This window comes from Salvelinus fontinalis, chromosome 20 (assembly GCF_029448725.1).
Source record: "Salvelinus fontinalis isolate EN_2023a chromosome 20, ASM2944872v1, whole genome shotgun sequence".
Classification (NCBI taxonomy): Eukaryota; Metazoa; Chordata; class Actinopteri; order Salmoniformes; family Salmonidae; genus Salvelinus; species Salvelinus fontinalis.
The window spans coordinates 12,847,863-12,969,758 of record NC_074684.1 but is presented as its reverse complement, the minus strand read 5'-3'; the positions used below and the strand labels follow the sequence as shown (position 1 = coordinate 12,969,758).

The following is a 121,896-nucleotide window of genomic DNA, read 5'->3' as shown; positions in this document are numbered from 1 at the left end:
ATATGAACTGTAACTCGGTAAAATCGTTGAAATAGTTGTTGTTCTTTATCGTTACAGGCATGTATTTTTCGGTAACTAGTGACGACCCGATATTTAGGATACAACAGCGTCACAAAAGTTGAAATAAGATCTGTTGCTTGTGTAGGCTACTAGAATATAGAGTTTTTAAGGGCAATATATACGTATTTAATAAGGCACTGTATGCACGCAAAATTGTATGCATTTGTGTTGCACATTCATACAGTGCAGCATGCCATGAAAATTATTTCAATATATATATAATATATATATATAATATAGTCTACCCGTTCTGTCAAATGTGTAGCCTACCACTAGATGTCGCAATGTGAGCAGTGCACCTTAGCCTAGTAGACTACCGCTAGTATCTTATCTTTCTACCGTTTTGTGTAGATATCATCCAACAATCATCAACATTTATTTATGCGCAATTTTGACTATGTTCACTTTTGCATATTTTCCCCATTTCACCCACCTCAATCTATGGATTGAGTGATTTGACAGCTGAGCTGATTGTGTCACCCAATAGGTAACTTAATTGGTGCCTCCTCCCACTGATATGACAGGACGACATTAAAGTTTATTAAAAGCTTTTCACAATTGATCTGGGCCTGTTATTCTAGAAATAGCGTCCAATGCATCATCTTGTCTGAGCTGACCATTTGGGCATATCAGGTTCTCTTGCAATTATTTGACTGTTCATCTGAACCAACAAACAGGGAACCTGTTGCGGTGAAAACCAGATAAGGTACGTGGTGGCTAATTTCGTAGGCTAGCAAGTATCAACCCAAAATAGCCTATTTTTGTGTTCTGTTTCTGGGCTACACAAAGGCTACCATTAATAGGGCTATAGCCTAACACTAATTTGAAGAGGTTCTATCCATTTGTCCTATATTTCAGAAACTGAAACTGATCAGGTTACTTTGTACAAGTCCAATATCGGCCACTTTCAAAAACAATCGAGCGCTCTCGGTCTCCCCCTCTGATTGTGATTCAAAGCAATGACTTGAGCATTTTTCCTGTTCCTATGCGCACAACAGACGCTTGCAAGCTCGCGGAAGGTTTACAGCACTTGTAGGCCGACGATTTTCAGCCACAACAATTCACGTCTGGAGTCACATTTAGGGATAAACATCAAGAGATGAATTATAAATGACTCGTAAATGTATTCAATTTCTCAAAGCAAATGTTTCTTGCACGGAATATCGGCACTTTGGGCAAGAGAGGGACACAATTTGAGATCGTGGTCAATTAGTTCCCTGCACTATGGGTTGTTGGTAACCAGATTTACCTGAAATACAGCTGGAGTAGCCTATTGTGCATACCTGGAATACAGATCTTGTCTAGGGTATTTAAAGGTCTCACAGTTTGCAAGAATGAAAACATTTCAGGGGAGAATTAGGTATCGTTGGCACAACGGCAAGAAGAGCTGGCTTTTATGAATAACTATCTTTCATTATGTCATTGTCAGCAAGGGCACCAACGCATAATATTGAGATGCAGACTCTTCTGAAGGGCAGAAGAGTGGGCTACTGGCTCAGCGAGAAGAAGATCAAAAAGATGAATTTCCTGGTATTTGTGGACATGTGCAGGTAAGAACATTTAACAGGCTATTAGCCTACCAATACATTATGTAACCACGAACGTATTCGTGAAGTTAAGCCAATAGTTTTCCGTCACTTCACAATGGTTTCACGACTTTTACCGTGTGAAACCTGTTGCTGAAATGTAGGCTACAGGACTTTGCACGTATTTATACCACATTCAATTACACACTGGTACGGGACTCAATGCTCGACTTAGACTGAAATAGGTGCCGGTTCTCATTTTGGGCGCCACAACTCGGCACTATTTGAAGCCAATATTCCATAATGTGCAGGAACTCAAGCATTAGAAAATGTGTGGTGTGTTCCTGCCCAAATCAATTAATGTGCTCGCTGAACGCCAATATCGAGAAATCTCACATACTTATTTCGGTTATCATGTTGACAATTCCTTGGAATCTTCAATAGGCTATAGTGCTTATAGTGCTGCCTTCTAGAATTATAGTTTAGTCGTTTTCCCTAGTCGAACATGCATAATAATATCAATGTGATTGGATTACACTCAGTCTTTTTCATTCAGGTTGTTTCCACCGCGACCCATCACCGGGTGCTGCAGCACCCCCTAAAAAAATCAGAATTATAAACAAATAAAATATAATATAATTTTAGCCAAAATCATCACCAAGAAATTGCAGGGTGTGGCAAGCTTGTCTTAACATGTATTCAGAGAGGCTACCTGGCAGACAGGTTTTACTGGTTATTCAGATGGCCTATGACGTTTTACTGAAGCCAGTGATTGGACATGACATGACAGAGTCCGGTCCAAAATTATTGGCACGCTTGATGAAGATAAGACTATAAAATAAATTACACAAATACTGAGCTATAATGTATGCTTTAACAAATTGGGAAATTATTTTGTACTAATACAATTTCTCAAATAATATATTTTGTTTAACAATTAATTAAAGAAAATGGGTGTCTAAATTATTGGCACCCCTGTTTTCAGTACTTTGTGCACCCTCCCCTTGTGAGGATAACAACACTTAGCCTTTTTTATTTAACCTTTTATTTTGTCAAGGAGTCATACGGAGTCCAAGGTCTCTTTTACAGATGAGCCCAGAATTACAGAGAATGCACACATCAATATAAATACAAAATTCCCAGAAGAAAGAAAACAACACTGTCAAAAACCACAAACACATTCACCAGTAATATGGTTTTATATTGAAGAACTGATTGGGAGGGATCTTTGCGCTTTCCTCCATTGCGCTTATGGACTGCCCTCTTCAATTCAAACCACAGGTTTTCAAAGGGGTTCAAGTCTGGAGACTGAGATGGCCATTGCAAAATGTTGACTTTGTGGTCAAATAACAATTTATATGTGGTTGAGGTCATTGTCTTGCTGTAAGATCCACTTGTGGCCAATTTTCTGCCTCCTTACGGAGGCAACCAGGTTTTTGGCTAAAATGTCCCAATACTTGGTAGAGTTCATGTTGTTAACCTTAACAAGGGTCCCAAGGGAACAGTGGAAGAAAAACATCCCACCACCATATTTTACAGTAGGTAAAAAGTCCTTTTATTCACAGCTTGTTTTTATACCACTCTTGTCCGCATTTCTTTTACACTTTGTTAAGTCATGTTCGTTACCTCATTAGCTTGTTAGCTTACAACCTGGTAACTTTACCAGTATATCCAAACATTTGGGGGCACAGAAAGGAAAATTGATGGCTTCTTCAGGAGATCAATAATCATACCAATGAATGAATGCTATACTGTATCTAGCATGTCATCACAAACTTGGTGCCCCTAAAGAGACTGTGTACAGTTTTCAATGCAATGCATCTCAATAGGAAAATTGAGCTTTTACATAATGTAAAAACCCAATGTTCCACAAATTACATTTCAATAAGAGGTATTTGTATCAACATTTTAGAAAATGTATTTACATGGTTACAAACTAGATTCTAGGGCACATGTGCTTCAGATTTAGCTATAATTCATATAGGCTCTCAATTGATTTTTAAAAAGTTGTATTTTCTGGTGCTCTTAATTCTGTTGTGCTAACAATGAAAAATGTTATTTAGAGCCCTGTGCATGTTACTTCATTTTACATATCCTAGTGAAACGGGAAGCTATGGAAGGCCACAATTCTGATGAGATTAAGTTAATCTCAATTAGAATGATAATGCAGATTTAATTGATTTTATAAGAAACGTTGACGTCTTATTTTGAGATTTATTTTTACTTGTTAAACAATCTTTCTCTGAGATTGTATTTGTATAAAATGCGAAAAGTTTTTTTTTTTTAAACATACAAAGCTCTGAATTTATATTAAACAGTATTTTTTTTGCACATCTTCATCAAGGGTGCCAGTAATTTGACCCAACTGTACCTCGGACTATGCTATGGGCAACTGCAGTGTTCAGCTCTTCTCATTGTTAAAGCCAGGAACTGAAAAGTGAATGTGGCAAAGTACTGGCAAGTCATAGCGAGTCTTGTGGTAAAGTGGGTTTACCCTACGCCTGTTGATCTATAGGTAATAGGTGTTAAGGGCCGACGTTTGCAGCCTGGTCTCAAGCAGTATAGTAGTGTTAAATGCCAAAGTTGTGAATTTCCTATCCATGAAGTTTAACACATCAAGAAATGTCACACGGCTCTCACTTAAACCCATGCACACACAGTGGATAAAGTTATGTAAATACTGTGAGGCATCACTATGTAAAGCCACTCCTTCAGATGAAGGTATGGATAAGAAAGACTAACGGGACCGTGTCACTGTTCCTCAACCTCCAGGATAAGAACACTTCTGGTCTCCTTTTCAGCAATGTTTATCCTGTGGTTCACAACCTATGGGCAGACATATTTGACTTGAACTGATTTAGATGATTGTGACTTGACAAACACTTCCTGTCTCTCTCTCAGCAGAGCTGGATTAGAGCACGGGGGGGGGGGGGGGGGGGGGGGGATGCTATGCTTGTCCAAAGATGTCATTAAGCCCCCCCCCCCTTCCAAACATTGTAAATATTTTCACATGAACCTCCCCTTGTACTGTAAAATAATTGAACACCCTCAGAATTAACTCCAAATAATGTTTACGACCCAAAATAACTTAGCCATGCTTATAAACAGTTATCGACTTTACCACTTCAGCATTTTTAACAGGTCTCTTTCCATTCATCAACTGGCCACTGAACAGTTTGGATTGATTTTATTTGTCAGTAAAAAAATTGATATCAATCATGACCCAAGGTATGTGGACACTTGTCGAACATCTCATTACAAGATCATGGGCATTAATATGAAGTTGGTCCTGCCCTTTGCAGCAAAATAGCCTACACTCTTCTGGGAAGGCTTTCCGCTAGATGTTGGGACTTGCTTCCATTCAGCCACGAGCATTAGTGAGGTCGGGCACTGATGTTGGGGGATTAGGCCTGGCTCGCATTCGACGTTACAATTCATTCCAAAGGTGATTGATGGGGTTGAGGTCGGCTCTGCAGGCCAGTCAAGTTCTTCCACACCGATCTCGACAAGCCATTTCTGTATGGACCTTGCTTTGTGCACGGGGGCATTGTCATGCTGAAACAGGGAAGGGTCTTCCACAAAGTTGGAAGCACAGAATTGTCTAGAATGTCATTGTATGCTGTAACGTTAAGATGTCCCTTCATAAGCCTCCTGGGTGGCGCAGTGGTCTAAGGCACTGCACCCAGGCTCTGTCGCAGCTGGCCGCGACCGGAATATCCATGGGGCGACGCACAATTGGCCCAGCGTCGTCCGGGTTAGGGAGGGTTTGGCCAGCAGGGATATCCTTGTCTCATCGCGCACTAGCGACTCCGGTGGTGGGCCGGGCGCAGTGCACACTGACCAGGTCGCCGGGTGTACGGTGTTTCCTCCGACACATTGGTACAGCTGGCTTCCGTACGGCTATCCATATAGCCAGGTTGCACATCCACACATATATATATATATATATTGTGTCAAGAAGGTTGGAATGTGTTTCGGAGGACGCATGGCTCTCGACCTTCGCCTCTCCCGAGTCCGTACGGGAGTTGCAGCGATGAGTCAAGACTGTAACTACTACCAATTGGATACCACGAATTGGGGAGAGAAAAGGGATTAAAAGGAAGAAGAAGAAGTTGGAAAGGCCTGTGCCACATTGAAAGTTACTGAGTTCTTCAGTAAGGCAAATGTTTGGACACCCGCAACGGGTGTGGCTGACAATGGCCGAATCCACTAATTTGAAGGGGTGTCCACATACTTTGTGTGGAAGAAAAGCTTAGGCCTAACCCCTAGAGAGCGAAATTCTGGGGGCATGCTATAACACCGACATGCATTTATTGGTCAGATGGCTACTGCATCTGCTGTACAGGAGGTGGCTAATTAGTTAAATGTATTAATGTTAGCTTATAGGAGTAACTCTGGTAGACCTGAAACAGACTTACTTCACCTCAAGTGCACCGGGGTGCACTGCCGTTATATCATAGGCCTGCAGTAGCTAAAGCTTAATAGCCACACTATACCAAACCTTCACCAACATTTCTAAACTTTAGAATATCAAAACTAAGTCAAGACAATATTTATAAGAAAAATACGAGCAGTAGCTTGAACCAAGGAAAAAATGCACTATCCTCCCCTATGCACAATTTTCTTTTGTGTGTGTGTCCTGAGTGGTGCAGTCATCTAAGGCACTGCATCATAGTGCTAGCTGTGCCACTAGAGGTTCTGGGTTTGAGTCCAGGCTCTGTCACAGCCGGCCCTGACGGGGAGACCCATGGGGCGGCGCACAATTGGAACAGCGTCGTCCGGGTTAGGGGAGGGTTTGGCTGGCAGGGCTGTCCTTGTCCCATCAGGCACTAGTGACTCATGGCGGGCCGGGCGCAGTTCACACTGACATGATCGCCAGGTGTACAGTGTTTCCTCCGACAAATTGGTTTCGGCTGGCTACCGGGTTAAGTGGCATTGTGTCAAGAACCATTGCGGCTTGGTTGTGTTTTGGAGGACGCATGGCTCTCGACCTTCGCCTCTCACGAGTACTTACGGGAGTTGCAGCGATGAGACAAGACTAAGTACCAATTGGATATCATGAAATTGGGCAGAAAAAAAACGTAAAAAATATTATAACACACAACCCTCCTAAAGAAAAAGTTTGACAACCCTCCCCTATTTTTGGACCAATCACTGACATGTCAGCTGGTCTTTTTGTGGCAGGGCTGAAATTCTGTGGATTTTTTTTGGGGGGGGGATTCAGTTAATTTGCATGGCAGAGGGACTTTGCAATTCATCTGATCACTCTTCATAACATTCTGGAGTATATGCAAATTGCCATTATACAAACTGAGGCAGCAGACTTTGTAAATTAATATTTGTGTCATTCTCAACTTTTGGCCACAACTGTACACATAGTACCCCATAATGTTAGTTTTTTTCCTCCACATTTTTAAGAATAAAGAACTGAAATATCACATTTTATGTAAGTATTCAGACACTACTCAGTAATCACCTTTGGCAGTGATTACAGCCTTGAGTCTTCTTCGATATGACGCTACAAGCTTGACACAACTGTATTTGTTGTCAAGCTTTTTTCTGGTCTCCAGAGATGTTTGATCAGGTTCATGTCCGGACTCTGGCCGGGCCACTCAATGACATTCAGAGACTTGTCCCGAAGCCACTCCTGTGTCTTTGCTGTGTGCTTAATGTCGTTGTCCTGTTGGAAGGTGAACCTTCGCCGCAGTCTGAGGTCTTGAGTGCTCTGGAGCGGATCAAGGATCTCTCTGTACTCTGTTCCTCAATCCTGACTAGTCTCCTAGTCCATGACGCTGAAAAACATCCCCACGCACGATGCTGCCACCACCATGCTTCACCGTAGGAATAGGTGCCGGGTTTCCTCCAGTCCTGACGCTTGGCATTCGGGCCATAGAGTTCAATCTTGGTTTCATCAAACCAGAGAATCTTGTTTCTCATGGTCTGAGTCTTTAGGTGCCATTTGGCAAACTCCAAGTGGGCTGTCATGTGCTTTTTACTGAGGAGTGGCTTCAGTCTGGCCACTACCATAAAGGAATGATTGGTAGAGTGCTGCAGAGATGGTTGTCCTTTTGGAAGGTTCTCCAATCTCCACAGAGAAACTCTGGAGCTCTGTCAGTGTCCATCAGGTGCTTGGTCATCTCCCTGACCGAGGCCCTTCTCCCCCGATTGTTCAGTTTGGCTGGACGGCCAGCTCTAGGTAGAGTCAAACTTCTTCCATTTAAAAATGATGGAGGCCACTGTGTTCTTGGAGACCTTCAATGCTGCAGACTTTCTTTGGTACCCTTCCCAAGATCTGTGCCTTGATACAATCCTGTCTCGGAGCTCTAAGGGCAATTTCTTCGACCTCATCTCTTGGTTTTTTATCTGACATGCACTGTCAACTGTGGGACCTTATATAAATAGCTGTGTGCCTTTCCAAATCATGTCCAATCAATGGAATTTACCACCGGTGGACTCCAAGTTGTAGAAACATCTGAAGGATGATCAATGGAAACAGGATGCACCTGAGCTCAATTTCAAGTCTCATAGCAAATGGTCTGAATACTTAGGTAAAAAGGTATCTATTTTATTACTTTTGCAAACATTTTCTAAACCTGTTTTCGCTTTGTCATTGGATATTGTGTGTGTAGATGGAAGGGGGGGGAATTTAATCAATTTTAGAATAAGGCTGTCACAATGTGGAAAAAGTCAAGGGGTTTGAATACTTTGAGTGCACTATAACTTTTATAAATGCCTCATGAATTAGTTCTACTGTCACACCCCATGAGAACCCAAAATATAACATTGTTTTTCTCCAATGTTTGTAAATGTAAACCAACACTCATTGCTTTCAAGAGGGTGCAACTTCCTGTAAGTTGGCGTTAAAATTGCTACAAATTGAGTTCACATGAGTCTTTAGTCTAGTTATCAGCGGCATGTCTGTTCTACACCATATATGTATATTTGAATGTTCCACAACATAGTGCCCTGGCGTACTGAATGTGCAGTGCCCTGGCGTACTGAATGTGCAGTGCCCTGGCGTACTGAATGTGCAGTGCCCTGGCTTACTGAATGTGCAGTGCCCTGGCGTACTGAATGTGCAGTGCCCTGGCGTACTGAATGTGCGGGGCCCTGCTGTCCCTAGCTGTTTTTGTGGATGGACCAAACCATTCCACGCTAAACCCACTGCCTGATGAGTCTTCTTGGGCTGACCAAGATCTTGCCTGGAAACCTGTTCAGTCATCGGGGGCCGGAGTGGGATCACACTTTTTCCCCATCCTTAATAAACGCAGCTGATTTGAATCTAACTGCATTCAAAACTGAAGATCATGATTTAGTTGATTATTGGAGTCTGGTGTGTTTAAAAAGTGGAAAAAGTGACATAAATTGGCCCCTGAGAACTGTTGCCCATCCCTGACCTAAATAAAAGCATGTCCCAATTGTCATGTTGTAAAATATAATTTGAGACTATTACATATCTATTACGTCAATAATACAGATCTAGCCAAGAGCATATTCAGTAAAAGCTTAACACCTTGCTTGACAGTGCAATGAAGAAGCATCAGACAACTCGCATGGATGCTAATGCTAGGTGCTGATTGTTTGGTTTTGAGGCTTTAGTATTTGTAGCATGATGCTCTGTACTCAATACATTGCTGTGTGTTTTACACTCATTTCTATTCTAGTCAATTTGGGCATTTCATTCCAATTTAACTAATTCATTGACCGTTTTAAATTGGTGTGCACTGAATACAATTCATTTCCTGGTTATTTAACCAGACATTTATTCCATTGTCATAGCTTTGTGGATTTATTGGAGAAGGGCTTCTCATGGAATTTGTCAGTCATAAAGACACCTGTGGTTGAGGTGTCCCCTAAACTTTTAATTTTTTTATATTTAGGTACTTTGACTGTCAGAATAGGATGCTGCTCATTTTGTATAATGCCAGAAGCAACCTAGCAAAATGTTACAGGCCAAATTCAAAATGGATGAAATCTATTTTTATTTCCCCCCACCCATCTACACATTACCCCATAATGATAAAGTGAAAATGTTTAAAGTTATTTGGTAAATTTTTATTAAAAATTAAATGCATATTTAATTTACAAATATTCACAATCCTGAGTCATTACTTTGCAAAAGACCCTTTGGCGGTGATTATATCTTTTGAGTCTTGTGCAAAGCTGAAACAAACATACCAATCTGGATTTGGGGATTTTCTTCTGTGCCGATTTTCTCAACCTCTGTTACGTTAGATGCGGAGCAGCGGTCAACTGGAATCTTCAAGTCTTTCCACAGGTTTTGGCTGGGCCACTCAAGGACGTTATAACATTCTTGTTCTGAAGCCATTCCAGCGTTGCTTTGGCTGTATGCTTGGTCATTGTTCTGTTGGAATGTAAATCTTTGCCCCAGTCTAAGATCATTTTCACTCTGAAGCAGGTTCTCAGAAAAATGTGTGAAGGAGTAGCCTTCACTGTAGTTTGACTGTGTTTGTCAATTCATTATCACATGTAAATCCAGTTAATTTATCTTTTCCAATCAGCTCAACCAATACTGGTTTGACTTTTACATTAAGTGGAATTTCCCTTTAATTTTCAGTTGACTGCTTGCAAGTCTTGCTAATAGCACACACCTGTGCTTCCATTTGTTTTAAATGGAGGAGGATATTCAGTGTTACGGCTGGTTTGTCATGCAAGTTTTAATTTAAAATAAACTTTTTATTATATCCCCATCTGTCTTGTCAATGTGAGAGGGTATCGGCCAGCTATCTCATAGTAGACATGTTAAAAGGACTTATCTGATGTATTCTCTATTGCCACGAATTTGTAATGAGGATTCCTTTTCTCCTTTTCCCTTAGGAAACGAGGCATAGAAATGGTTCAGGTAAGTTTCTTTTAAACTGTTTATCCTAACCTCACACCAGTCATACTGATGTTTTCTTGTCCTTCAATGCAAGATACAGTTCTGATATGGGGAACCACACCTAACTCAAGCCAATTTTATTTGTCACATGCGCTGAATACAACCTTAAAGTGAAATGCTTACTTACAAGCCCTTAACCAACAATGCAGTTTTAAGAAAAACAAGTGTTATGAAAAATAAGTGTTAAGATTAAAATAACAGTAGCGAGGCATTATACAGGGGATACCGTTACAGATTCAATGTGCGGGGGCACAGGTTAGTCGAGGTAATATGTACATGTAGGTAGAGTTAGTGATGGTGTAGAGGTTAAAGGGGGGGGGGGGGGGGGGGTGAGCTTAACTCACAAATTCTGCATGTACTTTTCTGCTACCTCATTAACACTAGAACTGCCAAGATGGTTAATCTGACTGTTTTCAATTTTGTAATTTTAACCTTGAACCCACCAGTCCCTGACTTTTCCTAAATATGTGTATTTTACACTAGCAGTATTTTGAGAAATATTGTTGGATTCTGGGGTAAATTTTAAACATTTATACTCAGAGTATAGGAACATTAGTTACAAAGGAGACATGAGGGGTGCCATAATGAAGCTTGGGAGGGGCTGAGTGCAGGGAAAACAATCACATGTAACAGTACTGATAAGGGGAGAAACTGTTGAAGGCTCGTATCACTTAGTTCCCTGCTTAGCAAGAATGATGCAATGTTTAGAGATCAGGAGACTCCACCCAAAGTGGGGTATGAACACCACCACGGGGGAAGCCATGTCTTGGTCTGAATTACAGCTGTAACGACCCTTTGGGAAGAATTAAACTTGGTTAAGCTTCTCTAGTGTCCATTAGAACGTAACAATATCATTCCATTAGAACGTAACAATATCATAAGACAACTTTCTGAGCATTTCTACATCAGAGCCATGCCTGTCAAAATGGGTATCAATAGCCACCAGTTTAATAAATCCATTTAATATACACAATTACAAGGGTCATAAACATGATACTAAGGCTATGTATTTAAAAAGAACAGAATAGCGTGTTGAGTTTTTATCTGTGCTTAATAGACTTTGCCTGTGCCATGCCAATGAAATTAACTTTAGCAGACATCATACGCTTATTCCTCTGCCCTACCAGTCAACACATACAGTATAACAGAATAAAATAGAAAGGGTATTTTTCCCGAAATGTCTATTGCTGATTCCTTATGTCAAGTCACGCTGCACTGGTTAGGAGTCTCTTAATTCTCACTTTGACAATTTATCATATTTTCACCCATTGCCAATATCATCTTGTCTTAAGGCCACATCTATATGTATATGACGATGAGTCAATCTCACATTGAAATTGGTTTTAATATAGTTTAGGTGTAGTTTGGATGGGACATTAGCTGGGAAGGCAACTGTCTTAAGCCTTGTTCACACTGAAGGCATTAATGCTCAAAATCGTTATGGAATACTGACCAAACGTGGTCACCTGTAACTTAACATCAGATCTGTGTGTGTTCAGACGGCAGTCACTTTCTGTCATGGCTACGCTAGTTATCATAGTAATGACGGGGGTGTGCGCAGTGGTGTAGGCTGATTGGCGCTCACGCTTCATATCACTCAAGTTATGTAGCAAGGTAAGGCAACAATAATGCCTGCCATGGACCTTTCCCAGTTGCTTTGAATGTTCAAAATCAGTCTAACACATTTAAAGCCTCAAAGATAAGATTATCCAACTTCCAAAGCAAGTCCTATTTGGCGAGCCGCAGCTAGCTAGGTAGCCGTTTAGCTTTCTAGCACATTCACTCATTCGTTTGTCAACAATTAACAAGCTAGTTAGCTACCTACCACCTGTTCTTGTCAGAGTAGCTAGCAAGCAACAAGATATGCTAAATAACAGCACTTAAAGGCAAATAAACCAGATTTGACCATTCAGGCAAGTCGCATGGCCAGAAGATGGCTTGAAATGTCAGATTTCATGCACTTTATGGCTGTTCAGACTGCAGGAAAAATGAGAACATTTTTACTGATTTACATTTGGTGTCCTGAGGTTTATTACTTATTTTAACACATTTATTCATTTTGCTATTTATGGAATATTTACGCAATAGATATCATTGTCAGAATGACCATCATGACCATTCTAGTATTTAAGGAATTCAATCCCTCTTAAATTACGAGCAACATTTCACCCTCAATAGTCCAAATAACTTCAAAATCAATTAGATTTCTTGATTTTTCGCCAAGGAAGTCTTAATCACTCAATTTTACATCTTGCTAAGGCAGGGTTTCCCAAATTCGGTCCTTGGGACCCCAAAGGGGGCACATTTTAGGTTTTTACCTGAGCGCTACACAGCAGATTCAACTAATCATCAAGCTTAGATTTTTATCAGCTGTGTAGTGCTAGGGCAAAAACATTCACGCTGCGCTAAGGCTTTTTGCGGTATTTCTCAAGTAAAAAAAAAAAAAAAAAAACGTTTGGAAGAAAGCTAGTAGTGCAGTGCGGAGAGTATCCAGTCAGCTGCTGCTGCGCTCAGGACTGATTTTATGAGAACATGTCTAACTTCAGCAAGCTGTCAAACATTGCATATAAAGTATACATGCTGTTTCAGTGCCCACAATCACTAGCTAGTTCCATCTCTCTATGAAGCTAGCTATTAACACATTGAGCAGGCAGGCCACTTTAGCGAAATCAACTTTCAAGTCACTGGTGAGTAAAGTGCTTTGGTGCAGTTTTTAAATATTACCGTAGTGTGCATCTGTCTGGCAGTGTTTCATTAAAGCAATAATACATGAGGCTATGTGTTATGAAATTTGTCATGGCTGTGATGTGATCATAGCCGCGACGCAGAGTAACCACCATTGTCTAAAGCAAATTATATTACAAGACAGGTCGCGGCGGGACACAATGCTCATGAATGGCATTTGAAATATGGAATATTGACAGGTGGCATTTGTGATGCAAGGGTGTATCGTTTCAATCATAATTTTGCTAAAAAGTGTCAGACTTGTGATCACACTCAATCACATCAGCAAGTGGCCGCTCGATAAAAGTTTAGGTCAAGGGTTCTTTCAACAACATTGGCGAGGTGTGTCTTATGCAAACAATTCTGAGGCTCTGCATAATGTGGGCAGGTCTGTCTCTCTCTGTAGATTATGCTGTATGATTGGATAGAGCGCAATCAGCGCATCTGTTTCTCCGTGCATGACTATTCTCCCTTGGTGTTACCATGCACATTTTTGTTGAAAGGATCTGTTTTGATTCAGTTTTGCCTTTCTTAGATCACAATGTATAAGATTACATGGACAAGGGGGACCTGATCCTAGATCAGCACTACTACTGACACACTTGATACATACAGCCCCTGATACCATTACGCTGACTGCAATGATGTAACGGCGCTTCAAGTTAATCTATACGATCAATCACACAATTGAAGTTCCTACACACGCACACCAAAAAACACACATACTGAAGACATTGTTTGCTGTACATTTGTGACGACCCTCTGTCCTGCCAAGTCAAAACTAATTAAAAAAATAATAATAATTGTTGCCGAAAGTGAAACTACAGATGGAAGATTTCAGGAAGGTCAGGCGTATGATGTAACATTTATAGTCGGTTTTCAAAATGGAGGCCTGTGTGGAAAGTTGAATAACCTTTTCTAGTTGCAAAGACTCTGGGGATATGCCATATAATCTGAAATAGAATTTCTCATCGTTGACGCAAACTGCAAGGAAGGGTAAAAATGTGAATTGGATCATATTGGTAGGTCAAATCATTTTAGCTTACTGTAAGAGGAACATTGCAGTCTTCATCTGGTTTTGGTAGACATCAAATAAAATGTTATTGGTCACATACACATGGTTAGCAGATGTTAATGCGAGTGTAGTGAAATGCTTGTGCTTCTAGATCCGACAGTGCAGTAATATCTAACAATTTCACAACTACCTAATACACACGTAAAGGGATGGAATATGTACATATAAGTATATGGATGTGTGATGGCCAAGTGGCATAGCCAAGATACAATAAATGGTATAAAATACAGTATATACAAATGAAATTAGTTATTAAACTAGTTATTCATTTATTAAAGTGGCTAATGATTTGAGTCTGTGTAGGCAGCAGCTTCTGTGTTAGTGATGGCTGTTTAACAGTCTGATGGCCTTGAGATGGAAGCTGTTATTCAGTCTCTGTCCCAGCTTTGCTGCACCTGTACTGACCTCATCTTCTGGGTGAACAGGCAGTGGCTCGGGTGGTAAGCATTTCACTGTAAGGTCTACACCTGTTGTATTCGGCGCATGTGACAAATAAAATGTGATTTGTTGTACTTGATCTTTTTGGCCTTCCTCTGACATTGGGGGCTGTAGGTGTCCTGGAGGGCAGGTAGTTTCCCCCTGGTGATGTGTTGTGCAGACCGCACCATCCTCTGGAGAGCCTTGCGGTTGAGGGCGGTGCAGTTGCCGTTCCAGGCAGTGATACAGCCCGACAGGATGCTCTCAATTGTGCATCTGTAAAGGTTTGTGGGTTTAGGTAACAAGCCAAATTTCTTCAGTCTCCTGAGGTTGAAGAGGCGCTGTTGCGCCTTCACCACACGGTCTGTGTGGGTGGACAATTTCAGTTTGTCCGTGATGTGTGCGCCGAGGAACTTAACTTACCACCTTCTCCACTACTGTCCCGTCTGTGGATAGGGGGGTGCTCCCTCTGCTGTTTCCTGAAGTCCACGATCATCTCCTTTGTTTTGTTGACGTTGAGTGAGAGGTTGTTTTCCTGACACCACACTCTGAGTGCCCTCAACTCCTCCCTGTAGGCTGTCTCGTCGTTGTTGGTAATCAAGCCCACTACTGTTGTCGTCTGCGCATGCTCTGAGTACGAGGCTAGGGATGCCGTCTGGGCCAGCAGCTTTGCAGGTGTTAACACATTTAAATGACTTAAGTCGGCCACGGAGAGGGGGAGCCCGCAGTCCTTGTTAGCGGGCCCCGTCGGTGGCATTGTATTACACTCAAAGCGGGCAAAGGTGTTTAGTTTGTCTGAAAGCAAGACGTCAGTGTCTGACGTGGTTTGTTTTCTTTTTGTAGTCTGTAATTGCCTGTAGACCCTGCCACATACGTCTCGTGTCTGGGCAGTTGAATTGCGACTTTGTCCTGAAACCGACATTTTGCTTGTTTGATTACCTTGCGGCAGGAATAACTACTGTTTAATATTCGGCCATATTCCTAGTCATCTTTCCATGTGGAATGTGGTGGTTCGCGCTTTCAGTTTTGCGCAAATGCCGCCATCTATCCACGGTTTCTGGTTAGGGTAGGTTTTAATAGTCAAAGGGGGTACAACCTCTCCAATGCACAAATCAGTGATATTCTCTGAGGCTTCCCGGGAACATTTCCCAGTCCGCATAATCAAAACAATCTTGAAGCGTGGATTCCGATTAAACAGACCAGCGTTGAATGGTTCTAGTCGCGGGTACATCCTGTTTTGAGTTTCTGCCTGTAGGAGCAAAATGGAGTCGTGGTCAAATTTGCCGAAGGGAGGGTGGGGGAGGGCCTTGTATGCATCGCGGAAGTTAGAGTAGTAGTGGTCCAGTGTATTGCCTGCACGCATGCTACAGTCATTGTACTGATAGAATTTAGGGAGCCTTTTTCTCAAATTAGCTTTGTTAAAATCCCAGGCAACAATAAATGCAGCCTCAGGATATATGGTTTACATAGTCCAGTGAAGTTCCTTGAGGGCTGTCGTGGTATCTGCTTGGGGGGGTTATACACGGCTGTGACTAATCGAAGAGAATTCTCTTGGTAGATAATGCGGTCGGCATTTGATTTAAGGAATTCTAGGTCAGGTGAACAAAAGGACTTGAGTTCCTGTATGTTGTTATGATTACACCATGAGTCGTCAATCATGAAGCATGCACCCCCGCCCTTCTTCCCAGAGATGTTTACCCATGAAGGAACCCGGTGGCTGTACCCACTCCGACAATATATCCCGAGTGAGCCATGTTGCCGTGAAACAGCAAATGTTACAATCTCTGTCTCTCGAAGGCAACTCGTGCCCTAATTTCATCCACCTTGTCGTCTAGAGATTGGACATCGGCGAGTAATATACTCGGAAGCGGTTGGTGTGCACGCCTCCGAAGTCTGACCAGGAGGCCGCTCCGTCTACCCCTTCTCCCCCGACGTTGTTTGGCTCGGCCTCTGGGATTAGATCCAATGTCCTGGGTGGTGGTCTGAACAAAGGATCCGCTTCGGCAAAGTCCTATTCCTGGTCGTAACTTTGGTAAGTTGACGTCGCTCTTAGAGCCAATAGTTCTTCCCGGCTGTATGTAAAAACATTTAAGATTTTCTCGGCTAACAATGTCAGAAATAATACATAGGAAACTTTTTTTTAAGGGCTCAAAGTGAGGAACAAACCTTTGTCAGAGCCATCTTGCTACCCACATTGCCCCCAAGCACAGATACAGGGTGGATTTTAAGACCGATTGATGGACTATTCAATTAGTTCCATTGGGGTCAGGAAAGCTCAATCAAGCGCAGCTGAAGTGTTTTGGGGGGGGGGGGGGGGCACGACACTTTGATCCCAGGTCATTTTTACATGCTAGGGGTTAAGGTAAAGATTAGTTGGGGAAAGCAGATCCTACTTCTGCAGTGAACAACATTAGGGAGTTAAATATTATCTGTGTGGCTCCTGGAATGAATGATTGAGAGATTAGAGAGCTGGTCCTCTTTAGATCAGTTGGCAGAGCATGGCGCTTGCAATGGCAGGATAGTGGGTTTGATTCCCGGGTCCACCTGTACGTAAAGTGTATGACTGTTAGTCTCTCTTTTTGGGGCCCCTGCCCATTCTACACTTGGTTTAGATATTCAATCACCAGCCTAGTTGCTTTAACTAATCAGATGCTTGAAGACTAGTTGAATCAAGTGTTGGAGTAAACCAAATGTGGAATGGCCGGGTGGGGGGATGGGTTTGTGTCTAACGACCAAGCTGGGAAACACTGGGGACATAGAATTGTACCGAGGCAGCTCTAGAAAAAACTATTCTTAAAGCTTACGATGTGCTTGAAGTGAGTGCTATCGTTTTATATATTTGGAGCAGAGCGGAAGTCACTAGTGTCTTGGAGGGTTTAAGCAGAGGTTAGAACCTCTCCAATTCCACAACACACTGGCTTTGTCCCAAATTGTACCCTCTTCCCTAATTATTTAGAATTTGCTATTCAGAATGTGGTTAAATCTTGTATAAGTTCCCAATAAAAATTAGCTTCATGAGTACTACATAATATAACATGTTCATATTTGTATACAATTGCATGTTTAAATGCCCCTGGTCTCGAAGGGGACACAAACTGAACATTGTAGGGCGGCAGGTAGCCTAGTAGTCAATGTTGGGCCAGTAACCGAAAGGGTGCTAGTTCGAAACGGCGAGTAAAATCTGTCTGTGCCCTCGAGCAAGTAGTGCTGAGCGATTTGAGAGCTTTTTGGGGTCTGTTTTTAGTATTTTAAAAATCATGGTTTCGATAATGCATATGTCTAAAAAAATATTATGTGGGTTTAATGCTGTAACGACAGAAAACAATTAATACATGTCCCATTATGGTATTGACTGCGCATTACTGCTTATCACTTATTAACCATTTATTCACATTACTTTAAAGTATTTCAGTGGTGTAGGCCTATTACTTTTTATTTAATTCCAAGTCATCTAATCTTTAAATAGCTGCTGCCTATGCTGTCTGACAAAATTGCTATTTTTACTTGTTCTTCAAAGTAAATAAGGCATACTTTTATGACTGCTGAATATGAACTATCTTAGGTCATGTATTTTCAGGTAGAGATACTTTGCAAAGCAACTGCTCCATCCCACTTGAGTGTTCTGTCTTCAGACAAGTACGGTGCATTCGGGAAGTATTTAGACCTCTTCACTTTTTCCACATTTTGTTACGTTACAGCCTTATTTAATAAAATAATGTCCTTCATCAATCTACACAATATCCCATAATTAAAACTCAAAAACAGGTTTTTATACATTTTTGTACATGTATTACAAATCAAAAACGGGTTTCTTATTTACGTAAGTATTCAGACCCTTTGCTATGAGACTCGCAATTAAGCTCAGGTGCATCCTGTTTCCGTTGATCTTCCTTGATGTTTCTACAACTTGATTGGAGTACACCCGTGGTAAATTCTGTTGGTTTGGAAAGGCACACCTGTCTATATAAGGTCCCACAGTTGACAGTGCATGTCAGAGCAAAAACCAAGCCATGAGGTTGAATGAGTTGTCCGTAGAGCTCTGAGACAGGATTGTGTCGATGCACAGATCTGGGGAAGGGTACCAAAGCATTTCTGCAGCATTGAAGGTCCCCAAGAACACAGTGGCCTCCATCATTCTTAAATGGAAGTTTGAAACCACCAAAACTCTTCCTAGAGCTGGCTGCCTGGCCAAACTTAGCAATCGGGGGAGAAGGGCCTTGGTCAGGGAGGTGACCAAAAACCCAATGGTCACTCTGACAGAGCTCCAGAGTTCCTCTGTGGAGACGGGAGAACCTTCCAGAAGGACAACCATCTCTGCAGCACTCCACCAATTAGGCCTTTCTGGTAGAGTGGCCAGACGGAAGCCACCCCTCAGTAAAAGGCACATGACAGCCTGTTTGTAAATTACTCTCACGCCATGAGAAACAAGTTTCTCTGGTCTCATTAAACCAAGATAAAACTCTTTGGCAAGAATACCAAGTCTCACATTTGGAGGAAACCTGGCACCGTACCTACGGTGAAGCATGGTGGTGGCAGCATAATGTTGTGGGAATGTTTTTCAGCGGCAGGGACTTGGAGACTACCTAGGTTCAAAGGAAAGATTAACGGAGCAAAGTACAGAAAGATCCTTGATGAAAACCTGCTCCAGAGCACTCAGGACCTCTGACTTGGTCGACAGTTCACTTTCCAACTGGACAACAACCCTAGGCACACAGCCAAGACAACACATGAGTGACTTCGGGACAAGTCTCTGAATGTTCTTGAGTGGCCCAGCCAGAGCCCGGACTTGAACCTGATCAAACATCTCTGGGTAGACCTGAAAATAACTGTGAAGCGACGCTCCCCATCCAACCTGACAAAAGCCTGAGGGAGTATGCAGAGAAGAATGGGAGAAACCCTCCAAATACAGGTATGCCAAGCTTGCAACGTCATACCCAAGGCTGCAATCTCTGCCAAAGGTGCTTCAACAAAGTACTGAGTAATGGGTCTGAATATATTTTTATTTAACTAGGCAAGTGAGTTAAGAACAAATTGTTATTTACATTGACGGCCTACCCCGGCCAAACCGAGACGACGCTGGGCCAATTGTGCACCGCCCTATGCGACTCCCAATCACCGGATGTGATACAGCCTGGATTTGAACCAGGGACTGTAGTGACGCCTCTTGCACTGAGATGCAGTGCCTTAGACCTTTGCGCCACTCAGAAGCCGTGTTTGTATATGTGATATTTTAGAACATGATTTTTTTTTTTTACTTTCTAAAAACCTGTTTTTACTTTGTCTTTATGGGGTATAAAAGTGTGAAGATTGGGGGCAACAATTTAATATGTTTTAGAGTAAGGCTGTAAAGTAACAATTTTGAAAAAGTCAAGGGGTCTGAATACTCTCCGAATGCACTATGTGCAGTTTTGTCACGCCACAGATGACTTAAGTTTTGAGGGAGTGTGCAATTTCCATGCCTACTGCCAGAATGTCCATCAGAGCTGTTGCCAGGTAATAGAATGGTTATTTCTCAACCATAAGCCGCCTCCAACGTTGTTTTAGCAGTAAGTCCAACCGGCCTCGCATCCGCAGACCATGTGTATGGCGTCGTGTGGGTGAACAGTTTGCTGACGTTGTGGGGTTACGGTACGGGCAGGCATAAGCTACGGACAACAAACACAATTGCATTTTATTGATGGCAATTTGAATGCACAGAGATACCGTGACAAGATCCTGAGGCCCATTGTCATGCCATTTATCTGCGGCCTTCACCTCATGTTTCAGCATGATGATGTCAATCCCCATGTCACAAGGATATGTACACAATTCCTGAAGCTGAAAATGTCCCAGTTTTTCCCTGGCTTGCATGCTCACCAGACATTGGGATTGACATGTGACAGCTTTTTCCAGTTCCTCCCAATATCCAGCAACTTCGCACAGCCATTGAAGGGGAGTGGGACAACATTCCACAGGGCACAATCAACTGCCTGATCAACTCAATGCTAAGGAGATGTCGCGTTGCATGAGGCGAAAGGGGATCACACCACATACATACTGGTTTTCTGATCCATGCCCCTACCTTTTTTTAATGATATATGACCAACAGATGCAAATCTGTATTCCCAGTCATGTGAAATCCATAGATTAGGGCCCAATGAATGTATTTCAAATGACAGATTTTCCTTTATGAACTGTAACTCAACTTTTAAAATTGTAGCATTTTTGTTCAGTATACATCGAACTGTTCGGGCTTGATCTGACTGATCTCTAGATAAACTGCAGTGAGAAAATGTGTGTTGAGCTCATGGGGGGGGGGGAACAAACAAAATTTATTTCAACTGACGTCGTCAATGAGTTTTAAAACTGAAAAATAACATTACAGTTAATCACTCAGCGCTATAAGCAAGGCACTTAACCCTAATTGCTCCAGGCTGACCCTGGCCGTGACCCCACTCTGAGGGTGTATCAGGGGGAGTTGGGATATGCAAAATCAAATGTCCAGTTCACACATGCATATAATACGCACATGTATAAGCACCCACCAAAATATTATAATGTATTAGACGTCACGATTTAAGAGCTGGCATGATTGCTTAATCTAAGTGTCATTCACGTCTGTTCTATATAATATTTCTTTCTGAATGTTCCATGTGGATTATGTGATGCAGCCCTTGTCTAATGATCACAGGCATTATACAAGGTACATGTAATGCTTGAATCCTTAATGGTGAAACTGCCACGTCTGTTTGGGATATTACAACAAAGTAATTTATCACACTGCTGGATGCTCCTCGCCTCCGTTTTGTTAACAGAATAAAAATGATCAAGGCCCTGGGGCGAACAGTGTTGTGTTTCACATAATACAGAATTTATTTTTATGAATCACTAGGTGTTAAAAAATAGGTGGGTTAAAACGCGGATCACCATTTGCTGTGAGTAAAGTAACGCTCCCTATATTTTAGATGTATTTTTCCTCAATAGGTGGGTAAACTCCTACGTAAAATAAATGGTGCATACACAGTGTTTACGTGTGTTCACACTACTGCTCGCATGCAATCCTTATACAGAATTGGGCCCAAGTCTCACCAATATTATTATACTTTTTTTTTATCTTGGGCTTCTGTTATCCTGTTTGCACATTACAGGTGTGTAAATTTGACTTTTGCTTGTAATTTGCAACATTTACAAGACCACTTTATCACAATGACATGGTTCTGTGTTAAACTGATGAAGTACAGGTAACTGCCAAAATAAAGGAAACACTAACATAGTGTCTAGGGAGTTGAGCCAGAACAGCTTCAATGCACCTTGGCATAGATTCTACAAGTGTCTGGAACTCTATTGGAGGGATGCGACACCATTCTGCCACGAGAAATTCAATTTGGTGTTTTGTTGATGGTGGAAAACGCAGTCTCAGACGCTGCTCAAGAATCTCCCATAAGTGTTCAATTGGGTTGAGATTTGGTGACTGAGATGACCATTGCATATGGTGGACATTTTTGTTTTCATGCTCATTAAACCATTCAGTGACCATTTGTGTCCTGTGGATGGGGGCATTGTCATCCTAAAGTATGGGGGCATAGTCAGGGTAGCCAAAATATTGGCCTGGCCAGCATTTTATACATGATAAATTTGATCTTGCGATGTGCATACATTTGAAGTCTGTCCATTTTGAAAAGATGTCCTGGGAACAGTAAAAAAAGTCAGCATGTCTTTTGTTTGAAGAAGGTAGATGTGAAAGGCTATGGAACCACTTTGTATAAGCTCTCTCTGGGACCTGCCGCATCTACGCAAACGCACCTGTCACACTCGCATGCACAGACAAATTTAAATGTGCATCAACAAATAAACGAGCACAGTCACGTGTGCATAGACATAAAAATGTCAGAACATTTTTAATCTAAGCAATTTGAGTACAGTTGTGTACATTGATTGTGATGCCAACCACCTAGGGTTGAGTTTTATCTATGGACGTGAACAGGATTAAGATGTATTTTATACGTTTGGTCTGGCAGTAGCGCTGCTTCCAACTCCAGACCACACGTTCCTCTAGGAGACCGGAGTTTGATCCCCAGCTCTGCCACTCTCATGACTATCTTCACCCCAGTCTTGCAATGGGTAATTTTATACCTACAGTTACATGCAATAAAAAGTTAGGTTGCTCTGCAGTACTGGCCAAATAATCACTGCAATGCGTCTTCTAGTGATGGCTTGTCACAACCACCAAACCTGTTGTAAAAACTGTTTTAGTGCCCGCAACTTTAACATAATGTACCGATTTGTAATGGCTTTACGGCTTCCCTCCAGCTGTTTACCGTCTGCCAGACAGTTCAGCTGATAAGACACCTGTGAGCACTAAGAAAGAAGAAGCACTTTTCTCTGTCCTCTCAGCCTGGATTTGTTTTTTAACAATGATTGTGACTAAATGTTAACAATTGTTTATCCCATTTTTGTTGAAGTAGCCTATCATTCGCAAAACGAGACTTGGCCTACTATGTTTTAGTGCAACTATTGTTCGGACGCTACCGATACACCTTACGTGGGAACTAACAATGGTCTTAATGCTACCAAGATACTAGAAAACCATTTGAACAAATCCACATTATTGTATTGAAGTAGGAGTGGACTTTGAGTAGATTCCTTGTTACATGTCATCCTTGGGCGGGGAACACCCAGTCATAGGTCGGCTGTCTCGAGACTAAATAAATATTTGTTAATGATCAACTTGTTGCGTTAGTGGTAGCTATAGAACACTGCTCAATTAGGCTTGGTCTAATACTTACTTTCTTCACTTTTAACGTGAGTCTTGTTTTTTTCCGTGGGTTTTTGTTGGACCCTTTGTGCTTAGAGTATTCCATCAGGCAACAGTAAATTACACTTATAAAAAAAAAGATGCTACCTAAACGGTTCTTCGGTTCCCATAGGAGAACCCTTGGAAGAACTATTTTTGGTTTCTGGTAGAACTCTTTCCACAGAGGGTTGTACCTGGAACCAAAAATGGGTTCTCCTATGGGAACCCATTGTGAGTGTCGCAACGCATGCCCCACCCACCTGAACTCTCCTTTTCAGCCACCTATTTCCTGTCTTTGAGAGGTGCAAAATCCACTTGTCACTTTAATATGACTCTGTTGTCATTACAAATGTTTCCGCAGTCGTTATGTTATGGGCGGACTTAGTGATTTGGAGGCCTCAGACAGAGGGCATATCAATTACAGAAGTATTCATACCCCTGAGTCAATGCGTGATAGAATCACCTTTTGACAGTGGCTACAGCAGTGAGTCTTTCTGGGTAAGCCGGAAAGAGCTTTGCACACCTGGATTGTACAATAACATGATGCAGCCACCACTATGCCTGAAAATATGGGGTGGTACTCAATGTATTGGATTTGCAGTATTACTTTTAGTGCCTTGTTGCAAACAGAATGCATGTTTTGGAATATTTTTATTTTGGACAGGCTTCCTTTTCGCTCTGTCAATTCAGTTCGTATTGTGGAGTAACTACAATGTTTTCTCCTATCACAGCCATTAAACTCTGTTTTAAAGTCACAATTGGCCTCATGGTGAAATCCCAGAGTGGTTTCCTTCTTCTCCGGCAACAGAGTTAGGAAGGACACTTGTATCTTTGTAGTGATACACCATCCAAAGTGTAATTAGTAACTTTACCATGCTCAAAGGTATATTCAATGTCTGCTTTTTTATTTATATTTAGGTTTACCATAGCAAAGGGGTTGAATACTTATTGACTCAAGACATTTCAGCTTTTTAATTTAACATTTAAAAAAAACATTATTCCACTTTGACATTATGGGTTGTTGTGTGTGTAGGCCAGTGACCGTCTCAATTTAATCCATTTTAAATTCAGTCTGTAACACAACTATGTGGAAAAGGTGTGAATACTTTCTGAAGGTGTTTGTATGGCCTAATTAACTTTTTTGAAGGCCTTTTTCATTGTCAATGTGGCCTCACTAACCTGGCAGTGGTGGAAAAATTCTTCAATTGTCTTGAGTAAAAATGAAGGAACTGTGATCAAGAAAGGGTTAACAAAATCCTACCTCAATACAGAGCACTTCACTTACAAACCGAAGATACTGTCCATAATCACCTAATTAAATGGTCTTTTGTGGCTAATCTTGGCTTTGGCTCGCTGCACCGGGAATCACTCATAAATTCTTCATTTAAGCTGTTCTTGGTCTTTCAATGTTCTGTTCTATGTTCCTCCTTATTTCTTTGCCTGTTCCTTTCTCCATTCTCTTTTTTTTTGTCATGCGTAATAGCCTCGTCTTTTTCCTTGCGCCGGTAATAAGGGATGCTTTCGGGGATTCCCGGAGTGTCCCCGCCCCTCTGGATGGTTCACAATACCCTAATAGAAAATTACTCTTGTGAAAGTCACTTTTTTTACTTTTAAGTAGTATTTTACTGGTAATCTGGTTTAAAATGTTCTTAAGTACAGTGGTGGAAGAGTACTCCATTGACATACTTGAGTAAAAGTACAAATTAAATGCTACAAATTTATTTATATAGCCCTTCTTACATCAGCTGATATCGCAAAGTGCTCTACAGAAACCCAGCCTAAAACCACAAACAGCAAGCAAACCAGACTTTACACCACTAACCTGGGCACAGTGGCCAGGCAAAATGCCCCCTTCCTCTCCATTTTCTTTTCTACGTTGAATCTTCCCGCAGATTTTGCTGCTGCTGAACCAACCTGCTGAGGCAAGACCGAATAAGAGTGATGCGCTGAGCAAGCCCACGACAGTGGGTCGTTTTGTGTGTAGGGTTGTGGGTCCTCGAGCGAAGCATGCAGAGGGGGGCCTCAAGTTGAGAAATTATTAGTATTTATACAGTACCATTCAAATGGTTGGACACTTACTCATTCAAGGGTTTAACTTTTTTTTCTACATTGTTGAATAATAGTGAAAACAAACTATGAAATAACACATGTTAAACAAATCTAAATATATTTTAGATTGTTCAAAGTAGCCACCCTTTGCCTTGATGACAGCTTTGGACACTCTTGGCATTCTCTCAACCAGCTTCATGAGCTAGTCACCTGGAATACATTTCAATTAACAGGTGTGCCTTAAGTACATTTGTGGCATTTCTTTCCTCAATGTGTTTGAGCCAATCAGTTGGGTTGAGACAAGGTAGGGTTGGTATACAGAAGGTGGCCCTATTTTGTAAAAGACCAGGTCCATATTAATGCAAGAACAGCTCAAATAAGCAAGCCAAACAACAGTCCATTACTTTAAGACGTGAAGGTCAGTCAATCCGGAAAATGCCGACTTGCTGCAAAGAAACCACTACTAAAGGACACCAATAAGAAAAGACTTGCATGGGCCAAGAAACACAAGCAATGGACATTAGACTGAAAATCCTGTCCTTTTGGTCTGATGAGTCCAAATGTGACATTTTTCATTCCATCCGTTGTCTTTCTGAGACACAGAGGTGGTGAGCGGATGATCTCCGCATGTGTGGTTCCCACAGTGAAGCATGGAGGTATGAGTGTGTGGGGGTGCTTTGCTGGTGACACTGTCAGTGATGTATTTAGAATTCAAGGAACCGACATGGCTACCGCAGCATTCTGCAGCGATACGCCTCCCCATCTGGTTTGTGCTTAGTCCCACTATCATTTGTTTTTCAATAGGACAATAAATCCAACACACCCCAGGCCGTGTAATGGCTATTTGACCAAGAAGAGTGATGGAGTGCTGCATGAGATGACCTGGCCTCAACCCAATTGAGATCGTTTGGGATGAGTTGGACCACAGAGTGAAGGAAAATCAGCCAACAAGTGCTCAGCATTTGTGGGAACTCCTTCAAGACTGTTCGAAAAGCATTCCAGGTGACTACCTCATGAAGCTGGTTGAGAGAATGTGCAAAGCTGTCAAGGACAATGGTGGCTACTTTGAAGAATCTCAAATAATATATTTTGATTTAACACTTTTTGGGGGGGGGGTTACTACATGATTCCATATGTGTTCATAGTTTTGATGTCTTCGCTATTATTCTAAAATGTAGAAAATAGTAAAAATAATAAGTCTTGAATGAGTAGGTGTCAACTTTTGACTGGTACTGTATATGTTACTAGTATTTTTGTATTATGCCCAGCTCATGAGGCCCCTTGATGCGAGGCCGGTAAATGAGCTCAATGGAATACATTGTGCTTCGTCTGGAATTTAAAGCACGGTCTCAACACTTGCATCACAAGAAATAACTTGATTTTGGTGGGTGGATTTTTTTTTTCTACAATTGTAAAAAAAAAAAAGTTTTTAGATTAGTACAGTTAATGTTTACAAATTAGATGCATTGAATGAAAGCAACTTCCGAAAAGGAACACTTGGATTATAGGGATGTAAGTATAGGTGGGTGTAATCTAGAGCCAAGCGTTTAGATCTGCAATCGTGTGAATATCCCTTTCTTGACACACTTGTTGAATTATGCAAGTGAACAACGGAAATTAAGGCAGTCTAGATGACGCAGGTAGGCCTAGACCAAGCAGGTTTTTGGTGGTTGCAGCCCTGTGCATCCGCTTTATATTAATGTATGCAAATAAATCCAGCATAAATGAAATTGAGGCACAGTTTTCTTGATTTTTATCACAAAGTATAAAAACTAATATACTAAAATGTATGAGTGCATTACAAGAAACTTGCATTTTACAATAAATGTAATACATGAATTCTCACCATTACCTGAACTCCATTATTTGTCTGCCAGTACATTGTTTTATGTGCTGTAACTCAGTCAATATCTGATTAGATTAAAAACATTTCACAGCTCAAGTATTTTAATCCATTGTCCAACTGTTGCTTTTCAATTCACAATTTTGAGTGTTGCTACAGTAAAGCCAGCCCCAAATGTCTTGCAGATTATAGTTTGCGGAGTAAGTCTACGTATTTGAGATTCCTTATGTAATAAAGTGCTATATAAAATATTTTATTATTACTTTAAGGCAGGGTTCCCCAACTAGTAAGGATTAACTGAGCTGGGATTGGGTCATTAATAAATCTTTGTCTCAATGCAGCCTTTTAATGCTGTGAAAGGATTCAGGAACCCAAATTATTTGGGTGGATCCCTTCCTCCTTTATCAAACGAGCTTTGTTTCCAGAAGGGATCAAAATTGTCAATCAATGTTACAGCTGCAATAGTCTCGTAGCCAGTTATGGAGGGCTAAAAGTCTGCTGAAATGTTCAATGCCACGATTTAGGGAGGGCACAGGGCCAGATATTATGGGGCGGTTGTTTGTGTCAAGCAGAGACCCAATTATTATTTATTTTTGTAATACATTTTTTTACTTTTTAACAAGGTAAGTCAGTGAAGAACAAATTCTTGTTTACAATGACGGCCTACCCTGGCCAAACCCGGATGACGCTGGGCCAATTGGGAGTCCCATAGGGTGGCGCACAATCACGGCCGGATGTGTTGAAGCCTTGAATCGAACCAGTGACGGTAGTGACGCCTCTTGCACTGAGATGCAGTGCCTTAGACAGTAAAGCCAGCCCCAAATGGTCTGAGCTGCCCTTTGTAGTTCATGTGAGATTCAATGTCATTATGATAGACTGTTTGCTGATGCAGGTTTAAAATATTTGGGGGCAGCTTATTGATGTCCTGTGCTCCTGGATAGCATGACGTTTTTGCTCCCGGGACTGAGTAATTTCTTACCATTCGAACTGCCCAATACGACGGCTGGAGAAGGGGATGGGGAAATCCGCCCATTCCTCCCACAATTTGTGGAACATTTCACAGGCCCACGAGAAGCAGGATAGCATTCGTCTGCTGCTCCCAGTGATAGGTCCAGACCTCCCAGAGCAGGCAGTACCCAGTCAGATCCGGAGAGAGGGAAAGAAGTGGAATTTGACAACTAAACTGCTGCTGGAGTCCGCGTAGTTGGACACAGGCAGTCCCAGCGACGAAGGCGCAGGTAGATCAGGCAGCAGTGCGGCGACGCTATTCCACATGTCAATCTGCTCAGAACGTCTAGCAGACACTCCAGTCCGCTTAGCAGCATGCCGTTGCCTTCGGTTTACACAACTTGTAACATGGAACCAGCCCTGATTGGAACAATCTTCTTGCTGTTCTCCGTCTACTCCACTACGCAATGGAGAAGCAGATGGAGGAGACTTCCTTGGTAGGCAAGTTCCGGTAGCACAGGCCATTCAGATAGGGACTGATGACAAGGTAGGGATACATCCATCAGGCCCGAGCGGTTTGTCGCCACGAGTTGAGAACGAGAGTTCCAGTTTGCGTTTTCCCCGTAAGTTAACACAGAATTAGAATTTGCTTGCCAAGAATAGCCACCAAGCATGTAATCCTCCGCAAGCAAACAATTCCCACATTGGAACTTCAGATCGTCAATATTTTCCCGGGCAAGAGCATAATAAACACTGCTTCTACAGCGCTGGATTGGTTAGTTAGCTATTCCAGGCGAAGCGGGTGCCATTGCAACCTGGCTAGCTAGTAGCAGGTGTTGACAAACACTTATAAACAAAAAATAAAACTTTTGGAAAGGAGGTCGAGGCGCAGGAGGTAGCCGAGTTAATGACAGGTCATTTTAAAGCATTTACACCACCTGCCTTGTTCAAGATTCATTGGATTCCTATCTCCTTTTTTATAGTATCTTTGGCAACAGCACCATGCAGTGCACTAAAGAGGCAGACACCTGGCCAGACCTCATTTCCAAAGTTTTATTTTGTTCATAAGTGTTTGTCAACACCTGCTAGACCCTCTGTTAAATTACACATTTCTCGAGGTAGGAATTTCGCAAAAAGATGTTAAAAGGCTCATTCGAGAAAGCACCCTCCCGAGTTATGCCATCGAATTGAAATCTGAAATCATCTGTCATACATGTCAATCTAAAAGTCGTATTCCTGTTAACTTCCAGTGTATTGAGAGCGACTTTATCACAGTGCTACGTCATACCAGATGGATTTCTGCCTGCTCGAATGCCAATAACAGATACACATGAACTGATCCAGGGAATCGATAGAACATCAGATATAATAACATTCAAAATGGGTAAACTTTTCTTTTAAGGTTTATGTAATAGCTGATTACTAGTCAGTTATTGTGCCACGATCACGTCCCCTCTTTATCGTCTCTTCTCTTGAATTCCTTGGTCTTCATTATTACCATATCATTGCCTGAGCCACCTCCCCATTACTACAGACATGACCCTTCTTTATCAATGTTTTTGGGTGTAGGCAGATAAGATAAAATGGGTGCATTGCAAATGGTGTGCTATTCCCCATGTAGTGCACTACTTATAACTAGGGCTATGTGCAAAAGTAGTGCACTATATAGAGACTAGGGTACCATTTGTGGATGCAATCTGTCTTATTTCAGTTGTTAACCAAGGGCTTGGGGATTGCGATTGAACAGCTAGAATTTGTTGTTCCAAAGGTTGTTCATGGATTGTGTTGAAATCCTTTGCCTAGAGAGCAGTCCAACCTGTGACACATTCTTCTCTTTTGGGCAACGTTGTTTTCTTCCTGTCCAATTTAGGTCATTTCTGGATAATATTTGGGGGACACCTTTTTGGGTCAAGAGCAACCCCCAGAAACATAAGTTCTGTGTAGTCAGTGTCTCAAACCAGTGTTAGTTATCGAACTGGCAGAAAGCATCGGAATCAGATTTGTTGAGCTGACACTTTGGATATTTCCACCAATGTCAGACTGAAGAATAGGGATTCAAAATAATAAAAAATGGTTAATCCCAACCTTGCATGCATACTATGTCTACGATATGGAAGATATTGTTTTCTTTGGAATCCTCAATCTCCTTAGGCGGAGCAATGCCCTGCATTGACAAGTCCACCAATCTTGTTCGATACATACTTGATAAATCATCTCCGCTGCCATAAATATTACATGAGCTGGGAATATTAGACGTGGCTGGACATCCTCGCCAGAGGTAAGAATTTCTGTTGGAATTGAATTGGTCTATCTTTTTGAATGTCTGTTGGCAATGCCCCAAGACAATAAGGTTGCACTGTGATCTTGGACCTTGTTTGACAATAGAATAGATACTTTGTCAACTTTTCTACAGAAATGAATTGCTTCACACACACACACACACAGGTCAACCCTGTAGAAGCAGGACTATTTAAACACAGATGGTTTACTATGGTATGTGGGAGTTGGAACCAATCGGAACCGGGAACAAAAGTGATCTATACGGTTCCGGAACAATCCCACAAAAAAATGCAAGAAAGAGCCTATGCAAAGCTTTTCCATCTGTCAATCAAACTTCTTCCAGTGTCTGTCTGCTAGCTGAAAATCTTTGCCAGTGTGTAGGTTACCTACCTCTTCCCTGCCAAAGCATACAGTTGAAGTCGGAGGTTTACATACACCTTAGCCAAATGCATTTATACTCAGTTTTTCACTATTCCTGACATTTAATCCTAGTAAAAGTGCCCTGTCTTAGGTCAGTTAGGATCACCACTTTATTTTAAGAATGTGAAATGTCAGAATAATAGTGTAGAGTGATTTTTCTTTCATCACATTCCCAGTGGGTCAGAAGATTATGTACACAATTAGTATTTGGTAACATTGCCTTAAACAATTTAACCTTGGGTCAAATGTTTCGGGTAGCTTTCCACATTTAGTGAATTTTGGTCCATTCCTCCTGACAGAGCTGGTGTAACTGAGTCAGGTTTGTAGGCCTCCTTGCTCGCACACGCTTTTTCAGTTCTGACCACACATTTTCTATAGGATTGAGGTCAGGGCTTTGTGATGGCCACTCCAATACCTTGACTTTGTTGTCCTTAAGCCATTTTGCCAGATGTTGCTTCAATATATCCACATAATTTTCCTGCCTCATGATGCCATCCATCTACCCCCGTGCTTCACGGTTGGGATGCTGTTCTTCGGCTTGCAAGCCTCCCCCTTTTACCTCCAAACAGAACGATGGTCATTATGGCCAAACAGTTATATTTTTGTTTCACCAGACCAGAGGACATTTCTCCAATAAAGTAAGATCTTTGTCCCCATGTACAGTTGCAAACCGTAGCCTGTCTTTTTTTTTATGGCGGTTTTGGAGCAGTGGCTTCTTCCTTGCTGACCAGCCTTTCAGGTTATCTTGATTTAGGACTCGCTTTACTGTGGATATAGATACTTTTGTACCTGTTTCCTCCAGCATCTTTGCTGGAGGTTTGTACAGATGAACGTGGTACCTTCAGGCATTTAGAAATTGCTCCCAAGGATGAACCAAACTTGTGGAGGTCTACAGTTTTTTTTTTTTCTTTTTTTTTCTGAAGTCTTGGCTGATTTCTTTTGATTTTCCCATGATGTCAAGCAAAGAGCCACTGAGTTTGAAGGTAGGCCTTGAAATACATCCACAGGTACACCTCCAATTGACTCAAATGATGTCAATTAACCTATCAGAAGCTTTTTAAACCATGACATAATTTTCTGGAATTTTCCAAGCTGTTTAAAGGCACAGTCAACTTAGCGTATGTAAACTTCTGACCCACTGGAATTGTGATACAGTGAGTTATAAGTTAAATAATCTGTCTGTAAACAATTGTTGGAAAAATGACTTGTGTCATGCACAAAGTAGATGTCCTAACCGACTTGCCAAAACTATAGTTTGTTAACAAGAAATTTGTGGAGTGGTTGGAAAACACGTTTTAATGACTCCAACTTAAGTGTATGTAAACTTCCGCAGACGCTCGGTCACGGGTGAGCAGTATGGGTGAAATTATTGAATAACGTATGTGCATATTTCTTCTTCAGCGCACGCAACATGATGGTCTAGTTTGGGTGTACAGTGCCCTTAAAGTATTTATACCCCTTGACTTATTCCACATTTTGTTACAGCCTGAATTCAAAATGGATAAAATTAGTATTTTTGCTTATTTATTGAAAATGGAATGCGAAAAGTATTCAAACCGCTGAGTCTGTTAGAATCACCTTTGGCAGCCTTACCTCCTTCATTTGCACATGCTGTATACAGATTTTTCTATTGTGTTATTGACTGTATGTTTGTTTATCCCATGTGTAACTCTGTGTTTTTGTCACACTGCTCTGCTTAATCTTGGTTAGGTCGCAGTTGTAAATGAGAACTTGTTCTCAACTGGCCTACCTGATTAAATAAAGATAAAATAAATAAATACAGCTGTGAGTCATACTGAGTAAGTCTCTAAGTGCTTTACACACCTGGATTGTGGAACATTTGTACAGTCTTTAAAAGTTATTCAAGCTCTCATGTTGGTAGTAGACGGCTATTTTCAAGTCTTGCCATAGATTTCAAGTCAAAACTGTAGCTAGACCACTCAGGAACATTCAATGTCGTCTTGGTAAGCAACTCCAGTGTAGATTTGTACTTGTGTTTTAAGTTATTGTCCTGCTGAAAGGTGAATTTGTGTCCCAGTGTCTGTTAGAAAGCAGACAACCAGGTTTTCCTCCTAGAATTTTGCCTCTGCTTAGCTCATTCTGTTTTTTTTTTTAATAACATTTTTTTTTTTCAGCGCACGCAACATGATGGTCTAGTATAAAAAAACAACTGCCCAGTCCTTACCGATTACAAGCATATCCATAACATGACGCAGCCACCACTATGCTAGAAAATGTGAGGAGTGGTACTCAGTAATGTTTTATTGGATTTGGCCCAAACGTAACACTTTGTATTCAAAATCTTAATTGCTTTGCCACATTTTATATAGTACAGTATTATGCCTTGTTGCAAACAGGATGCATGTTTTGGAATATTTGTATTCTGTACAGGCTTCCTTTTCACTCTGTAGATTTAGGTTAGTTTTCTCCTAAGGATGGATCAACAACATTGTATTTACGCCACAATACTATCACAGCCATTTAACTAACTGTTTTTAAGCTGCTTTTGACTCATGGTGAAATCCTGAGTGCTTTTCTTCCGTTAAGGCAACTGAGTTAGGGAAGACGCTTGTATCTTTGTAGTGACTTGGTGTAATGATACATCCTCCAAAGTGTAATTTAATAACCTAACCATACTCAAAAGGATATTCAATGTCTGCTTTTTGTTTTTGTTTTACCCATCTACCAATAGGTGCCTTTCTTTGCGAGGCATTGGGGAAAATCTCCATGGTCTTTGGTTGAATCTGTGTTTTGAAATTCACTGCTCGACTGAAGGACCTTACACTTATCTGTATGTGTAGGGTATAGAGATGAGGTAGTCATTCAAATCATATTAAACACTAGTATTGCACACAGTGAGTCCCTGCAACTTATGTGACTTGTTAAGCACGTTTTTATTCCTGAATTTATTTAGGCTTGCCATAAGGGGGTTGCATACCTGACATAACAGTTTTTAATTAATTTATAACTGTTTCAAAAAAATATAATTCCACTTTTACATCATGGGATGTGTAGACCAGTGAACAAAAAAAATCTAAATTTAATCAATTTTAAATTGCTGCAACACAAAATGTGTAAAAGTCAAGGGGTGTGAACTTTCTGGAAAGATGTTGGCTTTGCTAATGCACACATTCCCCTTCAATTGCTCAATGCGGTTTACAAACCTGATCAATTGGAAGATGCACAGTGCTGGCGGCTACAAATGGTGGCTTTCATGTTCCTAAGAACCTTTGCCAGAAGGAGTTCTGTACACAAATCCACTCTCTCTGCGGTCTCACTTAGGACACAATGAGGAATGACAGTGTCTTGGCTCTGGGGTGAAATTTCCCGTAGGTACCAATCTAGGATCATCTTTGCTTCCCCAATCCTAACCATTCGTGGGGGGGAATGCAAAACTGACCCAAGATCAGTGTCAAGGGACAACTTTTTACCCTACACCTTCAACTTACATGAGTTCCCAAGCTGAACTCATCAGCCAGCCTCTCTCTGACTGCCTTCTCATGATAATGTTTTCTTAAATCAGCTGAGAAGAAGGCTCTGATTCCGCCGCTAGAACATTTCCAGACTGTGCGTCCCTAACAGCACCCTATTCCATATTTAGTTCACTACTTTTGACCACGGCCCATAAAGTAGTGCACTACATAAGGAATAGGGTGCCATTTTGGATGCAGACATCCTCTCCCTGATTAAACTAGAGCCTTGTAGGGAACAGGCCCCAGAGGCCTCCCAAATAAAATGTTCCCCCTCAATTTCATCCCACGACTTGGTAGGTCTGTGGTCTGTTTCTGCTCCTTTATTTGGTGCCAGCGCTGGACCGTTGACCATATGACCGGGTCCCTACTCCTTACATAATGTCTCCCAAATGACAGGACCTTAGTCAAAAGTAGTGCACTATATAGGGAATGGTGTCATTTGGGAAGCAGACAATGTTCCTTGCTGCTTTTTTCTTCTCCCAGCTGTTGTTACCAGAACTAGTCTGTAAAGCCCATATGGTCGTGTCGTTTTTGGCGAGAGAGGGGGGGAAATGGAGGCTTTGAACGGGCCTAATTTTAGCAAAAACAAAGTCTTTGACCTGTTGGGTCAAACCCCAAAGGATTGGCCTAAGTGTGTTCATCACCCATAGGCTTCTCGTCAAAGGTAGTGCATTATATAGGGTGCATTTGGAACAGACCCCATATATTATCAACTAATAAAACAAGCTGTCTTGATTTTTATCTTGCCTAACTTCTGAGCACTCTTTCTCCCTCTCTCACTCCCTGTGTGCAGCTGGATCTGAGTCGGCCCCTGGAGGAGCAAGGCCCTCTGGATGTCATCATCCACAAGCTGGCGGACCTCATTCTGGCAGACCAGAATGACACGCAGGCCCTGCTATTGGTGCAGAGTGTCCAGGTAAGCCAATCGGCACCGCTAAAACATTGTAAGGGTGGATCACAAGCTCTTCACCTAATGGGGGAACTTGTTCTTTGACAGGTGCAGCCATTTCTTTGAGGGCTAAAGGTCTGTAGGTACTGTAGGATGTTTCTCTTTGAGGGGTATGTCTTTGGTGATTACATCCTTCTGTAATTTTGCTCTGAGATTTTGGTGAAAATTTTTGGTGTTCCTGGATATAAATGTGATAATGAAATATGATTTATTTTATTGATCATCTGCAGGAGCTCTCCTAATCATGACTTAATCCATTCTTATTCACACACAGGTAACTGTCAAAATAATGGAAACCCTTGAGTAAATGAGGAATACAAAGTATATTGAAAGCCGGTGCTTCCACATAGTGTGGTTCCTGAGTTAATTTATCAATTAACATCCCATCATGCTTCAGGTGATTAAAAAAAGCTGGACAGGCCATTTATTCTGGCCATTATTTTGGCTACCATGGCTTTGCCCCCATAGAATGCCAATGCACCCATCCACAGGGCATGAGTGGTCACTGAATGGGTTGATACGCATGAAAACAATGTCGGTCACCAGAGCACAACCCAATTTATGGGAGATTCTGGAGCGTCACCTGAGACGGCGTTTTCCACCACCAGAACGCATCACTTCAATAGAGCTCCAGACACTTGTAGGATCTATGCCAAAGTGCATTGAAGCTGTTCTGGCTCGTGGTGGCCCAATGCCCAATGAAGAAACTGTTGGTGTTTCCTTTATTTTGGCAGTTACCTTTTTATATTCTTACAGGGGCCAGATTTGAAAGGTTATTTACAGGGGTACAGACATTTTCTACGTGTTATTTACAGGGGTACAGACATTTTCTACGTGTTATTTACAGGGGTACAGACATTTTCTACATGTTATTTACAATGGGTGAAAGTAGATTTTTGATTTTTTTCCTCGTATAAAACCTATGTATGAGATGTTTTTTTATGGGCCTAATGGTAAATATGAGTAATTTAACTGTAAAAAATATGACCTTTTTAATGTGGCATGAACATGTATTCATCTGATTTGTCAAACAAATCACTTCAAAAAGTAGGCTACCTGCAATCTAAAATAATTCCAGCATCTAAAACAGTGCACTGTGCACCATCTATTTGATGAATGGAAAGAGATCTATTAAAATACCAAAAAGTTTAATGGCATTATGAAACTGTCATTAGACACACCTGAATTGATTGATTGCATCCATCGTTTCGCTCTGCTTTGAGACAAGTATGGGGTCTTGAGAAATCAATATGTCAGATTTTTGGATATTGGTTAGGCTACAATTAGGCTGTGTAAATGTTAGCTGAGGTGAGTGCTGCTAATGATCATCTTGACTAGTTGTCTCGTTTATTAGCACTGATCAGATCATTTTGCCAGCGTGTTATGGAACTTAACAAGTGGATTATATCCTAATCAATGTCATTTTGTTTCAGTGACTGTCTGTATATTTCTGTCTGAGCAAATACTTGGAGGTGGTATAGCTCATCTATTAATTTGCTTATCTATCAGAAACATTTAGTATGCAACAGTGTAGCCTAAATTAAGTGCAGGCCTATTATTTTACTCAATAGCGTATAGGCAGGTCCAAAAGCTGGTTGTGAAATATGAACACGAGTCGAATGCTTTTGAAAATATAGAATAGATTGGTATTATTTTCTATCGGTATCATGATGAAGATACTTAACGTGAGACCCTATGTCTGCTCCCTAACAAAGCAGGGTGAAGGTAGGAAAGAGGTGAATGTGGATCAAAAGCTGATCACGGGAGTATGTCGTGTCTGTTTTAATGAACAAAATAACTATTGATTTCCATACAGGCTGCACGGACCAGTAACATAATTCAACTCAAAATATACCTTTCTCTTCTTTTGAAAATAGGAACTGCCTAAATAAATGTAATAATGGAAATATTTTTGATGGTGTATATTCTCTATGGACTTATTAAAATGGACGGCCACCCACGTCTGCACACTACAACTACCACTTGTTTCCGGCATGGCAGCAAGCTCACGGAAGGTATAAAAGGCGTATGCAGGCAAGAATGTGGTAAAAATGAGCCTGTTGTAAGCGGGTCATACATTGCCCCAAAATATGTACAGGCGAAATACCGTAAATCCTATGTGAAAGCAGTATTCGGTTAGTATTGTGGAGTAACTACAATGTTGATCCATCTTCAGTTTTCTTCCATCATAGCCATTAAACTCTTAACTTTTTTTAAATCACCATTGGCCTCATTATGAAATCCCTGAGTAGTTTCTTTCCTCTCCAGCAACTGCGTTAGGAACGATACCTCTTTTTTTTGTGAGTGTATTGATTCACCATCCAAAGCCTAATTAATAACTTCACCATGCTCACAGGGATATTCAGTGTCTGCTTTTACATTTTTACATAACCAATCTGACCTTTGCGAGACACTGGAATACCTCCCTGGTCTTTGTGGTTGAATCCATCTATTTTTTTAAATAAACTACTTGACTTGGATCTTACAGACACTGTATGTGTGCGGTACAAAGCTGCAGAATATTGCACGCAGAATGAGTCAATACAACTTATGTGATTTGGACACTTTTACTCCTGAACATTTTTTAGGCTTGCCAAAAACAAAGGAGTCATACTTAATGACTTGAGCCATTTGTGTAAAAATTTCAACAAAATAAATCCACTTTGACATTATGGGGTGTTGTGTATAGATCACTGCCACAAAATATTTCTGAAGGCACTGTAGGCCTACTTTGGAGTAAACATTTAATTGGCAAAGTTTTTGGTGAAAGCCTTAGCATGCCGAAAGTCATTTCTAACTGGCACACGGGCCACACAAACAGGCATTACTACTTCAAAGTTGCAGGAAATATGAATAACTGATGCATTCTTTTAATCAATTAAGAGAAATTAGTTAATTTTAACTACACTACCGCTGTCTGAGCTGCTCCACGGGACAACCAGCTCGCGCTTGCTACCTGACAGATAATTTTCTGCTGAAACTAGGTGAATGTTGATTGCCCATTTTCTCCTTTCCATCAGGCTTGGCTGTCGTTTTGTCTTCGGGGGGTGCCTCTGCTAAGGATTTCTGAGATTGTGTGTAAAACCTAAGCTAATAAGTTAAATGTTTTTTGCCTTTTTCCCCCCTCCAATTCGAGCCCTCAGTGTAGGGAATTTGAGCATTTTGTTTGAGATCAAATCAGAGGAGAAAAGTAACACTTATTTTGAAAAGCAGTCCCCAATCATGTCAATTGTGTTATCCCTCCCTCAAGTATTTTTGCTAGATATGTATTGGCTTGCTTGTGACGGCCATTATGGAGAAAAGCAACTTTCTCCTCCCTAAGCTCACTTACTCTCTTGAAAGCATTACCCTTGCTTAGCGACCTAATGTCATTATGTAGAAGTTGATCACGATGCTCAGCAGACATGTCTTTTAGCAGACTACGAAACAACCGATGTTGGTGGAGTGGTGTCGCCAGATGTTTGCAGATGCAATTGGCTGATGTTAGCAGCTCTGATTTGGCTGTAACTGGTACGTTGGGTGATATTGATTGACAGCACTTAAGTGGTGGGACTACAGGAAAACAGATGATCCTATTGGAGAATATTGAACGAGGGCTCATTTTAGAACTAAACATTGGATTTTTGCAGGGATGTTTGTGTGGATTTTTATATTAATGTTGATAATTGATCAAAGGGCCATTCTAAATAGATAAAGGGGCCGGATCTAGCCCATGGGCCGCCAGTTGAATAGCCGTGACTAGAGGTCGACCGATTTAATCGGAATGGCCTATTTAATTAGGGCCGACTTTCAAGTTTTCATAATCAGTAATCAGCAATTTTGGAAGCCGATTATATTGCAATCCACGAGGAGACTGTGTGGCAGGCTGACAACCTGTTACGTGAGTGCAGGCTGCAAGGAGCCATGTTAAGTTGCTAGCTAGCTTTAAACTTATCTTATAAAAAAACAAATCTTAACATAATTACTAGTTAACTACACATGGTTGATATTACTAGTTTAAGTAGCTTGTCCTGTGTTGCATATAATCAATGTAGATCCTGAAATTGTCACTACTCTTGCGTTCAGGGTATATGCAGCAGCTTGGGTCGCCTGGCTCGTTGCGAACTGTGTGAAGACCATTTCTCCCTAACAAAGACCGTAATTAATTTGCCAGAATTTTACATAATTATGTCATTGAAGGTTGTGCATTGTAATAATAATATTTAGACTTAGGGTTGCCAACCGTTCGATAAAATACGGAACGGTTCCGTATTTCACTGAAAGAATATACGTTTTGTTTTCGAAATGATAGTTTCCGGATTTGACCATTTATTAATGACCTAAGGCTCGTATTTCTGTGTTTTATTATATTATAATTAAGTCTATGATTTGATAGAGCAGTCTGACTGAGCGGTGGTAGGCAGCAGCAGGCTTGTAAGCATTTATTCAAACAGCACTTTCCTCCGTATGCCAGCAGCTTTTCGCAATGCTTGAAGCACAGCGCGGTTTATGACTTCAAGCCTATCAACTCCCAAGATTAGGCTGGCAATACTATAGTGCCTATAAGAACATCCAATAGTCAAAGGTCTATGAAATACAGATGGTATAGAGAAATAGTCCTATCATAACTACAACCTAAAACTTCTTAACTGGGAATATTGAAGATTCCTGTTAAAAGGAACCACTACCACTTATGATAGGACTATATGTTTTGAGCAAGGAACTTAAACATTAGCTTTTTTACATGGCACAGTGCACTTTTACTTCTCAACACTGTTTTTGCATTATTTAAACCAAATTGAACACGTTTCATTATTTATTTGAGACTAAATTGATTTTATTTATGTATTAAGTTAAAAATAAGTGTTCATTGTTCATTCAGTATTGTTGTAAATGTCATTTATTATAATTACATTTACAACAATACTGAATGAACAGTGAACACTATTTTAACTTAATATAATACATAAAATATATACGGCCGATTTTAATCGGTATCGCCTTTTTTTGGTCCTCCAATAATCGATATAGTTATCGGTGTTGGAAAAAAATAATCGGTCGACCTCTAGCCGTGACCTAATCCGTAGGGGGGTTCGCAGGAGTAGGGGAAGATCAAAGGGTGGTGAATGTAGTGCATGTCGCCCATAGCATGTTGGGGTGGAGTACATCGGTGACCTCACACCTTCCTTGAGTCATCTGTCCCTCAGAGGGACCGACTAGACGGTTGCATGAGTTGTTGTGCAAAAGGTTGCGTCTTTCACGTGGCAGAACAGAATGCACTGTTACACTCCCTAGCATCGCAGTGAACCACATTAGCTTTCGCAACAGCTAATGGGGATCCTAATAAAATCCCAAACATTGAAAGGAAACCGCAAGTTCTAAATTTCATGAGCGTTTTAGTCAGTGCACTGGTCTGCTGTCCACATCTACATAAAACACATGTAATTGACTCCTTAAACTTACCCACTCCTTCAGTCCTCTTTTCTCTAGACACTATACAAACCTAGAGCTGATATATGGCATACTTTAATGCAGAATTTGTTTTCAGTTCCACATGATAAAGTCTGGTACATTTTTTTTTTAAAGCTTGACACGTTTAATGGTCCTCAGCAAACTTGAATTTGGTTTATAGGCCTATTTTCAGCTTTATATGACTAATGACTCTCATTTAGTTTCTTTAATGGTCATTAATTTGAATGTTTACCCTGGACCCCCTCATTTGTTTAAAGAGCCATTGCACTCAAATCACATTTTAGCAGATGTGTTCAGACGTCAAAAGTAGTCTGTGAGGGAGTCCATGTCCCAGGCCAGCTGTTTTGTAGATCCAGCTACGTGCCACAATCTACAACTAATGGAAAAGATAAGAACTGTGTTATTTCCAGTTTGTCTGTACTTATCATGTTTCATTAATCTGATGACATGGGATGTGGACTGCTTTTCAGGCCTGAAAACATCTGACAACTTCTGATTGTGGAGTAAAATTTCCCTTTAAAGTTTAAAGGGGCACGGTTTTTGAAGTTGATATGTCTAAGGCACAGGGATTAGAGCCGAGTTTCTTTCATACAGTGAGGTACAAGAGTATTTGGACAGTGACACTACTCCAGCACTTTAGTTTTTAAATAATACAACGACTGCGGTTGAGGTGCAGACTGTCAGCTTTCTTTGAGGGTATTTTCATCCATATTGGATGAACCGTTTAGAAATTACACCACTTTTTGAACAAAGTATTGGAACAAATTCACTTATGTCTATTAAAGTGGTCAAGTTTAGTGTTTGGTCCCATATTCCTAGCACATAATGACATCAAACTTGTGACTATAAACCTGTTGGATGCATTTGCAAAAAAAATTATATCACGTGGGATTACATTAATGTGGATATTACCATGATTGCGAATAATCCTGACTGAATCGTGAATTATGTGTGAGAAAGTTAGAGGCACAAAGATCGTACCCCCAAGACAGAAAAATGCTTAGCATGTTTATGTTTAACTTTCTCACTCATCTTTATTCACAATTCTTTCAGGATTACCCGTAATCATGGTAGCATCCAGATGAATCTATATGTGTTTAGAAATATATTCTATTCTTATTTATAATAAGTGACTCAAATGACACTACATTATTTACCATTAATTTCTATTAGGCACACAATTATTTCACACACAAACAAAACATACTACAAATACATCTAACAAGTTTGTAGAGTCACAAGCTTGATGTAGTCATTGCATGCTGGGAATATGGGACCAAATACTAAACTTTTGATTACTTTAAAACGTGAATTTGTCCCAATACTTTTGGTCCCTTAAGATGCGGGGAACAATGCCCAAAAAATGTTTTTCTTTCAAAATGGTTCACCCGATATGGATGAAAATGGCCTCGAATTAAAGTTGACAGTCTTCACTTTAATGTCATTGTGTTGGAGTACAGACAAATGTGTCACTGTCCAAATGCTTTTGGACCTCACTGTTTACCAAAACAGACCAAGGAATGTCATAAACAAAAGGATTGTAAATTTAGCCGCCTGTTTTTATATCACGTGGATTTCCCTACACTCTCATCTTGTAAACATTAGGTAATATGCACTACGCCATATGAATACATGTTTTCACCCTTAGTTGTTCCTGGAGGCGTTGCTTTACACACCTGTAGTCTCAGAAAAACAAACAAAATTTCTCTCCTCCCTCTTTGTCTCCTTTTAAGGTTTCATTGACATTAGGTGAGGGCCGTCGTCCGGGTTAAGGAGGGTTTGGTCGGTAGGGATATCCTTGTCTCATCGCGCACCAGCGAGTCCTGTGGCGGGCCGGGCGCAGTGCGCGCTAACCAAGGGAGCCAGGTGCACGGTGTTTCCTCCGACACATTGGTGCGGTTGGCTTTCGGGTTGGAGGCGCGCTGTGTTAAGAAGCAGTGCGGCTTGGTTGTGTTTCGGAGGACGCATGGCTTTCGACCTTCGTCTCTCCCGAGCCCGTACGGATTTGTAGCGATGAGACAAGATAGTAATTACTAGCAATTGGATACCACGAAAATTGGGGAGAAAAGGGGGGGAGAAAAAAAAAAGACATTAGATGAGGGTGAAAATGGGCACTCGAAAATGGCAACATGCTAAATTGGCCAGTAGCCAAGCCTTTCATTTCAAATGTACTTGATTACATGGAGTTCCTTTTTGATTAGTTGAAGTGCGTACAGAGATACTAACACATAAAAGCACAGACATGAAAATACATGGCCTCTACTGTGCTAGCACAAGTGGAGAACAGAACAGTACAAAAACGGTTGTTATTTGTTAGACTACAAAAAGGTTAACTTGGAAGTCACCTGTATACTTTCTGAAGTCTAGTATACATTTACGTAAACATTCTTCAGATTCATCAAATGTGGCTTTAAGGCTTGCTGAGGCTGTAATATAATTGAGAAATGTTCATTAGGGTGCAGAATATTTTTAAACTATTTGCATTGGAAAATGAAAATGTGCGTTTCTTATTGTACAAGTCCAGGAAGTCCCGCTCAGTTTTTGGTGCCTAATAAACATGGCCTTGTGGTGGTTTTTGTTTGTTGCAAAGTGTGTTGCTGCGGTGTGCACTATTGAATACATACCTGATGTTTCTTTGGGACTGTCTTCAGGATTACATCGACACCCATCCTGAAATGGTGGTTCTGGACCCGCTGCCGGCCATTAGGACCTTGTTGGACCGCTGCAAGTCCTACCAGCTCATCCGCAGGCTTGAAGACTGCATGAAAGGTATAAAGACGGGACTGCCACCCAAAGTACACACACAAACAAAAACTATCACAAATCCATACAGCCATGTTTTCACATATCCCAAAACACAGACACTACACAGTCACTTGCCTAGACATTCTGTTAAGCCTTTGTGAGTTTTACGTCATAGCATCGACATAAGTAACATTCAAATCAGTTACTCACATACTGTGTGTTATGCACTTGCTCTGTTTACATCTGGCCTGGGACTAACACACATTCTCATAACTGGCAATGCCGTCTGTGTTTGTGTGCGTTTGTGTATGAATTGTTTCCCTTTGGGTTGGGAAAGCCTGGAATTGCAAAATACAGGAAGCCCTCCCTGGCCTGTGTTCATGTTGCTACTGGCTACCTACATGAGCCCGGCACTTTCCGTAAGACTTTTGTCCCGGGCTGGATGTCGAAAGGCAGGCTTCATTTTGGGGCTTTGCACAAGGGAAATGTGTGGCTTAGGGTGGGTTTATTCACGGAGTGTGTATGAAAACTGCAGAGTGGCTCGTCTTTTGTCCTGCGCCATGGGGGCATTCCCAAACTAGCTAAACAAAAGGGATCGGGGTTGAAGAGGCCGAAGGGTTAGCGTTGCTAGCTCCATAGGCACATACTGTGAATCCCAAATGAGACCCTATTTCCTACATGGTGCATTACTTTTGACCAGTGCCCTATGGGTGCTGGTCGAAAGTAGTGCGTTATGTAGGGAATATGGTGCAATTTGGTATGCAGTCATAGGCATGACAGTGTTTTATAGTCTGTGCTTGAAGTTGAATGAAAACGGTGTCAGACTCTGTGCTCACTTTAGGTGCTGGTACTCCATTTTATATTTTGCAGTACGTGTTCATATTTAAGAGTGAATATTTTATGAGCTGCCGGTCTTCAAACAATAGAACAATCGAGGTGTTTGCACCAGCCCAATTCAAACACTGGTTATCGTATGGAAGTAAGGCTAGTTTCTATGTGTACCTATTTGTAGATAATAAGTTAATAAGTAAATTAGGATCGTTTCTGTGACCAATCTATCCTCTAAATAATGGGAGAGCTGTGTACTCTGACCAATCATTCGGCAGAATCTATTGGTACTTTTACATCAAGTGGCACGACTTGTAAGAGACATTTTGTTTATGGATCTTACTTAAACTAAATGAAATTAATGAGTTTATGTACTCTCCCCTCAACAACTTGAATAATATTTAAAATACTGTTTTTAATTTAAACCAAACTTGATTTGAAGATGCATTGATAAAGCCTCATGTGGTAATATGAATTATAAAACATTCGGCTGTATAAGCATTCATAATAGCTCATTACACCTTTTTGAGAAACGAGCTACATAGACTACTGAAAATACTAAGTTACCTAATACCTACAAATAAAATGATCCCTTAGTGACTACCCTATCCAGCTGACCTCCAGGACTGAACTTCCAGAGTAAGTGCACTCGACCTGGGGTAGTGTGAGGTGAACCGTGGGTCTTGGCTCCAACTCCACAATTCTATTTAAAAATACCTCCGCAGTGAGCGAAGTGTTTTCTGTGGCTGTCCTTCTCCCAGGCAACCACTTCCATGGCAATTAGCCGGCAACAGTACAGACTGGAGAGAATAGGATCCTGGGTAAAAGCCGATAACACTCGCTTAAACTGTGGCTTTATGTAAGAGGCTACTTGAAGGCTTTTAGACTCCTATCAACGCACAGAATTAACATTCTCCGGGTCATATCAGCGCATTACATTGTCTATTTAGCGCCAAGTTTACTCTTTTTTTCTTTTTTGGGGGGGTTTATTTACATTTTTCTCTGGTAGACCTAACTTTAAATGTTACTTTCCACGCGATTATATTATTACAAAGGGCCAACTTTTTGATCCCTTCAGGGGTTTTAGCATTCAAGAAATATTGATCGGAATATCACCGCCAGCCGTGTATGGAATGTTAATAGTCTGAGGAGTTGGCTAAAATACATACAGATCTGGAACCAGTCGTTCTTATAAAACCTCTTAAGAATCCTCAAAATCCAATTTAGGTTGAAAGATTTTTGCTAAAAGCTACTGGTAAAAGGTGGTTAAGCGCGCACTTACAGTGAAGTGTAGAAGTAATATGAAAGGATCTATGCATGAGCCAGTCATCCATTCAAGGTTTGTTAGTGCTGGGCTGGAATAACCACACACACACACACACACACACACGTATGTACGTATGTATGTGTGTATGTGTGTGTGTGTGTGCACACTGCACTTTTGACCCTAGACAGCAGTTACAGCCTACTTGCTTGGTACACTCACTGGAATAGATTTCCAGTGAGGGTACTTATTTGTTTGTCTGTCAGTGTCATAGTTTGTTACTTGTATCAGCAAAGAACAATAAATAATACTAAGGTAAACCATAGTAACTGCAGCCCTTAGCTTGGTGAAACCAAGTAAAAAAGCAATAACTGATGTGAGTGCAGTTAAATCAACTTTCATTGGTCGCATACACATTTAGCAGATGTTATTGTGGGTGTAGCGAAATGCTTGTGATCCTAGCTCGAACAGTGCAGTAATATCGAACACACAACCATACACACATTTTATAAAGTAAAATAATGGAATTAAGAAATATTGAAATATTAGGATGAGCAATGTCAAAGTATTCAAGCCCCTTCCCATTTTGTTACATTACATTACAGCCAAAGACGCGGTGGTTGGAACCAAAAATCTCTATTTGGACTCAAACTATTAATATGAAGGGGCTAGAAGCGTCTTCTAAGGTGAGCTACCGAGTGGCTAGGACAGGCAAGCCCCATACTATTGTGGAGGACTTAATTCTTCCTACTCCCGTGAATATGACTGGGACAGTGCTGGGGGGAAAAGCCCAAAAAACTATACAGACAATGTCTTCATAAAACACTTTCACAATGCATCAGTGACATGGCAGGAGATGTTTTGAAACAATTGCTAAATTCATTGTTTGGGACAGATTTCCACAGGTCTAATGTCCATTGCTCGTGTTTCTTGGCCCAACCAAGTCTCTTCTTATTGGTGTCCTTTTTAGTAGTGGTTTCTTTGCAGCAATTCGACCATGAAGGCCTGACTCATGCAGTCTCCTCTGAGCAGTTGATTTTGAGAAATGTCTGTTACTTGAACTCTGAAGCATTTATTTGGGCTGCAATCTTGGTTGCAGTTAACCCTAATGAATTTATAATCTGCAGCAGAGGTAACTCTGGCTCTTCCTTTCCTGTGGTGGTCCTCGTGAGAGCCAGTTTCATCATAACGCTTAATGGTTTTTGCGACTACATTTGAAGAAATTTTAAAAGTTCTTTTAATGTTCCGTGTTGACTGACATTCATGTCAAAAGTAATGATGGAATGTTGTTTCTTTTTGCTTATTTGGGCTGTTCTTGCCATTATATGGACTTGGTCTTTTACTTAATTGGGCTATATTTTGTGTACCACCCTTGTCACAACACAACTGATTGGTTCAAATGCATTAAGAAGGAAAGAAATTGCACAAATTAACGTTTAACAAGGCACACATGTTAATTAAAATGCATTCCAGGTGAATAACTCATGGAGCTGGTTGAGTGCCTTGATGACAGCTTTGCACACTCTTGGCAAAGGGTGGCTACTTTGAAGAATATTACATCTATTTAGATTTGTTTAACACTTTTGGGGGGGGGGGGGGGGGTTACTGAATGATTCCATATGTGCTATTTCATAGTTTTGTGTTCACTATTATTCCTCAATGTAGAAAATAGTAAAAATACAGAAACCCTAGAATGAGTGTGTCCAAACTTTTGACTGGTTGTGTATAGATATGGATATACTACATCTACATATTCTATCTGAAGAATAGTATATGTACAGCAATAGTTAAATGAGATAGGCCTTGACTAGAATACAGTGTATATACTTTACATATGAAGTGGGTTAAACAGTATGTAAACAGTATTCAAGGAACCAGTGTTCCATGACTGTGTATATAGAGCAGCAGTCTCTAAGGTGCATAGTAGAGTAACTGGGTGGTAGCCGGCTAGACAGTGACTAACTTCAGGGAAGGGTACTGGGCAGAAGCCGGCTAGTGGTGGCTGTTTAACAGGGATGGCCTTGAGATAGAAGCTGTTTCTCAGTCCCAGCTTTGATGCACTACATGTATTGACATAGCCTTCTGGAAGACTGCTTTTTTTCCTAGGTTTCACTAACTTTCTCCAGTTACTACCCCCCCCCCCCCATATTCTCCAACACTTGTCCACTTGATAAAGCATCTATTTAATGTATAAAACATTTCAATAATGTGCAGTTACTGGTCTTTTGCTTTTTAGGGCAGAACTGTTAGCTGGCTAAGTCCTTGATCTTGGCTGGGATTCAATCTAAGGCGTGCTATAGCGCAGGTCACTATACAACTGACAATGCACCTTTTTTTAAAGGCATTTTCCCTGACGTTTACGGAGACTGCGCATTCTAGCTCAACTGTAAATTGCCTTTTAAGAGTAGGTTATAGCATTGAATCCCGGCCCTTGATTTGTGATATTAACCGTCTCAACTATCATTGCCCAGTATTAACACACCTGGTTCAGTAAGAGCTTGATGATTAGTTGAGTAGTAGTTGATTAAGGTGTGCTTGTGATGGGCTGGAACAAAACTTTGCAACTCTGGGGGTATTTCAGAGGTACAGCGAGATGGCAAGCTGCCACTGAAATGCTTGTACATATTTCCAGGTTCAGAAAAAAAGCTAAATCTGAAGCTAATATCTCATCACTTTGGACAATCACAACAATTATCTGTCTGGCCAATCTCTCTCTCGTATATCCGAAAACGGATTATCTCTTATGTGTTCAGGCCTAGTTGTTTGTTTTATTTACTTAGCTTTTGTTTACCACTATTAGAACATACCTTTGCTCTTGTGTGTATCTGTGCCCCCCCATCCGACTATTTTACCATACCAGCTCTTTTTTGTTTATGTCCCCTCCAAAATTATTGCCAACCAAGATGATAAATATGAGCAAAAAAAGACTAGAAATACTGAGCTATATTGTATGCTCATTTTAATAATCTCTTTTTTTTTCATTTCACAATTAGACAGACATGAAAAACTACAGGTAATCTAGTAAAAAAACATGTTTAATAAGTAAAAAGATAAAGGTAACTGTCAAAATAAAGTAAACACCAACATTATCTTAATAGGGTGTTGGGTCACCACGAGTTGCCAGAACAGCGTCAATGTGCCTTGGCATATATTCTACAAGTGTCTGGAACTCGGGTGTCGCATCCCTCCAAGATTCTTCCATGAGAAATTCCATTATTTAGCGTTTCCACCACCATCAACAAAACACTGTCTCAGGCGCTTGTGTTCAATTGGGTTAAGATCTTCAATATACTTTGCCAAACTAAAGGAAACACTTGAATAAATTAGTGATACAGTTACATGTTGTTGTCAATTATAAGATTCTTATAACTAAAATCAAACAATTAAATTTGCATAAAAATGCTACTTGGAAGTTATTCTCATTTTAAGGAACTGTATGGTGGTATTCCATGGTTTCCTGTTTCACTGGGCTATAAAAATTAGGTAACACTTAAGTAAAATCCTTTTGGTCATCCATCACAATGGGGAATGGGGAAAGAACTCACAAACGAAAAGTGACATGGTTGTTGACCTTTTATTTTATTTAGCCATTTTTGGGTACCCATTGCTTGATTTATACACTTTATACACGCAAAAATTAAGCGATCTAAAACAACTGGATCAGTGGTAAAATTACCTGGCATTGGATGCAAGTGTATCTTGTCCGCACGCTCAGTGAGGAAGATTGTTTGGGAAGCAAGGAAAATTCCAGGAGCCAAAGTTGGATAATTTCAGAACTTTGGAGACACGAAAATCTACAATTAGACTCCACCTCCATGCCAATACGTTATTTGGAAGGGTTGCCAGAATAAAAGGTTATGAGAGCAACCGACAAATGTGAACGCCTGGAGTTTGATAAACGGCATTGGCAAATAGAGCTCTTTATTAGGGGGTAAGAAACATGTTAAATTAAATCCCATCAATACCTAGTCATGATTCCTGCATTTTCACAGACCTTGTAACAAAAAACAGGTTTTGGGTCTGTGTGAATGGTTATCTGCTTTTTTTACAGGTACATTAATTAACACTTCCATTCTGTAACACTTCCCTAATTTGAAATGCAAACAGCCCCATGGTTTAACACACCCCACGCTTCCCAATTTGCCAGTTATATGTATAAGGGGTATACATGTAAATAAGGGGCTGTTTGAAAGGGATCATATATATGTCGCCTTATATTTCTAAAATGGGTAGTAGAGGTTATTTAATCTGGAGTCAGGTAATTAAACCCGCCAATATGATTTGGTAATTAAACCCGCCAATATGATACTCCGGGGCTCAAATAAATGCTCGAAGTGTGCAAAAAATATGTCCACTGTTGTGCCAAAATGTCAGCAGTCAAGTTTTCAAGATGGGGCACTTAATCCAGCATACCACTACTGGCTTGCTTCTGAAGCTAAGCAGGGTTGGTCCTGGTCAGTCCCTGGATGGGAGACCAGATGCTGCTGGAAGTGGTGTTGGAGGGCCAGTAGGAGGCACTCTTTCCTCTGGTCTAAAAAATATCCCAATGCCCCAGGGCAGTGATTGGGGACACTGCCCTGTGTAGGGTGCCGTCTTTCGGATGGGACGTTAAACGGGTGTCCTGACTCTCTGAGGTCATTAAAGATCCCATGGCACTTATCGTAAGAGTAGGGGTGTTTACCCCGGTGTCCTGGCTAAATTCCCAATCTGGCCCTCAAACCATCACGGTCACCTAATAATCCCCAGTTTACAATTGGCTCATTCATCCACCTCCTCTCCCCTGTAACTATTCCCCAGGTCGTTGCTGCAAATGAGAACGTGTTCTCAGTCAACTTACCTGGTAAAATAACGGTAAAATAAATAAAAAATTAAATGGTCGATAATTGGGAACCTTGTGGATTGTGGGGATGGAAGACTATCTTCTTACATGAACCCTTTAAAGACTCTCCGGTACTTTGGTGACTAGTATGATCTACGAGCAGAATTTACTGTTTTATCTACCTCAGTTAGCCAAGAAATCCCTAGTTTGAAAGTGACTGTTTTCTGGAAGCTGTGTGGCACCATTTCCCCTACATTTATTCCACATGGTACAGTCCCCTAACAATTTGAGTTTCAGCCAATGAGCTTCAGCCCCTTTTGAGTGACAGCTAGCAAGACACATAGATATAAATCTCAGAGTGAGAGTGCAATCTTTCTGTGTCTGTCTGCATAGTGGTGTATCTGTTGCCCCGTTTCCATCATGACATTTAATTAAGCCGTACGTAATCTTTACGGATAAGTGTAATGTTTGTAACGCAAGATGGAGAGCCGGTCTCTCGTCATAGATTGCATTTATTTTGGGGATTGCAAAATATGACCTTATCAATCAAGACAGGATAAATATATTGTTTCCAGTGAAAATAAAACATGATTTGTTTAGTTTTTCATAAACTTGTTTTCCTAACTTTATAGCAAGTCAAGCTAGCTTGCACTGCCGAGCTGCTAGCTAGTTAGGTTGAAGATGCCATTGTAGCTAGCGACCTCCAATTAAAAAGAGTCATTATCTGCACAAACTTAAACAGGAGGCAACAGTCATATAATTGGCATGACAGCCAATGTGTATTTCAAGTTACGATTTAAAATAGTACTCACTTATAGGAATGGTTAACTGTTTGCAAGTTGCTAGCTATCCCATAAAGCCATCACCGAAAACCATATTTTAATCTTCTGTGGTTTGGTAACTTTCTGTTCTTCGTCAGACTCTGGCTGGACTGAAGATGATGCAAAGTTAGAAAAATGTCAAAGTATGTGGCGTTCGTCTCGCAACGGAGCCTTCAACCGCAAGGGGGCGTTGCTTTCCAATCCGTTGTGGATGTCCCCATTTTTGAAAGGCATGACATCCGGCGCAATGATCGGAGTGCTAATAGGTAATGTGAACGAGGCTAGTGTTTGTGAGTGCGCTCTGCCCCAAGGCCCTCGTATGTCTTGGGGTCTTTGCATGGCTGTGTGACATGGCTTGTAGCCATGGCGTCCTTGCTAAGAGGTGCTCCACCGCCTGTCCCTGGCTTATAAAAACACATACTGAAACAGAGATCGAGGGTCACGGTGAGCAAATGTAAACATACCACTGGACGCCTAGATGACGCCAGAGGAGCATAATGAGAGAGAGAAAGAGATAAAGGAAAATAGTTATGGGGAGAGAGTGGGAGGGACTGGGGGAGAGAGGTATGGAGGGAGAGGAGAGATTACAACCTCAACTGAGAATGAAAGGGTTGATGGAGACAGAGAGACCGGTTAGACAAACCACAAAGAGTGAAAATGTTGCAAAGCAAGCAGACTTTTTGCATGCTCTGCTAGAAACAGCTGCACCAAAGATGGCGGGACTCGAAGCCATCACAGCTGAACAGCTCCCTTGATACCTTAGAAGGAAGAGGAGATCTTGGAGAGAGCTAAAGCGCTGTAGCAGTTGACCTTTTTAGTGTGATTTTAAAGTAATTGTTTTCACGCCGTCTCAACTCCAACAGACAAGCACATGGTTAAACGCATAGCACAGCAAAGGATTGTTACATCTTCTCTAACTGATTAACTTCTTGACACACGGATCTCTTTAGAATCGGGATCATTTTCGTAAACAACCGCTGAATTGCAGAGCGCCAAATAAAAAAAATATACCAAAACACAGCTTAGTTTGTTGTTAATCCACCTATCGTGTCAGATTTTGAAAATAAATATTCTTTACAGCGAAAGCAATCCAAGCGTTTGTGAGTTTATCGATCACTAGACAAAACAGTAAGAACACTTAGCAGCCATGTAGAATGGTCACGAAAGCCAGAAAAGCAATAAAATGAATCGCTTACCTTTGATCTTCGGATGTTTGCACTCACGAGACTCAGTTATACAATAAATGTTCCTTTTGTTCGATATAGATTTTTTTTATATCAAAATACCTCCATTTGTTTGGCGCGTTATGTTCAGTATTCCACAGCCTTAGGCAAGTCATCAAGGCTTGACGGAAATTCCATATAAGTGTCCGTAAAGGTCGTAAAAAAATGTCAAACGTTTTTAATAATCAATCCTCAGGTTGTTTTTAACATCAATAATCGATAATATTTCAACCGGACTGTAAACTATTCAATACTGGAGAGAAAGAAAATGTCGAGCAACGAGTGTCTGGCGCAACAACTAATGGAGGGACATCCGCCTATCCACTGACGCGTTTTGATAAATCTCGCTAATTTTTCAAAATAAAAGCTTGAAACTATGTCTAAAGACTGTTCACGCCCTGAGGAAGCCACAGGAAAAGGAATCTGTTGATATCCCTTTTAAATGGACGAAAGGCAAGCAATGGAACAGTGATTTTTCTAAATAGAAGTCACTTCCAGGTTGGATTTCTTCAAGTTTTCGCCTGCAAAATCAGTTCTGTTATACTCACAGACAATATTTTGTCAGTTTTGGAAAATTTAGAGTGTTTTCTATCCTACTCTATCAATTATATGCATATTCTAGCATCTGGACCTGAGAAATAGGCAGCTTACAATGGGAACGTTATTTTTACAAACATAAACATTCTGCCCCCTAGCTTTCAAGAGTTTAGTTAAGACTTTTTTCAACTTAGTTTCACTCCCCCTATTTTTTTCCTTCACGTTGTGTCTGTGCTATAACAAGTTATCAAACTGTTTATGATTTTATGACGCTCAGGTATGTAGTCGTATTTACACACACACTTTTTTAAATAGATCTCTTTCCATTTCTACGTACTTACATTATTAAGGAATTTATACAAATATGCATGATTATAGTAAACAGTTTAGTGATGGCAAGGATAGAATAACAATATCTTTCTCTCCCTATTTCCTCTAGATGAAAGGATCTGCTCTCCTCCCTTCATGGTTCTAAGGAGTGAGTGTGGAACCGACACTCTCGAACACATCCAGAAACATGGCATTACCTTCCCTTTCAGTACGTAAGATCATGTTCTCTACATGTTTGGTTACCAGAATATTTCTGGAGACTTCTACAGGGTCTCTTCTAAAAAGATTCAAGTCTAGCTTAATTTTCAGAACTTTGCTTCACTGAATAGAATGACGTCCTAATCTTTTCACCACAGTTTGTAAAACTCCAAACTCCAACTCCCATGAGGTAAGAGTTTTTTACATTTTTTATTACAATATCCCATTTGTGCCTGCATTGACTTAATTTAAATGAAATTTGCCCCAACCCTGACTTCATCCTGTCCTTATGTTAACTCCCCTCACAATCACTACTTACTCTTGTGAAAGCTTTTAGCAATATTGACCTAAAGGGAATTTCAAGACCATAATGTCACTAATGAGTGATGGCATTACGAGTTGGGTCTGAGTAAGCCTACAGTGAGGTAGTCATGTGCTTTGTCATTGTGTACTTAGACTCGCCTTGGTCATAAAAATAGGTTGGGTTGACAGGCTATTCTGTTAAAATGGTTGTGATAGAATAGTGGTTCAGAATATGTGTGGATTGTAAAAGAATCACTAGACATTGGATTGTCCACACCTTTTTTGCGTAGATTTCTACCAAAAATGAAACCTCAAAACAAAATCACAAAACACCAAAGAGGATATTGGGTATTAGTTTCCTCTATCTGGTGGGGAAACATTGCGGCACTGATCATTTTATTGAGATAGTGGCAGAACATTTTTAGTTATTGCACAAAAATGGTTATTATATTTTTGACAATTGGTTTTGAGGATCTTTCAAATCGTTTAACTTGGCTGGTGCATTAAACTAATGGAATAGTCCCAAAAGTACAAACCTCACTCATCTGACACTCCAGATATGGCTCAATCAAAATCTATGTATTTCAGAGAAGACTCATACAATTTGAGTATAGCTGAATGAGGTCAGACTGTCAGTTCAATGATGGGTAGAATCTACTGAGGGATAACAAGGGAGGATAGATGACGTTGAATGAACGAGTCTTGCATGTTATCCCCCCCCCCCCCAATAGATGGCCATCATCTTCAGTGAGGAGGACCTGAAGGATGTTAAGCCCCCGTGTGTGATCCAGAACTTCATTAACCACGATGCTGTACTCTACAAGGTGTATGTGGTGGGAGAGGCCTACTACGTGGTAGAGAGGCCTTCTATCAGAAACTTCCCTTCTGGACCTGCAGGTCAGATATACCCAATTCCCAGCTTCAAGATGTACTCATTACCAACAGCTTACAACACATAGCCCCTGCCTCCTATACACTAAAATGGTACATGAACATTTCACCCTATTCCCATGTTTCTTATACCTATTCAATCTTTTCAAATCTACATGAAGTACGTAGGAGTTAGGGCTACTTTTTTTTGGGGGGGGGGGGGGGGGGGGGTTAGGCCATAGGGTTGGGCGGTACCCAGATTTTCAAACCATCATACCATTTCTGGGGTATACTGTATTACCAAATGTGCACACAAGGGGCGCTATTTCAACAAAAATCACAAAACAATTTAGGCAACAGGGATCTTGATCCAGAAGAGGGTTGAATGCCTCTGCTGAGCTTGACATCGAGCCACTAGGCTAGCAAGTTAGCTAACTAAATGCATAGCTGGAGCCCTGAGCTGCATATAATTTATTTGACACATCTTAGATTTCTTATAGTTATACCTAAGAAATGTTTTTTTGTTTGTTTTACCTTATTGAAAATTATACTGTCGCTATTTTGAAATACCCCAGTAGACAGTGTAGACTGTATATAGACTGCCCAAGCCAGATACTGAGTCTACTCAAGCCCCCTTACCTGAACTCCTAGCAGATCCATTTAGCCCAACCCTGCCCTATTCTAACCCGACTTGAGCTTGTCCCATTTCAAATGTCTGAGTATAGAGCATGTTTCAATTGTGTGTTTTTGATTTAGAAAAGTGTTAAAAGCACAGATGGTGTCTGAGTTGAAGTGGACGCTAAGTCCCCTCACCGGCTTATCACAGTTTGCATCTGAAATAGCACCCTATTCTCATGCATTACTTTTAACCAGAGTCAGTGCACTTTATAGGGAGTAGGTGCCACTTCAGAATTGCCCCGTTTCTTAGAGACCACTGTAAACTGGCACATTACCTTATAAAGACACTTGATTTACCACCGTTTATAAACATGTCCTCTGTTTAAGCACGGCATGGTGCCACATGCCAAGTTAAATGACCGTTAATGGGATTTCCGAGTTGCTCTGTTTGACGCAAAGCACTGCTGATGCATTCCCAAACAATTCCCTGCTTTGTGTCAATGTTTGTGCCCATCCCGTGTTTGTGTATAGGTTAAATTTCCCTGGCTCACTGAGCAAGGTATTCATTAGCATGTGAGTCACTCACAGGAGTACAGTCAGAGTGGATCAGACTTTTATTGAATCTGCATGGACATTTCTGCCCCCTGCTGTGCTAATGCTAAACTGCCACACAAAAAACATCCTTCTGCTTAGAGTTAATATCCCTCTTTTTTTATTTTGCAGTTTACAACAAGACCCTAGGGCAGGGCCAAGTGAGTTCACTTTTTAAAGTTTCAGTTCATTTCCAGCTTCCATAAGGAAGCGGTTTTCAAATCTCTCCTTGGAGCCCCAGACAATTCTCAATTTTGTTTTAGCCCTGTACTAATTCAGGTAACTGATTTTACCGAATCAAGGTCCTGATAATTAGTTGACAAGTTGAATCAGGTGTGCTAGCCCTTTAAATAGTTCAAATACATGTTATGGCTGGGAGTCCCCGAGGAGAGATTTGAAAACCGCTTCCTTATGGAAGTAGGAAATGAACTGAAACTTTAAAAAGTGAACTATCACTTGGTGGACCACCAATAGCCCTTGAGTAGTTGAATCAGGTGTGTTAGTCTTAAAGACCGACAGGACATTGTATTTTTAATTGCGAGAGCTAGTCATTTTAGTAGAGACTTTTATTTTCTACTCTATCAGAAATTAGCATTAAGAGGTCAAATGTGTACTGTACTTTTTGCAATGTCCACATTGGGAAACTGTAATATGTAACATTTCCACCTGCAACTAGCCCCAACTGTCAATTGCATACCAGTAGTATCAAAGGAATATAAATCCACAGGAGTGAAACATACTTTTTAGAATACAGTGTGACACGGCTAATTTAGCATTTTTACTGCAAATTAGCAATTTGGCAACTAGACGATACATCTGATGTGTGTATACAACTTACTGAATTACAATTGGGCCTCATTTACGAGGATGACGATAGCAAAGACATTAGCAATACAAAACTTCCCGTTCTTGCAACTGATATTTGGGGGATTATGATCAGGTAAAAAGCAGAACTAAGCCATTTTAGGTGTTTCTTAGCAGTGCCCTTAACTGAAGAAATTGAATGTGTGGCTAAAATGTTACGTGTCGCAACTTTAATTTAATGTGGCTGCTCTGTGACTTCATTAGTGTCTTTTTTACAAACCTAGTCAACTGCCTGGTTTCTGTTTTCCAGAGAGAAAACCCATTTTTTTCCACAGTCATGATGTGTCCAAGCCAGAGTGTGCTTCCGACCTGAATTCTGTAAGTGAAAGCCTATTCTGAAAATGTGCACAGGCATTTTGATTGACAAAATACGGGCAATATTTATTTTTTAATCGTTTTTTTCTTGCTTTGTCAGGGCCTTGCTATATATTCATTTTTTCCCCCAAGTGTCTCTTAATTGGTACAACGGCATTCACAGAACTGACCCGTCTGTCGATCTATCGCCAATTTGTGTTGGTACTAACAGCATAACCAGAATTGATTTTGTCAACTTTCCCTCTTTTTCTTTTTTTACAATGTGTCTGTCTTTCCGTCCATCTTTTGATTTGTCTGTATGGTGTGTAGAGGGACAATGTGGAGGGGGTGTCCAGGGTGCCTGTCGACGACGTCATCAGGGAGATCTCTAGGTGTCTGCGGCGCGCACTGGATGTGTCCCTGTTTGGCATCGACATAATCATCAGCAACCAGACAGGGCAGCATGCAGTCATTGACATCAACGCATTTCCAGGTAGGTGCCATTCTCATGTTTCCACAGGGTGCGGTGGGGGTGGTGGTGTCATTCAATGGACCTATTTCAAGCTGCAGCTATGGTGTTCAAAAATCAGATGGCGTAGGAAGCAGTTGTGGTCCATTAAAGTCAAGTTCTACCATTTTAAATGAAGAGAATTCATAAACTGAAAAGTTATACTCACATATGCCAAACCTAACCAATGTTGTTTTATTCTTAACCATCTTCGTTTTTTTGTTAATGTCTTGTGACAGCAGCCACACTTTAATGTATAACTTATTTCTGACTTATTATACATGTAGTTATTCTTTGAAATGCTTCTCTTACACAGTTTAAGCTAGAAATGCCATTTAAACTTTAAAACGTGTAGACTGATCAGGACCAGTGTGTTTGCATACTATTTGGAGAATATTGAAGCTATTAAACTCCCATTGTTAAACTCCCATGACTTCCAACTTTCTATTCACTGTAAAAAATGTATTGTTATTTTGACACATCAGCTACTTTTACCACTTTCCCAACAACTTAGACAAAAACGTAGAATAAATTTTTTCTACCAGGGAGTGAATAGCTTCAAGAGTGAAAAAAATAAGGTCATGAATTAACATTCAAATACATGTTTAGTCTTTGAACTAAATATTGTTGAAAATAGAATTGGTTTATTTCTTTATTAAACAAGATCCCCATGTTTAGTCCTGTGAAAATATCTTACTATGATTTGCTATATTTATACTTTCCTGTAAATGTCTCTAAAAATATATTTTCATAATTTACTGACCATTTCAGATGCATACACATTGGGAAATGCAAATTAATGATATCTTGCAAGCAGCCCTATTGTGGTTCTCACTTGCTAACACTGTTTTTTGGGAACTTCTTAAAATTAATTTCCTGTAAAAAATGTACACAAAAAAAAAAACATTCAAATAATTTTGTCTTTAGTGGGGGGGCAGTACTGCTCTAACTGGAAGCATTTGGTAATGGATAATAGAAGTTACACCATGTTATCTGAAATTGTATGACACAAGGTTTTAAAGGAACACTCTGGGATTCAAACAACAACAACAAAGCAAACCCCACGCCACTTTTGCTGGTGGTCGACAGCTTGTCTGCAGCTGGAGAAACATAACCACTCTCAGATTCATAGACTGAGCTGTGGATGCAATGATTGCTCATTCATGAGATCAAACTCATATCTGTGTTTCCACCAATTTCAGATTGCCCCTTTTAATTCCAGAGGGCAGGCTTTGAAAGATATCGAAGTCATTAAGCAGATCTTAAGGTATACTGTATATAACCACATGCTAAGTATTTGTTTGGCAGGTACATGGTAACTAACATGCATCATATAATGCGAAAATGCATCATACGGGACAGATTTCAGTATTTTGAAAGTTGTACAACTTGATTGCTGACATGCAAAAAATGTGGGACTATATCAACAATAGACTAAAACAGTTTTTGTGAATTTTTCTTTTAAGCTAGCTCTGCTAGTTTGCTACAAGGCAAGCTAACCATGCAATCCTACCTGCATCACGGTATTGTGGTATTGCTGGTGTAGAAATGTATTCTACCTCTTGGTCACCCCTCCGGTTAGCTAGCTAGTGTGACTCGGCTAGCCCATAATGCAAGGCTTGGACTATCTCGGCTGGCTCACTGCAAAGCAAGCTAACCATTCGTTTCTACCTGCCACACCATAGTCTAGTATAGGCATAAATGTAGCTGATTCTAGCCACCTCTTGGCTTTAAAAAGAAAAACAGGCCTTATTCCTAAAATAAAATCCCATCTTTAGCTTCAATTATTTTGTAAGTTGTTGAATATTCAATTTAAAAATTAAAAAAATCCAAGATATTTATGAGGTTACAGCCTCAATCTCATTGCCCACAGCTCAACCCAACACACTAAACTAACCCAATATAACAAACCCAACACTCACTAGTCAAACAATAGCCAACCCATGGCCTACCTATCTAAAACGTTTATTATTACTGCAATGTACTGCTACTAGCACTTCTGGGCAACTTCCCACTGGGCACAGATGTCATTTCAAAATCTTGTTTTGATTTACATCTGGTTGACTTGTCTACTACTACCAAACTCCAAAGTAATAAGGGTTGATGTAGTAGACTATCAAAGAAATCAGACCAGATTTTTTTATATATTTAACTTTGACTATATTTCACTGCTTCACTTAAGTAATAGGTTTTAAATGTCTTCAACTACCACAGATACTTTTAAAGAGCTTGAAGCAAGTCAAAATCTTACTTCATGTACAGTTACCTTTCTACATAGTTACGTTTGTTGTGATGTATTTTTGTGAATGCCTGTATTTGTATGGATCTTGTGCCCTTTTTATGAAACATCTAAGTTTGTAAATCTGCTGCCCATCTTTTAAAAAATCATATTATTTAATGGTATTTCTATAAAAATGAACTTTTCTATTATTCAGGTTATGAGGGAGTCCCAGAGTTCTTTGACGACCTACTGAGTCATCTCACAAGTGTTCTCCAGGAGCGGGCCTTTGAGAGGACCAGCGTGGTCGGGGGACAGCCCCCCGCCGCAGCCCTGGCCGACTGTGGGAAACCCTGCATGCTTCTGGGAAACGAGGCCAGCACCTGGATCGTAGAGGGAGACTGCGTCAAGAGGGGAGGCAATCAGGGACTGGGGTGCGACTCTGAAGTTTCAGCCAACTTCCAACAACATTGTGTGTCTGCCATCCCCACCAAAGCCTCCTCGCAATAATGCCCAGCCCCTAGTAGTGAAGAACAAGATGTTGTATGTAATACAGTGGGGTCCGAAATTGACACCCTTGATAAAGATGAGAAGAAAATGACGATCAAATAAATAATAAAATTACTGAGCTACATTGTATGCTCCATTTTTGTGTTATATTATACAGTTGATCAGAAAGAGATTGTTTAAGTCATCTTTTTAAATGTAATCTGACCATGGCACCGGTTTCAATCCAAGTGCCAATGCCATTTAGCAAACTCCAGACATTTACACTTTTGGAAATACATGAAAATAGAGCTCTTTATTTTTGTTGTAATTTTTGCTTATCTTTATCAAGGGTGTCAATCATTTTCCCGAAAAGCTTCAATGCATCTTGGCATAGATCAGGGTTCTCCACCCCTGTTCCTGGAGAGCTACCGTCCTGTAGGTTCTCTCCAACCCTAATCTAGCACACCTGATTCTAGTAATTAGCTGGATAATAAACTGAATCAGGTTAGTTACAACAGGAAGGTAGCTCTACGGGAACAGGGTTGGAGAGCACTGGCATAGATTCTTCACGTGTCTGGAACTCCATCATTTGGTGTTTTATTGGTGGTGGAAAACGCTCTCAGGCGCCACTACAGAATATCCCATAAGTGTTCAATTGGGTTGAGATCTGGTGACTGAGCTGTCCATGGCATATGGTTTAGCTCAATGTCATGCTCATCAAACCATTCAGTGACCACTCGTGCCCTGTGGATGGGGGCATTGTCATCCAATGGGGCCATAGCCAGGGTAGCCAAAATAATGGCCTGCCCAGTATTTTTATACATGACCCTAAACAGGATGGGATGTTAATTATTTAATTAACTCAGGAACCACGCCTGTGTGGAAACACCTGCTTTCAATATACTTTGTATCCTTCATTTACTCAAGTGTTTCAATTATTTTGGTAGTTACTAATTAATGTGCTTGCTGAGGGCAAGACCACAAGATTTCTTACATATTCTTAATATTAGTGTGCTTGCAGAAGGCAAGACCACTCTGGATTTCTTACATAGACTTACGTGTGCTTGCTTAAAGCAAAACACAACTTTAGAAACTGGTCATACTTATTATTCCGCTGGAACCTTTTAGTGCCAAAACTACCAACACCAAAACAACTTTTAAAACGTCCAGACAGCCACTGCTCAGGTTGCTTGAAAAAAAGTATACGTTTTGATACTACTAATACTTTTCACACTACAACCGTATTTGCATAAATCCCAATGGAATTCCGGTCGTAACTAGTCTTCCACCGCTTAAACTAGAACTACTTTAAGATACCATTTATTCTTTTTGAGCTATAACTGTTTTACATGTGCATAAAAGCGCCATAGGCTTGAATGGAAAGTTTATTTTAAAGCATACATTTTATACAAAGTGAAGCCGAATACCCAAAACCCCTTGGTTGTCCCTATCCTCATGCCCACCCATCTCCACGCCTGCCCACCCCTGTGAAGTATTTGGATTCGCGATTGCTCTTGAACCGTTAAAGCTACAAACACCAAACCAACGTTGACTTGTACACGCTGACTCAACGTAGATTGCTCGTCAATTTTTTTTTAACTATGAAGCAAATTTTAAAAATGGTTAAAGGCAAAATGTGGATTCACCACTGCTCTTGATCCGTTTCAGCTACAACCACCACCCCAATGTTGACATGCCGACTGACTTAACTTAAATGGCTTCTATAGAGCTTTTTGCTACCATTCCTACCTCATAAACTATAAAGCCTGTTGTATCCCCATCCATTTCAATGGTGGAATGCGGGCTTCAACATTCTTAACTGAAATCACTACCACAACTTTCAGAATGTTCAAACAAAAACATTTTGAAGAGCTTAAAAACACCTTAGGGCTTATGATGACGTGGAACTCACTCTAGCCTACTATACTAGCCCACTATAATAACTCCACACCTACAAACCACCCCAAAATAAGTCACTATAACTAACACAGCCTATGAAAACCCTACTACTGCCATTAATACAACTATTTCACAACCATAAATATTCAATATTAGCAAGCACACCACGTTTACTTCAGTAAATGTCCTTTTCTAGTTATTCTATTTATTCCCCTCAATATAGTGCTTAAATGATTTAAGCTATTAACACGAAACCGACTTCCAAATGTGCAGACTAACTCAAATTACGTTGTTTGAGAATCTTTTTGATAGCATTATATACTTTTGAACTACAACAATATTTAAAATGATCTACAATGCATTTCAATGGCAAAAAGATGGTCTAGGCGTCAATATTCTAGACTCATCACTTTCGCTGTTTTGAAGCTATCAACACCAAACCAACTTTGATGTTCACACTGACCCAACTTACATTGCTTGAATTCAGATTTGTTATACTACTTTTGACCTATAACCATTTAAAACTAGCATAAATTTAACATGGGTTTCAATGAGAACCATAGGAATACAGTGTTAGCTATTCAAAATGGTCCTTGGCCAATTACGCTACAAGACTAACTTTAAAACATTCAGGTTTTATAAACTATTTTACGTTGCTAAAATGTGCATAAATGCATGGATTCAATGCCAACCATAAGAAAACAGTGGTAGACATTTTAAATGCTACTGCTCTTTAACCATTTCAGCTACAAACAACATTAAAACTGACATTTTCAGAATTTGTTTAAACTATAGCAATTCAAAAATGTCAAATTGGCATTTTAATAACCCACCAACAGTAATAGTAACTCTTGAACGATTCAAACTAGATCCAAACCAACATGTTCAGGCTGTCCAATCAATCAGTCGTTCCATCTACCAACTTTTCAACTATAACCAGTCACTACCATTACTACTTCAGTCACTATCACTACAATCATTTATTTCACAACCATAAATACTATAAAGATGTCCTTCCAGTGATATTTGAACTTTTCCTGTTGAAAAGCAATAGCTCAAGTAATGTACACCCACTTGAGAGTAAAAATGTTGTGAGCAAAATGTTTTTTAGACAACTGTAAACTTCAAGGAGTAGGCCATTCAAGGAGGTGTTCTGATGTCATTGCTTGAGGAACAATAAAGGAGCAATAGAGAACAAAGAGGAACCCCAACCCCCCCCCCCCCCCCCCCCCCCATCCCACTTGTCACGTCATAATCGTACCTGGATCACCTTGAGATGTGCCTAAGTAAATCAGGTGTTCAATGAGGTGAAAAGACTGGAACAGGACTTTAAGACACGCTCACAAGCGCAAACATTTCCTTTTCCTTTAGTGCTGAGAAGGAAGATATATTTTTTTTAATGAATTCAGTGGTTCCAATTTGTTTTGATCCACTGGTTTACTGTAATCACATCCCTGCTATCGGATCTCTGTCATATCAATGACTTTGTCAAATGTGTCTATAGGTTCCTACTGAGCCGTGATGGTCATGCTCTCCTGTAGGGGAGGGCAAAGGGACCCAGCAGCCTTAATTTAATTGTGTGTGTGTGTTAGTCTGATCTTCGAGATACGTATATGATAATTTATTATATAGTATATTGTGAATATACCTTGAATGCACAAACATTAAGAACTACTAATATTGAGTCCCCCTCCCACCCCTCTTGTCCTCAGAACAGCCTCAATTTGTCGGGGGCATGGACTCTATAAGGTGTCAATGTTGACTCATACTTCCCACAGTTGTCAACTTGGCTGGATGTATTTTGGGTGGTGGACCATTCTTCATACACACGGGAAACTGTTGGAAACTGTTGAGTGTGGAAAAACCCAGCAGCTTTGCAGTTCTCGACACAAACCGGTGTGCCTGACACCTACTACCATACACCGTTCAAAGGCACTTAAATCTCTTGTTGCCCATTCACCCTCTGAATGGCACACACACACAATCCTTGTCTCAACTGTCTCGAGGCTTGAAAATCTGAACTTCAATAAGGGGTGAAAATCCTAACATCAATAAGAGATCATAGCTTTCACCTGGTCAGTCTGTCATGTAAAGAGCAGTTGTTCTTAATGTATTGTATACTCTGTGTATATTTTTATCTTTCAGGACAGAACATAATTAGTATACTACTCTGTAAAATCCAGAATAAATGTCAACTAAGGGCTAGATTTAATCAGAGCCGCCTTAATTGTTTTTGTTTAAGCGAAGTTGGATGTGTAACTGCGTTGGTTCAGTCAAATCGGCAAGCTGCTCCCGGCGTTATACAGATCGTGTACATTGCTTTTGGATACTCCTTGGGATGGGATTTGTAGAAATCCCATGCAGCCGTGTTGCAAATTTTTCCATGGGTTTGTGTGTTATCTACACCTCGATTAGGCTGAATTAAATCATTATTTTGTTGAATGATTTTCAATTTCACTGTCATTATTTCTATATAGCCTACACTTTCTCATTCTGTGGGATGGGTGTGGCCACGGATTTAACACCTCCAACACCGTTGCACTGTGACACCTATGACACCACCTAAACAAAAACAATGATATGCTATGCAGTTTGCCGGTTATCGCTGATTTGATTGAATCTAGGCCTTGCTGGTTTATTACTTGTTAAAATGCTGTGACTGCAGCATAGATCAATTTCTATAACAAATTTGCTAAATTAGCTTTGGGGACTTACATTTATTAAAGAAGAACCAAGTAAAGATCCATTTGGGTAAATTAAAAGTTCCAACTTGAAATGTGAGATTACTGTTTGTAACTAATTTCCTGATGTATGCTATTGAACAAAATGTGTATGTTGTATAAATGATCAATATGGACATATTTGTTTCAAAAAACTGAGCTAATAAATCAAGGAAGACAAACAAATGTGCACCAGAAAGTCTTTAATGGTTTCGTGAGATTTGTGTTGCATGGGGAACAACTTTCCACAATACTACTTTTGCTTGTCCCCAGCCATAATTGGTGGTGGTATAGAAATGGGACCTTAATGTATTATGGTACAGTTGAAGTCGGAAGTTTACATACACCTTAGCCAAATACATTTAAACTCAGTTTTTCACAATTCCTGACATTTAGTCCTAGTAAAAATTCCCTGTCTTTGGTCAGTTAGGATCACCACTTGATTTTAAGAATGTGAAATGTCAGAATAATAGTAGAGAGAATGATTTATTTCAGCTTTTATTTATTTCATCACATTCCCAGTGGGTCAGACGTTTACATACACTCAATTTAGTATTTTGTAGTATTGCCTTTAAATTGTTTAACTTGGGTCAAATGTTTCAGGTAGCCATCCACAAGCTTCCCACAATAATTTGGATGAATTACAGTACCATATTGCTCAAACAACTGCAGTCCTTTCAGGGCCTGTATACACACATACTTTCAGAGTGGGAGAGCTGATATAGGATCGGTTTTGCCATTAGATCATAATGAAAAGGTTTATTTGGATAGATCTAGGACGGTATCCTAGATCTACCCTCCTACTCTGAGACTATTTTTGAATATGGTCCCAGAGTTACATTAAGTGCCAAGAAGGTAGCGGTTAGACCAGGCCCCACTTACAACCCCCTGCACATAACCTGTGATGACATTGTTGGTGTGCTGAGTGACACAATAACACCACTGTGTTAAATATGTTCACTATTTTTACCTACATGTATATTAATGGTAGTTTTGTGATTTTGGACCTGAAGAGTCATTTCCCTGAAACAACAGCGAAATATTAAATATATGAATATCGACTTTGGGGTGCTTGTGATCTAAACCAAGGGCTTTCGGATGATGTAATGTACAGAGTATTGCCTATAGAAATATATCAAAGAACTGACACAGTTGGCTATTCAGCACGTTCAATTATACAGTAATATGTTTTACCATTCCTTGCCTTACCAATGATGCTCAATCGAACGGTAACTGAATGCCTCGATGTCTGTCTGCCTACTTTAAGCTATATGTCTGTAGGAGCAAACCATTTATGTGACCGGGGTGGTGTACCTAATAAACTGTGTATATGGACATGTCCAAATTGAAATGCTTCCAACAAAGTTTTCAATTATGGGCAGTTAACAAATTAGCACACAAAAAAAATATGTTCTTATCAATAAGCTCTGCATTTCAGAAATCACCTACGTAAGCACCCCAAGGGCACTGTTTGCATAAAAAAAATATACACTGCTCAAAAAAATAAAGGGAACACTTAAACAACACAATGTAACTCCAAGTCAATCACACTTCTGTGAAATCAAACTGTCCACTTAGGAAGCAACACTGATTGACAATAAATTTCACATGCTGTTGTGCAAATGGAATAGACAAAAGGTGGAAATTATAGGCAATTAGCAAGACACCCCCCAAAACAGGAGTGATTCTGCAGGTGGTGACCACAGACCACTTCTCAGTTCCTATGCTTCCTGGCTGATGTTTTGGTCACTTTTGAATGCTGGCGGTGCTCTCACTCTAGTGGTAGCATGAGACGGAGTCTACAACCCACACAAGTGGCTCAGGTTCATCCAGGACTTTATTTTTGGGGGGGACTCACCATGTTCATACCACACAGTGGCAGTGTTGAGACACCAGAGGGTTGACCTTTTCAATACGTCAGTCATCAACAACAACATCATGAAACATACACACAAAACACACAATACAAAACACACATCGGTGATGTCGAAGGTTTTCTAACAATAACCAGTTAGAATAAGCAAATAATGTCATTGGATTCTACTCAACTCATTACTCTTTTTTTTTACAGTTATTATATTTTGACCTTTTTGTTTTTATTGTTTTCATGGCAAATAATCAAGTATCTTCCAAAACTTAAGAATTGTCAATGTACAGTAAATATATTTAGTTTACAAAATAGTACAACAGTACAGATTTAGGTTACAAAATAATTTCACCTGATGGAGGCAGCAACAACCAAGATACTCAGTGGGCTATGGGTTGGCTAACTCCTTCAGCAATATATGTGCACATCTCCAATAAACTGAACTACAGGGCAGCAGATGTGCAAAAACTCATCAAGTAATGGTTTTAAGAAGGCATCTCCAAAACACAAGGAAATATACTGTAAGACTGTGCCAGAATATAGACCTTAGTCCATTTCCCTGTTTTACAAAACAGACTGTGTTTCCTAGAGTAAGTTGAGATGAATAGACTGAAATAGATGAGACACACACACAAACACAAACTGTTGGCTCAGCAATCATTCTTGGCCAAGGATACAGTGTGTCAGTCAATATCCTCCTTTAAACCCTCTCTTTATTCATTTGTCTAGCTGACCAGCTCTCATTATTCCAGGAATATATTGCCATCTCCCCACAGAAAATTGCAGTGTGATATTGTAATCTAGCCACAGCACCTACTGGGCACAGACGTTGAATTGTCAACTAATGTGAACGAAACGTGAAATCAACAAAAAATGTCACCATATCATTGGATTTAGGTTTAAAGTTGGGTGCAAAAAATATTTTTTTGCAAATCCAATAATTTTTCCACGTTGGTTTTTTGGTTGAAATGACATAGAAACAATATTGATTTAACCAATTTTTGCACAATTGGCAGTTACTGTACAGTTCTGTAGAGAAATAATATAGATGTTTTTTTTGGGCCTTAGAACAAGGGTAGGCAACTAGATTTAGCTGCGGGCCGATTTGTTTTTTGAATGGCTGGTCGGACGACCGGAACATAATTAAGATAATTTGTACACTGCAAAATGCTCAATTAGATGTTTATGACAAAAACAATATTTCACCAAAGAGACAGTAGGGTGCCATTTGGGATGCAGCTTCAAGCTCTTTGAAGTTCAAGAGTCCCATTGCTTTATTTTATTTATATACCCTTCTTCACCAGGTAACCATTCTGTTATTTTTTTGTTCTGTTTTGGCACATGAAAACATTTGTCTCAGCAGAACGTTCAAATAGAAATGTACAACAATCTCCCTTGCTTCGGCGGGGCCTCACCTCACAGGACACCATCGCTTGCCAAAACGCTCCAATCAGGCGACCTCTTCACAGTTGTCTAGGGGACCATTTAATAGACACTGAATGGTCATTGGTCGCCTTAGTGGGGAGTGCTTGATCGAAGACCAAAACAAAATGGTGTCAATGAGCTCTTCAGTGCTGAATAGGCCATCTGTCTCATAAAAGATTGAACGTGAAGTCCAACAGCACTTTTGCTAAAATACTAGATTTCTGCAGTGTGGCACAGTGATTCAGTGTAGCTAATACTGTCTGTACATCTTCTTCAACCACTGAATTGTCTTTTGTTAGTGTTTCTATGGTGATGCCTGTGAAGCAAACTTGTACCCTCATTGTATAAAGGTACTGTGCTTTGCGAATGAGGGAACAGTTTTGTCTGTCTCCATCTGTCTGTTCCTCTCTCCCTCTATACATATTTCATATATGGACATCTGAATATTATTAATCTATATAAACATATCTGTGAATCATAGAAGAAAAACTGTGTTGGAGATTTAGAGTTGAACATTTGTCAAACACACTGTGTGCTATTTGGATGATTCATGTTTCCTGCTTACCGCCCACGGAGATAAACAGTTGAGGTTCACACCATCTGTGTTAATCAATACTACTGTATCCCTAGTGTGGTGTTGCAAAAATGTTCTATAAAAACTCTGCTAACCCTAGGCACGTGTGTGTATATGTGTGTGAATATATATACAGTATATGTAATGTATGCATATATATGTGTGTATACATATAGACATTATTTTACCAGGTAAGTTGACTGAGAACACATTATCATTTACAGCAACAACCTGGAGAATAGTTACAGGGGAGAGGGGATGAATGAGCCAATTGTAACCTGGGGATTATTAGGTGACCGTGATGGTTTGAGGGCCAGATTGGGAATTTTAGCCAGGACACCGGGGTTAACACCCCTTCTCTTACAATAAGTGCCATGGGATCTTTAATGACCTCAGAGAGTCAGGACACCTGTTTAACATCCCATCCAAAAGACAGCACCCTACACAGGGCAGTGTCCCAAATCACTGCCCTGGGGCATTGGGATATTTTTTAGACCAGAGGACAGAGTGACTCCTACTGGCCCTCCAACACCACTTCCAGCAGCATCTGGTCTCCCATCCAGGGACTGACCAGGACCAACCCTGCTTAGCTTCAGAAACAAGCCAGCAGTGGTATGCAGGGTGGTATGCTGCTGGCATATGTGTGTATATGTATGTGTGTGTGTGTATATATATATATGTGGGTGTATATATATGTATGTATGTGTGTATATTTGAGTGTGTGTGTATGTATGTATGTGTATATATGTGTGTGTTTATATGTATATATGTGTGTATGTATATATGTGTGTGTATATATATGTGTGAGTATGTATATATATGTATGTATATGTGTATTTTTATATATGTATATATATATGTATGTGGGTGTATATATGTGTGTGTGTGTATATGTATGTGTGTATATGTATATATGTGTGTGTGTATATGTATGTGTGTATGTATATGTGTGTGTATATGTATGCGTGAGTGTGTGTGTGTATGTGCGTGTGTGTGTGTGTGTGTGTGTGTGTGTGTGTGTGTGTGTGTGTGTGTGTGTGTGTGTGTGTGTGTGTGTGTGTGTGTGTGTGTGTGTGCGTATGTATATGTATGTAAGTGGGTGTATATGTATGTGGGTGTATATATATATATGTATGTGGGTGTATATATATATATATATATATATATATATATATATATATATATATATGCATGTAAGTGGGTGTATATATATATGTATGTATGTGGGTGTATATATGAGTCTGTGTGTATGTACAGTATGTGTGTGAGTTGTGTATATGTGTCTGTGTGTATATGTTTGTATGTATATAGGACTCATTTCGACTGTGGATGAAGATACTTTTGTACCTGTTTCCTCCATCATCTTCACAAGGTCATTTGCTGTTCTGGAATTGATTTGCACTTTTCACACCAAAGCACATTCATCTCTAGCAGACAGAACGTGTCTCCTTCCTGAGTGGAATGACGGCTGTGTGGTCCCATGATGTTTATACTTGCATACTATTGTTTGTACAAATGAACGTGGTACCTTCAGGCGTTTGGAAATAGCTCCCAAGGATGAACCAGACTTGTGGAGGTCTACAATTTTTCTTCTGAGATCTTGGCTGATTTCTTTAGATTTTCCCATGATGTCAAGCAAAGAGGCACTGAGAAGGTAGGCCTTGAAATACATCCACAGGTACACCTCCAATTGACTCAAATTATGTCAATTAGCCTATCAGAAGCTTTTTAAGCCATGACATAATTTTCTGGAATTTTCCAAGCTGTTTTAAGGCACAGTCAACTTAGTGTATGTAAACTTCTGACCCACTGGAATTGTGATACAGTGAGTTAAAAGTGAAATGATCTGTCTGTAAACAATTGTTGGAAAAATGACTTGTGTCATGCACAAAGTAGATGTCCTAACCGACTTGCCATAACTATAGTTTGTTAACAAGAAATTTGTGGAGTGGTTGAAAAATGAGTTTTAATGACTCCAACCTAAGTGTATGTAAACTTCTGACTTCAACTGTACATATATGGTGTTGTTCCAGGTCGACTACATAGCAGATATTGCATCAACCAATAGTTGCGTGCCACGTCCTTGACTGTTCAGTCTGGCATCAGATTGCTGCATCATATGATGTGGTTAGCTGCTATATTAAACACCTATCCAGGCATTCTGAGATCTGGCAGGCATCTGCAATGTAGTCACCCAGGAATATGGCCATTATGTGTATATCTAAAAGGATCGGATAGGCATAAGCAATATGGTGAATTCTTTAAAAAAAAATTAATGGGTTTTCAAAATCAGTGTTTCCTAAATTGACTGTGGCAATGAAGTTTTATGATGAATGTGTTGAAAGGCTGAATCCGAACTTAAGATATGCACACATAACTCACACACTTTTGGGTTAAATAAAATACTTTATCAATGGGACATTTACAAAAAATGTAGGATCTTACTTACCCTAATACACTGAGGATAAAGCAATCAACGCTTCAGACTTAGAGATTGTTTTGAGATCAAAACAATGACGTCATTCTCTAATTATTTCCTCCCTACTGAATTAAAAATAAATAAGAATGTGGAATATTGAGGCTCTAACAGTGCAGACATTATGAATCACACGCATAAAGATCTCCAGATGACGCTATCTAATTTATTTGTATTCTTAGATAAATTCCATACAGCATTTAATCATAGTCAAGTCATTCATTAAAAATGTCTAGTTATTGCATTGGCTTTTCAATAATTAGAGTTACAGCCATAAAAATCAAGTACAACATCCTATAAATACTCCATAGAATCTTTGACATGTACACGTATACATAAACTTGTAGCTACAACCCCGTCTATTTTAGCATGGTAACAATAACAATTAGATCAGCCTTCATTTTTCACATAAGTGGTTGCACAGTGTCAAAATCAAATGAAAAGCTGGCTATTATCAAGCTGAAGCAGGGAGAGAGAGACAGAGTGGGGATTCAAGGCATAGGGAGTTGCTGTCCTTTCTGTGTCCGAGGGGCTGATGACCATAAGAGCCTCGTCGCAAGAGGCTGGACCGGACACCGGTATTCTCTCGATAGAAAAGAGAGAGAGAGCGAGAGAGATGGAGGACTCCGTCTCAAATTCACAACTCTGGTCTGGCTGTTAAGGAGGAGGAAGAGGAGGAAGGTGCGGTTGTCGTCGTCGTCTCAGCCTCATCTCAACCTCGTCTCAGCTCGTGGAGTTTCTGAGCAACGCTCTCCAGCTCCGACTCGATGGCCGCCAGACTCTCAATCTCTGGGTCCTACAGATATGGATAGAGGGAGACAGGGAAGAGAGGTGGAGAGGGGATTGAGGGATGGATAGAGAGAGAAATGAAGAGGGCAGAGGAAGCAAGAGAGGGATGCGGTGAGGGAAGAGAGCGGGTGAAAATAATCAGTCGAAAACAAGGAGGGGGAATAATAGAATGGAAATAAAGAAACGGAGGGAGACAGAGAAATGGATAAATAGAGGAAAAGAAAGAATAACATGGGCAAACAGTGGAAGATAGAAACGAGACAGACAGAAAAGAGGGAGGTGAAAGAGCGAGATGAGAGAGAGAAGTAGAGATTAGAAGAGAGGGAGAGGAATGACAAAGGGTGATGATAAGAAAGGGAAAGGAGGGAGTGAAGGGAGGAGGTCATTATTCAATATTACCCAATGTTACCCTCTTCTGAGTGCACTTAAAACAACTCTACCCAGAGTGCCATGTGTCGTTCTCTAAGAGGCTATATCTGTGTGGACAACGTGTGTGTGCGTGTGCCAACCAAGGCATTTTTGTTTACCAGTATCTGTGCCAAAACTTACCTGCATAGGCGTGTGTGTGTGCATATGTGTGTTCCCATATGAGAGCCCACAGGCGGCAAAAAGCCCTGTGGATGAACCATCCATCCAGCGTGTTCCGATTGCTGTAGTTAGTAGTAGAGGCTCCTGAGGTGGAACCAGCACACTTTTCCTACTTTTAGACAAGTGAGGGACTCTAATTGGTGTTGCACTGCTGTATGCCACAGTCATATTCACTAAGAAGTAAACAGACAAAATGGGGAGGGACTACCTTAACTTGTCCAATAAGAAACGTACATTTTTTATTTTGGTTGCAAAAAGTTTTGCTACGATGTGCACTAATATTAATACAACCAAGTTGAATCTGCCAAGAAGGTGTGACAAAGCCTCAGGGGCCAACACATTACACAGCGTTCTACCGAGCGGCTCCTCTACAGGATGAGTTTAATGAAGTGGACAACGACAGCCTAGCGTACCGTGACAAAAGGACAGACAAATGTCAACTGTGTTGTTAGCCTATTCAAGTGATGCACTGTGATGTGTCATATGAAAGTGGACTACAGTAGACTAAGAGAATACAGCATTAGATGTGAGGTGGGTAGTGAACCTACCCACTGAGCACAGATGTCAATTCAACGTCTATTACACGTTGGTTCAAAGTCCTTTCATTGAAATGACGTGGAAACAACGTTGATTCAACCAGTGTGTGCCCAGTGGGTAGGCTCTCAGAGCACCGAGTGTTGTGTTTCTTGTTTAGTTCAGGGTTTCTTCCCGATGCATTCTCAGTGTAGCCCAGCAGTTACACATCAGGGGCCTTATGTATCATGCGTCTAAGAGTAGGAGTGATGTTATAGAATTTAGCCTTTTAGAGCCCAATGATTAAGATTACATGGACAAGGGGGGCCTGATCCTCGATCAGCACGCCTACTCTTGACACGCTTGATACATATGGCTCCTGATTCAACTAATCCATGGCATGGTGATTAGTTGATTTGTTGACGAGTTGAATCAACAGTGCAGGGCAAGAACAGAAATGTGCACCTCTCGAGGTGGTTCCTGATAGGGGATTAAGCGAGAATGCTAATATAGACAGGTACCATTGCATTTCATTGGATTTGGGGATAGTTAATCCAATTTTAATAATTGGGGGAAATGTACCTCAGTCTTCCTGCTGGTGCTCCCTTCTTCCTCCTCTCCCTCTCTCCTCTCCTGCGGTTCCCTGCGTGCCATCATCTGGAGCTCCTTCACTTCGGGGCTCTTCCGTGCCTCTCCCACCTTCCTCTTCTCCTCCACTTCCTCTTCCACCACCTCCTTGGAGTGATGGGGCACTTCATGTTGACCTCCGACCTTCAGTGACTTCACTTCCTGCAACTTTTCTTCCTCTCCCGCTCTCTTCTTTGTTTGCAAACTCCGGGCTAGCTCACTCATTCTGCTCCAGTGATTCACACCGGCGACCTTGCGTTTCACCTCCCCCTCATCCTCCTCCTCTTCCTCCTCCCACTCCTTCTTTGCCTCGGCACTGTCTTGCAGAGGCAATGCAGACCTCTTCTCCTCTAACTCCTCTTCATTTTCCTCTGCAGATTTCCTCTCCTCAGATTTATCTTCTGGTGCATCTGTCACCTCACCAGACTCTGCCACTGTGTAGATAAAAAATAATAGAATATACACTATATATACAAAAGTATGTGGACACCCCTTCAAATTAGTGGATTTGGCTATTTCAGCCACATTCGTTGCTGACAGGTGTATAAAATTGAGCACACAGACATGCAATCTCCATAGACAAACATTGGCACTAGAATGGCCTTACTAAAGAGCTCAATGACTATCAACGTGGCACTGTCATTGGTCAAATTTCTGCCTTGCTAGAGCTGCCCCAGTGAATTGTATTTGCTGTTATTGTGAAGTGGAAACGTCTAGGATCAACAACGGCTCAGCCGCGAAGTGGTAGGCCACACAAGCTCACAGAACGGGACAGCCGAGTGCTAAAGCGAGTAGCGCGTAAAACTTGTCTGTCCTCGGTTGCAACACTCACTACCGAGTTCCAAACTGCCTCTTGAATCATTGTCAGCAACTGTTCGTTGGGAGCTTCATGAAATGGGTTTCCATGACTGAGCAGCCGAACACAAGCCTAGATCACCATGCGCAATGCCAAGTGTCGACTGGAGCTCGCCACCATTGGACTCTGGAGCAGTGGAAACACGTTCTCTGGAGTGATGAATCACGCTTCACCATCTGGCAGTCCGTTGCCTGCCCGAATACAGTGCCAACTATAAAGTAATTTTAACGGTACAGCATAAAATGACATTCTATACGATTCTGTGCTTCCAACTTTGTGGCAACAGTTTGGGGAAGGCCCTTTCCTGTTTCACCATGACAATGCCCCATGCACAAAGTGAGGTCCATGCAGAAATTATATGTTGATATCGGTGTGGAGGAAGTCAACTGGCCTGCACAGAGCCCTGACCTCAAACCCATCAAAAACCTTTTGGATGAATTGGAACGCTGATTGCGAGCCAGGCCTAATAGCCCAACATCAGTGCCTGAGCTCACTAATGCTCTTGTGGCTGAATGGAACCAGGTCCTTACAGCAATGTTCCAACATCTAGTGAGAAGCTTTCCCAAAAGAGTGGAGGCTGTTATAGCAGCAAGGGGGGGGGGGGGCAATTCCATGTTAATGCCCATGATTTTGGAATGAGATGTTCGATGAGCAGATGTCCACATACTTTTGGTCATGTAGTGTATCTTTATTCATCCATTTGCATGGACATTTTTCATTGTTTCTTGACAGAGTATCAAACCAGACATACCACTCCCTCACTCACTCATACATATGCACAACAGACCGGGAGCAGCACAGGGTCAGCTCAAAGCATCACCCCTAGAGCAGTTTGTGCCTTGCACAAGGGCACAACGGCAGAAAGTGGCAGCTGTGATATCGGTTGCCTGCTCACTCACGTCAGAGTCACCTTATCAGACCTAGGATTCGAACCCTTTTGTTACTAGCCTGCTATATCTATCCTTGAGGCTACCACCGCTCTCCAAAGAAAGGAACATCATCTCTTTCTCTCTCTCCTCCCTTCTCTCCCTCTCTCCTCACTCTCTAAACAGTATTATCCACCCTCAACAGGATTCCACTCTTCTTAATGAAATCTTCTGCTGCCAGTTGGCTGAGCAGATCTCTGCCTTTTACATTTCCCTCATGCTCCACCTTTCTAAATTATGGGCACGTGGTCAAGGGCGTCATACACCCCAAAAACCCGAGGGGGCACAAAGTACATGAGGATGTTATGGGAGTGGTCCATCAGGATGTTTGAGAATTCTTCAAACACCTGAAACAGCTTTTTTCCTGCAATCTAGAGCCATAATCATTATGCTTAATTCTATGTCATAAATACATTTCATTATATCCAAGCATACTTCTTGACTTGTCTGTATCCTCCAGTCAGGTGGTTATTTTTTGAGAAAATAAATATTATTTTTTGCATCTCTGCCTCAATCCGGGTAAAAGATTGAAAGGAATGTGAATCTTATTCAGTACATTAGTAATTGATTTTCTAAAATCTACCAAACTAGCTACTCTAACTTGATTGCCTGAAATGGTTTATTGGTAGCTAGTTATGAGTTTGGGAGATTAGGAACCTATCTGGGCTAGCTAAAGCAAACTTCATAAAGTGGCTAAGTGTCTCGTAGTATTACTAACAACATTATTATTATTAACAACAAAAATGTTGTTTTAAAAAAATCTATATTTAGTTTTTTAAACATGACACATCTGAAGGGGTCTGTGCTTTCTGGGATCCTTGGGACGTCCCTACCCCCTATTAAAGTGGTTAAGGTTTATGGATATGGTTAAGGTTAGGGTAGGGTAGGGATTAGGGTTAGGGGGCACGTGCCCCTGTGTCCCCTATGGGCATGACACCTCTGAATTTGGTTACAGCCCTTACGGAGCCTCCTTCCCTGCATACAACCTATGGAGGTACTGAGATCATATTGGAATGACCTTATGCTCAGTTGAATAGTCACTGGGACTTGCTGGTCATGCTAGAACCTTGTCCTAGCCTCAACCTTAGAAATAGCCAGTTGGTGGTTGAAGGACTGGGGATGTGTCTCTGTCCTAAAAATCTAGAAATAAAGTATACAAAAACAAAATATGGCCTAGTTCACATGCTTGCTCACCGCTTATGATTATGTTTTCATTTCTTTCCTTGGCATAAATCTAGCGTTTAAATTTGAATTCCAGGGGCGTGCAGTCAATCCGTAGCCATGGGCTGTATTCCAAATGGCACCCATTCCCTATATAGTGCACTACTTTTGACCAGAGCCCTATAGATCCTGGTCAAAAGTAGTGCACTATATAGGGAATAGGAAACATGGTGTCATTTGGGAGGCAACCCTGCTGTCCAAAGTGCTCTGTCTTGTTGGTAATGTTCCAGTATCCATTATCTAATTAAACCGGGCCGCTGTGCGGGGAGCACTCAAACTCATCAGATAGATGGAGCCGCTCCTATCCATCATCTGCTCCCGCAGTGCATGGTCACAGTCTCACCACCAGTCTCCACCTCCTTTTCTCTTCCCTCCCTCCCTGCATTCTTTCTCTCACTGCAGTGCGTCTCTCGTTCTATTCTCTTATATTTGATTTCTCTTTGTGTTTGTGTGTGTGTCTCTCGTACACAGACACACACACACACACACTAACAATGCCTCCCTCCTGATCCTGCTCTCTCTGCCTGACTGACCTCAGTACCCCAGAGAACAGTGTTTATCTAATGGATTGATTTGGCACTTAGCTATAGCGGTCCACTATTTAATCTTTATGACACCTCATCATCATAGTTAATCCTCCTCCGGGTGTAGTGTACTAGTGAAGTGTAGTCGAGAGGGAAGCTAACTGCAGCTACTTTCATGCTCACTTCAAAGCTTGCAAGTGCACTTACAAGATGATGGTACCTGCTCGCAGCCTGCATAGCTACCAGATACCAATGAAGGTAGCTGGTGAGAAGCGGGTAGACTAGAGATGTCTGGGTTTTTAGAAGTGTCTTTGTCACCCTCTTCTTTTCTTGGGTTCAACTGTGAACAATAGCCATGTAGGACATTCAAAATATATGTCTAATTGGCCAATCATATGATTCATTACAGCGCGAGTACTCAATTCGCTTCGGGGGGAAGTTTCCTCTAGGTACAGATCAACTCACACCACCCCAACCGCCAATCTTAACATTTACCTTTAGTGGGTTAACATGCAAAACTGACCCAAGATCAGCTTTTAGGGTCAACTTTACCCTACTCCACTGTGGTGTAGTCAAGAGATGTCCATTTAGTCGACATGTGAAGGCCTGAAGACCAGTGTCTGTAATGTCACCGTCAATGTACTCTGGGCAGCAGTTCTTACCTTTCTTATCCAGAGTCACGTTTCCTCCCTCCGTTTTAGCCTCCTCGCCGTCTTCTCTTGAGCTCGTACGCTTCTCCTCATCCTCCTCCTTTTCCTTCTCATCCCCTTCTTCTTCTTCTTTCTTTTCAATCACATCCACATCCTCTTCCTCCTCTTTCCCCTCCTTGTTCATGGCATCTGAGATACGGTTGTCAGGGGTCTCGTCCTTTTCTCGCTTCTTCTCTTCGCCTTTTCTGATGATCTCGTTCCTCTCACGGGATGACTCTCCGTCCCTCTCCGCACTGTTCTCCGCCTCTCCTTCACCCTCCCCTTCTCCCTCTCCTCCGGTCCCCCTCTTCTGGGACAGGATAGACCGTTCGCCGGGGCCCCCCAGAGCAGCCAACATCGATCGATCTATGAAGGAGATGAAACAGAGATACCATTTCTCATCAAGGCACAAAAAGACATTCAATGAAGTTGTAAATCAAATCAACGTTTATTAGTTGAAAACACAGTTTAGCAGATGTTATAACGGGTGCAGTGAAATGCTTTAGTTGCCAGCTCCTTAAAATTGCAGTAGAATGTCAAACATTAGTAATAGTAAAAATAACTCAAGAAAAAACAATAAATATCAGAAAGAATCCAAACTACAATCCAAATAACAGTATAATTATTTTTCTAGCCACTGTGCTTCTACATCTGCATAGCTTGCTCTTTGGGGTTTTCGGCTGGGTTTCTGTATAAGCACTTTGTAACATCTGCTGATGTAAAAACGATTTGAATGATTGATAGCTACTTTTGAAGCACATGCTGTGTTCTAGAAACTAATATTTAACCCTGTAAAGACATGTATTTATTATATCAAGCTAAAATGTTGATACAAAAACCTTTGTCCTTTGTGGCCTTTGTGTTATGTTATACTGTGTGCTAAAACGCGCCTCGTATTGAATCCCGGCCCTAGTGTTAAGAGTGTGGATAAGGATAAGGATAAGGAATTAAAAGCAGAGCACAGGGACCTCCCTGCCTGCCTTTCAATTATGAAACTGGGAGCAATGATCCATTGCACTGCCCAAACATCCATCCAACAGATGGACTACATTTAGATGGACAATAGATTGACTTCACTTCCCAGCAGGAAGTGCAGTTAGCAAGGCGCCACAAGGGTGTGAAGTGAACCGTTCTAAACGTTGCATATAGACATTTTATGAATAGAGCGGAAACAATTCCCTATTCTACCTAACCGACAATCACATCTGTTCTATACACTATATTTCGATCTGAATAGTCATGATTAATCTCAAATGTGAAAATGGGAGGAAGGTGGCCACATCCTCTGATGTCACAGAATGTGCCGAAATTTTCTCTTTCATAGTTTAGAAATATGTCATAGCGACAACAGAAAGACGCAAAGTTTGACGGTCACGTGTGGCAAATGGCTTCAGACACAGCCATATGTCCCAAATGAAACCCTATTTCATATGTAGTACAAAATAGGGTGCTTTTCATATCTAGTACGAAATATGTATTCTTGACTATGGGAAAGGGTGCCATTTGGCACTCACCTTTGCCTTTCCATCCCGACGTACGGTCGGACAGCATGCACAAGTGGCCGACTTTAAAGCAGCGGCCAATCAAAATGCAAATGTGCACTTTGACTGATGGCCAAGAGGCGAATCCCCTGTGTACTTACTTATCCTGACATCAGCAGAACTAAAACGGACAGTGAATATACTATGGGAGCTGCCGAAATTAAATTGGAAATGCAAATTGAATAATGAGTAAACCTTGTCACTTACCTTAATGCAACCTATGGCAACGAGCCATACATAAGTCCTAGTGCTGTCATGACATGGTGCATCAAGGCCCGTTTTCATAAAGTGTCTCGGAGTTGGAGTGCTGATCTAGGATCAGTTTTCCCTTTTAGATCATAATGATTAAGATTGTATGGACATGGGGGACCTGATCCTAGTTCAGAGCTTAGTAAATACGGGTTCAGATCATTTCAAGTCACCTAAGCTTACTTACCATGTGGTGCATAAGGCCTACAGAATTAAACAGAACACAGTATATTGTATCTCTATGATAATACCTCCACAAGGATGTGCTAGAATACCAAATTAGGCAGAATCAAAGAACTTTCTTTTCTCACATGAAGAAAAAAAAAATCAGCATGATGATTAATCATATCCTCACTCTTGCGTTGTTAGGTAATCTCTCGTAGACAGACGTAGTAGTTCTGGGTTGCTGAGCTTAGTTGTTAGGCAGTGTTCATGCTTAAATGTGCCTGTAGAATAACAAACCTCTCATGTGTGTGGGCAGTGGGCTATGTTGGATGTACCATCTGGAAAGTTTGATGGATGAAATCTCATCACAAACATGTTACCTAGTAACTGCTAAAGTTAAACAGTTTGACTAAAGTTAGCCAATGTTTGTGAACTTTGTCTTGCTGAACACTCCTTTTTAATTCTATGGGGTTAAGAGAAGAGAGAGAAAGACAGAGACTCCCTGTCCCAATTCTGTCTATCAGAACCTTTGGAGCCTGTGTGTGTACCAGCAGCTCCCTTCTTCCAGATGCCATCCACTCCACACAGCACTGTGGTCAGACCTGCTTAGCTGACACAATGTCCCAGAACATTGCACAACAAAAACGAAGAGATTTATCGATTTCATAGTGTGCCTCTTGGCTTGTCCAGAATTGAACTGCATCTTTGTCTATAAACAGGGTATGTATCTCACACACACACACACACACACACACACACACACACACACACACACACACACACACACACACACACACACACACACACACACACACACACACACACACACACACACACACACACACACACACACACACACACACACACACACACACACACACACACACACACACACACACACACACACACACACACACACACACACACACAGGGCCTAAGCATAAGGGACATAAGATACTGCTAAGAGGCGACCATGGGGTCCTTGATCCCCAATTTTTGTTTTAGGAACTCAGTCCGGGTCTCAACTTACTGTTGAGAGTTAGAATAGTAGAATACACAAGGTGCAATTTGTGCATCAGCAGTTTCTCTCTTATGTTAGTCACTGACAGTCACTCAATTATCCCTTGTCAGCTAAAATTTTTTTGATTGGTAAATTAGCTACCTAAATGTATAGTAATCATGGTGGAATTACCGACTGGGCATGCAGGGCACGTGCCCAGGGGACCTGACCTCCAGGGGGCCCACATTGATTTTGTTAGTCACTCGCACTCATATCATATTAAGTCATGAAATTTGCTTCAAAACTGCTAAAAAAAATATCTCTGCCCCATGGCAAAATCTGTAGAATTGCAGAAAATCAACCCTAAACCTTACATTTTTTCACTTCTCAGTTAAGAGGGGGGGCCACTATTTTCTGCGAGGTGGGGGGGGCGGCAGCTAAATTCCACTTTATAGATCGACCAAAAGGTTAGGGCCAGCCCTGCACATAGAGACTGTCACAATATCACAACTTGACAGTAAAATGGCAAACTTGACAGGGATTTGGATTTTCAGTCATCATGAGGCAATGCTGTCATATGGCAATTTTACTGAGGATGTGTGCTAGTGGGACTCACCTGCAGCCTCATCTATACCCTGAGGACCCTGTGGTTTCTTAGTCACATGATCTGCCGTGATGTCAACATGCTGCTGAGCTCTCTCATTGGCTCCTGTCATTTGGAGGGGAGATGAGGAGTTGTGACTGCAAATATTTAGACTAATTTATTTTTACATATACTTACAATACATCCCCTAAAATACACTTATGATTGCTTATTGTAAAGTGTCTTGGGTTTTCGAAATAGCTATTTTATTATTATTATTATTGTGGCTGTTTACATGATTGACAAACTAAATTAAAAACAATCAAGAGAATAAACACTAAAAACGATTTACTTCATGCTGAAAACTATTTATGTGAAAGGGAACAAGAAACCCAATCAAATCTAAGATGAACACAACAAAGTGAAATTCTGATTACATCACAACAGTTGTGTGACATCACTCAAAGATGATGTCACTTCCTGATAGGGTTGCCTTGTATCACCCGCCACAGTGAAAGTCAGTCAATACCTCACCTTCAACGGCAATGTCCTGCAGCTCCTTGAGGAAGTTGCGGTGGCGAAGGATTGACACAAGCCTTTCATCTGCAAAGGAAACCATTTTTTGTAACCTTTATTTATCCCCCAGAAATCACATTGAGGGCAGAAAACCTATTTTACTAGGGAGACCTGGTCATTCACCAACGTATAAATACTTTAATTGTCCAAGCAAGCCAGCAATGTCCCTGCGCAAATGTACAGGTATATTTCTCCCCTTTGGTTGTTCGTGACAACTCAGCACATTTGCTCCCATCTCAAAAAATTAATTACCCTGAAATGTATTGCCTCCAAAGCAGAAATCCAAATTAATCATTTTGGCCCAAAGAGTGGTTTCCAGTGAATTACAGCATCACAGAGCTTTTCCCTTTCTGCTGACCCAGAAAGAGTGTACAGAATGAGGCCGGCATTCAAGAGAACTACTGCTTACTCTGTCTTTCTTCAGGGTCACTCTTTCCTTCGTTCTTTCTTTCTCTCCCTCTTGGTCGTCCCCTTTCTCCCTCTCTAAAATCCATCTCTTTATGGTAAACACATTTCTCTTGCTGTTTCTCTTCTCTGTCTGATCTTACTACTAAGTAATCCTTTCTCTCCCTGCCCATCTATACTGTGTGTCTCCCTCTTTGTTCTCTCTTTTTAGTGCCCCTTATTTTTCTTTTCCCTCTCCTCTGTACATATTACCTTGACTAACCGGTGCCCCCGCACATTGACTCTGTACCGGCACCCACTGTATATAGCCTCGCTATTGTTATTTTACTGTTGGTTAAGGGCTTGTTAGTAAGCATTTCACTGTATTCGGAGCATCTCTCTCTCTCTCGCTCTCTATTGAGGGGTTTCATTTCCCAACCGCAGCCCCATCCTGGTAACAATAGCCAGTAATGAGTAATGCCCTGAAAGATTTTTCTCAACAAGGACAGCGTCAAGGTAACACAATGGCTGTAATTGAATAGCCCCGACTGCTCTGCCGAGTGCACTTATGGAGAGCTCAGACCTGTGTCGCAAATGGCACTCTATTCCTTATATCGTGCCTTACTTATGACCAAAGCCCTATGGGCCCTGGTCAAATGTAGTGCACTGCATAGTGCAATATGTAGGGATTAGGTGCCATTTCGGACTTTCCTGAGTCATGTGCATCCATGGTGAAAATGAAAGCAAATATTAACTTGCATTAGGTCACAATTGGTGACAGTGAGTGACAGTAACACCTTTGAAATACCAGAAAAGGTATGTCTCTAGACACTGATCTAAGGTTATTTTTGCATTTTTCTCTGTTAATGGAGTTGTGGTTATTAAGTTAGGGAGTGTGAGCTGATCCTAGATCTGTACCTAAACGCGTATATCTGAAGCACAGGTCCCTGGGAGTGGTTTACCTGTCCTTAGTATGTTCAGGCACTCCTGACTGACAGCCAAACGGTGTGGCTTCGAGAGCACATCAGCGAGAACCTCCACGATGCATTTCATCACCTGAGGGGGGCAGAGCGGACACACGGTCAACGGATAAATATGGCATCAGCGTTTTCCTCTTCCCCGTATAGGCGGGCCAGGACCATCCGCCTACAAAAATTATCTTCTATTTAATGGATTATATTAACAATGTTGGCTTTGAATCTCGTCGCCCCACATGTAAAATAAACTAGGGGAAAGACTGGATGCCACGGCAGCAATGGAGAGACAATCAGACCTCCCGTCATGGTGTTAGCCTCCAGACGTCAAATGTGCTCATTAAAGTATTGCCAGGGAGAGAAGGCTGCAGTCTGGTAGACCAAAGACGGTCTCAGGTCTATAGCTGGACTTTGCAGTGTGCTGTGGCTTCAGAGTAGTCCCAGATATTACAGTTGCAAAGTAAACAAAATAAAGAGACATGGATATGCATTATTCTATTTCGATTACTCACTGTCGTGGCAATAACAGTGTCGTTGTGTTATTGTACATTTACAATACGTAAATAAGATATGTCAGTACAATATGCAAATGATATGTAAATAGATTATCGTACATGAAGATAGCCCCCTGATATTCTTGTGCGTAGAACATTATCATTGTGTTGCATGAGAGACTGTAGCTTCACCGATTTTTTGTTTGGTGATGCGTGAAAAATGATATGTACAAATCCCATTCAAGGTATGGAACTGATATTCAAATTTTTCGTACATCATGTTCAAATCATCTATAAGTGGCTTTGTTGAGCTTCACAATATATATTTTTTTATACTTTTGTATTATTTGGACATGACGCACGAAGAATGAAAGTTGAAAGTTACCAAAATTCTGGTAGTTTACTGATAAACTTTGAAAGTTATGAGAAACATACCCTCCCTTTGCAACCCTAGTCCTGAAACGTATCAAGCAAAGTGTTTTTGATACAAACAGGGGTGGACTGAGACCAGAAATCGGCTCGGCCATTTCTAACCCACTGGACCATTTTATTCCTCGAGGCCCCATTATTAGGTAGATAATGATCCTTTTGAGCAGAAAAAAAAGGTAGACAGGCCCACTGGGCAAAAAAATGACCAGCCCATCTGGCATTTGCCCCAAAAAAATGCCAGATGGCTGCCAGTCTGGCCCTGATTACAAACACCATACACAAAATGTAACATAAAGCTGACAATATCATTAAGCTATTCGTTGAAAAGGATTCTTACCTCGACATCCTCTTTCTCAAGGTAAGTTGGAGTCACGGGCAATGAGAGAACTACGTGGGGGAAGAAAAATATGATTAACGAAAACGTCATGTCTCGCATAGTTATTAGGTTTAGCTCTACCAATCAATAGGTACATTGTCGTCTTTAGTTTAGGATACGTTATTCCACAACATTTTCAGCTAAATATATGGTCAATTTTATAGCCTACAGTTGGGACGAGGGCAGACATATTTCCCATGAAAAATATCGACTTCTTATTAATTGAGAATGCACTTCTGTGGCCAAGCGTATAGGCCTATATGTACAGATCGCCGATAGCGCCCATCCGAAAAGGATTCGGGTGCGCTTGCCGCTGTCCTTAGTGCTAGACCAAATGACAACAGACATTCCCGCAGCTTCACAACCCGCTAACTTTAGTGGAATCAAAGCTATAACTTGAATAAATATTAGTCAATTCCAACATAATACAATTTCTCTTACCGCGATTAACCAATATTGTCAAAATGAAGTATCCTCTCGCGATCATCGTTGCAATAAAACGGGCAGGAATAGCAAACGTCAAAAGCTTATTCAGAATGTTAGTTCCCCTTCGATTGTTTGTGGAAAGAGTCGATAAATTATGGGTTCATTCTATGTGCAACTTGGCCGCCCTGGTTATTTCTGGCGGGCTGCGTTTTTCAGTATCAGGGGTCTATCTCGCGCAAGCATTAATGTACCACGAACAACTTGCTGCAACTGCACCTGCGTTTTTATATGGAGCTTGCAGGAGGAAATGACATCACCGCTAGGAAAATAAATGTTTAGCCTACACCTTTCAACCAACACACCTTTGTTGATATTTAAGGCGAACAGAGGTGGGGAGCAGTTCAAGACTGGGGGCTATAGGGGGTTCCGGAATATTTTTGTTGTTGTGTGAAAGCAGCTGTTAATGGGTCAATTCTGATTACTCCTAAGGTTTAGGCATTTGACCAGGGTGGAATTAAAATTAAATAAAATCACAAGTTAGGTGTATTCAGAATGCTTTGAACGTTGAATGGAAGCTTGTGCAACAGGGAGTTGCAATTGAATGCAAGCTCCACACTAAAAAATGTAATTACAAAAAAAATGTATAGCCTGTCTATCTACAGTATGGGTAACAGGGTTGACATGTTATGCTCGACCTGGTCAGTTTTCCACTACAAAGCACCAGAAAATGGCCCAAAAGAGTAGAACCAGTCACCTGCTTTTACACTATGATTTGACTATTAGATGTTAAATATTTCTTATGAAAAAAAAATATTTTAAAATGAATGGCTTCACCACATTAAAACAATAGTTCAGTTCAAGTAACAGGGTTAACCTTAAAGGAATAGTTCGGGATTTTGGAAACGAAAGCCCTTTATCTACTTCCCCAGAGTCAGATGAACACATGGAAAACATTTGTATGTCTCTGCATCCAGCATGAAGGAAGTCAGAGGTAGTTTCGCAAGCCAATGTAACTAGCGTTAACGCAATGGCTGGAAGTCTTTTGTATCTGCCATAGACTTACAATCATTGTGCCTACGCCAGTTAGCAAATTTCTTAAAACTGCACGTAGAGACATAAAAATTGTATCCACAAGTTCATCTGACTCTGTGGAAGTAGATAAAGGGCTTCATGGCCAAAATCCGGAAGTATCCCTTTAAAATGAGGGACAGACATAAATTAATCACTAATCACATTAAATAAATAATAAAACCTCAAAAAGGACTTTGTCCAAGCAACAAAATAATTAGAGATTTACAATGATGGTGAACTTGGAGAAATGTTTGGATAGAGTGGGCTGAAATCTTCCTAGAAGTGACACAGGGTTGACTGACAGAGGATGTCAAAATGCTGCATTTTTAGCAAGCATGTTAGAGGTGGAACTACTTAGAGCTGTCGAATTTACAAGCGGCTCCTTGCATTATACCTAAAGCAGATATTGCCATTGGCTGCACGGAGTCGCATTAAGAGATATTTCTTCATGTTTGGACACTTGAATGTGAGATGTAATGTGATTATGCTGATCGAAATCCTTATTATTTCGTGTAATGATTTTAAATGTGAACGTAATTATTTCGATATAGCCTACACATTCTCTTTCTGAACTTCTAACGTGAGTGGGACAGTGTGGCTTATTCTTGACAATAATCATGCACAACCGATTTGACAGCTCCAACGCAGTTACACCTTCCAGACACCGTCAAAACATCAGCTATGGGGGTGTCGGCTTTGCCAGGTTAAAGCTTGATCTGATTGAATGTAGGCCTAATGCTCCTTAATGACAAAGTAATTTAAAAAAAACAGCATTCAAATGTTCAAACATGCAGGAAGATCAGGAGAATGTAGCTTTTCAAAACCCATGTCGATATTGATCATTTATTTATACTTTTTTTAAGTAATGAGCTTTTTGTCCTCCCAAAAATGTTCCTTCCACTGGTATTTCTTCAACATATTAAACTTCCCATTGTTGCACCTGAGACACGCTACAAAGAAAGTGTGTCATTAGAAACCTTTCAATGTGCTCTGAAATATGACTAGCCTAATTAATACATTTTGATCACAATTTTCATACATTGATTTATGATTACTGAAAAACATCAATATAATTTCAAAAGCACATCCAGCAATCACCAGCAGAGGGAGTTTCTTTTACAACACTTTTCACATTCACTGTGCTGGTTCGTGGTGCTCATAAAATGGATCATGACTAATAAAGAAACAGAGACCCCACTCTAGACATTTAATGTGACTGTGGAGTAAATGGTGTAAAACAACATCTAAAAAATGTTTTAAATACTTTTAAAATATGAATGTTTATATCTTGCAGAATCCATATTGTAGGTAAGTATCAAAATCTAAGCAATGCTCATATTTTGGAGAACATGGTAAAGTTTGAAATTACAGCAAGTCTTGCTTAGATCTGCAGACTAAGGGTTGTAGTGTCTTATAGGAGATCTGGGTAGTAAAGCCAAAATGTCACAAATATCCCAACTTCGATGACCAAAGTTAATCAATAATAATCTTAATAATTTAACATTTAAAATGTAGTATATATATGCCTCCTTCAAAGTACCTTTCCTTGGATTACATTTCAGGAAGATCCAAAACGTCATGATAAGTTTCGGACCAAATTCACATGAAATGTCCCATTTACAATGACACCACACATTTTAGCCACTCTTGGGGCTAGATTCAATCCGAACCAAGGAAGATCAGCGCTATAACGGATTGAGCCGACATATGCAGCATTTACTGTGAATGCAGTGTCCACGTACGAGGCATGGATCTTCTGCGGTCCGCATTGAACCTAGGCCTCAATTAGATTTGTTTGATACAAGACTGCCAACTGAGTGATCAAAGGTTATAGTTTGACTTCAGTTTGTCACACATGAGAAAATTATATCTTAAATAGGATAAAATTTGCTCTTTCAAATGAAATAACACAGTGCATGTTCAATGTTAGCCCTATATCATATTAAATGTCAATCAACATTTAAAATATATGTTCATATCTATCTTAAATCACATCTCATATCTTTAAACCATAAGACAAAGCTCTCATCTACAACATACTGAAGACAGCAGCTCAAATGTCCTGTGTGTCAAACCAATGAGCAGAGACTCCTTTTGCTCAAAAATGTGGGCTTCTTAAAACATTCTACTAGTTCAAGTGCGTTAATTGACTCATATCTTATCCACCCAAGAAACATGTCTCCACGAAGTGAAATAATCTGCCTCTCAATCTTCTTCTGTCTGACGCCCTTCCCCCACACTGTCACACCCTGATCTATTTCACCTGTCTTGTGCTTGTCTCCACCCACCTCCAGGTGTCGCCCATCTTCCCCATTATCCCCTGTGCATTTACGGCTGTGTTTTTTGTTTGTCTATTGCCAGTTCGTCTTGTCTCATCAAGCCTACCAGCGTGTTTTTCCTGTACTCTTGTTTTCCTCTTGCCCCTGTTTTTCCGGTTTTGACTACTCTGCCTGCTCTGACCCTGCCTGCCATTCTGTACCTGTCTGACACTGCCATGAATTACTGACCTCTGCCTGCCCTGACCCTGACCCTGAGCCTGCCTGCCGTTCTGTACCTTACTGACTATGCCCTGGTTTACCGACCTCTGCCTGCCCTTGACTTGTCGTCTGCCTGCCCCCTGTTTTGTTAATACACATCTGTGATTCGAACTGTCTGCATCTGGGTCTTATCAGGAGTACTGATAGTACGAACTGGGCATGACTGACCCAGCAGACTCAGACCAGCTCCGTAATGGTGTCTCCTCCCAAGGAGCCCTTCCTCTCAGACCGCTTGAAGATAGCGTATCTCACAACGCTCATGTCTGGGAGGGCTCTCGCCTGGGCTACGGCGGGGTGTGAACAACAATCTGCCGTGTGCTTCAGTCTAGAGAAGTTTGTGGCTGAGGTGAAAAGGGTTTTCGATTCTCCGTTGTCTGGGAGAAAGGCTGCCCGGAAGTTACTCCAGCTTCGTCAAGACTCCCGCAGTGTGGCGGACTATGCGGTTGATTGCTGCACGTTGGCTGCCGAGAGTGCCTGGAACCCGGAATCCCTGTTCGACACATTCCTTCATGGATTATCAGAGGAGGTTAAAGACTCGCTCATCGCCTTGACCATCTGGATCGATGGGCGACTACGGGAACGTAGGAGGGAGAGGAGGTCTGATTCCAGTCCCACTTGCTCGCCCAAGGATCTCACCTTGCCTCTGAGGTTACCTGAGTCCCCCCGAGAATCTCCGAGGTCTGCCGACTCGCCTCTTCCAGAGCCGATGCAACTCGGCAGAGCTAGGCTGTCTCCAGCCGAACGTTTACACAGACTTAACACAAAGAGTTGTCTGTATTGCGGGACTACCGGTCATTATGTGTCTACCTATCCATTAAGACCAGGCTCATCAGTAGGTACGAGTACTCTGACGGGCCATACAGAGAATTTTTCTTCTCCCCTTACTCGCACCCATCTCCATGCCATCCTCCTCTCCGGGTTCTCATTGACTCTGGGGCTGATGAGAGTTTCATGGACACTACCCTGGTGTCAGAGCTGGGCATCCACACTCAGCCCCTCTCCATTCCCATGGACGTTAGAGCGCTGGATGGGCGCTCTATAGGCAGTCACCCACGATACAACTCCTGTCAACCTGCGAGTGTCAGGGAACCACAGTGAGTCAATCCAGGTAATGCTCATCAAGTCTCCTCAGGTTCCCGTGGTATTGGGGTTTTCGTGGCTCCAGTGACACAATTCCCTTATCAACTGGACTGCTGATGCAGTCATGGCTGGAGCTCGTTCTGCCATGCCCATTGCCTGAAGTTGACGCAGCCTGCCCCGGGACGTGTTCCTGTGGGCTCGGAAGAAGCCTCTGACCTCTCCGCCATTCCCGCAGAGTACCAGGACCTCGGGAGGTTTTCAGTAAGGCCGGGGCCACTTTGCTTCCTCCACATAGACCCTATAACTGCGGGATCCGACCTTCTCCCGGGCACTACACCACCCCGGGGACAGCTGTTTTCACTGTCGGGTTCGGAAACCAAGGCTATGGAGACTCCCTGGCTGCAGGCATCGACTACCAGGGCCTCAATGACATCACGGTTAAGAACCGCTACCCGCTATCGTTCATCGCCTCAGCTTTTTTTTTCTCCCCTTTTTCACCCCAATTTCGTGGTATCCAATTGTTAGTAGTTACTGTCTTGTCTCATCGCTACAACTCCCGCACGGACTCGGGAGAGGCGAAGGTCGAGAGCCATGTGTCCTCCAAAACACAACCCAACCAAGCCGCACTGCTTCTTACATCGCCTCAGCTTTTGAACCGCTCCAGGGGGCGACTATCTTCTCTAAGTTGGATCTGCGGAACGCTTACCACCTGGCACGGATACGGGAAGGTGATGAGTGGAAGACAGCCTTCAACACTGCTAGAGGACACTACGGATACCTGGTGATGCCATTCGGTCTGACCAACGCTCCTGCTGTGTTCCAGGCCCTGGTTAACAACGTTCTCCACAACATGTTGAACCGGTTCATATACCTCGACGACATCCTCGTTTTTCCCCACTCAGCTCAAGAACACGTTCTCCACGTCCGACAAGTTCTCCAGCGTCTCCTGGAGAACCAGCTTTTTGTCAAAGCAGAAAAATGCGAATTCCATCGCTACACCATTTCCCTCCTTGGATACATCATCGCTGCTGGTAATGTGCAGATGGATCCCAGAAAGGTGAGAGCGGTGGTGGATTGGCCCCAACTCACATCCAGAGTGCAGCTGCAACACTTCTTAGGATTTGCGAATTTATATCGCCTTTTTATCCGGGGTTACAGCACCATGGCTTCCCCCCTTTCAGTACTCTCCTCTCCCAAAGTCCCGTTCAAGTGGTCCCCAGCTGATGACCGGCGTTCCTGGACCTTAAGCACCGCTTCACCACAGCTCCCATATGAATCCATCCAGACCCGTCCCGTCAGTTCGTGGTGGAGGTAGACACTTCGGATGTCAAAGTGGGGGCCGTCCTGTCCCAGCGTTCTGCCCTGCACCTTAAGCTGCCTCCCTGCTCCTTCTTCTCCCATCATCTTAATGCCACAGAGAGGAATTATGATGTGGGGAATCGAGAACTACTCGCTGTGAAGATGGCATTGGAGGAGTGGAGGCACTGGTTAGAGGGGACGGAACATCCATTCATTGTGTGGATGGATCCCAAGAACCTAGAATATCTCGGCACCGCCAAGCATCTCAACTCCAGGCAAGCTAGATGGGCCCTACTATTCACCCGGTTCAACTTTACCATCTCCTACCGCCCAGGGTCCAAAAATGTTAAGCCGGATGCATTTTCATGCCTCTATAGCCCCGCTGCTACACCTTCAGATCCCAAGACCATTCTTCCTACCTCGTGTCTGGCGGCTAAACTCATCTGGGGAATAGAAAACCAGGTCCGTGTGGTGCAGCGTTCCCAGCGGGGGTTCTCATCCGGCTAACCGGATGATTGTCCCAGACGCTGCCCACGCCCCGGTCCTGGAATGGGCTCATTCCTCCAGGCTTGCTTGCCATTGGGCTATATGCAAAACGTAGTTTAAGCCAAGTGCAAGTGTCCGCTCTTGCTCTAACTCTGGCTCTGTTTCATCTAGCCTATTGGCTGATATAGCCCAATACATCTGATAGCTGGCAGGAGCGGGATGAAGAAAGCAGTCCCACTCAGACCTCTACCACAAGGCTTACTTCAATCATGCCCTACTAGGTTTCTCAAGATTCAAACCTTCTCAAACAGCCTAATTCATACTCTTCAGAGGGATAATGCCCTTTGCACCGTTCTTCAACAGTCTTTGAGGTACTGTATGTTTGCTCCTGTTTGGTGGGTGTGGCAAAAGTGTCCCACATGAAAAAATACCACAGTTTACTATAGTATCAATTCTGTAGTATTTGTAACGGTCGTCTTTCGGTGAGTTAGTAGACCAAGGCGCAGCGGGTGATGAATACATAATGCTTTATTGCAAGACGAAGAACAGACACGAAATACACTTGACTAATTTACAAAATAACAAAACGAACTAGACAGACCTAAACTACGAACTTACATGAAACAAAGAACACATGAACAGGAACGACCGAACGAACGAGACGAGACGAGACAGTACCGTGTGGTGCAATAAACACAGACACAGCGACAATCACCCACAAACAAACAGTGAGAACAACCTACCTTAATATGACTCTCAATTAGAGGAAAACGCAAAACACCTGCCTCTAATTAAGAGCCATACCAGGCAACCCAAAACCAACATAGAAACAGAAAACATAGACTGCCCACCCAAAACTCACGCCCTGACCATCACACACATACAAAACAACAGGAACGTGACAGTATTGCTAAAAATATATAGTGTTTTTGTGCACATTACTTTAGCATTTGAAGGAATGGTCATGACACACATCAATACCATCATCCCAGACACCCTAGACCCACTCCAAATCACATACCGCCCAAACAGATCCACAGATGACGGAATCTCAGTTGCACTTCACACTGCCCTCTCCCACCTGGACAAGAGGGTAAATAACTATGTGAGAATGCTGTTGATAGACAATAGCTCAGGGTTCAACACCATAGTTCTCTCCAAGCTCATCACCAAGCCCCTGGCCCCTGGAGTTGAACCCATCCCTCTGCAACTGGATCCTGGACTTCCTGACAGGCCGGCCCCAGGTGATGAGGGTAGGCAACAACACCTCCGCCAAGCTGACCCTCAACACGGAGGCCTATCAGGGGCCTGTGCTTAGTCCCTTCCTGTACTCCCTGTTCCCCCACATCAGTAAGACCAAGGAGCTGATCGTAGACATTAGGAGAAAGAGGGGAGAGCATGTCCCCATCCACATCTAATGGGGCTGATGTGTAGTGGGTCGAGAGCTTTAAGTTCCTTGGCGTCCACATCACTAAGGACTTAACATGGTCCACACTTACCCGCACGGTCATGAAGATGGCACGGCAGCGCCTCTTCCCCTCAGGAGGCTGAAAATATTTGGGATGGGCCCTCAGATCCTCAAAAAGTTCTACAGCTGCACAATCGAGAGCATCTTGACAGGCTGCATCACCGCTTGACATGGCAATTGCACCGCCCTTGACCTCAAAGTGCTACAAATTCCCTTCCAACCGGAGGCGTTGTCAGTGGGTCACAGGTCAACAAACATGTAGAGCTGGGTTGCTCTCTTTCAAGTATACTGTGGTATTTACAGTTTACTAACGTATACTGTACATACTTTAGTATTACTATAGTTAAACAACTATAGTATTTACAGTAGTGTTTTTGCAGACTTAACTTCTGCACAAATGCTATAAGAGCAAATTTTCCATAAGCTGTAGGGAACAAAATATACTACTGGTATGGTCTATATTTGGCATGTATGTTTCTCAATCATGGGTGGCATCAATTGGGATATGGGGGAGGGGTATGGTTATAAGCAAATCAAATTAAATATTAGCATATCAATACAGTGTGCAGTATAGTATTCTACAGAATGTTCTACAGTAAGTACCACACATGATCAAGGGATACCACAGTGTGTAGTATAGTATACTACAAAATTCTATAGTATGTACTACGCATGATTCAGGGATACCACAGTGTGTAGTATTGTATACTGCAAAATTATATATTAAGTACTACACATGATTGAGGGATACTACAGTATGTAGTATAGTATGCTACAGTTTACAAAATAATTATACAGTAAGTACTGCACATGATCAAGGGATACCACAGTGCGTAGTATAGTATTCTACAATATATTACAAAATTTTATAGTACGTACTACACATGATCGAGGGATACTACTGTACAGTGTGTAGTATAGTATTCTATACTATACTGGTAAATTATATAGTAAGTACTACACATGAAAAAATCCATGCAACTTACTATATGACTTGTTAAGCAAAGTGTTACTCCTGAACTTATTTTGGCTTTCTATAACAAAGCGGTTCAATACTTATTGACATAAAAACATTTTTTTATTAATTTGAAGAAAATAAATAAAAAACAATTCCAAATCAAATTGTATTTGTCACATGCGCCGAATACAGCAGGTGTAGACCTTACAGTGAAATGTTTACTTACAAGCCCTAACTAACAATGCAGTTTAAAAAAAAACTTTAAAAAAAGCTAATAATAAGAAGAAATATAAGTAACAAATAATTAAAGAGAAGCAGTAAAATAACAATAGCGAGGCTATATAGGGGGGGGGTGGGGGGGGGGGGGGGGACAATGCAAATAGTCTGGGTAGCCATTTAATTAGATGCTCAGGAGTCTTATGACTTGGGGGTAGAAGCTGTTTAGAAGCCTCTTGGACCTAAACTTGGCGCTCCGGTACGGCTTGCCGTGCGGTAGCAGAGAGAACAGTCTATGACTAGGGTGGCTGGAGTCTGACATTTTTTAGGGCCTTCCTCTGACACCGCTTGGTATAGAGGTCCTGGATGGCAGGAAGCTTGGCCCCAGTGATGTACTGGGCCGTACGCACTACCCTCTGTAGTGCCTTGTGGTCAGAGACCGAGCATTTGCCATACCAGGCAATGATGCAACTAGTCAGGATGCTCTCGATGGTGCAGCTGTAGAACTTCTTGAGGATCTGAGGACCCATGCCAAATCTTTTCAGTCTCGAGGGGGAATAGGCTTTGTTGTGCTCACTTCCCGACTGTCTTGGTGTGTTTGGACCATGATAGTTTGTTGGTGCTGTGGACACCAAGGAACTTAAAGCTCTCATCCTGCTCCACTACAGCCCCGTCAATGAGAATGTCAGGTGTGCTCAGTCCTCCTTTTCCTGTAGTCCACAGTCATCTCCTTTGTCTTGATCACGTTGAGGGAGAGGTTGTCCTGGCACCACACAGCCAGGTCTCTGACCTCCTACCTATAGGCTGTCTCATCATTGTCGTGTTGTCGGCAAACTTAATGATGGTGTTGGAGTTGAGTGAACAGGGAGTACAGGAGGGGACTGAGCACGCACCCCTGAGGGGCCCCCATGTTGAGGATCAGCGTGGCAGATGTGTTGTTACCTACCCTTACCACCTGGGGGGCGGCCCATCAGGAAGTCCAGGATCCAGTTGCAGAGGGAGGTGTTTACCTACCATTTCTCTCTTCTTCCTATTCTCTCTCTCACCACTCTCTGGCTAAGACTAGAGGCCTACTTAATTCAAATGCCCTCTTTATGGTGCCCATAAATCAACAATAGCGCCATGGCCTGATACTGCTCTGCTGGACCCTATTCATTCATCACAACCTTTCCCCAGATTATACAGTTAGTGCAGGGGTGTAATAAACACTATTGAACCAAGGCCACCTTGAGCAAACAGTCACTACGCTCACTTTATTTTGTGGATATGTTTGGATTTAACCGATTCATTTTATTTTGTAGGCGACTTTATGGGTGGTGCTACTTTACCAGACTACTGAACATGAACTGGATTGGATGGCCCATGTGTTTAATGGAACATGTGACACAGTGGTACAAGCCACTCGTTAAATTTAAATTTTTGTCACTTTCATCTTGTCTGATCCTGTCAAAAATGCATTCATACATTCTTAACAATCTCCCTTCAGACGAAGGGTACTTGTATTCTCCTGAAGATGTTTACAGAGCACTTACAATCAGGACAACACGCCTAAAAAACATAGCAGTGCAAACCCGGAACTTTTAATAACCCATTCCCCATATATCTTTGTACTCTCTCTCCCTCATGTACTAGCACGTTACAGACCACTAGATGTACCATGAAGTGTAATTAAAATGATACACTTTATTATATCCTGTATCTATATAGTGTAGGCTACTTATATGTCCTTGTTTTTACTGTCTGACGTTGGTTGGCCTGTCTGTAACATTGTTGAATATCATAGCAGGATAAAATAGTAGCCTGCTTTATCAGTCCATTATAGGCTACAATGACAATGGAATCTAGTCCATTGAGATATATAATAACTAGTCAATTCTATTTTCAGTTTCAGTTTATTTCAACAAAATTCGCAGACCATGGACTAGATTCAATCTGTAACCCGGAAGATCCACGTTATATCGCGATTGAAATGTATAGGTAATTTCCGATTGAGCCGACATATGCAGTGTTAACCGTGACTGCAGTCTGACATATGCAGTGTTAACCGTGACTGCAGTCTGACATATGTAGTGTTAACCGTGACTGCAGTCTGACATATGCAGTGTTAACCGTGACTGCAGTCTGACATATGCAGTGTTAACCGTGACTGCAGTCTGACATATGCAGTGTTAACCGTGACTGCAGTCTGACATATGCAGTGTTAACCGTGACTGCAGTCTGACATATGCAGTGTTAACCGTGACTGCAGTCTGTGCGAACACGGGAACATTGCCTTTACATTTTATTCCCGCTAAATGGCGGATCTATAATGCTACGGATTGAATCTAGACCCATGTCTGAGTTACATTTCTACTCCACAAGAAACAATCACTGTACAGAAAATATTCAATAAATTATAGGTATTATATTCTGTGCTGTTGTTCTGATTGCAAAATGTAGAATGGCATGATGTAAAGCCAACTTTCATTACTGTGAAGACTTTTGGTACACCGAATGGATCAAACAAACTGTCAATCACAATGCAAAGTCTGAATACTATGTGTTCTATGTGACATATTTACTCATAACTAAGTGAAAATGGGAAAGATGGGCCTTTTACAATGGGAATCGCTGTCACACAGTGGGCAGAATAAACAAGGAGGTAGGTAGTGCTAAGCAGGACCTAGGTCCTAACAAGAACCTATTGGAGCATGTTTTTGCATATTACTATATTTGGAATGCCTAATTTGATATTCTGAACAAAACGCTGCGAACACTGTACCTCTTTGCCATACGCAAATGTTGCCTTTTCTGTTGTTCTTGCTAAACTTGTAGCGGCACAAGGAGAACAACCTGATATGGTGATTACAGGAAGTCCAGAGGCAAGGTAGAGGGAGCATCTTAATTAGCATGTGGAGGTGGTTGTCACTATCAACTCCATAATAAAACATTTTGGGGTTGGTTGTTAGTCTTGTAAACCTGGCTGCTGTAGCACTGGATGCATTGTGGGAGGCAACCCGTCTGGCTAGGGATACTAGTTGGTTATCCTAATCCAACCCATTATAACCACATTGTTCGGGGACAGTGCCACTGCCAGTATACAATAAATCCCAAGCTCTTTTGTGCTTGTTCCCTCTCTCTCACACAGATTTTTCTGTCACACACAAGCTCACAGAACGGGACCACAAGTGCTGAAGCGCGTGGCTCGTTAAAATCGTCTGTCCTTGGTTGCAACACTCACTACCGAGTTAGAAACTGCCTCTGGAAGCAATGTCAGCACAACAACTGTTTGTCCGGAGCTTCATGAAAAGGGTTTCCATGGCCAAGCAGCCGCACACAAGCCTAAGATCACCATGCGCAATGCCAAGCGTCGGCTGGAGTGGTGTAAAGCTCGCTGCCATTGGACTCTGGAACAGCGGAAAACGCCTTCTCTCACTTCATCATCTGGCAGTCCTACGGACGAATCTGGGTTTGGCAGATGCCAGGAGAATGCTACCTGGCCCAATGCATAGTGCCAACTGTAAAGTTTGGTGGAGGAGGAATAATGGTCTGGGGGTGTGATAAGGGAAATATATGCAGGGTGTTTTTCACGGTTCAGGCTAGGCCCCTTAGTTCCAGTGAAGGGAAATCTTAACGCTGCACAGAGCCCTGACCTCAACCCCATCAAACACCTTTGGAATGAATTGGAACGCCGACCGCGAGCCAGGCCTAATCGCCCAACATCACTGCCCAACCTCACTAGCTCTTGTGGCTGAATGGAAGCAAGTCCCCGCAGCAATGTTCCAACATCTAGTGGAAAGCCTTCCCAGAATAGTGGAGGATGTTATAGCAGCAAAATGGGGGACCAACTCCATAGTAATGCCCATGATTTTGGAATGAGATGTTTTGCGAGCAGGCGTCCACATACTTTTGGTCATGTAGTGTATGTGATTATGTATTATCTGACCATAATCTCTTATTTACTGCACAATCCGAACAAACTTATTCAACAAAGCCAGTCTGTATAATGTGACTTACCGAGAAAAGCATACTATGGAGATTCATGAAGCTCAATGATGAAAACAAACAATGTCATTATTAATGTATGTCATTATCACACACTATTTAGTTCAGTTCTTTGCACCCCATCATTGTGAGGTATTGTTTGTTTTGTGACACACTTCTATTCGGAGCTCTGTTTTTCCCCGCAATTTAATTCTCCTGGGCATGATAGTTTTGGCCTGCCTCACTAATGACACCTTTTACCTATTCCCTGCCTGTAATTTAGCCTATCGGATTTCCTGTTATCAACCTATTGCCTGATCTCCCAGACGACGTTACTAGCCTTTTCCCTGCCTGTACTGTTGCCTTGTTGGACCCCCTGTGTATGACCTTCTGCCTGCCCCTGGACCCAGCTACCTGCCTCCTCCTGTGGTCCTTTACAAATAAACACCTGCTGTGCCCTGAGCTTGAAACCAGCTCTCTGTCTCCCATCATGTTCATTACAGTTTCACATAATTTTTAATTATCCTGTTCATTTGTCCATGCTAATCAAGACAGGATCAGTGAAAATAAAAGTGTTTATTGTGTAGAAAGTGTTTGTTGTGAGCACAAATAAAGCCCTTACTAACACTGAGCCTATTACAAACATCCCAATGTACATACTATTCTATTATATCTGGTGCAAATGAATGAAATTAAAGGTACTGATACATTTTTTCAATAAAGGAACACTCCTTAATTTGCCTTTAAAAAAATACTCTTTATTGTTTTTATGCCTTCTTAACAAACATTAAACTAAATAAATACACTTTCTGAACGGAGTGCTTCATTTAAAGTAATCAGTCTAATGATTGATAGGTAAAACATTTGAGAATTTATCCACACCTTTCTCAAAAGTGGACATGGTGGTGAAACACTATATTTTGGAAGAATATTATCATCCCCTCCCTAAAGGACCTTCATTTCATGAAATGTGACCCAACTTTCATACCAACTCCAATTAATTTTCCCCATCCTGGAATCATTAGAGCAGCAGTTCCAATGTTATCCAGAGCTTGCTTCCATATTGAGGGCTTAGCTTTTTCCTGTTCCTCCTGCTCCATCCTGAGGTCCTTAATCTGTGCCTCCATTTCTTGTGCTTTGCAATGAAACCCTTCCTTGAGGAGGTCTTCCTTCTCCTGAAATGACCAACATTGCTTAGATCACTAAAAGCATTTTACCTCTGTATTGAGCTGTATTCTTGTCCTCTGAATTAGTACGACCAACTACCAATGAAGAATGTCACTTGCAAATGAAAAAAATACTTTGTTACTGTAGTATGCAATATATGTATATTAATGCTATATAACTTTACAATACGGTAAACACAAATCAAGTCTATCAAAAGTACCAAGCAGTTACTACAACAAAAATACTGTATCATAGTTATTAGGCTGTGAGGCTAACAAAATCTTACAAAACTTTGTGAAATAGAAAACAAATTCAAAGTGCAAAAGGTGACTAAAATGCAGACAAACTGTAAACAAAACTGTCAAATAAAGACTATTTTGAGGGGACTATCCCTTAACCCAAAATCAATATACTGCCTGCTGGTCTCCATTATTACAGTTCCTACCTTGAGTTTGGCCTCCAGAACTCTATTGTACTCTACTTTAGCATTTTCCTTGTCAGCCTCCATCTTCTCCAACAGCTGTTTCTTATGCTCTTCATACGTTCTCTTCTGATCGTCCATCAGCAATTCCTGGACTTTGATCTGCTCTTCCATGGTTCGTTTCTCTTGCTCAGACGCCTCCCTTTTCGCTTTCTCCTCTAAAGAGAGAGAGAGCAAAACCAAGAAAATGTATTTCATTTATATATTTATATCATTTTGGGCAACACAATGGGTTACATTTTCCTCATCTGTAATGGTAAATGATTTTAGGAAAACCACAGTACACAACCCTTGTACGTTTAGTAAAGGTAAGGTTGCAAAGATTGCTGTTTGCCACTCGCATTTACTGGATGGATAATTCCAACAAAGGTCCTCACCTTCGGCCCTCAACTCAGCTTCAGTGAGAGATTGGTCTGCTGACAGGATGGCCTGACCAGTGCTTTCCTTGTCATTCAGGTACTTCTTCAGTACCTCTTCAGCCTAGAACCACACACATGTATGTATGCACACACACATGATAAGAGACAATAAGAACAGAACCTCAACCTCCAATACACACGGCACCAGTCTTCCATTTTGACCAATCAGTGAGGTTGTGTTAGATGCAAGTCCAACATACCTTCACTCCTTTGCCTCCTGTTGATCTGTATTCGCTGGTCATCATTTTGAGGTCATCGCAGTAGTGTTTGTATCCTCCAGGGGTCATGTAGGAACCATTCGTAAGTTGGACCTTTAGGGGAGCAAATATGTGTTCGATGATGTGCGTGCATGCCCTCTGGGATTCCTGCGAGTTTTTCTCACAGATTGTCGAATATACTTCTTGAAGTGCTTTCTAAAAGAAACATGGAGTGGTTGGTTAGAGAAAAGAAGTTAGGTCCAAACATGTATTTGAACTCCACTGTGATGTTTATGACATACTTTTGTCTAACAGAATTAAATAATGTAATCATTAATATGATTACATGGGTTGCATTTGGGAGGATGAACGTTTTTATTTTGGAGCGTCTTGGGAAAAAAAGTTCCATGCTCTCAAAACAGTTAACTGAACTTTGAAAACAGTTTGCTCTTTGCAAAATAGCCAAAACATTTTTCTCCCCTCATGCAACACATTTGCGTTTAACGTATATGTAAATTGGATTTTATATCTGTTCCACTCTTAATGGTCATAAATAATTGTTTTGGATCTTAAACCTCCATCACTCGGTCGCATCATGCCATTGTTATGAACATTCTAAAGACGCCGTAGTGACACAGTGACTCCCGAAAGTCGAGTAGTGCTCAGTTATTCTTAAAGGCTTATGATTGTTTCGTCTAAATAACACTATAGTTGCTTGGAAATACATTGACATTGCTAATGTATGCAATAATTAGTAAGAAACAACTTTGTCATCATTATGATGTCATCAAATTTACTTCAGACAGATGGCAATGTTACCATTACCTAGCAAAGTTTGTCAAAAATACCTAGCAATGCTAATGTTAGCATTGCTAATGTTAGCATTGCTAACAGATGCCAAAATGGGACCGATACAATAATGCAATTTCTATCTAAGTCCATGGGCTAACTCCATTTATCCTGAATGAAGTGTATGTTGCGAGTTGAAGACCAATGAAATCATATTCCATCCCTCTCAAAAAGATTGTGTCATCATCAGTTTTCTGGCACCTACTACCATACCCCGTTGAAAGGCACTTCAGTTGAGGAAGACGACTGATTAAATATTGTATTAATCAATGTTTTTTTTATGTTAAAAATAATATTATTAAAATGCCTATCACATTACGCATTCAATTTTTGTAATAACAGGAAACATTTGCAACTTCACGCAGAAGAGATTTCGGCCTAAATGTAAATGTGGCACTGACTCGCCCATGGATTGACCTTGCCACGTGTGACATGAACGCGCACTAACAAGCCTGGCTTGAACAGGCTCGGGTAAGCGGCTGGTGCACAATCAATATCCACCTTCGTAACATGGATGAAGCTTGAGCTGGAATGTGAAGCTAACTGAAGCTAGCTAACTTTAGAAAAGCCTGAGTACATCTAGATAGATTCGTAGTACTCCACTCAGTCCCGAAGAGAACCTTAATGACAATATTGTGATGCAATGTGCAACCCATGAATATAATACTGTATATTCCCATACCATGAGCTCCTTCTGGTACTTCTGGTCTTCATCCTTGAATGAACTATTCATGAAGATGGCCACTGCCTCCCTCTCCATGGAAGCATGAACCATAGACAGCTGCTGCTGGGTGTCAGTGGGAAAGACCACCAGCTTTGCCATGCTCTGCTGGTAGTAGGCCTTGGCCTTTTCAATGGCACTGGAGTTCTCAATCTGGGCCAGCGCCACCACAGCATTGTCCAGGCAGGGTACCTGCCCACTCCGTATCATGTCAACGTACATCTCTGTCAGGTTCCCGAGCACTGCATAGGAAAAATGGGGCTCAGCACATCTGGCAGTAGTATTTGTAGTAGTAGTGATGGTGGTGGATGTAGTAGTTTAAGTAGTGATGGTGGTAGTGTTTGTAGTAGTAATGATGGTAGTAGCAGTAGTAGTAGTGATGTTGGTAATGATTTTAGTGGTAATGATGGTGGTTGTAGTAGTAGTAGTAGATGTTGTTAGTGGAAGTGGTGATGGTGAAAGGTTGTGGTAGTAGTTGTAGTAGTTGTTGTTGTGTTACAATGAGTGTACAAAACATTAAGAACTCCTTCCCAATATTGAGTTGCTCTCAGAACAGCCTCAATTCGTTGGTGCATGGACTCTACAAGGTGTCAAAAGCATTCCACAGGGATACTGGCCCATGTTGACTCCAATGCTTCCCACAGTTGTGTCAAGTTGCATTGATGTCCTTTTGGTGGTGGACCATTCTTGAAACACACGGAAAACTGTTTAGTGTGAAAAACCCTGCAGCATTGTAGTCCTTGACACAAACCGGTGTGCCTGGCACCTACTACCATACCCCGTTGAAAGGCACTTAAATATTTTGTCCTGCCCATTCACCCTCTGAATGGAACATATACACAGTCCATGTCTCAATTACATCAAAACTTAAAAATCCCTGTTTACCTGTTTCCTCCCCATCATCTACACTGATTGCACATAATTTTTCCATCACTGTCTCTTATGCCTGAAATTAACTTCTGGATATCAGGACACCGATTACTCACCTCGTAACGGACGAAGATTTTTTCTTTAACGAGTCGGACGCAAAGGATTTACTTCAGATACCCGACAAGGCCCACATCCCCGTCATTCGCATGAAGAAGAGATGGAAATATCGGGGATGTAGGTCGGGGTGCCTTGTAAGGATCCGATGATGCGTGAGTAATCCCCCTCTATCATCAGTCCTATTAGTCAACGTGCAATCATTGGATAACCAAATGGATGAGCTCTGATCAAGGCTATCCTACCAACGAGACATAAAAAACTATAATATCTTATGTTTCACCGAGTCGTGGCTGAACAACGACATGGATAACATACAGCTGGCGGCATTTTCGGTCCATTGGCAACATAGAACAGCTGCTTCCGGTAAGACAAGGGGTGGCGGTCTGTATCTATTTGTCAATAACAGCTGGTGCACAAAATCTAATATTAAGGACATCTCAGGGTTTTGCTCGCCTGAGGTAGAATATCTCATGATAAGCTGTAGACCACACTATTTACTAAGAGTTTTCATCTATATTTTTTGTAGCTGTCTATTTACCACCACAAACCGATGCTGGCACTAAGACCGCACTCAACAAGCTGTATATTGCCATAAGCAAACAAGAAAATACTCATCCAGAGGCGGTGCTCCTAGTGGCCGTGGACTTTAATGCAGGGAAACTTAAATCCATTTTACCTAATCTCTACCAGCATATTAAATGTGCAACTAGAGGAAAAAAAACTCTAGGCCACCTTCACTCCACACACAGAAATGCGTACAAAGCTCTCCCTCGCCCTCCATTTGGCAAATCTGACCATTACTCTATCCTCCTGATTCCTGCTTACAAGCAAAAACTAAAGCAGGAAGAACCAGTGACTCGCTCAATAAGGAAGTGGTCAGATGACACAGATGCTAAGCTACATGACTGTTTCGCTAGCACAGACTGGAATCAGTTCCGGGATTCTTCCGACGGCATTGAAGAGTACACCACCTCAGTCACTGGCTTCATCAATAAGTGCGTCGATGACGTCGTCCCCACAGAGACCGTACATACATACCCCAACCAGAAGCCATGGATTACAGGCAACATCGAGAGCTAAAGGGTAGAGCTGCCACTTTCAAGGAGCGGGACTCTAACCGGGAGGCTTATAAGAAATCCTGCTATGCCCTCCAACGAACCATCAAACAGGCAAAGCGTCAATACAGAACTAAGATTGAATCGTACTACACCGGCTCCACCGCTCGTCGGATGTGGAAGGGCTTGCAAACTATTACAGACTACAAAGCGAAGCACAACCACGAGCTGCCCAGTGACATGAGCCTACCAGACAAGCTAAATAACTTTTATGCTTGCTTCGAGGCAAGCAACACTGAAACATGCACGAGAGCATCAGCTCTTCCTGACGACTGTGTGATCACGCTCTCCGTAGCCTTTAAACAGGTCAACATTCACAGGGCCGCAGGGCCAGTTGGATTATCAGGACGTGTACTCCGAGCATGTGCTGACCAACTGGCAAGTGTCTTCACTGACATTTTCAACCTGTCCCTGCCCGAGTCTGTAATACCAACATGTTTCAAGCAGAGCACCATAGGCCTTGTGCCCAAGAACACCAAGGTAACCTGCCTAAATGACTACCGACCCGTAGCACTCATGTCTGTAGCCATGAAGTGCTTTGAAAGGCTGGTCATGGCTCACCTCAACACCATTATCCCAGAAACCCTAGACCCACTCCAATTTGCATACCGCCCCAACAGATCCACAGATGATACAATCTCTATTGCACTCCACACTGCCCTTTCCCACCTGGACAAAAGGAACACCTACGTGAGAATACTATTCTTTGACTACAGCTCAGCATTCAACACCATTGTGCCCTCAAAGCTCATCACTAAGCTAAGGACCCTGGGTCTAAATACCTCCCTCTACAACTGGATCCTGGACTTCCTGGCGGGCCGCTCCCAGGTGGTAATGGTAGGTAACAACACATCTGCCACGCTGATCCTCAACACAGGGGCCCCTCAGGGGTGCACGCTCAGTCCCCGCAAGGCACTACAGAGGGTAGTGCGTATGGCCCAATACATCACTGGGGCCAAGCTTCCTGCTATCCAGGACCTGTATACTAGTCGGTGTCAGAGGAAGAAATTGCCAAGGTCTCCAGCCACCCTAGTCATAGACTGTTCTCTCTGCTACCGCACGGCAAGCGGTACCGGAGCACTATATCTAGGTTCAAAAGCCTTCTTAACAGCTTCTTCAAATGGCTACCTGGACTATTTGCATTGTCCCCACGCAACCCCCCATTTTTACACTGCTGCTATTCTCTGTTTATTATCCATATATAGTCACTTTACCTCTACCTACATGTACATATTACCTCTACCTCGACTAACCGGTGCCCCCGCACAATGACTCTGGACCGGTACCCCCCGTATATAGCCTCGCTACTGTTATTTTATTTATTTATTTTTTACTTCAGTTTATTTTTGAAAATACTTTCTTCTTAAAATGGCATTGTTGGTTAAGGGCTTGTAAGTAAGCATTTCACTGTAAGGTCTACACCTGTTGTATTCGGTGCATGTGACAAATAACATTTAATTTTATTTGATTGAAGTGGATTTAACATGTGACATCAATAAGGGATCATAGCTTTCACCTGGATTCAGCTGGCCAGTCTATGTAATGGAAAGAGCAGGTGTTCCTAATGTTTTGTATACTCAGTATATGGTAGTAGAAATAGAGGTTGTAGTAATAAAGAGGTAAAATTAGACATGGTAGTTGTGGTAGCAGCAACACAATTGGAAAAAGTTGTTGTGGTGGAATATTTTAAATTATACCCAATAGACACACACTGTATTTTCTCACACCTATATAATAGTTTAAATACTCACTTTTAGCAGTGACTTTCAGGCCACCTATCATGGTCTTAGTCTTGACTTCTTTAAATATGTGGTCACAGAAGTCTCTGGACTGCATCACAAAGGAGGGTTCCAAGTCAGCATCTGTCAACTCCTCCATGCGTTTCATTTTCTCAGAGTTGGCAGGTCGTTCAAAGACAAAACACCAGCGGGGGGAAAAGAATTTCCGCAGACAATCACGAGGCAGGTTGTATTTAACAATCTTCTTGCTAGTACCTTCGAAAAAATGACATAAATGAACAGATAGAACAAATTACAAGACAGCAATCCATGTTGTTGTTTTGTTTACCTGGCCACTGTCTCCAAATGCTAATTGTCCAAATCATCTTAAAGTAACTTAATTGAGCTACACAATCAATTGAAGACACTTTAGGATGATTTGGACATGAAATGTAAAAAATGCTAATATATGGACCATTGATATTAACAAATTAGCATTTGGAAACAGTGGCCAGGTAAACAAAACCAAAGCATGGATTGCTGTCTAACTTTGGCAACTAAAATGTAATTTGGTAATTTGGATGAACTGTCCTTTTAAGTAGAACTTTAAGTACCATATATTCAGTATCATTAATCCATCTGTAGTATTCTCACCTGGTTTCAGTTTAAGAGCATTATCCAGGTACTGATGTGCTGTGATGGGTTTTCCATCAAGCTTTAAATCTAGTCCGAAATCTCTGACCGTCCACACAAAAGACGGAAAGAAACGGATATAGTCTGCAGATTCATCAACGTCTCCCTCAACCGACTTCACCTTAATGAGGTCTGTCAGTTCTGTCACATAGCTTTAGGGGGCGGTGTTGAGGACAATAACCCAGACATATCCACACCATAGACTTAGTTAGATGACACATCTTTGTTTCTGTCCAATCATGGCATCTGTGAGAGCATGGGCAGCGCCATTGAAGCCATCTCCATTTTGAAGTAGTACATTTCCCACTACCACTTTCCCACTACTACTTCTATGAGTTGGTAAACAAATTGAAAGGGTACATACTGCCACCTAGAGTGTTGTTTGAATAGGTATAAAGCCAAGGTTGGCGAGTTACTGTCACCTGCAGTTATGGACTGTTTGCTCATGAGTATAATTAATTGGCTGACCCCTCCTGATGACCTGGATGGAATTGTGTGGTCCTATCTTAACCCATAGGAAGTCATACCCAGTTGACTACTTTAAAATGGTGGAAGTCCTCAATGGCAATGTCCATGCAAAAACTGGTTATGTAGTGATCTCTATCTCTCTATGATCCCCACACTGAGGCTGTGACCAAATTCTACAGGGTACTGCTATTTAGAACCTTATTTGGTAACACTTCACATTAAGTTGCCCTTATTACTATGTAACTAACACATTAATAACATGGTAGTTAAATAGGCTTTGACCATGTAATTACATGGTAATAGGTGTGTTGTGGAATTAATTATAACAATTGAAGCAAGGAATGTGTAATTACACTATTCCACCTGTGTAATTACTGTGTTCCACATGTGTTATTACACATTTTCTTGTTCCACTATGTAACTAATGTTTTGTAATTACACATTTGAAATTCACCTGTAAATTACCATGTTAATGACTTAAACCAAAATATTCAATATAGACAAGAAAAATACAATAATTTGTGTGTTATTAGTTTAAGCACACTGTGTCTATTGTCGTGACTTAGATGAAGATCAGATCAAATTTTTTGACCAATTTATGCAGAAATGCAGGTAATTCCAAAGTGTTCACCGTATTTACATTTTTCCATTAGGGAACGCCTTCTCTGTGAAGTGCACGTCTGCAATAACTGAATTCGCCCTTTTACTTCTAAACAACGCAAATTGAAAAAACTTGACAAAAGGGTAAATTCCACAAAAATTAGTACACTCTATTCATAACAGATTATAACTTTGGAAACAGAAAACTGTATAGAGGTTTGGGCTGTCCCCGACCCCAAAAATATCTTGGTCGACCGAGAGTCGCCTGTTCTTTCAACCAATCGATTGTTTGACATTTTTAAATATATATATTTTTCCATATATAGACACATTCTATGTGGTTTAATCAAATCAACTATATGTACTGAGCTTGTCTAAAGCTTTAAGAGCTCTGTTTGATGAAATCATTAAGACACACAAATGACTAGAGGGAGTCTGACCGCAATTGATATGATTGTGCCGGGCCGGGCTCAGACTTGCTGCGCTGTGCAAAAAAAAGTCAGTAAAATTATAATAAATTGTGCGTGTAGTTTTAGTCAGAATTAGGGTAAAACAATAGTCTGTGTTTAAGATACTATAAAGACATATTGTACAGATATATCACGCCCTGGCCTTAGTATTCTTTGTTTTCTTTATTATTTTAGTTAGGTCAGGGTGTGACATGGGGAATGTTTGTGTTTTATCGGTTTTGGGTGGTTATATGGTAAAGGGGGTGTTGGGTGTAGTGTATGGGTTTGTGTTGCGTGTATGTGTCTAGCTGTGTCTATGTTGGGTGTAGTTGTCTAGGAGAGTCTATGGTTGCCTGAATGGGTTCCCAATTAGAGACAGCTGATTTCTGTTGTCTCTGATTGGGAGCCATATTTAAGGTAACCATAGGCTTTCGTTTGATGTGGGTAATTGTCTATGTCTGAACGTTTGTAGCCTGTGTATGTGCACAACGTTTATTAGCTTCACGGTCGTTTTATTGTTTTGTTAGTGTGTAAGTGTTTTTGTTTCGTTTTGCCTTCGTCATCAATAAAAGGAAGATGGCTTATTTTCCAAATGCTGCGTTTTGGTCCGTCAATCCCCCACACGATCGTGACAAGATATGTCTGAGCAAAATTTGGTGCCGACCTTGGCTAGGGGCCACAGAGATTTGGGAGAGGGCAGGGAGTACTTCTCACGGCCTCCCTAATCTTGGGCGAGGGCAGGGAGTACTTCTCACGGTCTCCATAATCTTGGGAGAGGACAGGGAGTACTTCTCACGGTCTCCATAATCTTGGGCGAGGACAGGGAGTACTTCTCACGGTCTCCATAATCTTTGTCGGCTGAGTAGTGATACAGTATGTGCGTAGGATACCTACTGTTTGTGTGTGAATGTAAGTGCGTAAGGAGCCAGTATAAAATGTATGATTTTGTACAACGGACTAGCGCTCTCGTGAATAAACATGTTGACTATCATAGCTGGGCCTCCGTCTGTTTCAGTCAACCAGAATCTTACAAATCCTGAGTAGTTTAATTGAAGTGGTTTATGAACATTGAGAACATAATTCTCGTAACACCGTGTTGCTGAAGCTGCAACATAATTAGACATTTCTGACTGAAATGTTTTGTTACCGAAATCCCTCAATTGTTTCAGAAAAGTATTCCCTATTTCCTCAAACCTTGCTCTCTTTGTGACATATCACATCATAGCATATCATAGTCATATGACTAAATTGGTTATAACAAACTCTGAACATGATAACACACTTGACAGCAAAAAGGATGCAGAGGATGTGACAAATAAACTCTAAATGGGGGAATGTTCACTGGTTGCTCAGGAGGTAAAGGGGAAGTCAGATGTGTGGAATAAATTTGACTAGTTGTGGAAAATACTGGAGATCAAGATAAATAAGGAAAGGAGCAAGCCCTGCGTAGATATTATGTGTGCGAAACAGGTGCTGTTAGATTACAATAGAATTTTTCCTGACCGTTTAGAACAATGTAAACAACACTAAATTGGTGGCAGGTAGCCTAGTGGTTGGAGCATAGGGCCAGTGACCGAAAGGTTGCTAGATCGAATCCCCGAGCTGTCGTTCTGCCTCTGATCAAGGCAGTCATTGTAAATAAGAATTTGTTCTTAACTGACTTGCCTAGTTAAATAAAATAAATGAATTAAAAGCCTACCAGTCTGTTGGCACGTTTATTTTATTTTTTGTAAAACCTTTATTATAGCAAAGACTAAAAACAGTTGTATGCATTCGTGAATGCAATTGCCGAAATGGAACGGTTTATTTATTGTTTACGCTAATTATTCAAAGGTCGCTTTGTTATTTAATTTTAAGCTAAAATGCTTGATTGTGTTTCAAAGCATGAATGACTCGTATGCTGTGTGATGATATGAACTAATTAATTACTGATTGATACAGTAGCCTATATACAGTTGAAGTTGGAAGTTTACATACACTTAGGTTGGAGTCATTAACCTCTCTTGGGTAGGGGGTAGTATTTAGAATTTTGGATGAATGAGGTGCCCAATGTAAACTGCCTGTTACTCAGGCCCAGAAGCTAGGATATGCATATGCACTACCATGCATATCCTATGGCAGAATTGGATAGAAAACACTCTAAAGTTTCCAAAAAATAACGTCTGTGAATATAACAGAACTGATATGGCAGGCGAAAACCTGAAGAAAATCCATCCAGGAAGTGGGATATTTTTGCTATGGGTACTTTTCTATTGAATGCCTAAACAGTATCTGTTGGGTTAGGGCCCAGATTGCAGTTCCTATGGCTTCCACTAGATGTTAACAGTCTTTAGACATGGTTTCAGGTTTGTATTCTGAAAAACAAGGAAGAATGAGACCATTTTCTATGTGGCATGCAGAATGAACCAGAGCTGTTTTGTGCGCATGACCGATTGCTCGCCGTTCGTTGTTTTTCCTTTCTATTGAAGACGCTATTGTCCGGTTGAAATATGATCAATTATTTAGACAATAGACAACCTGAGGATTAATTATAAACATCGTTTGACATGTTTCAACGAACTTAACCGGTACTATTAGGATGTATTCGTCTGCATGTCGTGACCGCCTTTGAGCCAATGGATTACTGAACAAAATGCGCCAACAAAACTGAGTCTTTGGGACATAAAGAGGGACTTTATCGAACAAAACAAACATTTATTGTGTAACAGGAACTCTTGAGAGTGTAAACATATGAAGATCATCAAAGGTAAATTATTAATTTTATAGCTATTTCTGACTTTTGTAATTCCTTTACTTGGTTGTAAAATGTTTGTATGCTTTTGTAAGCGGGACGCTTACAAAAGCACAGCGGCTGGATAAACAAGAGGTTAATCTTTAAACCGATGTATAACACTTCTATTTTTAGAAGTGCGGCTGGATAAACAAGAGGTTAATCTTTAAACCGATGTATAACACTTCTATTTTTATGAATGTTTAATTTGACTATTTCTGCATTTTGAATTTGTCGCTCTGCAATTTCACCGGATGCTGCCCATAAGAAGTTAAAACTCGGTTTTCAACCACTCCACAAATTTCTTGTTAACAAACTATAGTTTTGGCAAGTCGATGAGGACATCTACTTTGAGCATGACAAGTAATTTTTCCAACAATTGTTTACAGACTGAAAATTTCACTGTATCACAATTCCAGTGGGTCAGACGTTTACATACACTAAGTTGACTGTGCCTTTAAACGGAATTAAAAAATTCCAGAAAATGATGTCATGGCTTTAGAAGCTTCTGATAGGCTAATTGACATCATTTGAGTCAATTGGAGGTGTACCTGTGGATGTATTTCAAGGCCTACCTTCAAACTCAGTGCCGCTTTGCTTGACATCATGGGAAAATCAAAAGAAATCAGCCAAGACCTCAGATTTTTTTTGTTAGACCTCCACAAGTCTGGTTCATCATTGGGAGCAATTTCCAAAAGCCTGAAGGTACCACGTTCATCTGTACAAACAATAGTACGCAAGTATTAACACCATTGGACCACGGAGCCATCATACTGCTCAGGAAGGAGACACGTTCTGTCTCCTAGAGATGAACGTACTTTGGTGCGAAAAGTTCAAATCAATCCCAGAACAACAGCAAAGAACCTTGTGAAGATGCTGGAGGAAACAGGTACAAAAGTATCTATATCCACAGTAAAATAAGTCCTATATCGACATAACCTGAAAGGCCGCTCATAAAGGAAGAAGCCACTGCTCCAAAACCGCCATAAAAAAAGTCGGACTACGGTTTGCAATTGCACATGGGGACAAAGATCGTACAGAAATAGAACTGTTTGGCCATAATGACCATCGTTATGTTTGGAGGGAAAAAAAGGGAGGCTTGCAAGCCGAAGAACACCATCCCAACCGTGAAGCACGAGGGTGGCAGCATCATGTTGTGGGGGTGCTTTGCTGCAGGAGGGACTGGTGCACAAAATAGATGCTATCATGAGGATGGAAAAAAGTCAAGGTATTGGAGTGGCCATTACAAAGCCTTGACTTCAATCCCATAGAAAATGTGTGGGCAGAAGTGAAAAAGCGTGTGCGAGCAAGGAGGCCTACAAACCTGACTCAGTTACTCCAGCTCTGTCAGGAGGAATGGGCCAAGATTCACCCAACTTATTGATGGAAGCTTGTGGAAGGCTACCCGAAACGTTTGACCCAAGTTAAACAATTTAAAGGCAATGCTACCAAATACACTCAATTCGTATGTAAACTTCTGAATCACTGGGAATGTGATGAAAGAAATAAAAGCTGAAATAAATCATTCTCTTGTCATACAGTGAGTGTAGCTGGTGTATGGAAGTCAGGCGCAGGAGAGCAGAGATGAGTGGACAAAGCACTTTACCGAGGCAATATTTAGAACAGAACGCAACCGCGTCACAAAAAAACAAATGCCCAAAGAACAAGTGAGGCAGCACTTGGCTAGAAGACCGGTGGCTAGAAGACCGGTGACGTCGACCACCGAATGCCGCCCGAACAAGGAGAAGGAACGACTTCTGTGGAAGTCGTGACATCTCTCTACTATTATTCTGACATTTCACATTCTTAAAATAAAGTGGTGATCCTAACTGACCTAAGACAGGGAATTTTTACTAGGATTAAATGTCAGGAATTGTGAAAAACTGAGTTTAAAAGTAATTGGCTACTTATTATTATAATGATGATCATAACAATAATAGTAGTAATAATAACAATAAGAAAGAGATCAAGAAAAAGGAGGGTTATTTTTCTGACAATTTGGAACAGTAAATTGGAACACTAAATAAATAATAAGTAATACCAAAGAGGCTGTTCTAACAAAAAAAATAAGTGCATCCCTTGTATTACAGCATAGCAAATATTAAAAACAGTCAAATCTGTGAAATTGTTTATCCGACATGTTGTGGTTGTGTGAGGATTGGAGCTCACTGAATTAGTAGGCTATTAAACAAACACTCAAACAGGAAACACAAGAAGGATCTGTCTTATTTCTGTAGATATACTGTATATGTCTACATTTAAAAGTTAGGCTATTGATTATAGACCAAATTAAGTTGGGGTTTCCTCTCTCCTCACTTTTCTTAGACAATTAAGGCAAGGGCTGTTTTCTCGTCTTCTGACTGCGCTTCTGCCTCCGCCACATTGTTCTCAACACCAATCTGCTTGTTAACGTTGCTATTATGCACATAGCAAGATAGTCTAGGAAAAGGCACCAATTTAACAGCGCACTGATGTTTCAGAACCGCAGACAGCGGCCACTATCAAACGCAGGAGAAAGTGCATTTGTTATAAAATAATGCTGTTTTTATTAATATTGCACCATTGTCCTTAACCATATATATTTTCAGTAGCACATGCCTTAGAGTGATGGACTGTACCATCCCCACATCCTCCACAATGGATTAGTCCACTCAGACTGGCGCGAATCAGATAGCTATCTTATACACCAAGATTTATGATTATTTTTTGCTACTGCTCGACTAAAGAAATATCGGTCGACCAACAGCCTATCGACCAAACAATAGAACAGTCGACTAAATGGGGTCAGCACTAATAGAGATCAAATGTTTCATTGATAAGAACATTTGCAGAATGTCAGCCAAAATCCATCTCGCTCCATCTTCACCCACTACCGAGCTTCCTCTCACCACTATATTTGGTAGTGAGTGGAAACACCAAGCGGATGCTTCACATTTATACATCCGGTGAAATATCTGTCTCATTGTTCTATCTGTGGCTTAGCTAGCCAACGTCGCCATGACATCGCCTACAAGGGTGATCAGGGATTTCTACTGGAGAAGCAGTTTCTGCATATCTTCATTCATACTGTACTGTCTTTGGAAATAGCATGTGGCTTCCATTTTGGCTGCAAAGGAGAGTGTGAGATGTCAGTGTGATGTCACTTCCTGGTGACAGCCCAGCAGTCTTCTGGCTTCTTATTTTGAATGTGCAAACGTACGATGTCAGTCACTAAATCGCAAACAAAACTGTTTCATGAGTTATGTAGCCCTATATTGGATCACTCCAATACGGCTCTGCTGTCTCCCCACTCGGTTTGGCTTGTGCCATCTCGTTTGGGTTTGGTCCTTGTTTATATTACTTGTGACAGAGTGTACCAACCTGGCCGATACTTGGTTTGGTCGAGCAGTATTGGCGGCGCTGAGGGTTTGTCTTAGTTGTCTGTGTGACTTGTCTGTCCACCAACCCTCCCGGTTTTAGCCTTCGGATCCGGGGACCGAGCCTACCCTGCAAGATCGGGAGACTGTGTATGTTTCGCTCCGGCGGACTTGCAGTTCTCCCCTGAGAGTAAGCTAGGTGTCGTGAGGCGCATCACGTTTTCATCTCTCACAGGATGCAGCCATCTTGCCTAGACTCTTGTGTGTTCCACGGTGAATGAGCTATGCAAAGTAGCTAGCTTAACGAGAGGTGACCATTGCAGGACGAAGCACAGTTATAAACACACTTTTCCTTATGTCCTGCCAATCTGAACCCCCACGTATAAAGCAAGAAATAAGATATAAACGTGTGTGAGGTAGAATGCCTTGCCCCTTCGTGGTCAAGCAGTTCACACTCCACGTCTCCTCCTTCAGATAATGTATGAGACTAAGGCTGATACTGTATGTCCCATTCTATACTATCATACAGTATTGCACACTATATACCATAGACACAGTAATCTTACACTGTTGGTCTGAGTTTATGCTAGCCTCACCATAGTGAGATTACACTGGTGTTGTTTTTTCAGAGCTGAGTTGCCATAGTTCTGTCACTATTTTACAGTACAGACAGTAACTGTCATGTGAGTTTCCATGGAAACTCACATCTTAGCTCTATTACACTGAGGGTTTCAGTGTGTAGTTGGGTTTACTGTAGTTCTGTTGCACTACTTTACAGTACAGACAGTAACTATCCCTTAATTGGAAACTGACAGCTCTATTACATTACTGTTTTTTGTTCTTCACACAGTGTGTAGCTGGGTTTACTATAGTTTCTGTTGCTCTACTTACGGTAGGCTACGTACAAACAGTAACTATGTTAGTTTCCAGTTACTATCCTAGTTTTCCCTTGGAAACTCACTCTTCAGCTCTATTGAACTGCTGTTTTCACACAGTGTGTAGCTGGGTTTACAATAGTTGTTTGTTGTACTATTTTACTGTAAAACAGTAACTATCTTAGTTTCCCTTGGAAACTCACATCTCAACTCTATTACACTGAGGGTTTCAGTGTGTAGCTGTGTTTACTATAGTTCTGTTGTACTACTTTACAGTACAGACAATAACTATCCTAGTTTCCAGTAACTATCCTGGTTTTCCTTGGAAACATACTTTTCAGCTATATTACACTGCGGTATTGCACAGTGTGTAGCTGGGTTTACTATAGTTTTTCTGTTACACTACTTTACATTACAGACAGTATTCATTTCACTTTATATTAAAGCTGCACTATGTAACTTAGTGGGTGACCCAAAGTTTCGTTTTTGCGACTTTTACTTTCGGTTTTATACACCAGCTTCAAAAACAAGATTATTTGTTCGTGAAAAGATATTTCACACCGGTTTAGATGATTGTCTATACTATACATTGCTTGTGTTGTCACAAACTGAAATTCGTCAATCTCTCCATTTGCACCTTCAAGTTTCTTGCTCCTGGATAAGTACATTGTAAATACATGTATATCCCTTGTAACAACATTTTAATTAGAGAGTTGGTTGATAAAGATTGTTACATAGGAGAACATTTACGTACATTGAACTTACTGTCTCAATTTCTCCTGGTTAGTCTATAGTCTGTAAAGATGGTTACATTGTAACTACATACATGTAGTAATTATAAAAGTTATGACCGACTGGGTTTCACTGTACTATAAGTTGCTTGCTCCTTGGTAGATACATGATAATTACAAGTATATCCTATGTAACTACATTGTTCTTACATTACACTTGATTTGGTCTAGCCTTTGAGCCAGGTCATAACACTGAAATAAACTAATTGAAGATGACCGGTAGTTAATAACAGGGAGTGCATTGTTACAATTGTTGTTACCAGGTCCTAGCCTATTTATTAACCCTGTTATTACATGCAGATTCAGTGGTAGTGGCACCTTGTAGTTACATGTAACTAGGTCACATTTTGGTTTGAGTTATTAACATGGTAATTCACAGATGACTTTCAAATGTGTAATTACAAAACATTAGTTACATAGTGGATCAAGAGAATGTGTAATAACATCAGTAGTTACATATGTGGAATAAGCTTCCAATTGTGTAATAACTGATTCCGCAACAACCTTTTTACAGTACCATGTAATTACATGGTAAAAACGTATGTAACTACCATGTTGTTAACAGTTATCACCGTGTCAGCTACATAGTAATAGGGGCAACTTGTGTGTTACCCATTATTTCTTTTGTAGAAATGTATGCAGTGAGCTACAAAGATAAACATATTTGTTGTCTACATTGGGTGAGATTGTATTGAATAGTATAACACCACCGGTTGCAAAGGGCATAATATCTAGTTTGAGGGTGTGGCCTGTAACCCTTTCAGCTTTCTGCAAAGTCAAGTCTCCAAAGCTAAGTCTCCCAAACCTTACCACAGCTACTGCTATTTTTCATTACAGTGGCAGAAAAACAATAGCCTGGTTCCAGATCTGTTTCTGCTTTTTTGCCAACTCCTAACCCCATTGTTATGCATGACAGCACAAACCGATCTGGGACCAGGCTAGAAAACGACCCTTTGCTCTGGGCACTATCTCCCCTTCCCCATCTCTGCTGAAGGATACTGCAGTTTCTCCAGGGCGTAGTTGTCGATGGTGCCCATGCTGTTGTACACCAGGGCGCTGCTCAGAAGAACAGCCAGGGAAAAGATCCAGTTGTCATTACTATCATCACCCTGTCAACACAGAAAGATGAGTTAGGTGTTACTGGAGTGATGAGTGAAATAAAGTGAGGGAGTAGTTCAAAGTTCAAGGAGAAATTTGTATAATTTCTAAAATGTGCCTTTACTCTGCTGTATATGTACTGTATGCATTTTCATTGCATACAATATTTTGACAATGAAGAGCCTCTAATTATTACAGTAGTAGCCTTGCATGTAAATGTGTTAAATGTATAACCTTGATCTCCCACCTTCTCCACATCCCCCAGCCCCTCTGTATCCAGCAGCACCAAGGTGTGGTCTGATTTTATTGGGTGGGGCACACACCACATCCAGATGCCCTTAGTCTGGGACTGAATTGTGGCTCCAAGGGCAAAACCTTGAGGAATGAGGATAATAGAAAAACATTTTTAGTACATTTACCTTTGGGCTAGAGGCAGCTGAATGAAGTGTAATAGTGTCACTTTTTTTTGTATAGCGCTATCAATTTATAGGCAAAAAGCAAAGCTCTTTAAGTGCAGAAAATAAGTGCAAAAAGATCATTACAAATGTCATGTGCTGAACACAAAAAAAGACCAGTACAAGACATGCAGACAACCGACATGGGCAACCAGGTCCTCCCCACAAACATAATTCTCCTGCCCCAATACATGGACTTATTCAAAATGTCTTTTCAGTGTTGACATAGATTTATCAGACCAGGCCCACCTCAACTCAGCCCAGCTCTACACAGCACCGACCACTAAACCCTAGGGTCTGGCAAAACAATGTTGAGGGTAGTGCACCACATGATGCAGTCCACACCCATGTATCATTCACATCATGAGCCTACACATGCTGAGAGTTTGGAACTTAGCCAGCCACACTGTCCTCCAAACCATGTTGTGGAAAATATTGAATCAAATACTTCAGATACCGGAGCTTGTGAATTCAAATATACTTTATTACAGAGAGCAACACAGCTGAGCAATTCCATGGAAGAACTGACTCTTCATTCTTAGTGCTTGGCTTTTATACAGCCTTACCCTTACATAACATCGTCACTCCACTTTACGAATCATGTTGTCTTACTTAGTTTCCATTCTCTTATTGGCTCAGACATTGGGGCATAGATTCTATTGGTGGCGTGACATGCATACTCCTACTTGTGCCTATCACTAATGAGCTAATGTTCCTGTCCAAAGGTCTTCACAAGTTCAGGCCAATGTTGTCTATGTATGATTAACCCATGCACATGTCAAAGTCTCAGCTTACTCAACAAATAGCTGCAGGTTGTAGATGTGTCCATTAACGAGAATACACATTTATTTATTGCTGGGATTTACTGCCCCCCTGCTGCCATGGCAGATGATATTGGTGCTATATCTGAGTGTTTAACACCTTTTCTGTCCTCAGAGTTGGTCATTATAGGGGATTTAAATCTGGATTGGCTATGCCTGGCCTCAGATCAATTTAAGAGTATATTAATTGATTTTAGTCTGACTCAATTGATTTCAAAAACCACACAGTGAAATGTGAAAAACCCTATTAACTCATTGATTAATTTCATTCTTACTAATAACCTCCATAAATGTGTGTCTAGTGGAGTATTTGCATATGATCTCAGTGATCATTGTCCAATAGTATGTATTAGAGATATGACACAGCTAAATACTAATCCTTGTTAAATTAAGAAGAAAACATTTTCTGTTCAAGGGTTTTTACATGACATGTTCTACTCTCATTTAGCTGTATTCCTGACGCTGAGTTTATTCCTCTAGTAGATAAACATGGCCCTTTTAAACATTTCAGAGTCAAAGATACAGTGAGGGAAAAAAGTACATTATGCTTTGGGGGTGTTTTTCTGCTAAGGGGACAGGACAACTTCACCGCATCAAAGGGACGATGGACGGGGCCATGTACCGTCAAATCTTGGGTGAGAACCTCCTTCCCTCAGCCAGGGCATTGAAAATGGGTCGTGGATGGGTATTCCAGCATGACAATGACACAAAACACACGGCCCAGGCAACAAAGGAGTGGCTCAAGAAGAAGCACATTAAGGTCCTGGAGTGGCCTAGCTAGTCTCCAGACCTTAATCCCATAGAAAATCTGTGGAGGGAGCTGAAGGTTCGAGTTGCCAAACGTCAGCCTCGAAACCTTAATGACTTGGAGAAGATCTGCAAAGAGGAGTGGCACAAAAATCCCTCCTGAGATGTGTGCAAACCTGGTGGTCAACTACAAGAAACGTCTGACCTCTGTGATTACCAACAAGGGTTTTGCCACCAAGTACTAAGTCATGTTTTGCAGAGGGGGTCAAATACCTATTTCCCTCATTAAAATGCAAGTCGATATATAACATTTTTGACATGAGTTTCTGGATTTTTTGGTTGTTATTCTGTCTCTCACTGTTCAAATTAACCTAGCATTCAAATTATAGACTGATCATTTCTTTGTCAGTGGGCAAACATACAAAATCAGCAGGGGATCAAATACTTTTTCCCTCTCTGTATATCAAACCATTGGTTTTCTTCTGAGTTATCTGAGCTCATTCAGATGAGAAATCAGACCTTGGCCAAATCAATGAAACTGACTCTGTAGTGGACTGGCAATCTTTCATACAATTGAGAAACAGATGTACTATCTCGATTAAGAAAGCTAAACCAAGCTAGTTAAGCTATATCTCTGGCTCTGCTGGTGATCCTTCTATGTTTTGGAAAACAGTAAATGCACTGAAACGTACAAATTCATTTTCTTCCCTACCTAAGCAAGTTCTGTCTAACTATGACATAACTGAGAGAAATTTGTTAAGTGATGCTTTTAATCATAATTTTATCTCAATAAACTTTTTATTTGAGAGAAACAGTGGTGTAGTTGACCCTGGCCAGTCAATCGACTGCCCTATCCTCTGCCAGCCTCTAGCTTACTCAACGGTTACCCGTCAACTTCTAGTGAATGTTTGTTTTCATTTCAACTATTTACTATCTGTGATGTGCTAGATGCCTTGCTGGAGCTGATATGTTTGATCAATTTTTGCTGCAGCAGCTCTCTGGCACCCTGATTGCTGAATCATTTACCCATATTTTTTTACCTGATGATTAAATCTGGTACTATCCCCAAGGTTTGGAAGGTGGCCCATGTACTCCCTCTTCAAAAAGGTGGTGAGCCTTGTGACCTAAATAATTAAAATCAGCCTATTTCTAGACTTTCTTGCCTGGCTAAAATATTAGAATCCTTGATTAATTAATTCTAAGCTAAGATCTTTGAAATGTACTCTAAATGTACATCAGTCAAGTTTTAGACCAGGTCATAGCACTATCTCTGCTGCATCCTTAGTTATAAATGATGTGGTTAACTGTATAGGTAAAAGGCAACAGTGCTGCCCTCTTCATTGACCTGTCAAAGTCTTTCGATACCGTTTCACTCACTGCTAATTCGGGGATTTTCCTCAATTGTGTAACGGCTTTCCTCCTCCTCTTCATCAGAAGAGGAGGAGCAGGGATCGAACCAAAATGCAGCTGAGTTTGTAGACATTATTTATTAAAGAAAAACACGAACTCGACTATACACTAACAAAACAAATAAACGGTGTAGACAGATCTGAACGACGGACTCACATAACACACGAGAACGCACGAACAGGGAAAAAAGCCTACACATAAATGACACTGAACAAACAAACCGAAACCAGTCCCGTGTGGCGCAACGACATACACAAACACAGGAGACAATCACCCACAACGAACACTGTGAAAACACCTACCTAAATATGACTCTTAATTAGAGGAACGCCAAACACCTGCCTCTAATTAAGAGCCATACCAGGCAACCCATAAACCAACATAGAAACAGAAAACATAGAATGCCCACCCAAACTCACGTCCTGACCAACTAACACATATAACAAACTAACAGAAATAGGTCAGGAACGTGACATAACCCCCCCCATAAGGTGCGAACTCCGGGCGCACCAGCACAAAGTCTAGGGGAGGGTCTGGGTGGGCATCTGACCACGGTGGTGGCTCAGGCTCCGGGCGAGGTCCCCACCCCACCATAGTCAATCCCAGCTTCCATCTCCCCCTATGAATGTCCACCCTCATCTTACCCCCACAAAATCCTTTTGGTAACCTCAACAACAGGGGCAGCACCGGGACAGAGGGATAGATCAAGACAGAGGGATAGCTCAAGACAGAAGGATAGATCAGGATAGAGGGGCAACTCCGGACTGAAAGGCAGCTCCGGACAGAGAGACAGCTCTGGACTGAGGGGCAGTTCTGGGTAAATAGCCGCTCTGGGCTAAGGGACAGCTCATGGCTGGCTGACGGCTCTCGACGCTCATGGCTGGCTGACGGCTCTCGACGCTCATGGCTGGCTGGCGGCTCTCGACGCTCATGGCTGGCTGGCGGCTCTCGACGCTCATGGCTGGCTGGCGGCTCTCGACGCTCATGGCTGGCTGGCGGCTCTCGACGCTCATGGCTGGCGGCTCTCGACGCTCATGGCTGGCTGGCGGCTCTCGACGCTCATGGCTGGCTGGCGGCTCTCGACGCTCATGGCTGGCTGGCGGCTCTCGACGCTCATGGCTGGCTGGCGGCTCTCGACGCTCATGGCTGGCTGACGGCTCTCGACGCTCATGGCTGGCTGACGGCTCTCGACGCTCATGGCTGGCTGACGGCTCTCGACGCTCATGGCTGGCTGACGGCTCTCGACGCTCATGGCTGGCTGACGGCTCTCGACGCTCATGGCTGGCTGACGGCTCTCGACGCTCATGGCTGGCTGGCGGCTCTCGACGCT

The 121,896-nt window shown here is 41.3% G+C and overlaps 3 protein-coding genes across 7 annotated transcripts; 1 reads left to right on the top strand and 2 right to left on the bottom strand.

Annotated features, from left to right (window-relative positions):
- Positions 1–480: 480 nt before the first annotated feature.
- On the top strand, positions 481–65,215 carry itpk1a (inositol-tetrakisphosphate 1-kinase a). Of its 4 annotated transcripts, none has more exons than XM_055872444.1 (11): positions 481–766; positions 1,490–1,610; positions 10,425–10,449; positions 35,284–35,406; positions 43,542–43,659; positions 53,567–53,665; positions 53,814–53,845; positions 54,690–54,855; positions 57,152–57,219; positions 57,526–57,688; positions 60,139–65,215. In XM_055872444.1, the coding sequence occupies exons 2-11, from the start codon at positions 1,516–1,518 to the stop codon at positions 60,429–60,431; spliced, it is 1,182 nt and encodes a 393-aa protein (XP_055728419.1). In that variant the 5' UTR covers positions 481–766; positions 1,490–1,515; the 3' UTR covers positions 60,432–65,215. The 4 variants fall into 4 exon arrangements, with proteins under 4 accessions (XP_055728419.1, XP_055728420.1, XP_055728418.1 ...); XM_055872445.1 differs by lacking the exon at positions 481–766 and adding an exon at positions 1,027–1,366; XM_055872446.1 differs by lacking the exon at positions 481–766 and adding an exon at positions 16,540–16,736 and having other exon boundaries at positions 1,552–1,610.
- Positions 65,216–71,281: 6,066 nt separating this feature from the next.
- On the bottom strand, positions 71,282–85,587 carry chga (chromogranin A). 2 transcript variants are annotated; one of them, XM_055872436.1, is made up of 8 exons: positions 85,317–85,587; positions 84,837–84,886; positions 83,565–83,658; positions 82,177–82,245; positions 81,676–81,768; positions 78,078–78,470; positions 73,844–74,322; positions 71,282–72,167 (listed from the first exon to the last, which is right to left on the bottom strand). In XM_055872436.1, the coding sequence occupies exons 1-8, from the start codon at positions 85,360–85,362 to the stop codon at positions 72,084–72,086; spliced, it is 1,308 nt and encodes a 435-aa protein (XP_055728411.1). In that variant the 5' UTR covers positions 85,363–85,587; the 3' UTR covers positions 71,282–72,083. The 2 variants fall into 2 exon arrangements, with proteins under 2 accessions (XP_055728411.1, XP_055728413.1); XM_055872438.1 differs by lacking the exon at positions 81,676–81,768.
- Positions 85,588–98,940: 13,353 nt separating this feature from the next.
- LOC129817322 (guanylate-binding protein 1-like) lies at positions 98,941–117,505 on the bottom strand. The gene is made up of 9 exons (XM_055872435.1): positions 117,381–117,505; positions 117,035–117,144; positions 106,688–106,878; positions 106,067–106,309; positions 102,175–102,455; positions 100,647–100,859; positions 100,405–100,507; positions 99,992–100,185; positions 98,941–99,554 (listed from the first exon to the last, which is right to left on the bottom strand). Exons 1-9 carry the CDS (start codon positions 117,459–117,461, stop codon positions 99,336–99,338), a joined length of 1,635 nt encoding a protein of 544 aa, XP_055728410.1. The 5' UTR covers positions 117,462–117,505; the 3' UTR covers positions 98,941–99,335.
- Positions 117,506–121,896: the final 4,391 nt, after the last annotated feature.

Excerpts from the sequence above, each read along its gene's own strand:
- LOC129817322 (XM_055872435.1), bottom strand. The coding sequence starts at position 117,461 with ATGTGGTGTGTGCCCCACCCAATAAAATCAGACCACACCTTGGTGCTG. Across the intron at positions 102,456-106,066 it reads CCTGAAAGTCACTGCTAAAA|TGCTCGGGAACCTGACAGAG; the intron begins GTGAGTATTTAA and ends TTTCCTATGCAG. Across the intron at positions 99,555-99,991 it reads TTCTGGAGGCCAAACTCAAG|GAGAAGGAAGACCTCCTCAA; the intron begins GTAGGAACTGTA and ends TGGTCATTTCAG.
- chga (XM_055872436.1), bottom strand. The coding sequence starts at position 85,362 with ATGATCGCGAGAGGATACTTCATTTTGACAATATTGGTTAATCGCG. Across the intron at positions 84,887-85,316 it reads GACAATATTGGTTAATCGCG|TTCTCTCATTGCCCGTGACT; the intron begins GTAAGAGAAATT and ends TCCCCCACGTAG. Across the intron at positions 78,471-81,675 it reads GGGTATAGATGAGGCTGCAG|ATCGATCGATGTTGGCTGCT; the intron begins GTGAGTCCCACT and ends TCTCCTTCATAG.
- itpk1a (XM_055872443.1), top strand. The coding sequence starts at position 1,477 with ATGTCATTGTCAGCAAGGGCACCAACGCATAATATTGAGATGCAGACT. Across the intron at positions 10,450-35,283 it reads GAGGCATAGAAATGGTTCAG|CTGGATCTGAGTCGGCCCCT; the intron begins GTAAGTTTCTTT and ends CCCTGTGTGCAG. Across the intron at positions 57,220-57,525 it reads GTGCTTCCGACCTGAATTCT|AGGGACAATGTGGAGGGGGT; the intron begins GTAAGTGAAAGC and ends TATGGTGTGTAG.